The sequence below is a fragment of the Chiroxiphia lanceolata genome, chromosome 2, assembly GCF_009829145.1.
Source record: "Chiroxiphia lanceolata isolate bChiLan1 chromosome 2, bChiLan1.pri, whole genome shotgun sequence".
In the NCBI taxonomy this organism is placed as follows: Eukaryota; Metazoa; Chordata; class Aves; order Passeriformes; family Pipridae; genus Chiroxiphia; species Chiroxiphia lanceolata.
In genome coordinates this window covers 108,540,483-108,684,661 of record NC_045638.1, presented here as the reverse complement: position 1 = coordinate 108,684,661, position 144,179 = coordinate 108,540,483, and the positions used below count along the sequence as shown (strand labels likewise).

Here is a 144,179-nt window from a genome sequence, read left to right as displayed (position 1 = left end):
GAAGGCCTGTATTAGCAGTACACCATGGTGCCTTCTCTCCTTGTATTAGCCGTGCCAGCCAGCAAATGGAATTTTACAGCACAGACTTCCCTCTCTCCTTTTCTTCCTCATCCAGCACCGTGCAGCAGACAAACAGGCAAATAGGCCAGATGAAAGTTCACAGAGCCATCCCAAGTACAAATAAAAGAGTTTCCACTTCCTTGCACAGGAATGTGGCCCATGTCATTGTCCCCGTGTCCTGGGGACATGGATCAGGAAAAGAAATGGAGAAAGTCACATTTAGATACAACGACCTGTTCATATGTAAGTAGGCAGACAACAGAATTGTAGTTCTAAGGTTTGAACCTAACTCCAAGAGTCTTGCAATTGCATTGTTCTCTGGAAGTGTGCACTCTTTTATTCTGAGACTTCATTTTATTTATCCATAGGAGCATCCCTTTCTAAGCTGTGCCTACAAACCATCCATGTCATCCAGCATCAAGTAATTAACACTGAGGTGATGAGCCTGCCTTTCTACAACGAAACATACCCTCTTCTTAAGTTCATCTAGAAGAAAGTCAAGATACTCGATTAGTTTTATAAGGTCTACACACTAGTTTGCTTTCTCCAGACTTAGGTCTGCCTTCTGAAAGTCTGCTTTTTATCAGGATTTTTCAATACAAAATCATGTTTAGCGGTAAATATTTTATACAATTTATTATGCTACTGAAGGCATAAACATCTGTAAAATTGCTGTATACTAATATAAAATGTCACCCTTGAAAGAAAACAAATATACAGAATTTTTTTTTGTTGTTATTTCATATGTTCTATTTTAATAATTATAATTAATTTCTTATTCATTCCAAGTAGGGCATGGTAACAAATCTGTTAGACACAGGAAAAACATCAAACCGTCACACCGTGTTTGTGAATTTAACCCATACTCTTAGTGAGAGAGGATCTGGCTTTTAAAATAAATGTACCAGAGGTGTATGTAAGAATGTTTTATCACTTGAATTCATACCGTAGATATTGTTCAAGCAAGTCTATATTCCATTCAGTAAGTGCTTAGAGACTACTTTCACAAACCTATGGATTCACAATATACTGTCTTCATAATTTTCAGTGATTGCATCCCTTGTGTACCATAGTTTGTAGTGTCATAGGAAACAGCCATGTGACCATAATGCTCATGAGGAGGAACAAAAAAAAAAAAAAAGTGGCAAACACAAGTATACTGACACATCTTTTATTGGTCTAATTCTCTCAGACCACCTGTTCTGTAGCCGCGTAAAACCAAACAGCTGTGAACCCAGCAAACTCCAGGAAAGTGCATGAATCCAGCATTACAGACCAGGAGCCTGGATGTGACCTAACTTCAGCTTCAGAAACAAAACAGGCAAAACCAAAACGAGAGTGGTGCTTGCATGACATTTTTAGTGGCCTGAAAAATCTGCCATACCATGTTGCACCGAACCTGGTGCAACTGCAAACTGCCGCTGACAGCACGTCCTGCTCCTGCCCTTCCCTTCCCTCCCCACCTGCCCCCTGCCAGTGCTGTGGTACCCTCAGCTCCCTGGCAGAGAACCCAGTGCTCTGCCTCCCTCTGCCTACCTGGCTGTTTGGGTGGGTTTGGCTCCGGTGAGCCAGGTGATTAATGCAGCTCACCTTGCAGCCGCACAGTCATTAGGTCTGCTGGAGAGGAAAGGCAGAGGGAGCACACAGCCAGGTACAGGCAGATTGATGGGGGACATTAGCCCTTTCATTAGCATTCCCCCGTTAAATGGGGCAGGTTTAACATGAAAATGGATGCTAAGGAAAAGCAACACTCCATTTGCCCAGTGTTTCAATAGTCTATATAAAGCATTAACAAATTCCCACACTCAACCAACGTCAAAATAAAACAATGTGATCACGGGTGAGAATCATGTTTGATGAATTTTTTGAGTTTGAATGTGTCAAAACGAGTACAGAACGATAGAAAAAGGTGAAGATATTTTCGGGAGTGCAACAGTATATATGAAATATTATGCATGTGTCAAAACAGAGTGATATTTTCCATGCTCTTTGGTTCAATCTCACAGCTTGGTTAATTGATTTGGATGCCGCTTTAAAAATCTTTTTTCCGTTTTAAGCTAAAGACGGAACATTTGAAACTTCACAGGAGTCCCTCAGCACTGACCTCATTCACACATTTTATAAACTATCCCCTCCGATAGCGAGGACCGAAGGACATGGTCCCGTAGTCCTTACAGGAGAGCTGAGCCTGTCATTTAAAAGAAGAGAGAGTCCTCTAGCGGAGAATTCTGAGTTCTACTCTCCATGTAGTATTTGAGGGATTTGACTTTTAACTGGTTTTATTATGCAAAAAACACCGCAGCTTATGAGCCCGTACTGAAAGCACAGTCAACATTTTAAATCCTCCAAGTTCGTGCTCATTGTCAGCTTCTTTGACAAAGTTTCTGGCTCTCTTCACTCCCTCTCTTTTTTTTTTTTGTTTTGTTTTGTTTTGGGGTTTTTTTTGGGTTTTTTTGTTTTGCTTTAAAGTAGATTGCACCTATTCAGGAGGTAAAAAATATATACATACTTCAGTAATCTTATTTTTCTGCTATTAAAAAAAAAGTGCCATCCGATCAAGAAGAGGAAGGAAGGAAGGAATTACTTGTTTTATGTGACTCTCCCAACAACATGAACGATCAAATGGAGCGTCGGCAAATTGCTGAAACACTCTTGCAAATAACTAATGTGCTTCCAGGAACAAGTATTGGTTCACAAGTAATGTACCAGTAGCAGAAAGTTAAATTAGCAATGAATATCAATCACAATGAAGCACTCGACCAGCTCTTGATGTGACACAACTTGAAGGGACACAATGTACTTTGAAAGGGCACTGATGTAATAGGATGAGACACGGTGACCTTTGTATGGTTGCCTTATTTGCTACACAGGCAGCAATCAAGCAACTATAAACAGCTCTGAGATTTCTTTCCTGACCTCCCCTGAACATTTTTCATTTAATAACGTGTCAGTGGCTTTTACATTGTCCCTTCCTGTTTGGACTGCACAGAGATGGGGGAAAGAGAGACCAAGACAGATGGCAAAAGCCTGATCTGGTGGAGGAAGGCTTGCCCTCTGTGAAAGCCCTCTGTGAGTTACAGGGTTCAGGAGACAGAACTTGTGCTCATGTCAATAAAAGGAGCTGAAGCAGTTCAGTTCATCTACTCTCTTATTTTTCTCTGACATATATCATCTCGATCTGATATTCCTGTTACCAGTCTTCTACCTATCTTGCACCTGATAGGGAATTTCCTATGCAGGACACAGCCTTTATTGTGCTAGATGTATTGACAACTCTTGCAACTTTATTCCAAGCTTTGCAATTTCTGGAAGTATTCACAGAGACCAGCTTCTAAAATTTCAAAAGAATGCCAGCTTTTATTCAAGGAAAAAGAAGGAAAAAAAAGAAGCAAGGAAAAACAAGTAGTCTCCAAATCTAGAGCATAAATGCAAAAATACAGAAAGTATTACCCTAAGTATGCTTCCTACTTTTTAAAACCCTATGGCACTGCTTTGAGGCTTGAGCTGTTATTTCCAAATGTCTAGAGCTGGCAGTTCTGTGCCAGTGATAATTTCTCATGTGGAGACTTTATTCTCCAGCACACAGCTCTGGCCACTTCTGAGTTACAGGGCACAAAGTGAATTTGGCAGACAGCAAGATCTGTCTGTGTGCGTCAATCACACTTACTAAAATGTCTCTCCTTATTCATTACATTCAAATGCTTTGTGAGTAAACTAAGAGTGAATTGCAGTGTGGAGGATGTTCTAGTGGTTGGAGGGCACAATTTTGTTTGAAAAATGGAGCAGGAACACATAATCTTCACAGCACTCTTCTCCTCCTTGCCTCAAATGCTGCAGTACTAGGAAACATAATCTTCAACAGTATTCCCACACATTTGATTTCTAGTATTGTATCTGTGCTATTTCCCCTTCCATTTCCTTCCAGGGTAGCTATTTGTAATTGCTCATCTGTGCAGAAATATCAGAAAAACTGAAGATACAAAGACAAAATAAGCATAAAACAGTATTTTTCTTCTAAAGATGAAGATCATTCAATAATCTCAAAAATAAAACATTATAAATACAGTCTTCACGAGATTTTCTTTCAACTGTATTCCTAATATTTTATATCTTTTTTTAAAAAAATTACATTCTAGCAGATGGCATCTCTGGGTGGATGTGCAGAGACACAGGCCTCTGCCAGTAGCCTGTTGTCATCATGAAAATTCTCATAAGGGTTACATCCATCCAATAAAAAAATTGAAACTTACCTTAATTTACATAAGACTTCTCAAATAAATTTTAGTTGGCAACAAAGTACACCGCCATCCCCATGGTTTCTCATTTTCAACTCATGATTTTTTTGTCTCTCAAGCATTTCCAGAAATACTATCTTTGATTTGGAAGGCCTCATCTCCCCATTCAAACCAGGCATAACAGAAATTCTTCATTGTCCAATCATTAGCTTAACATACTAAGCTTATGCCCAGCTTAATACTTCATTAGGAATGGAAGGTACACCTAACCTATGTGGGCAGAGAAGAAAAAAAAGAACCTCAAATGCGTCGAATAAATTCTAGAAAATGTACCTTGAATTTTCTGAAGTCTAGTGAAGAATAACTGTGCTGTGCTTCTAGGGGACTTTGAGGGCCTTTCCCATGGATCCTCTGAAGACCTGATCACTAAAAAGAAGGTAGATTAGATTACAGAGTAAAGTGAAGCCCGCATTTGGTGCTTTGGGACTCCTGGTTACACAGTGTCAGAGGTTTCAACAAGAGTGAATTCAGCATCATCACAGAAAGCAACAGGAGCACAGCAGACAGAGTCATTCAGAGCCAGCAAAGCTGATTTCAGGTCTCTTTTTCAGTTTCTTAGTAAGGTTTTCACCAGGTAAAAGATAACCACTATCCCAGCTTTGACAGCTAGTGCCCTAGGAACACAGAGGTAACCAAGCCAGAAACCACTCTCTTGCCCTCTGTTTCGAACCACTGGATTGCTCTCACCATCATCTCCTGGAATGATGGTTTTTTCTGCAAGCACTTCTATACTGAGGCTAGAAAGGGAAAAATCAATTTTCAGAATGAAGGATAAGTGGTTGTAGGACTAATCTTCAGTGGTAGACTGCTAATGATGATACCTCTGAGCCTCTCATCATTCCTATTGCAGTCCACTCTCTTCTCAAAAAACAGGACAGGCTCCTGTTGACATGATCTTCTTCACTTCAACTTTTGCAGGTCCTTTAGGTATTTGATCTAGCATGCAAGAGTGAAAAAACTCCAACTTTTTTATCCCAATAGACCCATAAATTCAGAAAAAAATATGTAAAGCATACAAAACTTCACAGATACTGATGTATTTCTTAAAACTATGTGGTACTTTATATCAGCACATTTGCAAAAATTATACAGTGATACAGGTTAGTTTATTAGCAATGCAGAACCCCTGAGGAACATGTATCACCTTTTTATTCAGACTGCCTCTTTGACCACCTTAAATACTGTCTTTCCTTGATACTTGCAGCCTATAATTACATCTGTACACAAGTCATTTTTGGTCAGTCATGTATTATTTAGTTGCTTTTAATCTTTCTTCATAAGACAGTTCTAGGTCAGTTGCTCGGAGTAAGTGCAGAAAATAGAGAATGGTTTGAACTCCTGCTTCCATACTTTGTACTGGGAGGACTTGCTTCCTGGGGTGCCCCATCTAGTATTTCATGTGCTTCTAAAGCAGAGCTGGATTATTCCAACCTATTATAGGTAAAACTGGGAGAAATAGGGAAGATTCTCCCACATTGAGTCTTATGCTCTTGATTTGAAGCCCCTGCTGAGAGGACCTATCAAGGTTATGCTTACAGGAAATTTTCCTCTAGTTTTTAAGAGGAAGAAGTGTGAGTTTTGTGCAATGTAGACAGTCAAATCTGTTTGGGCTGAATCATCAGACCCCTGACAATCATGCTGACCAGCTTTGTGTTCACTCTTTGCTCTTGTTAGTCTGACAGTCTATAAACATTCATATTTTTTAATTATTTTGGTTTTTTACTGAAACTAGGGAAGGAAATGCTCTTTTTTTTGGTTGGTTTTTTTTTTTTTTAAATTAAATTGCATGCCAGTCTTCATATACAACAGGTTCCTGACATAGTACAGTAGTATTATTAAAAAAATAATGCAGTTTGTCCAAGATGAAGCATATACAATGAGAAAAAATTTAATGCATCAGACAATTCTGACAGATTATCAGTTCATAATGTACATTAAGCGCTTGCAAAATGTAAAGAAAATGAGTGCCTTATGAATGTTTTTCTGAAGATGCATCATCAATAGTCTGATTACTCAAATATTTTATAAAGAAACCATAATCATAATGTTCTACGATCATTTGCTGACAAATGAAGCAAACCCAAAATGTTCAGTCTCTGGCAACAAACAAGGAAACATGTCCTGTCCCATCCATCCATCCATCCATCCATCCATCCATCCATCCATCCATCCATCCATTCCCTTCCCTACCCCGCCCAGCTGACGAAAATCAAACTCCTGCAGCAGACAAGGTGAATTTAATCACCTTTCTGTTTTCTTATTTCCCTTAGTTACAGGGATGTAGAAAACTTCTATGGTATGAGTGCTCTGGGTAAAATATAACCGCTGTGTATTTAAAAACACTTGAAGAAACATATAGGTAAGGAATTTGGGCTGGAAAAGTGCCACCGCAAAATGTCATCGCTTTTAAGGGTTATAAAATAGACACTACAGGAGGTGAGTTCACAAAAGAAACAATCTCAGATGATCCCTTATGCAGACAGTGTACGGGGGGACTTTTAATCAGTCCAAAGGTGGCTCAGTATTTTTATATAAACAACTTGATTTCATTTCCAGCTGGCTGAGTGCTCCTGCTGCTGGGCACTGAAGGAAGCTCAGCAAGGGCACAGATATTGAGAACCATGGTAAGGTAACTTCAAATGATTTAATGTCTGTACTGTAAGAGAAGTTAATTTATCATATGAGAATGAATTCAGAAAAGAACTTCTTATTTCTGCTAATAAAATATCTTCTTGCTAGAAACCTAGTTTAGGTTTTTCATGCAGGCAGCAATTTTTATTAATCTCCACCATTTGACTGACACATATTTCAATTTTCAGATGATTTTTCTACAGTGCTGGAACAGCGTATTAGCTGAAAAATACACTCTGGAATGTGAGTGTAAAGTATGCATCCATTATGCAGCAGCATCAAGGCAGAATTAGACTGCACTTTGAGACAAGATATAGTATCTGTCGCTCCTGTGAATGAGCCTTGATTAAATTAAATTCCCTACAGGGACAAAGGTTCAAAAGTTCCTGGTTTAATAAAACATACGGCAGAAAATGTGGGAAATAGTCAAGTATGTGAAGCGTTAGCACTGCAAATGGATCTGCTTCCCAAGTATGTGTATTTTCTCTGTACACAGCTATTCCTTGTCAAAATACTTTGTTCTTAAATAACTCAGTGTTTGTACTACTCACAGAATGTGTGTGAAACATCCCACAGTGGGCACAGGTACAGCTTTGTGTACACTTTGAACAAGGAAACATACTGCAAACTAGAAACTCTGGCGTCTTTTATTTAATTAAAATATATTACAAAATATGAAACCTATATATTATTCATTTTGCTATTCAGTTCAACGTGCTATAAATGTACCCACATTTTCAGCTTTTAGAGAGCCTTTTTATTCTCTCCTAAATCATTCATAGATAATGTCTGGAAGAAAAGCTGAACTATTTGTAGCTTGGGAAGATGATGGAAGGCAATTATCAGAGTTCAGCCTACGGTTTTCGCATGAGTATTTAATAGTGTTGAGCAAATATAAAACAGTCAGTCCTGGAATATATGGAAAACATGGAGGAAGACCTACTGCTCAGGGACAATACTGACAATTCTCGTGCTACAACAGTTGGATGCATAAACTGATGGAGATGACAGAGGTCTGCATTTTTAGCCATCTTATCTGAAACTGCAGCCAGTTGTAGTGCATGTTGTTGCACTTTTCCTGATTTTCCCATAATAAGGATTCAAATTGTTTGGTAATGCCTTCTGGGAAAAAGCTATTTGTTTTGATAAAAGAAATAACACTGCAAACTATTCACAGTTCTCATGGACTGCTTTTTGAACTTGTTCATATACCTGAATTTTGAGTAGAGTGGTTCAAGGGAAAAAAAAAAAAAAAAAGAGTTTATTTCTCATTCTTGCCAAGATGCAAAAAAATCCCACCCAGAACAACAACTACCACAAAGAAAAAAAAATCCTTCCACAGGCTCATATTGCAATATACCATCACCTGACACATCCACTGTGTGGATGATTTTATACACCTGTTTAAGTAACATTTTCACAATTCTATTTCCTTTCAATGAGCATAAGAGTGTAACTTCAAAGGGAAGGATAAAACCAGCACATGCAGCTTCCACAGGAGAGCTTAGCTGATTACCACATCCACTGTGCATACTTTCAGGACACTGTCAGCACTAACAGGTCTTAGTTGTTGTCCTGGCTTCCCAGGTGCATCTCAGGTTCATGCTGTCACCTCATCTCCGATACGTTTTCAGCCTTGGCCCCTGTCCCATTTCTGCTGCCCCTGGATAGCCTTGGCTCATCCCCTCTCCTGTGTCTGGGGCTGCTGACAGACGCTGTAACAAGCCCCTGGCTCTGCTGACTGTGGCTGGTGAGGGCATCACCTGTTCTGGAGTTACCCTTGGCCTCTGCTCACCCTCCCATGGGAGCAGCCCCACCGTCACTGCTCCCTGACAAACAGGACAAAAGTTTATTGAACTTGCAGTAAGATAAGTTTTGGATAACCATTTAGAAAACTTCCCAACTGTGACCTGCTTTTAAGGTCCTTTCCAGTCTTAATCTCCATGAACCTGTGAGATGGTTGCAACAGCCAACAACTGAAATCAAATTCACTGGTTATAAAGCTAAGGGGTTTTTTTGTTCTTCCTCCTGAGTGGCTCCATGGTATATTTGCATGGTTCTTCCAAACTATAGCTGACACCTCCTTTTCAAAACTTCGTAGAACTGCTGCTCTGTGACATACCTGTAACTGATCTTACAGTAACTTTCAGGTGGATGTCAACCTTGGCACCCGTGGCAGTTCCACTAACCCAGCAGTGTCCCTTTAGCTTTCCTCACACAGAGGGACAAGTGGATCTGAAGACAATCTGCTTTTGAAGCCAGTAAGTGCATCCTGAGACTATTCTATCTGCCACTAAGGTATTTTCTGACCATCTTCAGAAAAGAAGTACTGGATAAGCCCATATGGGATTCTTAAAATATCTGTAACGTTCCAGAGTAACAGATTTTGCTATTTTGCAAAATACCACTGCAAGCTTTCCTGTACAATACATTTTGTATGAGGCACGAATAAATTCTCCTGATATTGAGATGCCCAGCTGGGCTGTCTCAGGCCAAGGCTTCTGTGACACAGCACCATGGCATCAACATGACGGCTGCCTCCGGACAAACATGTTAAATTAAAATAATCATGAGCACAAACTGGCAAATAAATGAGTTAGCTTTGCATTTGCAATGGAAATCAACCAGGGTACACGAGAGCTTTCCCTTTGATGTTCTCACAGATTTGTATAATAGCTGTCTTGATGTTTGCCTGAGATGTGCCTCCAGATTCTTCCAGTCATGTATCAGGAAGGAGAATGCAAAGTGTAACAGCTGATTCTTTCTCTCTCCTCCTTAACTTGACTGTTAAGTCTTTCATCATGTATTAACACAAGGAAAGTGACCCAAAAGATATATTACTTCAATTAAAGAAGTCATGTACGGGCAATATGATGGAGTAGGAGACAAGCACTACGGGTACGGTCAAAGGAACTATTCTGGCTAGAGCAGAGCTGAATCGATATTTTATTGACACCACCCTACCACACACACCCCCTCACCTCCTCAGAGCTGCTTGTTCTCACCTTCAGCTGCTGCCTCAGCCAGAGATCCCTGCCATTGGGTTTGGGTTTTGTTTATTTGTTTCATTTTGAATAGGCTGGGTTATGTAGGCTCTAAATCAGTTCTGAGAAATGACCCAACTGAAAAACCCTCTTCATAGGAAAATTATTGTTTCAAGCTGGCACAGTCTACAGGTTAGAGATCAACCAAGCAACATTTAAATAAATAGCACTGAGAGACCTTGTGGTGTGGGTGGAGGAAGAGGTCTGGGAGATAAAACATTGCCCTCAATCTGCTGCTTGCAGCACAGTTCATGTGACCACTCTGTATGGTAAAAAGCATTAGCTAAAATACAGAAATGAGAAAGAGATCACCTTTATGAAACACTCATTAGATGTCTTGTTCTTGAATGACTTAGGGCACCGTAAAAATAAGTCAGCTTTACTGGTGGGTCAGGTCTATCAGTGTGGGGTTTTTCTGCAACCAAGAAGTTGAATCCCATCGTTGCTAAATGAAGATTTTTATGAAGTTGGATTAGATTATGTTTATGTCTCCCAGTTTAGCCTCTCCACTGCGTAGTGAAATGCTTTTATACTTGTCAAGAAAAATCCTTCTCATTTAAAAAAAAATCTGTAAAGAACTAACCCATCTGTAATTATTAGAGTTCTATGCTCTTCATCCTACGGCCTGCTTTCCATGTCTTGTTTGATGGGGTTTTCTGTAGCATTCATAAATAATTGAAACTGTTGATGATTTTTCTTAAAGTACGACATCTATCAAAGACCTTAAGAGAATGACAAAGATAAAATAGCATAGCATAGTTTCTTATCCAGAGAAGAAATAAAAAATTCCAATTCCTGAAGATGAATGCCCACTAGGATAGATTTTTCATTATTATTACCTTCCTCTTTTGTCTGTCTTCCCTTCTGTAGTTTTTTGTTTGGTTTTTGTTTTGGTTTTTTTTAAACAGTACTCAGGCTTGATCATTCCTGCTTATAAGCAAGGCAACACTTGGATCCTCTAACACATTTTGTGTTTTGGCATTTGTAGAAATATGAAGTAAATTTTTCTCAGGAAGAATTTCTTCTTGAAAAGGGTTCTTAAACATTGGAACTGATTGCCCAGTGGTAGAGTCACCATCCCTGGCAGTGTTCAAGAAATGACTGGATGTGGCACTTAGTGCCACTGTGTAGTTGACAGGGTCAAGATAGGTCAAAGGTTGGACTCAGTGATCCTGGAAGTCTTTTCCAAACTAAATGATCCTATGATTCTGTGTGGAAGGGCTTAGTGCTAATCCTTTTGCCACCAAATTGAAAGGAAGAAAGACCTGGTCTCCTAGCCTACTTTCCTGTCAAAGCAGAAAACTCACTCATATAAGGTATGACTTTGGGCTGCACAAAAATGGGCCTGATTGTTTTCCCCAGCTGGACACTTTCTTCCCACTGGCCTGGTACACACAAGTCCATAGGCTCACTTTCCATTGCACAATGTGAATACCCTGATATTGCTCACTAGCTTGGGTACGAGGGTTTTTTCAGAACAATGTATAAATATTCCTAGCTTGGCCTTTGAAGACAGTTTAGGTACTAAGCTGTGTTGCTTCTTTCCTTCACTATGATTATACTGAACTAGATCCTTTTTTGTGACTGACCCCATGTCTGAAAACGAGGAGCTGACCTGTGCCAGTCCCAACGAGAGTTACACTGGCTGGCAAGTTTCATCACACAATTCCAAGCACTGCCCACTAAGGAAAGAGGATGACAGCTACAAGTTTCATACACTCATCAAACTCACTGTAGTCTTAAATTAGCTGTGAAAATTTAATCTGATCAGCAAAACAATATGTAACTTGAGAAAATCACTGGCTTAGTTGGAAAAGGAAATGCTCATAAAATGGTCCCTTGCAAGGTGTTCATCTCAAGACCTACACTTGGGTTTAACTTTCAAAAACCAGGATTGAATGAGGGTAGCCTCTGGTAGTTGCAACCACCGCAGGAGAGAAAAGAATTAAGAGGCTATTGAAGAAGGCTGGGTATGCCTGCAAGCTGTCTGTAATACTGCAAATCAGGGATTAAAACCTGAATTTGGGTGGAGAAGAAGACTGGACATGCCTGCAAGCTGTCTGTAATACTGTAAATCAGGGATAAAAACCTGAATTCAGGTGGAAAGCAGTATATGTAGGTCAATGTCAGAAAAAGGACCCAGACTTTGTATGCCAAGACTGTGGATAATGTTTTAGAAGAAAGGGCCCTCTTCTGGAGCTAGATAGGTCTAGCATTGTGAAAGGCAATCTTTTTTTTCTTCTGGTCAGAAAGTGCTACATTGGCAGACAGAATAATTGTCTCATGATCAGGCAGACAGCCTTACTCCACTGTCTTAAGAATGAGAGATTACTCAGGAGGCACGTAGGGTTTTCATTTGGTTAGTTTGTTTTGTTTCCTCTGCACCAATGGCAAGATCCCTGTCGAACGTTGTGTCCAATTCTGACATGAATACCTCAGAAAAGATGCTGAAAAATCTGGAATGGCCTCAGAGGAGAGCCCTGAGAATGACGGTGCATCTGGAAATGTCCAAGAAAGAAGAAAAAACTGTAGGGTAAGCGTATGCTGAGCTTGCACAGAGAAAACTTTGTTCTATCTTGCATACACATAAATGAAACCAAAGGTTTGCTTTGCTTGTCCTTACAGAAAAAAAAGCAACTTACTCAATATTTCCCATACCAAGCAAAAATTCAGTCTTTTTCAGTCCCTGATGTTACCTCAAATGGCAAATGTGGTTTTGTGAAGAAATAACCGGGGTGAGACCCAGAGGATCAAAGGCCAGGGTTACACAGTGTAAATGAGAGGCTCGGGGCACCTCATGCAGGTCACTGACCAGGTACGGGAGGACACCCCGGGCCTGCCTGTGTGCTGCAGCAATCCCGAACATGGGACGACTGTTCCTACACGTGGTGCACCTGGCCACCAGTGTAGTGGGTGACTGCTCCAGCCATGAGAAAAGGGTTCAGCTCTGTCTTTGTTGACTTGTTCCTTACCCTTCCTTGCCCAGCTGCTGCCAGGGCCTGTCCCCAGCTGTTGAGCCAGGAAGAGGTAGTGTCACCATGGAGGGCTGTTTGTCACGGCAGCCCCTTGTCGGAGTGGCAGGGCACGGGCTGGGCCATGGCTCTCTTCTTCCCTTCTCATTCAGGCTGCTGTCACCCAAAACAAGCTGATCAATGGCCGTGTTCACCCTTACAACCTGCCAGGCTGGCTGAAAATCTGCGAATCTGATTTGACTTACGAAAAAGCCCTAAATCTGCAGAAGGAAAGTATTTCCTTCACTCCTGGAACAGGTGGATTGACTTCATGGAATTAACTACCTGCCTCTCGAGAGCCCCAGCGATTTCCTGAAAAACACTGCACTGGTTGACGGGAGGGTGAACGCTTCCCGAAAATCCCCAGCTGCGCCCTCGGTGGAATCAGCAGGGATACCCCCCCCTCCTCCTCCGCACGTGGGAGTCCCGAACTGTGCTGGCCCGGGAGCGCAAAGGTGCCAGCGCAGCCAGCCACGGATCGCAGGACACGGCGTCACATGGCTGCCCTGGATCGTTCCTGAGTGTGCCTTCCCAAGAGCGGCCCCTTCCCGCGGCCGGGGGAGGCTCCACCACGAGGTGGCGGCGCGGGCCGGGGACTCCCTTCCCCTCCCGGGGCTGGAGCTGTATGCTCCATGGGTACATGCGTATCCATGTCCGTGTTCGTCCGTATCCATGTCCGCGCCCGCCCACGGAACCGCGCGTGGGAAGGGACACCGGGCACGTCGTGCCCCAGCCCCGCGGGGAGGTGCTGAGCAGCTCCGTAGCCGAGTGGGGCGTGCGTTTCAAACCACAGGATCACAGAACAGTTCGGGTTGGAAGAGACCTCTGGAGATCATCCTGTCACCCCGGGGCAGGTGACACAGGAATCGTCCAGGTGGGCTTGGAACGTCTCCAGAGAGGGAGAATTCACGACCCCCTTGGGAAGCCTGTTCCAGTTCTCTGCAACCCTCAATGTAAAGAAGTTCTTCCTCATGTTGAGGAGGAACTTCTTATGTTTTAGTTTATGGACATTACTCCTTGTCCTGTCACTCAGGATATTCTGTGATTCTGTGACACCACGGAGGGTGAGGCATCCCTCTGGCTGGGCACCCCTGCAGTCCTGCCTGGGAGAAGCAGAGTTACCAGGGTTAGATTGTCCATGGAGTCATTCAGGTCAGAAAAGAGCCAAGTCCAGCCTTTGGCTGAATACCACCATGCCCGCTAAACCATGAAACCATTTGTGTCACTGGGGAAAGGCTGGGATCACCAACACTTTCATACTCCGCAGAAAAGAGAAGTGGACTTCTGACCTGCTGGTGAAGGGATTTGGATGGAAACTTGACTGTAAGAAATAACAAGGAAAATGGACCTTCTGGCATTTCAGTAGTCAGAGATGATGGAGCACTGTTCTGGATAGATCATTATCTTTTATTTTTTACATATCTAAGCCACAGAAAAAAAAGCCACAAAAATGCATATGACAATTGTTGTTCCAAGTTAAGCTTTAGTCAGATGGTTACTGACCTATAATTACTTTTTTACTGACCTATAATTACTTTTTTTAAACCATTCAAAGGATTGAAGATGTCAGATTTGTGAGGCAGTAATACTCTTACACTATGGTGCCATTAGAATACTGCCTCAGGGAGAAGCAAATGTAGAATGTAGAGAGCTAGCTTGTGTAAATTCCTCCTGTTAGTGATTTAGCTGGATTAGTTCCTTTAAACAAATCTCTTCAGGCTTCAGTTTTAAATTGAGATACTGAACAGTTCCCCTGAAGTTGTAGAAATTGAAAATTTGGTATGGAAATTTATTGAATCACGACTAGCCTATATATTCAGCCTCTTTGGAGCATTTGCTCTTTGAAATGTAAGGTGGAAAACACCTATACCTGTTTTACCTTTGGGTTTTCCCACTGTGCCTGTAGGCACAGCATGACTGATCAGCCTGACAAAATGCATGAATAGTGAAGATGCTGCCATGAGACACAGTCCTCCTTCACTGTGACCTAAGACATCTGTTGGCTTTAGCAAAGTTCTGCTCAATACAAATGAAGGGCTGAAAGGGACAGAGATTGTAATAATTTATTTTAAATCTGTTATTGATTGCAAGAAAAACAAAGTCTCTAAAAATAAAGGTAAGCCATGATGCTTGTCTCAAGTATTTTATTACTCAAGCTGAGATAGCAACAAAGCACTTTGAAGGTTAATTATGGACCATAATATGTCAGCAACAAGTGAGATGCAGTGATTGTGTCATCACCATAGATGCTTTACAGACTTACATTTTATAAGATCTATATTTAAAAGATGAAGGGAAATAATGCAAAAGCTATAAAGTGGTGAGAGAGAAAGCATGAAGAAAAACTCACCTAGCGAGCAGTTAGAAGTGACCCTTGAGTCAGTGAAATACCATCCTGCTTGTGTAGCATGGGACATTTCATAATATAAAGGAATTGAGCTCTCAGAATCAGATTACAGAAAACAGATTGAACAACTAAATTCATTCACTCTTTCTGTTAAGTAGAATATACTCTGATTTGTAGTGATCATTAAAATTATCATATGATTTTGATGGCTTATATATGATTCTAGCCTTTTATTGCTGACCACAAATGTGAATCTGTAAGATAATTTTGAAGTCAGTTCCCTATGATAACAAAGATGCGGAAAAGTCTTGTCAGATGTTAGGTGGAGCCTGACTAATTAAGAAAGTGCTTTCAAGCTCTGCTAGAAGATCAGAGATTGTTCTTGATTTGCATCTTAACAAGAAATCATTGGTGGTATAAAGAGTTCCTTTGGTTGTTAAAGTATGACATGAATATTGAAACCTTTTACAGGTAAGGACATGTTAATATGAAAGTGTCTCAGAGAGGAAAAAGTCGTAACAGTTTTCTATTAGTGTTCCCAGTTCATATTGTCTCTGCAAATCAAATCAAGGGACTTTAGCATTCTTATTAAATTTATTGGTCAGGAGCTGAGGAACATTATTAAGTGCTTGCATTTGCTGCTTGAAATATGGCAAGAAGCAAAGATGTGTAAGACACAAGTGAAGAGGAATTTTAAGCCTGATGCTTTCAAGCTCACCTCTTTAGAAACTATTACACGTCATTCCTAGGCCCTCTTCGTGTTCTTGTTGTCACCTGCAGAAGAGGAGACAAATACAGGCAGAGGAGAATAAATAATAAAAGGGATGAAACTCAAATGTAGGAGGAGACAGAGTAATAATGCGATTTTATATAATGCTCTTTATCCTGAGTACTTCTTAAGGCTGAAGTTAACAGTAACTGTAAACTAGCAGCTGTTTCCTTCCCTAGCTTAGAAATCATTAAACTGTAGCACTATTAGTTGACAGTCAGGCTGTGGCATGAACCCCACAATCTGTCACTAAGGCCCCATGCGTGTGTTACGTACTGCGGGTAATGTTACTAAGAGGTTACTCATGCCCTTCTCTCACATGATATAATTAATACAGACTAAGTGACTCCAAAATTTAACAGTGGCCAGCGCGTAGTAACTGTGGAATTGTCCCAAATCTCAAAGGATGTATGAGTGGATGGTGTCAATAGCCTGCTTATGTAGTGGCAGGGGTTTAAACACAGATTATGATGTATATAACTTTATTCCTTAAGGGGCAACTAATTTGGCAGCGTGCACCTTGTGGGGGAAGCTGGCTTCCTGGAAGGGCTATGGGGCCGGCCAGCTCTTATTTCAGGGAGCACGAGTCCTGTTGGATGCTGCAAGTATTCATGTCTGATCTGTAGTACTCTGGAAGCATTTCCAGGCCTCCTGATTCACCAGGATATCTCCTGTTCTGGCTTTTTTTAGAGTTTAGTGTTTTAGGAAAGACTTCTACCTTGTTTATACCACTACTGCATCTGTAGCCTGTAGCAAGATTTGTATCAGATGTCCCAGGCTCGCTCCTTAGAAATCTCACACATCAGAAGTTTATGTTTCAGAGGAATGGCACTTGCAAAAATCATCCCCAAAAACATCAGTGACCTTACTTGAGTTATGTTAAATGACCTGTGTTAGAGCAGAAAAACAGCCAGCAGTGGTTTGTGTGCTCAGTTTTAGCTGCAGAAGATAAACTGCAATCATACTGATACACAGAAGGAATCAGAAAAGACTATTCCTAGAAAGTTTTGTGTTTCTTAAAATTTTCTTTTCCAGTTATTGATGATGTCTGCTTTGGAAGGTTGTAATTTTTTATAACATAATTTGTGTTCAGTAGCACTGCTTCAGTTCTCTCACTGCCAGAGATCCTTAAAGCACAGTTGTGCTTAATGCTATAGAAGCACAACTATGTGACAACTACACATTCAGAGAAAGTTCAGATTTATTTGGGCTGGACAGCTGGAAAAAATTTTAGATACTCCCTGATTTGCAAATGGTTCTGAGTTCTCCTAGAGGTTTTTTTTTTAGAAATTAATCTGATAATTGCACAATAAAGTAAATTATTATAACACCAGGAATCAATCAGAAATAATTTTAACATACAAGGAGACTGTGTATATGCAAATATCATACAAGACATTTCATAACAATCCCTTCAAAAATGTAATTTGCAACTTGAAAGACTGAATAATCTTGATTTGGAGCAACTGATACCTCCTAATTTGAGGGACCTTTTCAAGTGTGGACTAATCCCCATTTCCTTTTTGAAAAGAGAGAGAGAATGTGTAGGAGTTGTCGCTGTGAAGATGCATTACCATCTCAAAAGCTACTGTTAAAAAATATTTAGAAATAATAAACTGGAGTTATCAATACTTGAACTACCTTTAATTTAGCCATTGAAGTACCAGAAGTGGCAATAGAAGAGTTTGATAGGAGTAATTGGCTCTCAGCAGGTAGGCTGGCTAGCACTCCATTCCTTGCTGCCATGAGGGCCTTCTAATATAAACTTCTTATACTTGGCCAGCCAGCTTAAAATTACCTTGGCTATCTCTACAGGGCTGCAAAAGCCATGTTGTCTTTGTGTGATAACTGCTGTGAGTTGCTGGCCTAAAAAGGTTTCTGAATCCACTTTTTTCCTTTCTCCCGCATTCCAAAGAAATAGTAACACATGCCCATTCATAGAACAAGACATATTTTTCTTTTAGGAGCGTAGAATTTAATTTCTGTAGTCCAAGCCTGTCTTGTATAAAAGTTCAATTCCCATAAGTAAAAGCCCCCACCTTCCTTTCAGCTTACTGGAAAAGAGATTCAGATTTCATCCTCGAGGTCACCACTTTGAGCCTCAACATTGGAGATATCTAAAAACAGCAGAAGGATTTCTTAACGTACCAGATGAAGCAGAATGAGTTCAGTACGGTGCCAAGGTAGGTAACCTGTTTTAAGACATTTCTTTTATGTCAAATGACCCCTAACATCATACTTAAGTAACAGTCATTCCTCAATTACTGCCATTAAGAGTGTTTACCATACTGCAGTATGCAGTGGTTTCTATTCCATATGATTAGACAATAGGTTCAGAGACAGACATCAACAAAAATGTCCAGATTTTTATTGCTGTGCTGTCTGTGCTGAATAATTCTCTAGTTTCTGGTTTACATCAATGGCATCATTAAAACTGATTACAAAGAAGGAGGAAATAATAGCAGTTTATTCAAAATTATTCCTGCAATAGCTGAAATCTGTAGATTTGTCAGATAATATGTATTTCCTTGGCTCAAGGAAAGTTAACATTTTGAGAAATCAGGGGCTACCTGATGTTGTTTAACAACCTGGATAATAATATCTTGCTGCCTCTGGGTCTTCTGAACTCAGAGCTGGGAATCTGGATTTTTAGGTTGTTAATAATTATGCTAATTATACAAAGAAAATACTTAATGGTTAGACTCATAGCTTTCAGAGGGTTTTGATTTTTTCTTTTTTTCCCCATAAATTCTTAATGGCTATGGTGTTATGTTGCTGAAAAAGCTCAGAGTATTTGGGCCATAAATTACTGTCAATTCACTGCTCTAAACAGGAACCTGAACTACAGGCTTGGGGCAGAGTGAGTGAAAAGCTGTCCAGTCCTCTGCCAACACCACCAGCATCATCAAGGATCTGGGCTTGTTCTCAGAGCAGAATTCTGGCAATGTCACCTCAGAATTTAACATGGTCTTTCAAATCCTTGCAGGGACCTGAGTGCAATGCAAGTGTCTCCACAGGTGCCACGAGACTGGGAGAGGTGCTGGGACAAGGGTCTGCTTGGGAAAAAAAAATCCCTCTGCCACTAAATCAGAACAATCCCAGAAAGCCTAAGTGTTGCTGTTTACCTTTGGGAACTCCAAAAACTCACCAGCGTGGAAGTAGAATGTCCCCCTTTAGGTGACATGCTCCAGGTTTTTCAAAGGGGAGTTTTCAATCAAGGTGGAGGCGTTTCTCTTTCAAACTGTACCTTGGATCCTGTTCCATTTTCAAAGGCCTCAAACTGTGCTCCACCTTAGAGATGTGTGCCTGCTGCTTGGGGTGAACCTGTGCCCCTGTGTTTTGGCAGAAAGCTTCTCATGATGCCGAGTCACTGATCTGCTCTCTTGGTGTTTTACAGCTCCCACAGGTTATCTGGCACAGATGCAGGGAGAAATAATGAAAGCAGTACAGTCTGGACAACTCAAAAGCAGCACGGTGTTGAACCTCAAACCCAAGGACACTTGGCTGGGAGACCATGGATCCATAATGTTTGCAGTTTCTCAGAAACAGGCCAGCACCAAGGATGCTCTCAGCAGCCAGGAGGATTCCACAGCAGACTCATATTCCTCTCAGCACCTCTCCAGCCAGGAAAGCAAAACCATCAATGAGCTGCTGGTGATGCTGCACAACATTCAGAACACGGGCTGGACCAGAGACACGGAAAGGAAACTATTTTCTAGCAGAGCAACTGGTAGTTGAGCTCAAGAACAAGCAGCCTGATGCTCAAAGCACCCTGGCTGTGGAAAACATTGTCCCACACCAGCCACCGCCTGCCAGGTACAACGTGCAAAAATTCCCAGTAGTGGAGGAAAAGACAACCACAGGCTGGGAGCAAAACCAGCTCGACTGAGGGTTGAACTGGCCAATATTAAGCCACTGGCAAGCAGCTTATGGGTTAAACCATATAGATAACAACACTGCCTTCAGACATCACAGTGTAAAGGAAGCAGCAGCTCAAAGAAAGATGTTTGGATTCACCAGCTCAGGCAGAGGAACTCCAGACACCAGGTTGGACACAATCCCCTTTTCTCTGAGGTGTTTGGCAATGTGAGGGCAGAGGACGAGCTCACACCAAGAGAAACCGAAGGGGAATGGAGTCTAAACAAAAAACCAGGAGTCTTTCTTGGACCTGTGGGTTAAGAGCTGCCCTGCTGCAAGCACCACAGGAGAAGACAGTGCTTAAGAAAAGTGTTCCTCTCTGGGATGATACTAGAAGTAACCAGAGGAAATAGATTGTGTGCAATCGACAGAGTTTTAATGTCTGTTGATTCCTTCAAGGCACTGTAGAGTTTCTTTTGCAACCAACAAATAGGCAATTGATGCCCAGACAGACCATGTCTGTGCAGAGCACAAACCCCCATGGAAGGAGTTGTTCACTCCAAGTTGCTACTCTGTGCACATGGAGTCACTTCCAAAATGGGGGTCCAGGAGAGCTGCACATAGAGGCACACTCAATATTCAATCTGTGTGCTGTTTGGAGGTGTTTGAATTGGATTGTTGTGTTGTAAACTTGAAATACCATGCCAAGAGCAGGTTCTCCACAAAGGTGTATGTCAGCTGAAACACTGCTTTGTTTTTTGTATGTTTGTGAGATTCCTCTGGGCCGGTACTCGGTTGTAACCGTGGTAATTTTTTGACTATTTCTATAATAAATATTTATGAAAGCAAATTTTTCTATGAGTACATTTGTATGGGGTTAGAGGATGGTAAACATGCAAATAGTATTTTGAAGCCTTCCTCCAGAATACGGGGAATGGTTGTAGTTGTTCCCAACTATTTGCTCTGTTTTGTTCATAAATGGAGGCATCACCTGTGGCCTGGTTTACAGGCAACAGTCACAGCAGCAGGAAACCTTTCTATTTTCAAAAGCATGTTTATTTTGTGGGGATGCTGTTGCATTTTCTTCTAGGAGGACGGCATGCAAAGAGTCCTGCCTGAGCAGGGAACTGGGGTTTTGTTGCCTAATGCTTTGCATTTGCCCCGTTCTGAAAATCCAGGCATTGGGAAATGCATAAATAGCCAGGAGACAGAGGAGCTAACTAAAAACAAAAACAAATAAAACCCCACAAACTTTTATTTGAAAAAAAGGGAGAGTTCACTGAACAAACCTCAGTGAGATCTCTCAACTCAGAGGAGGTCGCAGCCTCTTTTATCCCCTTTCCCCGGGGTGCTGGTCCCTCCCCCACTGGCTTCTCCAGTGCCTATTACGTGGTTCTGAAGGTGACCGACGTTTTTCAATAGGGAGGCCACAGCACACTTCAAACTGGAGGACACCGCCACACGATACACTCACTGTCTGCTGCTGGTTGTCCCTCTTGTGCCTGGGCGAACTGCACCTCTCAGCGACTGACAGCTGAACAACCAGTGACTTGTCGCTTCTCACTGCCGGCTGTGACTACACTACGTACAAACTTTGCAAGAACGCCTACTTATTCCTAATAGCCCCTTCAGCGAAAAGAAAAAGGAGAGACTTTTGCTGTTAAAAAGAAAAAAAAAATGTAAAGAGAAAATGCTTTAAAGTTGTGGCGTTCAGGAGGTCGAAGGATATAGGGCTGTTGAATCTGCAGAGATCCGGGACTGGTGGAGTGGATTTGTGTCGGGGGGGGGGATGGGGGGATTTGGAGCTGGGCCGGCAGATTTGAGGGTGGTGAGGGCGGATTTGGGATTGAGGGGGTCACTTGCAGGTGCTTTTCTGTCACATCCATGGCCAGGCCCGCCCTGAGGCGGGAGCAGGGTGGGACCAGGGCGGGAGCGGGGCCGGGGCCGGGACTGAGGCTCTCTGAAAACGCGGCTGCTGGCACTGAGTTGCACGTGTATAGAACGGAATGGGTGGGAGGAAGAACGTTTTAGCCTTCCTTGTTTTGCAGAGAAGGACAAGAAAACTCTGATGGTTACAAGTCAGTCTCCTCCTGGCAGCTCCTGTGCAGCTGCAGATTGAGCTCTGGGGGGCAGGAGCCAGAGGCAAGAGGCTGTGAGCTGCCGACCCTTTGCACAACAAAAGGGCACAGCCAGGTAAATGGACTCTGGGAGACGCCGCAGGAGCCCAGGACTCAGCTGGAAGAGTCCAGACTTAGACTGTAAGGGCATAAAAGCCCAGGGTTTCTTTTGTTGGGGATTCCTCCTCACTTCTGGAGGCACCCACGTCGAGCCTTTTTTTTGTTGTTGCCTGATTAAATTACTTGAAGGATGCAGAGGTCTGAGACTGTGCTGTGGGAAACCTGCAGTGGAGCAGGTGAGGAAACCTGGTCTGGCTGTGGGAGTGTGGAGATGCTGAGGGACCTCGGTCCCAGCTCAGGTGAGACGAGTGTGACTGCTGGAGCGGCTCCTGGATGGCCAGACAGGGAAGTTTCCTCAGTAGTTTGGTGGGCACTGGTGAGGCCACACCTCGAATCCTGTGCCCATTTCTGGAACCCTCACTACAATAAACACATTGAAGGCCTGGGGCATATCCAGAGAAGGACAATGAAGCTGGGGAAGCATCTGGAGCATAAGTCCTATGAGAGAGCTGGAGACGTTTCTCCTGGAGAAAGAGGCTCTGAGGAGAGCTCATCACTCTGTGTGACTGTCTGAAAGGAGGTCATAGCCAGGTGGGGGTTGGGCTCTTCTCCCAAGTAAAAAGCAATAGGACAAGAGGAAATAGCCTCAAGTTGCACCAGGAGATGTTTAGTTTGGATATTAGGAAATATTTCTTCACTAGTTTTAGAAGTCTTTACCATCCTTAACGATTCTATGACAGAATTTCCCAGGCTAAAGTGTGGGAAACCAGAACTGCAATATAAGTTTTCATCCTGAAAACTTACTGAAGGCACGTACTTACTCCAGACATTCTAAGCACCTAGTTTCAGCGCTGAAAACTAGACAGCTAATCTTTCACATTTCCTAGTAAAGAGCTCAGTGCTCTGGTCTAAAATGACTAGTGCTCCTGCAGAAGTCTTGCTCTTGTCTCTCTAGCAATATCTAGCTGACTAGATACCATTTATGGAGCATGAGTGAGGTACACCTTTCTTAAGAAACCTGGAAATAACTCCACAATTTAAAAAAACAAGGAGAATGTGTTTATAAAAAATGTCCGAAGTATTGCATTTGATATAATATTCTATGCTAAGATGTATTTTTAAACAAAAAATAAATAAATTTACAAAGGTAAACACTGACTGTCTCAATTTTAACACCATGGTTACCGAGAAACCTATCAATTGATGTTTTCAATCCTCTCTCCCTTTCTAATTTTGCAAATGCATTCATTTTATAAGAGGGAGGGGACAGAGGCAATAATAAGAAAAGAGAGAAGATGTGTCTGCAATGTCTGACTGTTGGGAAATAAATATATCTCATTTATTTCTCTATATGCCATATTTCAACACGGTGACTACCTTTTTTGCTGTGTCAACGTTAATTAAAAAGTTGTTATATAGGCAGGGAAGACCCAGCCTTGCCATTGCCATTCACTCCCAGGGGGTTTATAAAGAGGGCAGGATTAGACATGGCTAATCTCACATCTTGTCCTGCCGTGGCTTTAACGGCACCACCAGCTTCAGAGGACAATGTGCAGGACCAGTGAGTGCAACTGGCTGACTTTGAGGAACCCAAAGATATCAGCGTGTCCGGTTCCTTTCTTCCTTGTTTCGTTTGTGTTCGCTTTCTCCACAGTCTTCTGTGATAACCTTGAATCTTGCCATAGTATTTCAGAAAGCTGTTTGATATGAAAATGGCTCATCTTCTTCTAATTACAATAGCTCCTTGTTCTGCTGCCAAGAAAATAGCGTCATCAGCTACTTGGATTATACAGAATATTACAGAATAAAGACAACAACAGAAATACACTGTTATTTTTCCTTCCTTATATCCTGCCTTGTGACAGTAATCCCTCCCCCTGCTAAGTTCATTGGTTAACAATAAACAAAGGTGCTTTCAACAGCTGTCTCACTATAGCCTCTGTCCTCTGTGGAGTGTAATACACTAGAGCCATGATAAGTGTTTAAAAACTGGCTTACTATGATAGTTTTGATGTTTTAGTAAACTTTATTTGACTTATAGCCTCTCCTAAATAGAGATGATACCCTTTTCTTGCATCCACATAGAACGGGGCATTTGCAAGCCAAATATTAAAGAATAGCATAAATAATTTGCAATCCAAATATTAAAGAATAGCATAAATAATTTTCTTTAACTAAGTGTTTTATTAACATCAGCAGAGATAAATGTTCACTGCAAGAGATACGGTGTCACCATAAAGACTCCAGAAGTTGTAATTTAGCTTGGGGATTCTGGCTTGCTTGTGTCTTTCATTCCTGTTAACAGATTTTGTTGCTCGATGTTTTTGGCAGTTATGTAAAGGTATTTGTCAGAATTTCAAACACTGATTTATCAGAAACCTTTTTTTAAAAACCTTAAAAATGTCTCTACTTTGCCCAAGGGAAATGCCTTGAGGAAAGGATAAGGACTTCACTTTCTCTAGCTTTAGCTCACTAATTTTGGTCAACAAAATTAAGAATTTAATTTCCAAGGACTCTCTCTTTAGTCAGCAGAGAGAAAGAGGATCTTGCAGGGAATTCCTGACCTGAAATCTAACTCAGATATTCTCTGCTACCCTTCAGGGGAGGCTTGTGAGAGGGAAGACGGCCTCAGGTACCCTTTGCAGTATGTGAGGGGCAGATGTGCATTGGTGGTCCCAGTTTTTCTGTGTTGGAGGCTGGTTGCCAGGTCTGGGGCTCTCCTGGCAGGCTGCCATGCACAGATGCACAGGGAGGTGCCAGTTTTCACCTGCTGTTTTACCCTGTCTCCTCCAGAGTTACTGCAGAAAAGATGGTGACTTAGAACATCTTGCCTGCCCAGTACCTGAACTGTGGGCCATCTTAGCAATATCAGTACATCCTTTCTCTTCCCTTACAGTTTCTCTGTTATACCTGGCTTTTGTTTTTCAAGAATATTGTAGATGATGTGTCTGACATTTTGGGGCAAGGTCTTCTTGCTCACGCTTATGCCAGGCAAATTATATGACATTACGTTCTGACTAATGCTTTGTTCCAGTTGTGGTTGTCAGCTGTGGGTGGTAAGGTTTGTATTCAGGAAGCACTGGCTGTGCCTTTGCACATGAGGAGTGGTCTCAGGAACATGCCCCAGTAGCTCTGACCCTCTGAGCTGCCACATGGTGTCCCCACAGCTGTCTCGGCCTGCCCACGAGGAGCCTGGTCAGCCGTGTCTGTGAGGCTGGAGCTGCTCAGGCGTAGGAGGTCATGGCTGCATCTTCACCCATATCTGGGATTCAGATATTCAAACGTCACAGTTTTGCATCTACCCAAAACTGAACTTGAGAAGGATCAACAGTGGACTTAAAGATAACATATGCACTGAGTGAATGAGACAGTTCTCTAGGTGGGCACAGACCTTCTGCATCTTTGTGTTGGACAGTCTGTGTTAAGCCCTGTAACTTGCTGTCCTCTTTTGCACTGAACCACTATATCCTCTTACTAGTATTAAACTTTTACTCAAACAGAGTGCTTGAAATTAATTGCCAGATTCTTTAGTATTTCATCCTTCACATCCGATAAAATTGCTCAGCTCTTCTACAGCAATTAAGACATAAAAAACTTCCCTGAGTCTGAAACTTTGGTGGGTACAGAAGTCTGAAGATTAGTGGCTTTTCTGACTATGATGGCTGTGCTGTTGTGTTTGTTGTTAATCAGAGGGGTTTTTTTATTAATAGATACTGTGAGGGGTTTTTTCTCATTTAGCCTGGTAGCCTAATGTTTAAAGTAGCTAAGAATCGGATTTTACTTATGGAACATTTCATTTATTGAAAGCTATTTGAAATGACTTGTTTAATGAACGTATTGCCACTTAGCCAATAGCCTCATCCTCTTTCTGTGCAATTCCAGTTCTGCATAACAAAGAAAGGGCCATATGTATCCACGGGAAACCAAATCACTTAAGCAGAAAATAAAGTCTGTCAAAACACTACATAAATGCTGTATATGCATCTTTTTTAACTGAGCCTAGTAAACTGAGAGATTTCCAGTGTATTCTGAATGTTTAATCTCTTGACCAAGTCAAAAAATGATTTGCTACTCCTTGAGGTAAAATACAACACAAAAGGTCAAAAAACCAGTCCTTTTAAGGAACAGTGACTGTATGTATACTGTGATCATTTTAGAGCTCCTTGGTTCAAGTAATCTCATGAATTTAGCTTATCAGTTAAGAAATCTGCTGCATCAAGAACTTCAGTGCCACCCTCCTCACAGAGATAGGTGAGGATGTGCTAAAGTACAGGTTGACATAAAAAGGATTTAAAGTTTACAGAGCTAATCAGAGGTGTGACTGTACCCAAGAGTGGGTCTTAAAGAACATTTGGCTTAGCACATGCAAAAGACCTTCAATATTTCTATTTTGTAATGAGGGCTTTAAAAACCTCCTCTCACAAGGAAGACGATGGGAGGGGAAGAAGCTTCTTACTTAGTGATTCCTTTCAGTGGGTCACTGCTCTGCAGTGGCTCTCTAAGCTGCTATGCATTTTAACATTTTCTCAAGCACAGCTGGGCTTTCTTTTTTCCCTGGCATTTTTCATTCAGATAAAAATAGCTACTAGAGCAATATTACCAAGAATATCTTTAAAGAAATAACTGCTGAAGCCATAAAAAAGTCTTGAACTAAGGCCTTCCAGAATGACTGCTATGATTTTTATGCTTCTGTTCTGAGTTCACATGAGGCTGTCTAGGAACTGTAAATTTAGGGAAAGAAATAAAAAGGTGTATGATGAATACAGGGCTTGCGATATTTAGTGTAGCTTTTTTGGAGGTTCTTTTTGTTAATGCAGCATTATTTCTGTCAAAATTGAAATGCTTTGAAAAATACCTTAAGTTGATGAAAATCTATTCCAAGGAGAACTGATAAAGCACACACACACACAAAAAAAGTTCGGGAAAGAATGTTTTGACCATTTTTATAAATTTTTTTAAATGTGACTTGTTTTATTTAAAATAGTTAAAGAAATTTGAACTCTATATGAAATGTATTGCAACAACAGAACAATAGAATATGTTGGGCTGAAATGGGGAAATAATTGAAATGGGGAAAAAATTTTCTGTGCAACAGAAAATCCAGTTCTTGGCCAGGTCTGTTTAGTGATAATTTCTTAAATCTGCAAATATGTTTGATTCATAGAATCATGAGTCATGATTCTCTAAATACTTTTTGATTGACGGTTTTAAAGAGAGGAAAAAAATCTTGAATGTCAACTCACAATGCAAGTGGATTAAAATCTCCTGAGCCACCTGTTTGCTTTAGTGGTGATGGCTTGAACATTGTGTGGAAACCCCATTCCACACGTTCCTCGGGAAGGTGCCTCGGTACTGAATCTAGTACAGCATCTGAAAGCTGGCTGAAGATATTTTCCCAACCTCTAGATATTAATGGTCTCAGACTAATTATGCAAAGGATAAGGCTCTCAATTACCTGAAGTGCAGGTTGCTGTTGTGTAGGAGGAAGGAGGGGATGTTTGGAGTGATGGTGTTCGTCTTCCCAAGTCAACCTTACATGTGATGGAACTTGGCTTTCCTGGGGATGGCTGAACACCTGCCTGCCCATGGGAAGTGGTGAATGAATACCTTGTTTTGCTTTGCTTGTGTGTGCTGCTTTTGCCTTCCCCATTAAACTGTCTTTATCTCAACCCACGGGTTTTCTCACTTTTATCCTTCTGATTCTCTCCCCCATCCCCCTGAGGGAGAGTGAACGGCTGTGCAGGACTTAGTTTCTGGATAGGGTTATAAACCATGACACCTCAGTATATTTTAAATTTGGTATTACCTTTAAAACTTAAAGATCATGTCAGATGACCTGTTACCACATCTCATACATCACCATGATGTGCTGCAAGATAGATCTCACTGGGAGCTGGCCAGTGATGGCAGAAGAAATCTGGAAAATTGTTATTACAAAGAACATCTTCATAAGTGGAAAAAGTGTTGGCGGAGACAGGAGCTTTTAGTGTGAAGAAGCAGAGCCCATTCATTAGCTCTTCTAGCTATGTGGGAAATTAAAACACAAAATAAAAGGACTATTTGTACTGTGCAGCTAATCTCTGTGCAATGAGCGTTGCACCATGTTTTAACTATAACTACCAAATGTAACAACCATCTATCTAGTGGCCAGATTATTTTTTCCTCTGTGGATTTTGACCTATTTCCTGTAGAAGCAGATTTTTTCTTTTTTGTGCATCCATGCATTTCCCATCACTTTGTAAGCTGAAGAAGAAATATAGTCTGACAAATTAATTAGCTAGAATTCTCCTATGTAGGAGACCACGTAGGAGTGTGCAGACCTTAGAGGAGTATTTGTCACCAAATGAACGTGTCTGTGCTAGTTCAAAATGCCCTTCAAGCTATGTCTGAAATATTTCTCTGTTCAAATGAGTTACTCCTCGTCGTGGGTGGAATCAAGAATCTTGTCCTTCATCTTAATTTGTATACACTAGATTCATGGCAGAGTAACTTAGTCATATAAAGGAATGCAGATAACACCTCCCCTCTACACCATGCAAAGCTGTTGTAAGCCAAGGAGTTGTGTGCTAACAGACTAGTAAAAACCAGGCCTGGGATGTCTACCAAAACAATCAGGTTGTAAACTCTGCATAGTCAAGTTAAAAATCCAATTTAGCTATTTGTATGGGTTCTTAATCATACAGGTAATGTGTACAAGTTCACATTAAAGTTATAATTAATTATGTCTCTCAACTCATCCATCTAAATGAACAATGCTTTGCTGAATGCAGCTTTGTTTTTATAAATATCCTCCCATTATGCAGCACCTGAATATTCCTCTTTTACCTTGGCTTTTGTGTGGGGGAGAGGGACTCTGAAAACTAAATATATCCAGTGCTAATTAAACTATCTAGGAAGGACAGCAGGATAGTTCTTCTTTTAGTTTTATGATGAGATTGGTCTGTACGTGAAAAAACCTCAGCCATTCAACATTTTTACTTCAATTTTAGATCTATCTTCACATCTGTGAGACTGAGCAAAAATTGGCTCCTGTATTTTACAGCCTGGTACTTATGAAAAATGAGCTTTTGTGAAATGGTGTTTTACGAATACTCAGAAAATGGGACGAAACAATGCACAGAGAAAAGGGGAACAAAACACATTCAGAATGATAAAGACTTACGGCTTCTAAAGAAATGGAAGAGAGAAAAATGCCTGTGAAATATGAATCTGAAGACAAAAGCCTTGCTGAATCCTAAGAATGACTTGCAGTGAGTCTGTTAGATCATAATTTTCCTTCTCTCTTATGTCTCTTACCCTATTAATCCCCCTACATATACCACATTTGATTGTTATTTGTGCTTAGCTTCCTTCCTCATGCCCTATATGAACTAACAAACTTACCGTGGCTCCCCTTGAAGCCCACAAAGCTGGGATACCCATGTTTCCTGCCATGAGCAGTTTGCAGAGAGTTTCCATCACTCTGGCTACAGCAGTGGGGTACAGCCACATGGTACAGGTTTCACTTCTACCTTGGATTCAACAGAAGGCCACCGAAACTGGAGTTGTTGTGAACGAAATGCTCTGAACTGAACGAACTAGAATTTTCCCACTGCATTATTCTGCTTGGAAAGTCCCCAGTTTACTTCACCCATCACACAAGTACCGTGTTATTCATAATACTTGCGTTTATTCCTTGAACAAAGCAGTCTGCCCACTCTTTCCACCCAGGGATGAAGGAAGAGACAGCCTTGCAAATTGTGTTGAGGTTGTTGGAGGCAGAGCCCTTCCAGCTGTCCAGTCTGTCCTGTCCCTGCTGCAGCTGGCCTGGAGGGGTGGAGCACCTGCACGTGTCTCAGCGCTAAGTCTGCTGTCTTAGCACAAACCAGCTTTTGTCAGCGCTTTAAAGAAAATTGCTGGACTTTGCATCTGAGTCATGTACACACGGCCCCAAGCCTTTTCTGCAGGGATGTTTTTCCCTGGCAAACAAGTGGTAGCAAATTGTGGAGGGCCTAGAAACAGGAGAAGGAAATAATTCATGAGTATGCAAAGACTTCCAGACTTTTTTCCGTGGTATTGCGGAAATCAATCCTTAGCCCCGTATAAGTAACTACAACAGAGGGCTATTAACAAACATTCACAACCAAATGAAAAAAAATGTGGTATGCAGGCACCAAAGATTACAAGTATATATTTTGCAAAACTGCCTGTAATTATGCAAAGTAAATTTTATGCAAAAAGCGGCGCCACCTCAATGGCAACATAACATATGCACATGTTCAAAAAAACCAGTCTTTTCAAACAAACTATTGCCACAACCATGGAATAGCTTGAGTCTTCAATTACAAGTTAGTCTATCCTAGTAATATGAATTGTTTAATGCTGGGATCAGTTTTCTTGTTTATCACTAGTTAAGTGTTTCTGTTCTCCCATGTTGAAACAATCAAGTGACATTATAGGAGAAGGTAGAGTACCTCCATCAGTGGGAACATGGCAGTAGTTCTGCTGCAGCTTTCCATGTGGCGAGGTAAGAAATCCAGTGTTAGATGGCTCAGATGTTACCAACGCAGGTTTATAGCTAGAATTTGTTCATTTCTCACCTTAAACTCAGACACGAACAGTAACGTTGGTACTAGCAACAGTCCCAGTACTAATGGTTTTCTCCATATTACTCTCTTTTCTGTGTTTCCTGATAAGCAGAACTGTTCTTGTGGCATTGGGCTGCAGAGCTTTGCTGCACACCCCGAGAAAACAGGGCTGTTCCAGCTCTGGCAATTTCTATCTGCTGCCTGCTCTAGTGCCATGATGCATGTTCTTCACACAGCCTCCTGCAGAGCTGAAGTTACAGCACTGTGGTTGAGAGTGAAACTGCCTCGAAGAAGAGAATACAAGTTTATATAAGTTGCAAACCCGAAGGTCTCTCACGTAGTTGGTGCAATGAGCTGGCTTTGTACTGCTTGTGTTTTGAAAGGTTCCAGAAAACTCCATGAGAGGGGTTTCAGATGTGTTGGTGCTGCTGCAGTGACAACTGTGTCAGAACCAGAAGGTGTTGCAACTTCCTAAGCAGTAATAATAGATGGGTTGATACCATCTACTTCCTTAGTTTGTCTTTTCCTGTCTTGTCATAATGCTGTCTGTCTGGCAGGGCTAAAAAATACAAGACACTTCAGTTTTGAAAGATTTGCAGTTGTAAGCAGCTGAGAAGGAAAGGAGTACCACCTCTTGACAGAGGCAGACTACTACCCTGAAGTCTGAGTGACAAGCTGGGGCTCCATGGTCCACTGCAGAGGCAGGGGAGTAGTGAGTTTGAAAGGTAAGAGTCTCAGTTGGCCTTTAGTAGTTCTGGTCATCTGTGAAAGTCTTAGCGATATGCATGTCAGTAGAGCCATATCATTCATGAACCTAAGTTCAGATCACTTTAAAAAGCACAGCAGGCTTGAAGAAGAAAATCTGAGTGGATCAGAAGAAGCAAAATTGATTCTGAGAAAACAGATGCCTTCATCTAGGGCCTTTCAGGATGAGTCCTCAAATCTATGACTGCTTGTGCCATATTTGACCTTACTGCCCATACAACCTGGTCTGTAAGTATGAACCCCAGAGCCAAAGTTTTCCTTCCACTGAATTCCTCTAGTGAAGATCCAAATCCATGTCATTGTGTGAATTATTATATACACCGTTTGAATCACAGAACCTTACACAAAATCATATGAGGAGTGGCTGAGGGAGCTGGGGTTGTTTAGCCTGGAGAAAAGGAGATTCAAGGGAGGCCTTATCACTCTCTACTACCTGAAAGGAGGCTGTAGCCAGGTTGGGGGTTGGCCTCCTCTCTCAGACTACTGACAGGACAAGAGGACATAGTCCCAAGCTGTGCCACGGGAAGTTCAGGCTGGACATCAGGAAGAATTTCTTCATGCAAAGGGTTGTCAAGCATTGGAATGGACTGCCCAGGGAGGTGGTGGAGTCGCCATCCCTGGAAGTGTTCAAGTGACTGGATGTGTCAGTCAGTTCTCTGGTTTATTTGACAAGGTAGTGATTGGTCAAAGGTTGGACTCGATCTTGGAGGTCTTTTCCAACCTTAATGATTCTACGATTCTATGAAAGATATTTGTGTATTACTTTGATCAGTGTGTCTTTTCTGTGGTGACCAGAGTCCACAGCAACAGAAAGCAGTTTGAATTCTTTTATCATATATCCAAAAGAAAGCAAACAAAAACCAACAGAAAACTCTCACACCGTATAAGATGTTTTTACCTGAACTTCTCACCTTACTACAGACACACAGTTGATGGGATGGGGAATTCTTTGTCCTTTGTCCTGTTTCTCTTGCTCTGTTACCATGTGTGTGGAACTCGTATTTCCAGTACAGCATTTTCACATCTTTTTGACAGGCCATGAAGGCGTGTGTTTGCAAAGGCTCTGAGAGCAATGGGGACACTGTGACATGGCCACCTCCCAGCCTGCATAATGCAATGGTTCCATGCCAGTCACCTAACCTGGTGCAGAGGGCTGCTTGCCTCATACTGTGGGGTTTTCTTCCTTGCCATTGAGTACGTCCTTCTACAGCTCACCTTTTGTCACCCCTTAGCCCTGTTTAGCCATGTCAGCCTTGGTTAACAAAAATAGAGCAAGCACTCAGAATTAATAGCTTTGCCCCCGTTTTCTACATGGACAACTAAACTAAGTGTATGCGACTTCACCTCCCTGTAATGCTGTTAATAAACCTTCTCTGGCTCTGCCTTCATGCTTAGATAATCAGTCCCCATCCTGTTCATGTGATGAATTATTTTATTGTCTCAATTTTGTCCATTTTTATAGCAAATGCTTCCCTAGATTTTTGCCTTTGGAGCTTTTCTTGTTTCATTGATTCTCTGGAATATTATGTTGATCTTGTTCTAAATTGCAAAGTATACGCACGTGTATTGTGCCTCAATGAAACACACACGATCTGCTGTTCAGAGCAGCTCTCGTAAATCAGTACTCAGTTCCTGAGGAGGCTGCTGCACCCAGGTTCCCCAAAAGCGCTGCCTAGTGTCACCACCTCAGTCCTGTCTCCATTTTAAGTCATGGAGTCTCCCTCCCCAAAGTTAACCCTTGCTTTAACTGTGCAGCTCGGAGTCCCAGCTAGTGTAGAACTTCCTGCATGTTACGTTCCATGCCAACCCTGAAGGTGGTTTTCCTTGAAAACATGTACCAAATGTGCAATAGTGTAAGAAGCTGAATAGAGTTTTACCAGTGAACACTAAAGATCATTAATGAAAGTCCCCACCGAGAAGCAAGTGCCACTGGAGATCATTTCTCAAACAGTGTGACTGATGCAATTTATGACCCTGTCTCATCTCCTCAGGCTCCTGTTTAGCTAGTGTGTCACCCTTTAAATCTTATGTTTCACCCCAGCTGTCCATGTTTTTGCATTTAAAGGCTTTGCATGTGCTGTGACTGATACTGTAGTAGTAAAGGTCACTAAGCTGACTTTACTATTAGGTGGGTTTCATATTTATATACCAAACGTGATGAGGAAGAGTCACAGTGAAGTCTGTTGACAAGATCAGCTTTAAATGCTGAACATATTAAATGACTCCACTTTCAGTTGGTCTTCTCAGCACAAACTGGACTGGAAGTCTCATTAGAATATATAAAGTGACAGATTTTGCAGTGCCAACTGTACTCTTGAAGCCCAATATTGTCCCTCATGTGAATACACAGAGGGAAAGTCGTATATTTATTTGGAGGTTGTCCTACAGCTGTGTCTAGAGCAGCCACTGACAACAGCCACAATCACCTCAGAACTCCTCTAAGTGGGTTAATAGCAATAAGAGGTTTTTAAAGTGCCATTATATATTGATTAAAAGCTTTCTTTTTCTTTCTTTCTCATAGGTAACCTCCCCCATAGTAATTAATAAAATTATAAGTTTTTAATCACCCAAATGAACACTGTGCTCTGACAAAACAAGTCAAATATGGCAGGTGAAATGGTCTGCAACTGTCAGCACTCTTCTGTACCATTTAGGTGAAGCAGGCTTGTTGCTTAAAACAATGACAAGAAAACAAAACAAGTACTTTTTTGTTTTCTCAGATGCCCTTTGACTTACAAAGCCACTATTGTTGCAGTCAGTAAATGTGGTCTTACACCATGGGTCGTTGAAATAACATGCAGGATGCATTCTTTTCTGCTAAAAATATATTTTAGAAAGCATTTATTTTCTACACACAGGTAAAAAATACAATATGGCATGAGCCTGACCGTGCATATATATCAGTAATGTTGTGCATCTACTTGATTTTTTACATATAATATCTTACAGTCAGCAATAAGATACAAACCAAACTGACACCTATTCAAGAAAATGAAGGACATGTTGTCCCATAACTGGATATAAAAGAGAGAAGACTACAAAGGGAATATAAAAAAAAGTAAGCATGCAGTTCCTTTTGAGGAAATTTCTATACCTTCTACTCAGTGGTTCTGTGTGATCCAGACTGAGAACTATTAAGTTTAAAAAACATACTTAAATAGGCCGAGGGCATGAAAACTGTATGCTATAAAAATCCTACAAGACCCTATTAAAATACTGTCTTGGAAGAAAAAGAAAAAAAGCTGTCATCAAGTCCTGCCACAGAGGCCACAGTCATTTGAGAGGGACTGCCTGATCTTCTCTTAATGTTTTAAAGGGATGAATACCAAGAAACTTGTGCTAATGCCCACCATGTTCTACAGAAACTTGCCGGTCTTCAGCTGGGTTGAGTGAAAATACAGATCTAAAAGAAAAGAAAAAAGAAAAGCAAACTCCCACCTAAATTTTTAGACAAACAAATTGTCATCAGTAAAGTTTCCCAGGTGCTGAGGACGCTCTTTCTGTGTATGTGTGTGTGTGTGTGTGCACTTCAGCCCTGCCAGGGCTGAATGCCTGGGAGCGTTCCCTAAAAGGGAAACGGTGGTATTCCCCAGTTCATCTTCCCTGAGACCACTTGATAGCTATGCTCTGAGCATGCTGACAGGGATGAATCAACATGGCATGCCGCAGCCCTGGGTGCTTCCATTTAAAAATACAGCCCAGGAGGGAGGTGGTAATGATGTTTGTTCCCTATTTAAGCTCCTTGTATTTAGAGTACTCTCCCAGCAGATGGAAGATTTGGGTGCAGTTCCCTCCTACACTGTCAGAGGCTGGGTGTCAACATTCCCCTCATTCCAAAGGAGTGGTCAGAGAAGGAGGCTGCAGACCATGCTTCGATAAGGATATGGGGTGGTTGGACCTGAGCAAGAATCATTAAGCTTTAGTTGTGAAACATGAATCCTTATCTAAAGCATCTTCCCAGCCATTCGGAAGTATCTTCCCTGTCCATAGCAGGGGTAGGATATTAGGCCTGTGCCTCTCTCAGCAATTTAGCAGGTCGTAGGTTGCTGGATGTTGTAGATCCCAGCTTGGAGCATCCCAGTCCCTTCCATACCTAGGGCAGGGAGCTTAGTTAAGTAGCTGAGGGGGTTTGATATCACCCTAAGAACTCAATACCTAAAACCTACACAAAATTATGCACTGCAGCCTCGGTCCTTTCATTTCCTATCTTTGAGTGGCAGACCATGGATGACTAGAAAGAAAGGCATAGAAAATGACACAAAAGGCATAAAAAAGCAAAAAGATGTGAATTTTGTACTAGTCCCATCAGCTTTGACTTATAGTTTTGTCTGTGGATTACAGATGGAGAGCAACCTTGTTTGCCCACACAGACCATCAGATGGAAGGTCATTGCCTAACGAAGCAATTGTCTGTCATTATTTAATTAAGGAGGAGTCCTGCATGCACATGACTGTGCGTGTATGGGAAACTTGTCCAGGAGTTGTGATAGGCACTATCATCATGTGGGCATTTGCTTGAACAGAAAGAAAGAAATGACTGAGAAGACGAATGGAAGACAAGAACAAGAGTTCTGCCATTTGAAAAAAAAAATATATGCAAAGTAAAAATGGAAAAAAATTTGAATTTTCTGTAGAACTGGCTTAATTACTTTGTAATCCAAAATAACTTGTTTGAACCTTGAATACGAGTGTTGCACACTTATGATGCTAAAAGTTATAAATATTCGAGCTGAAATAGTTTCAAAATAAACATTAGAAGTAATCATTAGGTGAAGTCTAAACCACAGGGAATGTTAATTATTATTTTACTTAAAAGTAAATTCAGTGGAGATAGTGATTTGTTGTGAAACATGCTCATTTAAGTGGGCAATGACAGAAGTATTTTGGGAAAAATTCTGTAACTTTCTACTACTTGCAAAATGTTGGGTAGCGTCTCTTGGAAGGACTAGTAGTCATTGCTGAGCTCTAAATTACTTTCAGCCACATAGGAAAAAACCTTATGGCCTCTCAGGAAAGCTGTGTGAAATAAAATGATCAATGAGCAAGTGTGGTCAAGAAAGTAAATAAGATGTGAAGATGGCTAAGGTAAAAAGGGCACTTTAACCAGGTTCTCATAAAATCCATAATTTCTGTGGAATTCAGCTGCAGTTACATGAACTCAGTAATCTAAATCTCAGAATTTTTATTTTGAACATAGCACCTGACTTTTAGAAGACATAATAATAGACATCTGCTGTCAGGAAGCAACTGGAAGGTCAGGGACCTTCAGTTTAAGATCCATAAACAAGGGAATATGAAATTGTGTTTTGTACACCAACAAAAACTACATTCACATCATTTTAGTTTTACTTTTTGATTTTCAGAAGGCTTTGAGATGACAATACCTCTCTTTCCTGAGTTACAACTTTTGTTAGTTTTTGTTTTGGTTCCCTTGGGAATAACCAGCAGGAGATTTTGCAGGTGCCAAAGCAATGTTCGAATGGTTACCAGTGACACAGAGAGTAATTGCCAAGTGATGATTTAAAAGGTGTTATGCTTTACAAGCTTCTTGAGTGGCTGTGGTTTTATGTCAAGTGGCTGAACTATTTACTGCAGAGCCAAAAGTCCCAAGTGAAAGCGCTCCAAGATGGGTTTTATAAGTGTGAATCCAGGGCAGCTCTTCTCTAGGGTTAACTATAGAAACTTTGAGTTTGTAGCATTTATTGCCCCTTTTAAAGCAGAGCTTTCTCACACCCAACACAGCAGGTTAGTTTGGGAAAAAAAACCCAAGAAGTCCTGACTTGTACTTCCCCAGCTGTAACAAATGCAGCCAGAATCTAATTAAAGCCCTAAATAAATGTTGTACTTAATTAAGACAAACCAAGCCCATAGAAAACGGAGGGAAATAATGAGCTACTTCTTGTTATACATGATCTTTGTATACAATAAAACATGTGCTAAAGTGTTTTGTGGTTGGCTGATGTTTTGGTTGTTCTTTGAAAAAATGGGAAGACAAGAAGCCCTGTGAGCAGGCACAGGGTTTGCCTCCAAAAGGCAGGCTGCCAGTCAGGAAGGCGTGATCACTTACTGATACATGAAATAGGTGAAATGAAACTTGACTGGTACCATTGCTGAGCCTGTGTCACCCTCTCTTTTGGCCAGCACAGTTGTTCCTGCAGCCAGTCAGTGAACCATTTTGGGGAACTGATCTAGCACAACAAAACAACCAGTTTAAGGGGGAGGGGAGGCTGTGCTTGTATTTCAGGTGAATCACATCTCCAGCACTGCTGGTGACAAGAATGTGCAAACAGGGGGAGCCTTGCAGCTGGAGGTAGAGGTTGTGCAACGTCACCAAATGTTTAACGACCAAACCCTGTAATATTGTTAAAAGGTGAGAAGCAACTAAGAGGAAATACCATAAACTTCCAGGGAAAAATATATATACGTACATCTTATACTATTTAAGATATTAGAGGCACATTACATTGCCCAAGCAACAATATAAGCAACAGGAAGGGATAAAAAAAGAGAAATAAATTTCAGCTCTTGAGACCCATAAGCAAATGTGATGATGCAGCCTCTGATCACTTTGCTTTCTGTGCACTAGTACCATCAATAAAACTAGCAGGAAAATGGTTGCAGCTCTGCAAGCATGACAGCTAAACGATCGCTGCAGACTGGCAAGAGGAGCTCAGAAATCTAAGACTGTGGGCTTTTGTTAAGGTAGCATGTTTCAGAAACAATACAGATACTGCTCTGTAGGGGCTTAATGTAATATTATGTAAGTGAAAAAAACCCAAGTTGCTTGTATGGTTCTTTCTGTGCTGTGCCAGCGCAGGTGTGACAGCTTTTGGACCTTGAGTTACTGTGCTGAGTTCTGCGCTGGGTTTGCACAAAATTCACCTGGGCTCCACTCAACAGGATTGGAAAAGGAAGGGAGGGTGAAACCAAGCAATCTGCTTTTTAAATTTCTTCTGAAACAACAGTTCCTTAATTTATTATAGTCACCAAGGAATACTAATACCATCAAGTCAAGAGCTCTTTCCAGACTGTGGCCCTGACAAAACCATTAGTGTTTTCCGATGCGGTACAAATTCCAGCCTTGTGCTCAGTGTACTTCATCCAGAGCTTGCGCTGCAAACGGAACACGAAACTCTGCTCTGTCTGGTTTCCAGCAACACCATATGTACGACAGAACCCTAATTTCCATGACTGTGGTTCAGATTATGTATTTCAACAGAAAATCCCCGTCTCAGGAGTGGATTGCTCAGCCTTTTTTTTATTTTAAAGAAAGTGAGGAAGTGGGGAGCCCTTAAAAGTGATAAGTTTGTCGGGGGAGGGGAACTAAATGGAAGCTGATATTTTGTCATCCTATCCTGAATTGAAAAGAATTGAACAAAATGGATAATTTCTTTCCAATACTTTCTTTTTGGACACATTTTATCTGTCAGGGAAGCTATTAAATTAAATAGTGAAAACATTTGAAAAAACATTGCAAGACAAATGTACTTCATTTAAAAGCTGCATTGTTTGTATTATTTTCAAATAATATAAATAATGAATAGCTTTGATGAAAATTATCTGCACATACCACATGTCAAAAACACAGTGTATGAGAAAAAGCATGATTATATATTGGAAGAGGACAGAGGAATTGGACCAGCATTCCTGTACGACAGTGCTACGGAAAACTTTTTTTAATGAAACCCTCAAACTACTATGGTTGTCTTTCTTACACATAGCCATCAGTTTGAGCAGACAAAATTTCTGCTCTTATCTTCAGAAAAGTAATTTTCAAGCTATTTCTGATTTCACTGTATTATCTGCATAGTTTCTTGTCTTTTGCACAGTAAATTATATGGGAACATTAATTTTAAAAATTGCCTCTCATATTGCAGCATAAAAGGCCAATACAATCTATGAGCAACAAACCTGAGAGGAGCAAATATTGATCAAATTGCAATATCTCCTGCACAGAAGTTACAGTGAAATAAGGCAGCAGTTGTAGGTTGTCACGAGCTCTACTCGTGTTTTACTTAAAGTCCAAGATCTTGCAGTGATGTTATTACCTGACAGTCTCAGTTTTAAAAAGATTCATAGTTTACTGTGGGGAGAGGAGGGAATTGAATTACAGAGGCGTAAACGCTGAGGCTCTCCGTGAAAGAGGAGCAGTTTCCACAATTCATTTTGTTACATTAGACTTCCAGCTTGTGCTTTTTAGGTACTTGAGGCTCTCAGAACCATGCTGCTCTCCTCAGCTTTTCCTACAGACCAAGCTTCACCAGCCTTAGAAATGTAACTGGGACACAGGTACCATACACTGGGCAGGCACTCAAAATGTGCGGTGGGCTCCTCTGCTGCCCTTCACCTGCTTCTGGTCAAATGCATTTCAGCCAGCCCAGTACTTCGTGGGCTTTCCCCCGCTTGTGCTGATGCCCAGAGCTGAGTCCTTTCCTGCCCTTTCCTTGACCCTCCAGGGCAGGGTGACAGAGGGACAATCTTTTGCCCAATACAATTTATCTGTGGTGCCAAAATTCATTGTGGGCTGCTGCAACCTGCTACCCTACCCATACTTTAGTCAGCAATAAAGCAGTTAAAGACATTCCTGTTCAATTTGAACACTGAATACCATTCCCTCACGGCTCACCCAGTCAAACCCAGCCAAACTGCAGCAGGGAGAGGGAAAACCTGCAACTTTTAAGTTGCAGCATTACTGTGTTCAGTTTTGGGCTCCTCAGTAAAAGACAGACAAGGAGCTACTGGAGAGGGTCCAGTGGAGGCCACAAAGATGATGAGGGGCCTGGAACATCTCTCTTATGAGCAGAGACTGCAGGAGCTGGGCCTGTTTAGTCTCCAGAAGACTGAGAGGGGATCTCATTAATGCATATACGCATCTCAAAGGTGGGTGCCAAAAGAGTGGTTCCAGACTCTTTTCAGCAGTGCCCAGAGACAGGATGAGGAGCAATGTCCACAAACTAAAAGACAAGAAGTTCTCCTCAATGACGATATCTAAAACACGAGGAAGAGCTTCTTTACATGAAGGGTGGCAGAGCCCTGGAACTGCCCAGGGAGAGCATGAAGTCTTCCCCCTGGAGACATTCCAAAACCACCTGGACGTGTTCGTGTGTCACCTGCTCCAGGTGATCCTGCCCTGGCAGAGGGGTCGGACTGCATGATCTCCAGAGGTCCCTTCCAACCCCAACAACCCTGTGATTTCCCTGATTCATTTGGTGATGCGGTCTGTCGTCGCTACGAGCGGCGACAGCGCTGGAACCGCTCAGAAATTCCCCGCCTATCCCACGGAAAGCCGCGGGTTCTCGCAGCCGAAACGCCGCTCCGCGCTGCTCTCGGCCCCCCCGGAGCAGGGCAAACTTCACCCTCGCCGGGGCCGGCCCTGCGCCGGGCGGGGGGCGCGGAGCCCTCGCCGGGGGTGGAGCGGGGCGGCCGCGGGCGCTCCCGCCGGGAGCGCCCAAGATGGAGGCGGGCGGTGCGGCGGGGCGGGGACGGGGCCGGGCGGGGGCTGCGCCCGGGGCAGGTGCGCGGGGCGGTGCCGCTGCCGGGCCGGGGGCGGCGCTCGGCGCTCCGGGAGTGACAGCGGGGCCGGAGCGGGGCCGCGCTGCGCCCGCCGGGCGGTGACTCGGGCTCCCCCTCCCGCCCCGCCTCCCGCCCCGCTCGCCCAGCCCGGGCCCGGCCCAGCTGCCGCCGCACGGCGCCGCCGCCGCCCGCCGAGCCCGGGGCGCCGCCGGGAGCCGCGCGGGGGCCATGACGGTGGAGCAGAACGTGCTGCAGCCCGGCGGCGCCGCCAAGGTGAGACCCCGCCGGGGCCCGGCCCTGGGGCCGCCGAGCGCCCCGCGCCGCGTCCGCGCCGCGCCCGGGCCTGGCCGCGCCCGCCCCGGCCCCGCCGCTCCCCCCGCGCCGGGGGCGCAGCCGCCCCTGCCGAGCCGCTCCCGGGCCTTCCCCGCGCCGCGGCCTCTCCCGGGCCCCGCCGCTCCAGCGGCCGCGGAGCCGCGGCGGGGGCCGCCGCCAGCGCGGCCGCGGGCTCGGCGCTGCCCGCGGGGGACACCCCGCGCTCCGCGGGGTCCGGGCGGGCCTGTTGCGCTCACAGGGAGCCGGGCGGGGCGGCAGCGCTGGGGGCGAGCGGGACGTGCCCCGGGGCACCGCGGGGTCCCGGGCGAGCTCCCCGCGGGGAGATGCTGCTGGCGCCCGGCGTGACCCTGCAGCGCCGGCATCCGCGCCCGCCAAAGGTGAACGCTATTTCCAGCCGGTGACGCTCTCCCGCTGGAGTGAAAAAGTGCCGCGTTTAGGGACCCGCGTTAACGCGCATCGCGGAACGGGGTTGAGGGAATGACGGCGCTTACGGATCTCTTGCTGCACACCAGGACTTGGCGGGGAATGTTTCTCTGTCACAAAAAAAAAAAAAAAAAAAAAAGAAAGAAAAAAGGATGGCTTCTAAAGCTCTTCGTCCCTTTAAGTGAACTGAACCGCGTTGAGAAATATCTAAAATTAAATTTCCGTGCTTGTTAAACAATAATTTTTATGCTTTAAAGGTAACTTGCTGGTTAACACAACTCTTCAGTTTAGTGATATGACTGCTGCCCTGTTCCCTGATTTTTATTTATTTTTTAATAATGGCATGTGCAGCTTTTATAAGAGGATAAAGGTGTTTGTGCTTTGGTGTAGTCAGTGTGGAAGTTAAATGGCTGCAGTCGTAAGAGTGGACAGTGGGAATGTGCTGATTAAGGTGTAATTGGTTAAAGTGGTACAACTCGCATTCAAGAAGCTCGTTTGGAGGGAAAGGCGTGTCTGGCAAAGACTGCTATCGTAGTTGGAAGTAGTTAGCACTGATTTTTGGCTGCTTCAGCAGGAAGGCAAGGGCTGCACGGGCAGATTTTTTTTTCCTCAGTTAAATGTTAATGTAGCAGATTTACTGCTACATGTGTTTTCTCTGTTTGAAAACTTAGTTGCTGCTGTGCATCTGACAACTTTTGTGAACAAGTTTACCTTTTATAAAACCTGTTTCTGATGGTTTACTGAATGTCCCGCAATTATCTCATCCGATACTCAGTTACATGGTACCTCCTGCACTCTGATTAGAGCTGCCTATTTGAACCTTCTGTCAATAATCCTGAAGGAGGAATGTTAATTTTCAGCTAAATTAGAAGAAACGTTTTGGTTTTCGGCTAAACTGCTTGTGAGTCAGTAGTTCAGGGTTACTTTAGCTTCAAATCAAGGATAAGCTTAAAGGTGGTTGAAGATGGGTTGTGGGAGATGCTGGGTAACACATCCTGCAGTAAAAAATCAAGTTAGCAATAATTCTAAAGTTGTAGTCAGTATCTGTGGCTGGTGGTCACTTCTCTAAGTATCTAGAGCAACTGTGTAAAATAAGTTTTTTTTTCATGGCAGGGATTTTCTGTTTTAACCCTGATTCCATGCTGGAGTGAGGAAAAGATAAATCTTGAGGGTACTTTTCAAAAAAGCATTATTTGATTCCAGAGTAAGTATCTCATTGCTTACTGAGACTAACGAGTAGCTACTTGGGTTACAATTTTTTACATTATTCAGGTTATTTGCATGTAAGAAGAAAAATTTTGAAGGTTCAGTGAGCTGACAGATGGAGGAAAAGTGGAGAAGCTACCATACCACTAACTCACCATCTTCCCTCAAAAGAGGAAAATCCCAAGCTCCACAAATAATGAGAGTTTGTTCTGGAGACCTCAAAGTTTGTCGTGATTATTTTATGTTAGCGTAAAGAAACCACATACAAGCAGAAATATATTGAGTTTACAAGAGATGCCTGAGTCATCAGCATACTTTATTCAGAACTGTGGTTCCCAACATTGTTCATCTGATGTTTTCTTACTGTCATACAGGAAGTGTGTGTCAAACTTCAGCAGCACTTGGACACGTAGGTTTGTATTAATAAATGCTCTAACTACAAACAGCCTGTTTCCCACTGAAGCTATCTTTAGTTTATCATGTAGTAAAAGCAGCTGCATCGCATCCAGAGAAGTTTTTTCTTTCATCTCTACTGGTCATCTTGACTCCTAATTAAAACTTGTAATTTATTTCCTGAAGCAAATATTTAATCATGTTATTCTCCGTGCTCACATCTCTTGCGTGCTTCTCTGACATTGTTAGGTGGCTGGAGGTTAAAGATAATGGTCATATGAGGACTAAAGCATGTGAATAAAGGTAAACGACCTGGGAAGTTAAGAGAAAGGACCTTCTTGTTTTGTCCCATCTGTATTTTTGTCCAGTCAAGTCCTTTTTTTAACAGGCAGTTTGCTGCTGAAGAACTAAGGCACGTGTGTTGCAGGACTCCCTGTACTCCAGGCAGTCCTACAGTGCTGGTGAACACAGGCATGGATTTTCCTCCTGAAGGAAAACCTTCCCAGGCAGCTTTCGTGCTGCCAGACCCTTCACTTGGCAAGTGTCCCTTACACAGGGTTGAGCAACAAGGGCTGGGGGAAATGGTGATTTTTTTTGGAGTAATTGAAAGTAACCATGCAGGGAGGTCAAACATGTTTCAGTGTTGTCTCAGCTCTGATAATTATTGTGATGGCCATCTCGGAACAGCAGGTTGAAGAAGCTGGGTTTTATAGGGTGACACTTAGCTGGCCTCTCAGCAATCTGTGTTATCAAGTTCTGCTGCTTCTGGAGACGGCCCGAGTGTTGGTTGATAGATGGGTTTAAAGACTATTTTATCTGTCCTTTGGTTTCCCACACCCACTGTTATTTCAGACCTGTGATTCAGCAGTGCATTGGCAGCGTAATCTCAGGATAGTAGAATAAAGTTAGGTGTGTCAGCTCAGCTCAATTTTTTTTACTTTTTTTTTAAAGAAGCACAAACTTTTAAGGGTATTTACCACTTGAAATAATGCCTGGCTTAAAGCAAGGTCTGATACTACTTACTTCCTCTCCCATACTCTTTTTTTGGGGTAATAAGGAGAAAATTATGCTGGCTCATGTGTGTGCTTCTGCTCTGCTTGTCCCATGGTTTTGATGTACTTACTACTGAAGGATTTAGCTAATAATGTGGCACTGACTGCTTTTCTTTCCTGAAAGCAAAAGCCACTTCGTGCAGGAGATGATGCAGTTATCTGTCTCCAGCAATTGGAACAGAGATGTTGATGCAGTCCTGAATGGCAGGAAGTAATTGCAAAGCGTATCTACCAAGCGCTTGGTACGCAAGGAAGGTATCTTGGGATATCTTGTGTGCTCTGCTTCTCCATCTCAGTAGGTGGCAACCTTCCAAGGATTTCAAATCCAAGCCTTTAAAATCTCTGTGTTTTAATAGTTGAGTTCAGGGTTGCCTGATGGTGGGTGCTTGGTGGATCCCAGAGGCTGCAGGATTCTGCTCTCATCACACGGCTGGAGCTGCTCTTTCCTCTGACCAACATCTGGGTATCCTCCTGTGTCGGAGAAATGTACCCTGGGTCAGGGAATGAAGATGGATTACATATCTCTGTGTTTGGACTGTGTGTCAGATGGGTTTGAATATGGGGGGTTATACCTGCCAGTGCTGGTACCCAAAGCTTTATTACCTCTTTTGGCCAAGGTGAGAATAACCAGACTGGTTTACTGAAAGTGTTTGCAGCAACTACTGAGTAATTAAAAATCATTTGAATTGCTCTGGAGTTACGCTTTTAAATATATGCATCTTGTTCTGAATTTTAAAAAATTTAATTACACCTTCGACACAGATTCCCCTTGGTATTTTCTGAAAGCTAGAGCAAGGTGCAAAGGTCAGTGATTCAAAGTGATTTTGAAAGCCCTTGTCAGACTGGTCTGCTGAATGCCTTCTGGTTTTGTGACTGCTTTCATGGATTTTAGTGTGAGGTGGGTGTGTGTGTGGTAAGGTTTGGTGGTTTGTTTTTTGTTGTTGTTGTTGTTGTTGGATTTTTATTTTTTTTTTGTATCTATGCAAGCCTGTTGAATTTTGGAGGGTTGTTTTTATTGGTATAATATAATATGAATCAGCATGTTTCTGAAACCTTTAATAGCAGTTTAAAACCTGTTGCATTCAGAAAACCTTTCACAGAAGTTCAGTAATGCTCCTCTAGTAGCAGGAGTTTACAACTATAGTACTATCATATAGAATTTGTCTGAAATAATGTCTTTAAATACATTTTGGTCCATGCCTTGAAAGAAAAATACTGTTTCAGGATATGGAAATGTAAGACTTACGTATTTTTATGGTGACCTTTTGTAATATTATTTTAAAATATCTTCAGTAATTCCTTAAAAAACCCCAACAACAATATATTTTTAGGATAGTCCTCTATAGACAGCTGCTAGGAGCAGCATCTACAAAAGATGACAAAACCCATCCGCTTCTATGAAAAGGTCAAAAAAGCAAATTACCATGCCTCAAAATATAAAAATATTTCACATTTTTAAAAGTGCTTTGTAAAGATAAGTGGGAGGATAATTGAACAGTTACTTTTCTTGCACTTTTGTGCCTGAGATGATATGTTTGGTCTGGAAGTAGCATCTCTTTAATTCTGTGAATTCAGTTGATGTTCATGGACTTTTGTAGCTGAAGAGTAATAAAAAGAAGAATGAAAGATAGAAATTCTGGTCGGTTTCTGGCTAAATCTTTTCTTCTTCCTCGAACTTGCCCGAGTGTCGACAGCCTGATTATTCAGTCCATGAGAAGCCGATCCATAATTTCAGTGGTGTGAATTGTGAGGGATGTCCTGGATGCTGGGGACTGGTGCAGTGACTGGGTTGTTAAACTCGACTTGGAGGCTGCCTATTCAGGCTGGCCCCAGATCTTTGCAGAACCAGCTGAGAGGTGTCTGACCCTCACACATGACCTGTGCCAGGAGTTGTTTGGGGAGCTGCATCAGTCACCCCCTTACAGCCACTGGCTGGCAGTGCCAGTGACGGGGGGATTATTGAGGTGCCCAGAGGTGCTTCCAGGGTTCCTTAATGTTTTACTGCCCTTTGATTTCTGTAGTGAAGATGCTGATTTGCAGTTTCCAGCTGGTCATCTGGCAAAAACTAGGAGTCCAACATGACATTCCTGATGTTCCTTTAAAGCATAAAAAGTAAACAAAAAGTTTAAGAGCTGTGCCTTCACTTAAGCCTTTTCATGTAGGAATAAATTCCTTTAAAGGCCTGACTTTTTTGTTTTGTTTGTTTGGGGTCTTTTTTATTATGAACTTCCTGTACTTATTGTGGAATAGAGTTCTTAAAAATTTGGGGGGGGGAGGGGGGGTGTTGCCAGGACCTGGACTGAGAGAGAAAAGTCTTTTCAACTTTCTCTGAGTAGGAAAGCCACAGATGTGGGAACAGCTTTTCTGGGAAACGAAAGTATCCCAAGTGCTTTCACTTTCTAGTTCTCTTGTGATAACCAGTGTGATTATTTTAAAGTGGGGAAAGATTGCACTGAGTCACAATGAAGGTTTGTGCGTGTGTCTGTTGCTTTTATTTTGTGTAGTTGTTTTTCGTTTGTTTGTTTGGGTTTTTTTTAGATGGGTTTGTTAAAGTTCTCCATCAAACCCCAGCGACTAAGTTACCAGTGTGATGGTCTTTAGTCACTGGCTCAACACCTGTAATTCGAGAGAATTCAGCTTCTCACCAGGGGTAGGTGCCTGCTTCTCACCAGGACTTGTGCCTTGGGGGAGCAGTGTAGCATCCTGATGCAAATCGCAGGCTACAGAATTGGGTGAGTAATGTAGGAGAGGCTGTTGTGATATTGTATTTCAAAAGGATTTTATGATTTTAGAGTAGAGTTCCGCCTTTTCTTCCCGTTAGGAAATAGAGGTGGCTTCTGTTAGCTGGTGATTACACTGTATCAGCTGGGGTGCTGTTAGAGAAGTCAGTATTTGCCAAGAGTAGAAAATACTTGACTGGAGTGAACGTGGGTTCAGTTTCAGTAGTGCAATGAAACTAATGTAACTTGTGTGTGACTTCTGCCAGAGAGCCGAATGTGTGACAGGTGGGGTGGAAATTCCTTCCATTTGCTTCGGGACTGTGATATGTCCAAAGTTCTGGTTAATGGGTGGTCAAGCGTAATTAACAGGAAAACTGTGAATCGCAGTAGTAAGTTGCATGGAAAACTATGTCAGGTTGAAAGTTTTCTATAAACTCTTCATCTTTTTTTATTATTAAAAAAGGGAGAAAATACTGTGACAAAGCTGACAGGCTGTGAGGCTGAAGTCAAGATAAGGTGGTGAGATGCTTTCCTGCAGAGCAGGATAGCAAGAGCATACCTTGCATGATGGTACAAACTCAGGCTTTCTGCCAAGTAAAACGAAGTACTTTTTCCTGTTTCCTGCATCAGGTTGGCAAATGGCATCTCTTGCTGTTTTTTGTGAACACTTGTAACTCTTTATTTGACAACACAGTGTGTTCTGAACAGCACGTCAGATTTTTCCATGTTACCTTACATTAATACTGTGCTGGATATAAATGTTATAAGCTGTATTCTGCCAGTACACCTCAGCCAATCTTGCAGGTAGAATGGAGAGCAGCTGTAGTGTTTGCTGTGGTTGAGTACAGTCACCATCTAAAATGTTCATTTATTCCAGCATTAAAATTTGCACTCTGTAATTGTATTGCAGGGTTTAAATCTGTCTCGATTTCTGTAGTAGTTCAAAACTCACAATCAACTGAGGGCTCTACAGACCATTAGTGGGAGATTTTCATGAAACTTCTCCTTGAGTGATCCTGTCCACCTTTGTGCTCTGTTACCACTCCACCCTCCAGAAGTGAATAAAGGGAATGTAAGTCTGTCTCTGATGCAGAGGGTTACAGCTCCCTGCCTCAATATTTGAGACGAGTGTCCTGGTCTGTGTTCTGGAGTGGCTGTGGGGGTGTGTTGCCTTCTGCTGACAACCAGGCTGTGTCTTCTGGTACAGGGGTGGTTTTAACATGCTGAACTACACAGTCATTTTCGTGGTGAGAGTGGTGCAGAATCTGTGGGTTTAGGCTTTAACATGAATGAAATGTTGAGCAACATTTTGAGTCAATGTTGAGATTCCCGTGAAATGCTATGAAGGAGGAACTGGATCTTAAAATGGTGCAAAGGACAGATTGGCACAAAATGTCGTGAGCTGGATGTTGTGGTGACTTCAGTCATCTGTGGCGGGCTTTGTAAGTTCTTGTCTTTGTAATTACGGAATTTTTTCCTCACGTATTTAATAACATCATTCATTCCAAGCATTTAAAAATCACAATGAAAATACTTAATCTATTTAGACTCCTGCAATTTAAGAACCCGCTGATTTTGTTTCAGTTAGGTTTCTTAGTTTCCATTCTTTTGTAAATGTCATTAGCTTTTCTTTGCCATAAAAGATGAAATTCAGGAGTGTATTGAAAGCCACCAGCATGAGAGTTTCCCTGAAATCTGTTGTTACCTGATGATGGAACTTTAACAGGAACAGTACTGTTATGAGCGGTAGCACCGCTGAGTGTCCACGATTTTAATGCAGCTCTCTGAAGAAAGACTTTTGGAGAGGTGGAAAAACACCAAACATGTGATGTGGAACAGCTTGAAGGCTGGAGTGCAAGCAGGTTAACTTTGAAAGCATTGCCTGCCACAGAGTTGTGTATGTAAAACAGCAGAAATACTGGTATGCAAATTCCAATAGATTTTGTTCTGAGATGCACAGCTTTGACATGATGCTTTTGTTTATAGCTGCTTTATGAATTATTTTAGCTGGTGGATTCTTGCTGAAAAAAATTATATGATGCACAGCATTTCTTTTAAAATGTTTCTGGTATCAACTAATTGGCAACAGTCAAGCTTATCAAAGTTTAGGTGCCAAGCAAATACAGATTGTACTTAAAATATTCTTGACAAAAGCTTTTTAGCCATCAGGTGTAAGCATATTTTTAAGCTTTACAATAAGCACATGTAGACAGAATAATGTATTTAATAAAAGCTTGTCAGAGAGGCTTTAGTGTTTTCAAGGCATTATCCATAGCTATTTAAATTTAATTGACCCTTTTACCTTATAGTGGTCTAGGCAGAATTTGTGGAAATGAATTCATGTGATATAATGGCATTATATCCATCTGTGGCTTCTTCCTGCTAATTGTTATGGCGTCATTTCACGGGTATTGTACCCCGGAATCCAGAGGGCTCCCTTGAAAACAGGATGTTCACTTGCCATTAGAGTCTGAGTCTGAGATGTAAAACTTTTGGATTGTGAATTGTGTAGCTACATTTAATGCTGATTATTATTTTTGGTGAATAGTAAATGCCAGGCTTGAGTTCCCATGTGATATTATATGTGATAGCTGTATGACTCCAAGGAAAGTCAGATACCTGTGCGGAAATGTTTATTCTTATTATCAAACCAAAACTTACTCTTGTGAATTTCAATAAAATTTCAATTAAAACAAAAAATAATTTCAAGAAGTTGAATTTAGCTGTGTTATTACTAGGATAAGCCAGGAAAAAAAAAAGTGCCACGTGGAAATAACCATTGAAAAATTTACATTCAGGTGTTTACTTTGAGAGTTCTTTGAAGTAAGAAACTGGAAAAGGCTGGGTATGCACAGGCACATGGCATTCCTCATTCTTTTGAAAAGAGGAGGAGATGGCAGGAACAGATTCCTACTCCACTTTTGTCTTTGGTTTCATTTTATTCCTCTGGAAGTTAGTTACTTGAAAAAGAAATTTCTCCTGGGACTACAGCTGTTGGAAAAGTACTTTTTTTTTTTTTTTTTTTTTTTTTTGCTAACACTTTCCAAAAGTGCATGGGTAGAAAAAAACCAACTTTATCAAAGTGCATAGGTATAAATGGCCTGGTTAGAGGACTGAATACTGTGTATTTTATCAGATCCCAGAAGTCTTATGTTGTGACTGAGAAAGCATTCTTATGTTTTTCAGATTTTAACTTTTGTTTTTGATATAAAATCATGGGAAAACATACAAGAGAAAGCTTTTAAGCTTGTAAATATGAAATTTTTTTTTAAGCTAAACAGCTTTATAGACAGCTTGTGGTTTCCCTTCTCAGTATTACCTATTTTCCCATTTGTCAACTTATTTTCTTCAAATTCTACTGATGCCTCTTATGTAATTTCTCATCTGTTTGAGAACCATGTTCTTTTCATTTAGAGACTTTCCCGCTACCTTTTCTTACATTAGAAACTTCTAATTATTTGGTGCTAGTAAAAGGAAAGTTTTTTTTTATTAGGGCATCTAAGCTTAAACTTTTTCTTTTTTTTCATGGGGTACTAGAATTAAGTCTTCTCTGTCTGTAGTCCGTTACTTGTGTGGAAATTAAAAAATAAGTAACTGCTTACTGACAACTTTTAAAAGTTCCCTCTGGTCTTGCACGTGTGTTATGGGACTTGGTCCTGAAAGCCACAGAGTGTCTCTTGTGACAGCTCTGGCTGGACCACAGTTGTCCCCCTGCCTGAAGCTGACTGGGCTGCTTTTTTGGGTACAGTCTGCTGGTCTACTCTGTAACCTCTGGATTTATTAATGGTAAAGACAGATTTCCCCATCATCACCAGTTCCAGCTCTTGCTAACTTGGTGTGTTGCCTTGAAGGTTTTTCTGGGACTAATTTAAGGCCGACTGGTAAATGTGCTACCTCCTGCTAGTGCTGTGTGGGGGTGTGTGGGTGCAGTGCACAGGCTGTGCTGTGTTGTCAGAGGCCTGGGAAGGTGCCAAGGGCTTTGTGACCTTACTGAGTAGGAAAGGGTTGAAGATTTTTCTATCAGAGCTTATTATCTCTGCTGTTTGATGAGGAATGTGTTGGCATAATGCTGCTGCTAGAAAGGCAGCGCAGAATTAATTTTTTTTTAGGAGGGAAGCACAGAATTTAGATTTTTTTTGTTTCAGATTGTTTTCCAAAAATGTGAACTGTTTAGAAGAGTACTTCATACCCCTTTTACTCAAGTCAGCCTGTGAAATTTCAGCTAGGTATGTGGTGATGGCAGAAAGTCACTCTTGGTGATACTGCTACAACACCACCAAGACAGGGAAGACTGAGAGATCTAAATGATGGCAAATAGTGGTTATAAACCAAAGTTGTCATAGGATTCTCAAGACCATGTCCGAATGTATTAGAATATAACACGTTCAGCTTTCTGTGGGAGCTGAGGCAAATGTGTGTTTCAATATAAGGTAATTTGAAGTCCATTAAAAACCCCCAAAGATTCTGAACCTTGTGGTTTTTTTTCCTTTCTCCTTGAAAGAAACCAGCTTAGAAAATTTCGTTTGCCCTCTGTGGAGTGTGCAATGCTGAATTTACTATTTCCTTAATTGCGAGGTAGTAAAATTATATGCTGATCCCTGGTACAAATCTCACCGCATCTTTAAATACTCTGGTCTCTGTTGTGTTTGAGGTTCATTTCAATTCTAATGCCATCTGAGTCTGTGGAGGTTATTACCTAATGAAAGCGAGAGCTGCTCGCTGACCTTCACAGGCCGGCAGTCCGTGGTGTGGCAGTGGCCTTTCCGCAGGGACGCAGCACGTGCCAGCGCCTTCCTGGTGCCTGACCCAGGAAAAGCTGTCTCGCCTGAGAAGCTGGAACTGCTGTTGGAAGCCTGACACCTTGCAGGCAACCTGTTAAACACTGCCCCGGATTTTAGGTGACTTAGTGTTATCTGTAGTCTTATTCTTCCGCAGAGTTGTGTCTGTGTCCCTTCCTGCCCACCTCCCTCCCTGCTCCCCAAGATAAATGCCTGTCTCTCTTCACATGATTTCTGTTTAAATTATTAGTGGAGGGCAGGATAAGCTATCAAATAATTTTACTGAATGCTGCAAATAGCAGCACATGACTTTTCTGATGGAATTTCATCTCGTAGTGCATGTTGGATTAACAGTTGGAGCGAGGTGATCAGTTGAGTCAATTCACTCTGAAAGACCTCACTGCAGTGGAGGTACTCCTTCTCTGTTCTTCCCAAGCTCCCTGTGTTGTCTCATCTAACTTCTTTTGGCCCAAGGAGTGGGCACCAGCAGGCTGGATGCCTGAGCTGCAGGAAGCCCAGGGTGCTGCTGAGGGTTTTGAGGATCCCTGTGGTTGGACTTGGGCTGTCGGGGCTGTTGCTTTTGAGAGACAGGAGAGCAGACGTGGCTGGGTATGTGCATGCTCTGTGATCACAGGGTCTGTTTCTTTAGGAAATCATGTTACTAATTTTTTTTTAATTGGACTAAATGGAAAAGCCTTTATTGAAAGGCTTTCTATTAAGTTGGGGATTTTTTTCCTTCCTATTCAAAACAGACAGCTGAGCTCTTTGCCCCAATGTTTCCTTTCTATTGAATACAGTGGACTCTTTGTAATACAGACCTGTCTATAAAAAGTGCAATTTAACTTTTATTTAAGATTTCCATGCTGTACTATTCTGAATTTTGTGTGGAAAAATTGATTGTGAAATCGTTCTGGTATCACTTACCTAGAGCACGTAGCGGAGTTGTTTGAGGTGAAGTGGGATCTTTGATCTCTGTGCCATTAACAGCTGCAGTAAATGAAATCCTTCTGGATGTGCACACTTAAACCAGGGAGTGGTCCATGCAGGAGCAGGCCTGAGTGTGCTCATTCATTTGTGTGGAGTGTAACCATGAGGCACACCAGGAACACCGGATTCCTCTCACTGTGGGAATTTTCAATTCGTCTCCTATTGGAGTAAGTTTTCTGCAATAGTGCCTGAGTAGGAAGAGAACTGTGGGAGGATTTTCTCCTGCTTGGTTTCTCTCACTGGATAGAAGTAGGATTAAAATAATGGCAGAGAAACAACTCATTCTCATAAGGCTGCTGATCCACAGCAGTTTAATCCAGAGGAAATAGGTGCAGCTTTTGTCTTGTTCTCTCCCTTGTCTCACTCCTGGCTCTCCCTAAGGCAACAGGAAATTAATGAACACAGAGAATGACTCTCTGCTGGTTTATTGAGAGCCTGGGCTGGATTACTGGAGGTTCAGGCTGTGGTGCTGGCTCCAGGGGAGGAGTGGCTTGTGGCCAGGACGGGTGGCATCTGGCAACACCAGCCTGGGCTGGCCAGCATTGGCAGGAGCTACAGCTTGGGAAGAACAGCTGACTCATCAGAAGCAGCTTGTGGTCTTACAGCGCCTTTAAATGTTATTGTTTGTAAGTATTGCAGATACTTGGTTCCCACTGATCTGAGGACACTTGGAATCTCCAGAGTGGGTTTGTTTGCTCCTAGAGTTGTTGTCTTTGTTATAATGGCAGAGTGAGGAGAAGGTTGGGGCTAGCTTGGTTTTGTTTCCTTGAGAAACCTTCTGTATTGTGCAGAGCAGGGCGAGGCTATCATGATGGCTTTTTGGAGAAAAACAATGCCATAAATATGCTAAATATTTGAATTGGCTAGTGGGACTGTTCTCTTGAATTGAGAGATAGGCCTTAGCCTCACAGTGACGTTATAAATGGGTGATGAAAGGACAGTGAAGAGCTTCAAAGTGAGCCAAAAGAGCTTGTGTTTGGCCTGATGGGTTAAACTGTGATTGGGATGCAAAGGAAAACATCTCAAAGCATGGAGTTAGTCTGGCTCTTACAACAGCATTGTTTTATACCTCAGAAAGACAAGACTGGACACTTTTAATAGTGGCTGCAATAAAATTGTACCCTGGTCAATAGGCTTTCCTGTGAGGAGAATGCTTGTGTTTTGGTGGTGCCACCTGGGCAGACACTGTAAAATGTAATGTTTAGGTGTGGTGGTAAATGTCTATGAGCAGAAGAAAAAAATTAAGAAGGGAACTTTTACAACAGAAAGTGGCCAGGAGTGATTGGAAAGATGTGTATGTATCCTTTTTTAACAGGGGGCTTGGATTAGATAATCTTCAGAGGTCCCTTTCAACTCCAACCATTCTGTAATTCTGTATGTTTATATTTATAAACAAAATATACCTGTGAGCAGAGACTGGAGCACCACTGGTATCATGGTACTGCCCAGCTGTTGTCCATGGGAAGGCTTTTGGAGGAACCCTTCTGAATTTTATATGTAGTTTTCAGATAACGTGTGCTGGTGCTTTGAAAGGCCCCTCCTGCTGCCACCAGTAAATAATCCCCCAGCAGATTTGAGTCGGAGCTGAGATATTTTTACTAATTACTGTCACAGTAACTGAAATATGTAAGAATCAAAAGGAATTTTTGTGAAGCAAATTTTCCCGTGGTGGCTCCAGTGAATACAACCCAAGTTGAACTTGCATCTAGTTAAGCGAAACTCAAGATCTCATCGGCTTTACCGTAGTTAATTAATTTTAGAGCTGCTGTCATTACTATTGGGAAGCTCACTGTTGTGCTGAGTAGGGTGTGAGAGATGATGGCGGTTTAAAACACACAAACCTTAAAATTCTCCGTAATTTTGTATTTCTGATGCCTTTTATGTTTTCAGTAAGTACTAAGGCTACTATCCTTTCTTGATTATCATCCTGTCGCTGTCTTTTTGGAGAAGCTATCAGTAAGAGCTAGAAATGTGGAACTAAGCAATTCTTCACTCAAGCAACGCTGTTCATAAGTCAGTTCACAGACTAATTTTAATGTTTCCCTGTGAACTGACAGGTTTTCATGCTTGTTGCAAGAGCATTCCCCATGCAGGTGACGATTTGGCTCATGTTTAACTTCTGGGTGTTATTTTGTAAATGCGTACAACTGTCTGAGGTGGGTTTGCCTTATATTTAGTGTGAGAGAATACAAACCAAACTCCTCAAGCCTCTCTTTAAAATTTCATTTCAAAAAGTTTAAATATTAGCTTGAATAAAGATAAATTTAAGCGTGTTATACTGAGAGTAAATGAGAATTTTTTGGCTACATATGGGGCTCAGAATAGTGAGTGTTTTCATGAATGCATGATCTTCTGTTGTGTAGAATCCTTAATATCAAATATTGAAATTAATTGAAAAATCACTCGTTAAAGCATTTTCAGTTGAAGTTGTACAGCTTTGTTATTGCTCATGGTGAGCACAGAGATGTGGTGAGAGTATTCTGAGTGTTTTCTTAGGATGAATATAGGTTATGTAAAGCTATGATTAGGTACAGTCCTTCATTTAATTTTTGAGGGAGGGCTGTGTGCACCTAAGTAATGCATTCAAGCCTTTTCCCTGTTAAACTTTTATTTGGGTTAGGCTGTGGTTGGCTGAAAGTTCCTGCCATGCAGTGTGTCCTTTTGCCTCCTTGAAGTAAGTTTTTGCTCTCAGTCCAGTTGCACTTTGTACGAGCTGCTGCTGTAATTGGCAGGTTTTGGCAGCCTGTGCAGAGCAGTCCCAGACTGAAAATCTGCTGTCTCTGTGCATGTCCTTTGCTCTCCACAGGTGATTTTTGTCCGAGCCAAAGCTGAGGTGCATTTTGCATTTGTGTGTGTTTAAAAATATACCTTTACCTACTTTCTTAGAGGATACAATGTCATGTAAGAGGTTTCTCTTTTCAGACCTTAATAAAAGGAAACCCAGTTAGCAGATGCTGGGCAAGGGAACCTAGTTCCGTTGTGCTTTAGGAGGTACTGGAAAAATGAACACCCTAAAGCCACTGCAGGGATTTAACTTGGTCTTTGCACTTGCAAAACACTGCTTTAAAAATATATATGTATACATATACCTACTTTTTAATTTATATATTTTATATATGTTTATTCTGCACATACACAGAGAAAAATCTTGAGGACAGAGCTGGTAAGAGCAAGACATGCAACAAAGCCTTCTGGAGTTGACAGAGTGTTTTCCCTGTGTTTCAAGTTAATATCTTCAGGGAAGGAGTTAGTTTTTATTTGCCTATTTGGAACTTGACCAACAGTTTATTTAGAAGCTGGTTAATGTATCTCTGTTGCTGGAAGCCATAATGCTCTGCAGTGTTTGTGGGCCTTTTAACTATTCCTGGGAGATATGATTAATGTGGCAGAAAATGACATTCTCAGTGGTAATTGAGGGTATTTAGTATGCTTGTCCTTTGTATGTTAAATATTTTTGTTTATTTGTTTGTAGCAGAAACTTAAAGCCTTTTTATAGAGGATTACATTCCTCTAAGCTCTGTGTTGTTCTCATTGCAGCAGCATCATACAAGGAGACTGGCTTATTAGCTACTTGTCTGCAAGTGGTACCATTAGCAGGTCCTTTGCAGTTCAGGATACATTAGAATTGTCTTCAATATGAAATATTTTGTGCAATGTCACTTGAGTTTTCCTCCAACAAATAACTCTTATAAATTGGAGTTGCACCAGAAAGTAAAGCGGGATTTGTGTGGAGAGACTGAGTAAAGATGCTGTTCACAGCACTTGCATTTTCTCAGTTCTCTCTTTTTGTCTCTAATACAAGTATTCATCCCTTGAGAATCATAGAATCATAGAATGTCCTGGGTTTGGAAGGGACCTTAAAGATATCTCATTCCAACCCCCCTGCCATGGGCAGGGACACCTTCTAGTAGATCAGGTTGCTCCAAGACCCATCCAACCTGGCCTTAAGCACTTCAGGGATGAGGCAGCCACAGCTTCTCTGGGCAACCTGTGCCAGGGCCTCACCACCCTCATAGTGAAAAATTTTTTCTTAATGTCTAATCTAAACCTGCCCTCTTTCAGGGCAGGTTTGAAGCCATTCCCCCTTGTCCTGTCACTCCAGGCCCTCGTAAATAATCTCTTTCCTTCTTTGCTGTGGGCTCCCTTCAGGTACTGGAAGGCTGCAATTAGGTCACCCCAAAGCCTTCTCTTCTCCAGGCTGAACAGCCCCAGTTGTCTCAGTCTTTGCTCACAGGAGAGGAGCTCCATACCTCTGATCAACATGGTGGCCCCAGTACATTTTCATTATATTCTATTGAAATGTGAACTGCATAGTGAGGCCGTAGGTCCTGTTTTCTCCTGGTAATGGTTGAGCTATCTCATTCATATTAAACATACAACTTTTTTTGTGCTTGTAAACTGAAGAGGATTGTTTTATCTTCTAAGTTTGTAAGTGCTTGTGTTGCAAATACAAGTACTTGGATATTGATATAAATAAAGCCAAAGCTTACATGCTCTTCTTCAGAAGCTGGGGAGATGAGAAAATAAACAGATGAAAAGATAGCTAATTTTTCCCCAAAATTTATCTGCAGTATAATTCAGAATTAATCAATTTATGAGATTTGCCTTGTCCAAAAAAAGCATTTGTGTAATTTAGCTTTTTGCTCTGATTTTGGGAAGTTATCCGAGTTTACAGTACTGTCGTGGAACTAATTTGGGTACAGTATCTCCCTAAGCAGATAGCAGTGTAGATCCTTTTCTGCTTCACTAACACTGGCACAGCTACTGAATATGCTATTGTGTGAGGTTATAAACCAGATAATCTTAATTGGGCATTTCCTGAGAGCAAGGGAGGGATGGCTGAAAAAGGAGAGAATTGGAAATAAGGGCATGCATTCCTAGTACACAAATCTGGCTTCCATCCAGGAAAATAGGAGAATTTCCTGTTAGTTAAAATCTTCCAAGAGCTGAAAGCCTGAAGATACATACTGCATACCTCGGGGAACCAGAGGGAGGAGAAAGGCTGGGAGTAGCTCGTGCATGAAGTCCCCAGGGAACTGACTGCTGCTGTGATGTGGTGGGACTGAGGGATGTGAGCAGCTGGATCTCAGGGCAACCATAGCATCAGTGAACCTTTGTCTGGCCAAGGATTTGGGTTACCCTGTAGCAGCTGTACCAGCACAGTCTGGTGGTGTAGATCGAGTCCTGGAGGCTTTTTAGAGTTGAGTCAAATGCTATTCAAGCTACATGGAGTATGTGTGTGTGTGCATGTATATCATAGCACTGCAGATACACCTGAAGTCTTGACTCACTAAACTGGAGGATCTCTGCTGTAGAAAAACTGTGGGATCTGTCATGTACATTTGAGGGAAGGATGGCAAACAGAAGTGGCTACAGGAAAATGTGAAAGAATTCATGTAGGTCAACCAGTTGTACCTGGTTCCATTGGAATGAACTTTTTGGATCTGCATTTGAAGAGAAAAATTGCTTATTAAACTGAATTAAAGTACAGTGAGATATAATTCATAATTTGAGCCTCTACTGATGCAAGGTTGAAAAAAATAGGGAATTGGGAAAGAGCTGCGTTAAAAAATACAGCAGCTTATTTATGTTAGAACTGCTAGTTGTGATCTGAATCTTCTCTCACTGGCCTGATTTAATTAGCATACATTAGTGTAGACACTTCAGACACTTGTAACTACTTGTCTGCTGCCTTCTTAATTTTTTCTTTGTTTTAGTGTAGAGTGAGTTCTTTTGGGTATTTTTTTATAAGCTTTTGAGTGAATTAGGATCGTAGTTGTTTAGAGTTTCTAAGTAAATGGTTTTGGACATTTGAGGGTCTATATGCTTCAGTTGTGGATAATAGTAAAATAAATTTCATATATGCCACAATAAGCTGTGTTAAAGGAATATTATTCAAAACAAATAAACTTTAACCATTTTGACTTTTGTGGAGTAGTCCAGATGCACTAAATTAAAGTCACATCAAGAATTAAGTAATATAAGCTCTCTGAATATGGGTGCAGTTGTGTTTCGTAAACTTCTTAAATGAAAAGAAAAGCAAAAAGAAAACTGAATCTCATCTCCTGATAGTGAATGAGGAAAGGGTTTGATAGTTACCTGTTCTGTCATTTGTAATGAAAAAAACAGAGCTTCATGTGTGACAACATGTTGTCAATATAACAGGGAAGGAGAATAATGGCAAGTTAAACATCCAGTTGCAAGAAAGGTCTGTACACAGTAAAGGTGATGCAGTTATGTCAGATTTGAGAGAATGAGGGTAGATGGTGAGTTTGTGGAAGAGAAGGCCACCATTCAGAAGGTGTGTGAAGGAAGTTTAAGCTGCCTTCTGCAGTTTCACAATTGTTTCTGAAGCCCTGTTAGTCTGTTAGCAGGTGTTAAGAGAACATGTTGGTTAGGTAGAAATAATTTAAATTATACTCTTTCTAGAAAGGGAAGTGTATCGTCATTCTTCAACTTCTATGTCCTTTAAAATAAGTCAATTAGAGATTAATAGCAACTTGTCCACATTTACCTGAAAAAACAATGATGTCTAAACCAGACAAATGCCTCAAAGCTGTTAATCTTCATTTGAGATACTGTTAACTTTTCTCTTAATTTCTGTCACTTTTAACTAGGGTGCTTGTGGATTTTCCATGTTGTTCACTTAATTACCAGTTAGAAATTTTGGAGCTGATTGCCTTGAACTCTTGGCCTCTAAAGAAGTGTAATTGGATGCTTAAATCATCTCTTGATGTGAAAGGAGCATCTCTGGGCCCGGTTCTGATCTGTTAAATGTGTATGTCCTTGGGAAGGGGGCCTTGAACCAGAGCTTGACACTGGAATACTGAAATGTGGATATAAACTACAGATGTCTAGGTTTATAAGTCACAGCTGTGCTCATAAATTAACAGCCAATATTTTGAACTGCTAAGAGATTGTTTGTTGGTAAACTGTTTCTTCTGTCTTTTCCCAGTGTGTATGAACAATGAATATCCCCCAGTCAGCCCTTCCAAGTGTTGCATATATTGCAGAAGATACAGAAATCTGTTATAACTTGTTGTTATAATAATTTATAGTGAAACTATTTTCTGTTTTGTTAACCATCACATTGGTGGCAAATAAAAAAAGAAATCCACTTTACTGCCATGCCCTTGAGTTGCTCCTGCCAATTTTAATGCTGTTGTAATTATTTTTCCCAAATACTCAATTTTTTTTTTTTCTTTGCTTCTTGCCAAACCCAGGGGCAGGAAAGCAACTTCATAGGGGAAACAAGTCATGGCTTTGTACAGTGCAGTGAAATGCACAGAGTAAACAAACGAGGGGGTGAGGGTTGGGGATAGAGTGGGAGTTTGTTTTCCTGCATCACTTCACTTTTCTTGTGCCAACAGTAGGGGTTTTAAAAGGAAAAGAGGAAAAAAAAAGGCAAATTGGACTGTTAGCAGTGTCCCTTAGGATCATAAATGAAGGGAAGATTGTGTATGTAATTCATAAACATCCTGAACTATACGCCTTCTATTTCAACTTATTAGGGCATGAAGTAGTGCCTGCCAGGTTCATTTCACACAAGGGAATTCAACATTCAGGCAGCTCTTAATTTCCTTCTCTATACAAAACTGTGATAAGGAGAGAATAAGGGTATTTGAATATTTGATTCCAGATAATTCATTTTAAATATAAGTATTTTAGAAGTAGCCTCAAGACAATTATAGTTGTTATTTTAAATTGAATTTGGAGAGTAGCAGGAGAATGTTTATTTGTCCCGATAGGAAATACGCTTTTTGTCTTACAAACAAAACCCTGTACTTTACAAAACCCTTCTCTTTAATAGATGAAATCATTGTTTTGGGTTCAGGATGTGGTGGGCAAAGAATAAAAAAGAAAAACCACTTGCAAATACCACCAAGCTTTTCTCCTTTTCCCATCTGCCAAAGGAACAATTGAATTTTTTAGTATGGAACAATGGTCAGTCTCCTCTGTGTTTTTATGGTTTTAATGGTTAAGATGGTTATAATGTTCAACAGGAGTTCAAGGACTGTTCCAGCCTAGTCCTTGCTTTTTGCTTCTGTGATGTGATACCAGAGCATAAGCAGAGTGAATCATCTCTTGGCTCTAAACAGGGGTGGGACCAGATTTTTATTTAAATAAGCAAAACAAAACCAAGCCTCAAAATTCTTATGGAGTGAATATTTAAGAGAACCAGAACCTCTTATTCTTTTCCAATTCCAACTGTTACTTTGAACTCATTCATGGATGCTGACTAATGATGTGATTTGAGAGAGCTGGATTCAACTGGCCCAGGAAAGCGGTTAAGATGGATTCGTAAAGTTCTGCTTCAGCCTTGAGAAAGTCTGTATGGACATTTTTGTAGTATTTCTCTTAGAACACCTCAGTGATCAGTGAAGATTAATTTCTTGGCTCTGTGGTTGGAATGGCTGGGAGTTCTATATGTTAATGAAATAATGGGCTTGAATGGGAGTTGAAGAAATTGGTTTTGGTTGGAGTTCAGTCATCTACTCCCTCTGTTGCCTTCAAAGACCAAGCTTTGGAGTTTTATTTGTTTTGGAGGGCCAACTGTGGCTTTATATGGGCTTATTAAACCTGTGCTGCATAAGCTCACCCATCATCCGTTTTTCTGTTTAAAAAAAACCCCACTGAATCTCAAAACCAACCAACCAAAACTCTTACATTTGGGAACTGAAAGTGCCCAAGTTGCAGAAACTAAGACACCTTGTATAACAAAGGTTCTACCCCTTTTAAGTGCATAAACCTCATATGGAGATACTTTTAATGTTATTTTTGATGTTATTTGACTCTTAACTTATTGTGATGATCTGTTTTTGTTTTAGCACCAGCAAACATTTTTAAATCAGCTGAGGGAGATCACTGGTATCAATGACATCCAGGTACTGCAGCAGGCACTGAAGGTAAGACGACTGAGTCTGACTGGGAGCTGAATGTATCTTAATTCTTAACTGCCTATGAAAGCCATAAATCCCACCCTTTCTTACTCTTATCTCATATTCCTTCGTTTCCATTCCCAGCTTGAATTTATTCTGGGGGGGGAATAGCTGATAATGATGGCTTGTTCACTTTAGAAGGAACCTTGATCTCTTTTGGTACTGACATAATAATTAGTCAGGGGACAAAAGATGAAAAGATAGAAATGTTAGACTTGCCTCTAACCTTTATCTAAAGTGTTTTGAGATATATTGGTGCTACTACAACTGGTCACCTCCTGAAGAATTAAGTGTTGTTTTCTTGTCAAGGTGTAGTTATTTTCTGTCATTCACAGGCCCAGCTCAGTATGTAGAATAAAGAACTCTGCTTGAAATTACCACCCTTTGCTAATTTGGTGTTGTTTCACTATTTTTTCAACCATGGTTATTTCTTTTACAGCACAGAAGAGTTCTTTTGATGCAAGTAAAGAATGGCAGGTCTCTCTGTTCTGTTTCCCTGTATTTATATATCTATCTAAAATTTAAAAAATGCCTGGTCTCCCTAAAGCAGAATTTTTTAGCCATTTATACATGGTAAATGAGGATTTAGTAATTTACATGACATATGTATATATAAAGAGAGAGAGAGAGTTGTTGCTTCAGATTGAGTGTAAGTTGTGTGCACAACTGCTCTTCAAAAGCAGTTTAAAAAGGAAATGGTAGATTTTCAGAAGAACTCACCTGGTTCATGTTGGTCTGTCAGTGTGCTGGTTATGTTTGTTTACCTACCTTACAAGACCTTTAATTTTTGTTCTGAAATAAGTAGAACTCTAACAAAGTAAATTTTTATATGATGTTTTATCTTTATTTTAGTTAAAAACAGTGAAATATGCAGAATATGTCAAGTTTGGAAACTTTCTTTTCCAGTCAGTATTTTCCCTGACAGTGTGTCATTGTTTTGAAGTTTCTTATGATGACCTTTGTTTAAAAAAAAATTTAAAAAGGCTGAGGGGACTCTCACTTCTTGCTTTCTTGATGCTTAAAGGACAGCAATGGTAATCTGGAGTTGGCTGTGGCTTTCCTCACTGCGAAGAATGCCAAGGTTCCCCAGCTAGAGGAGGCAACTTACTACCAAACAGCCCTTCCTGGAAATGACAGATACATCAGTGTGGGCAGCCAGGCAGACACCAGTAGGTATTTTTTCTTTTCATAAATTCAGTTTAAATGCAAGGAAACTAAAACCTTGCCTGTGAAATGACTGTTAATCTACTGATAATTCTTATTTATCAGTTTTTAGGTTATTACGTATTTCTTTCCTTATTTTATTTTATTATTTCCTTATTTTATTTTTTTCCTTATTTATGGTACTGATCAGAGGGTGAATAACTGGGTTTTCCATATTTTTTTTCCCTTTTTTTTCCCCATATACAGAATTTATTTTGGGGTCATGCAGTAAATAATTTAGGGCAAAAACTGGGTTAAAATAAAATAGTAGAAGAGTCTATCAATGTCTGTCTTAATATGCTAAAGCTTAATATGCTTAAGAGTAGCTTCTCCCTGATAGGGATGACTTTCCAAAAGGGAGAAGTGAGAGGTTAAGTGTGAATTTTGTAAATAAAAGAGTAGGTATTTTATATGTGAAATAAACATTAAATATACCTATTTTTAAACAGTTTTGTTTAGTTGATACGGGAGGTCCCACAACCTGCATTTTTTTGAGCCTTGCAGGTCCTATTTCTTTGCTTTAGTGAACAGTTATTTTTATGGGGAGAAAAATTGTTAAATGTGTTCTGCAAATAAATATGGTAAATAACATGAAAGAAAAAGCCAAAGGATGTTTTGTAGTGGGATTGATTTCTGTAAAATCTAAGTTTCCTAATACTATAGTTATATGTCACAATTCTAAATGTGGATGTAGAATATTTTAATTCTGTATTGATCCTTTGACCATGTATTTAGTACATCTATGTAGATTTTATTAAATAAGTACAATTATTTAGAACAGTAGGATTTTTTTACATCTTTGTTTCCCTAATATTGGTCTGGCTATCATAAAGAAGTTTAGTGAGATCTCCTTATCAATTGTACAATTGTCTTTCTGTCTCTAGAACCTTGACATTAACAGTTTTTTAACTTTTTTTTTTTTAATTAGAGATGAGTTTATTCTCAGCATCTCAGATCTGAAAACTGCATTGTAATCCTTGGTATTACTAGCAACCCCTGAGTATGTTATAGGTAGTTGTATTATCCGTGCACTAAGTTGTGGGGGGCGGTTTGGGGGTTTTTATATGGTTTTTCTTTTTCTTTTCATTTCCTTGGAAAGAAAACCCACACAAGCCCTGTGCCATGTATTTAATTTTCAATATCAGAAAATTACCATTGAGGAAATGGAGACTATTTTCTACAAACTTACCATTGCTTCATGGTCTGTACTCAAGACCTACTGTGGCAGTGGGACAGTAAGCTGGATTCTCTTGGAGTCTGTGTTTAATTAGATTTAAGAGCAATCCCATTAATAGAATTGTTTAGTTTTGCTGTCACTTACTGTGCTGTGCAACCTTACTGAAGATATGAAGTGACAAGGGATATAAATCAAGCCTTCAGAGTCTACCCATGACTGATGGTCAAACTGAGAAGAGTAGGTCTTGACTTGTATATTGCAAAGTGCATTTCAGGATTCTCTCTTTTCTGGAGGGCTGAAGGCAGACCCAGATTACTTACAGTTACACATCACTACAAGTCAGTAGTCAAGAAGCTGCAACTGTTGTAGGAAAGTAGATTTTTTTTTTTATTATTATTATTTTTTTTTAACATCTTTAATGTCTGGTCAGGTCCTCACTGACAACAAAGATGAGAACCCTTTGCCCGCCTTTGCCATTTTAGAGTGAAAACATGTTATGAGATAAAGGCACCTTAGATGACTTTTCTTCATATTGGAGAACTTATAGAGCAAGAAGTAAACACTTACAGCAGAACAAAAGCCTAAACCAGTGTGATCATAGAGCTCCTCCAGGCCCCTGTAGAGATCTAATGAAAGCTTCTGGAGGAAGCCTACAGTTCTTTTGTTGTAATCTCTTTGCCTGTAATTATTTGGATTATGGATTTAAAAAATGCAGTACACTTAAAATGAACCAGTTTCAGGGCCGTGTTAGACAGTACTGTCATGTAAGGGAGTATCTTGAAAGAGAGCAGATGACTTGTGAGAAGAGAATGGAAGGGTGGGCATAGATGGAAAACACATCAACCATCAACACTCACTTCTGCAAAGAACACTTATTAGCAGTTCTCAGTGACTGTGCTGAGTTGCTGACATTATCTTGTCTTTCAAATTTGACTCCCTTTATTATCCCACATAGGTATAATTACATGAATTAATTATAACTCAACCCTTACTGTTCCTTGCTGCTTAAATACCTCTGTGCTTTTGGAACTTATGATGCCATGAGTCACTGAGCTTTGCTGTCCGGCCAAGGTAAAGCATCCAAACTGGGAATGAGTCACAGATAAATATCAGAGCTGTCTTTTATGCCAATCACTTACAAAGCCTGTTGAATGTATTCCTCACATAAAGGTATATCAGATGTGTTCTGCAAGCTTGACTGACTGCATTTCTTTGAAATGGTTTCTTAGTTAAGGGGTAAAATAAAAATGCTTACGTATAGCTTAGCAGCCAGCAATTAGCCTGGATTGTGTACTGGCTCTTACAGAAGTGACAGTGGTCATAAACTGTTTGAGAATTCCATCCTGTATGGTAGGAAATATAAGAAAATCTGATTTCTCTTATTAGCAAATGCAACATTTCAGCAGCTGCAAAAATATTAATGAGTTTGAATAAAATCTACTCTGTCTTTAAAGCAAAGACTGACTTGCACAATCAGTGTGGCTCATGGTGCTTGCCTTTTTACCTGTTCAAAATGGCATGTGCAAGCACCTGCAAGTGCCATTATTTCACATCAAGAGTGATGCATACTTTATCTGATCCTTTGCAAAGGTGATTTCAATATTTTTTTTCCCTTCCTGCAATCTGTTAGTGAGCAGAAGTTGCTTAAGCTTTAGTCTCGCAATGTAGAGGTGCATTCCTTTTAATCTAAGATAATTTTAAGCTTCCATTTAGTAGATTAAATCCTAGGCATTGCAGTTAAAGCAAATCAGTAGAAGTTTAGTAGTACTTTCCAATATTCTTACTTTATTGATTTCTCTAGAAACTTTTTTTTTTTGGGGTATATTTCATCTATGGCTGCACAACAAAACTTGCATTGCTAAGCATGTGCCTGTTTTCTTCCTGTTTGAAGAACTTAGAGAACTCAGGGTTAAAGGAAGCAGCAGAACGAAGAGAAGACATGTGTTTTAGAAGTTGTATTGTCTTCAATTGAAACAGCTGTCAAGACAAATTCTCTTCTTCTCTTGTTTTGAAAACTCCAAGTTATTTTTCACTAAAACCGAATTGTTAGTCTTTGTAATTGCACATTCCATAGCCAAAACAAAAGATTTCAAACCCTTTTATAAGGTCATAGTCCAATATAACTATTAAATGCCACACACAGCAATTTTGAGGATTGTAGACTTCATTGCCTCTGGCTTTTTGTGTCTCCTGTTCTTGGAGTTTAAGACTTTGCATGGATTTCAAAAGTCATTCTGTCAGCCCTTTGCAGTGAGATAGACTTTAGACCTAACTGCACCTAAAATCTCCCAAAGTGATGTTTATATTACATTTCTTACAAACCATTCCATTCTAGAGACTCTGAAAAGTTTATGGGGTAGTTTGTTTTGGTGCTTACTTCCTTACTTTTAGACTCCTAATGTCTTGCTTAAATCCTTCTTGCTTCAGGTTAAGTCCTTTACTCCTTGTGCTGTCCCCATTGGAAATTATAGTACACTTCATTCCTTTTATCTCAGATGAAGTGTTACATGCTCGAAGATAGTGTTTTTTCTCAGACCTAAACTAAACAGCCCAAATTCTTTCTGAGTATTTGGATGCATTTCCTATCTCTATTGTCTTTTTTTTTTCTTCTCTTCTAGGCCTTCTTTGATAGTTCTACCTTTTTTCTGAACTGTGGCTCTGAAAACACTCAGCTTGGTTTTTAAGAAAAATGGGTGAATCTATAAATATCCATGTAGTACTCTGACAAAAGTGAAACACATCATATTTTCTTTTGTGCTGTGATGTGAATTGCAGATTGAATATGAATTGGCTGTGGGTCCTAGGTCCTTCTTGGCACAAATCCCAGTCAGTCCTCATTCTACAGCTGTACCTTCATTGTTTCTGTGATTAGAATTTGACACTGCCTTCTTCTGTCACCTCACCTAACTCAGCCATTGCTCTGTGTCTTCATGACATTTCCTTCTATTTCAGGGATTATTTGTGTCATCTCCATCCAGGTTCCTGGGAGTGCCTCTAGTGTATGGCAGGGTCCCTGCTTCAAAATGTCAGGAGTCTTGTACCTTGAGGTCCTCCTTTAATCTTACAGATTCACTCGTTCCCTTGTGCAGTGATTACTTGTCTCTTTCCCATCCCTGTCCATGTGAGAGTCATCAGTTTAAGATTTTATCATTATAGGACATTGTAAATGGAGCTGAGAAGAGGAAAGTGTAAGACAGTGGTGGCAAACATTACTGCATTAGTAAAGCTGTTTGACTTGGCTGAGTAGGTGCTGCAATGCTGTGTATTCTCTCCTCATCCAGTTTTAACCAAAATGGGCATATACAGCCACCTAAATTCCTTTAAATCTTCACGTAGAAGCCCAAGACCATCTTGAGTTTAACATCTCAGAACGGATGGTAGAACTTAACTCTGCTTAACTCTGCTCATAATAAATAAAATGGGTGTAGTCTTAACTTCCTTTTTATTCTTTTTATATTGTTGATGTGTTGAAATTGGAATCTTGCTGGATTTTCATACTTGACGCCTGTCCATTGGGCTGCCCCTTCATTTTTCTCTCCCTGTTCCAGTTGTTGCATCACTGTGGATGTTTATTGACTGTCCCTGGGTCCAGTTGCTACTTCAGATCTGTCCCTCATGCTGAGTTTCCCAGACTCCTTAAGTCTGAAGCTCCTACTCTCTGCCTCTTCCTTGTATAAATAACAAGTCAATAACACAGTAATTATTTCAATAACCTAGGCAATAACCAAATAAGAACCATTTATTTAAATGATGATAGAAACTTCCTAAGTAAACAGATTAATAAGAAGTTATTTTAGAGAAGAAGGAAGAAATATGATATAGTGACTGCATTTATTATATATACACTAGTATATTTGTCACAAATTTCAATATACAACTTAAATTGCTTTGTAGAATTACAAACAATGTCAAACTCTCTGAATCTTATGCACCAGAAGCACACATTGTTATATAATAATGCTGTAAACCAAGAATACATTCCTTAGTAAAACAGATGATTAATTATGCATGTTAATTGTAGCTGAATAAACATGAATGCATTAAGCCAGACTGTTTTGATGAGCAGTTTCTTCATTCATAGAGAATTTCTTCATAAGCAAACTTTTTTGTTTATTTAATAGTCATGGCCTGGTTAAGAAGGTTTGCATTTTCTAAGGCTATGTGACATATGGTGAGAAGTACCTTTATGAGGATGAGCCAGTGAGAATTAAAGTGTTCTGTGGCCTAAATGAGAGGAGTATTACAAAATCAGCATGTGTAAACTAAAACCAGGTAACTGTAAATTTGGACAAGTGGCATTATTCTTACATCTTTATGAAATGCATCTTTCAGCTTATCACAGAAGACTTGTGTGTCTGATAAATACTTTGGGCAAAAGTCATCTTTTTTTCTTCAAACTCATACCTGGAACACAGAAATCTGTTGGTCAGATAGGAAACTTCAGTAGCTCAGATTCATGAATGAATTCTACTACTAATTGCTATAAAATAAACATTCCAGTGTAAGAATTTACAAAATGTGAAGGTATTTTAAAATAAAAGCAAGAAAAAAAACCCTGCATGAATTTCATGCAGTATATGTACACTTGTATAATCTATAACCATCTGACAGGAATGGAAACTATTCAGACAAGGTAATATATGTATTTATTTTTGGTTTTTTAGAAAGAGGAGTTTAGTGTCAGACTGGTACCCTTCTGTGATGACTTCTATTGAGATCTCTTCTTTATAATCTATGATTTGGGATTCAAGTCATACATGAGCTGTTTCAGCTTAATGAGTTACTGTGTCAGCTGAGATGCTGAAAAAGACCTTGAACCTGCTCCAACTACAGCAAACATGAGCTAAAATACATTAGCTTAAATCTCCCAAACATTTTGATTTTACACATGCTGTGAACTAAAAGCTTGCATGGAGTAGGTTACTATGGATTAGCTGATATTTAGAAATATATTTTTCCAACATAAATTATGCTGGATAAACTTTCTGTGGCATAAATCGATTGCACCACTCGCATGTGGTGGTAATATCTGGCAGCAGGTCTTCACTGTATTGTCTTTTTTTCACGCAAGTCAGGGGCAATGTATATGTGAAAAGAACATTTCTAAGGAGAATCCTGTATTGCCTGCTCCAAAACCCTTGCATGCCAAAACAAACCGTTGTGTTCGTCTGCTTTCTGAAAGCAAGCGGAAGTCAAGAATTTGAGGTTTTAATATTAAAATGATATAATCACTGGTAATATGAATGGCAATAAACGTCTGAACACATAGAGTGGTGGTATAGATTAATAAAGATTAGGAGCTAAGGAGGTGCAAAGAAGTTGAATATTTCAATGGAAGTCTGTGTTGGAGTTGATCTGGATAGATTTTTGTATAAAAGTGGGACATTTTGTTAAACACATAAGTTTCAGCTAAGTTACGAGTTCTTTTCTAGAAAATACTCCCCATATAAAAGATCTTACTTCTTAATCTAACTTTCTTTATTGTTGTATAAAAATTTCATCACTCTCACCTGAATAGAGACTAGCTAAAGGAATACTTCTCTGTAAGGAAGTAATGGGAGTAATCCATACTTCTCCATCAGCACATGTGGCTGCTGGGTTGAGACTTTACTCCATCTTCAGTTGTGCCTACTATTACTACTTTCAGAAAAACAGATGTCTTCAAGGGAGATGAGATGCTGTGTGTGACTCCTTGCAATGTGTAGAAAACACAACGCAAACACCACATTTCAGAGAATAATAGGTAGTGTATGTGGTGAGGGGATCCTCTCCATTGCTGTCAACCTTTCTCCTGCTCTCAGGTTGCAGAACAGAGCCATGCTTGGATGTGCCCCAGGCTGAGGTGTTATTTTAGCCCAAATTACGTTGTTCTCAACATGGCAAGTCATATTTTAAAACCTCTCTGGGTGAGATTTCTGGTGGTGGTTCTAATTGCTTTAGTACTTCTGAAGGAGAATTTCAGGCATCTGAGTTGAAGTATCCTTTTGTTATGCTGGAAGATCTGAACTGACTGTAGAAGACATAAGAATAAAATTAGGAAGTGCTGCTTTTATGATCATAGTGTTTTTCCATGCTAGATTTTGAAGATGCTGGTCTTAACAGAGAAGCTTCTTTTACAACTTTTTTGGTTTCAGCTTCCTGCAAAGACAGGTCATCCTGTCTTTGAGTTCATACACAACTATGGCAATGATTTTTGTATACGAAGTTCAGTGTTTTGTTTTGATCCACTGAGAAACATCACGAAAAAAGAAACCTCGGGAAATAGGGGAAGCTGCAGTCTTTACAGTAAGTCAGCCCATTCAGGAGGAAAGTCAGAAGCTAGACTGAGAAGCTCTTAGAGTACGATTGAGTTGGCCTCTGGAAAGAGAAATGCAGACAAGCCTCATCCCTCTTTGTGAACAACTGGTAGTTTTGAAGCTGTATCTCTTTCTCCCAGAGTCTTTCAGCTTCTAAAGGCCAAACCTCAAGCTGGAGGCAAGTCCCTTTCATAACTCTTTGGGTAAACTTTGGCCTTGGAGGAGGGAGACTGAAATCAGCCAATGCTCTCTGTGTGTGCCTGTCTAATATTGCACTTAAAAGTCTCTTTTGCACTTCCCCTCTCTTTCTGTTAGGCTGACTTGCAAAATGAAATTTTGCCCCTTGAAATCATGATAACCAATGACCTTGACTTTTCTGAAGGTCTTGTGCAGTTGATGGACATCGCTGTTGGCTGTGCCTGATGGGGGCATGACTTATGCTGTTGTGTGTCGTGGAATGCCACCTTACTTGGGAGTGGGGGTGCTGCGGTTGCCCTCAGGAAACAAGGAGATTTATGCAGGACATTAGTATTTGATTCCTTAGATAACAGGAACTGGAGAAGAAGGCAGAAATAAGGTCGTTTTCATCTTCATTACCCAGTCAGTAGCCCATCCAGCATTCTACAGGTATCCAAGTTTGGATCCTCATTTTGTCTTCAGTATTTGTTTTCTTATTCTCGTGTTGAGATGGGAGAATTCCAGGAGACAGGAATTGGATTTAAATATGTTCAGAAAAGGAATGCACAGACAGGATAGAAAATAATTAGGTTGAATAATACACTCTCCCACATGTTATGAAACCATGTGAAAGTATTTGGCTCACCAGGGCACAGAAATACTTGTAGAATTTTGGGGCTATGTTGGGAAAACTATATATGCGTTCCTTCATGAGGAGGGAAAAACAACTATGCCCAGTTACAGTATTCTTTTTAAGGAAGGTTCTCTTCTTCATGGGTTCCCTGAAACAACTGATTACAGTGGCTGAAGTAATGCATTTAAGTGTATTGCTGCAAGAGGTTTTTCACAAACCATGGATTCCTAAATTTGTCCCAGAGCTTTGTGAAGCTTAAGAACATTAGGAGAAAGGGAGACTTCATATCTTAGCAAGAACAGGCTGGTGAGGCTTTTATCTGGCTTGAAGGCAGAAGGGAGCTCTTAGCAGGGTTAGTGGTTGGAAGAGTGTAGGGCCAGGAGGGATGGACTGGAATGGTGCTCAGCAATCCATGTGGGCTCTCTCTCCTCTACAGTAAGACTTACCTTTCATTCTGTTTCACTTTTAATTTTGAGAAAGATAGTTTTGCTTTTCAGATGTGATTGATCTCACTGGAGATGATAAAGATGATCTTCAGAGGGCAATTGCCTTGAGTTTGGAGGAATCAAACAGGGCATTCAGGGAGACTGGAATAACAGATGAGGAACAAGCCATTAGCAGGTAAACAACCAACTTATATAAAGCAGAAATTAAATTAAAGAGTTGGAGATTGGCCTGTATTGCTTTTTTTTAACTTTTAATTTAACAAAGAATAACTTGTTTACTTTCACTTGTGCTACTGATATGCCTGGCTTCAGGATGTTGCTTTAATGTATTGTATGTTCTACACTTGAAAATAGTCTATTATGTGTGGACTAGGATTTAATAGTATGTTTCATATTAATGTATATTTTTAAATATTGAGGAAGTGGATGGAGATAGAGAATATATGGTCATATTTAAATAGGACCTAAGCCCAGAAGTTTCTCTTGTGTATCAGGTAAAAAGCAATGAAAACAAAATTTAATTAAGAAGGTAATAAATACTTTGTCCTGTTTTTTGCAGTGTTCCTTTTACAATAACATTTACTTACCTCTATGCTAAGACTGAAGTTGAGGGAGGGGGTATTAACACTATGACTTGAGTATACTAAGAGCAGCTGCTCTATTTTAACTGATTAAGTATGTTATTAACCTATTTAACAAATAAGATTTATAAGCTTTGAGTGAAGTTAACTTCTCGATTTAAAGTTTTATAAACTTTCTCAATTTGGGTGTGATAAGTCAACTTTTGATCAGATTTTATGATAACTTTTTGTACAGTATATATTTTTGGTAATTTTTGTATAATTATGAAATATTTGGGACTTGAACTAAGCCTGGGTGTAGGGTTATGTGGGAGGGATGTTGGTTTTTTGTCTTTTTTCCATCTGTGACTGGCTTTGGGAGGGATGTTGAGTTTTTCATTTGTGGCTAGACTTGTAGGGGAAGCAGGCAATGATTTGATCCTTGTTAGGAGGTAAAGTCCCTGTAAAAGGCCAGTTTTATAAAAAAATAATTTAGATGGGGCGATTAACCACAATAATTCTTTTTCTCAGTTCACTCTATCTGAAAATGCCAACTCTGAGAATATGGATATTTTATTACTTTATTTACATTACTTTACCCATAGTAATTTTCTTTTTTCATTTGAAAAATATACTGATTGTGAGAGTAAACATATCCTTCCTCCCCCCATCTGTGATAAAAGCCATCTTGTTATATAAATTTAAGATAACATATTTTAGCAGGGAAAGGTAGAGTGAGAGGGATTTATATTCTCATTAATAATTGGGAGAAGCTTCTAAGGGTGGGGTTTTTTTTCTAAGACCTCAGTATGTGTGTATATACAAGTGCTGTGGAAGTTCTGTCCAGCTCTGTTTCAGAGTTCAGCTTGTGCCTGTTCCTTTTTGAAGGACAGAATTGTCATAATTACAGAGTTATGATTTAGGCAGGCACTCAGAAAGATGGACCTATTTTTGTATATGGACAATTTTCTCCCTTTTTTCTTTCCCCAAGCTTTGACTGTTTCTGCTGTGCTCACTTCTTGGGAGCCTTGAAGATTTAGATTTTTTTTTCCCCTGAAGAATTTGTTTTTCACTTCTCAAACTGAAAGTGTCTTTTGTGGTTTTTGGTCTTATCTGCTTATGCCATAACTTAGTATTATAAATACTTTCCACTTAAATTACAGTGTATGTTTTTCTGGCTGCAGAAAATAACAAAGTATGCCATTTTTTTCTGTATGTACAAAGGCATGTAGACAATCTGTTCAGCTATATGCAGAGAAAATGTTGATCTTTTGATGAAATAGAGTTGTGTATTTAAAGGCAAAATTGCACACAATAACATTTGCCAAATCAAGACCTTGTTGGAGGCCATATCCCCCCCTTGGTACACTGTACCACATTTTCTATGCTTGCTGTAGTATTCTTTGGACCTGTTGCACAAATTCACTTCCCAAAGCCGTACAAAAATTATCACTCAAAGACCCAGAGTATATCATGACATAAGAAAGGGATTGGGACTTTTCTTGTGGGTGGAGGCAGAGAAGAGTGAGAATCTTGGAGGTCTTGGCAGCCTTGAGATCAACTCAGTAACATGGCAAGAAGCACCCTGAGTTGATGACAAATTATGTCAGTGTTGAACAAATACAGGAAGTTCAGAATTCTTGAATTCTTGATCTGAACTGTTCAATCAGTTTCCTTAAGGACAGAACTTCAGTCTGTTTTCATAAATAAAATTAAAAAAAATTACTTTGTAGTTAACACCCCACAGAAGAATGTTGGCATTCCAATAGAAAGCACAGTATCTTCGCAGGACTTCTCAAAACAAAAAGCAGAACACTGTGGTTGTAAACAAGTCAAGCTGCAGCCATTTACTTTTGATTTTCTAGATTAAAAAAGAAGCAGAAATCAAATAGGAAGTCAATAATAAGCAAATTAAACTATGGAATTCTTTCATTTTTAAAAATGTAGACCGTGTGAAAAATTAAATAGCCTTTGGTGTGGAGGATATTTTTTTTTCCAAAGGTATTCATAGTGGTTTGGAACCTAACTTGCACAGATTTTGTTAGGGTTTCCAAGGGACAATTAATGGAATTTCTTGAGTTGTGTAATTAATGTTGTAATGCACGTAGAATTTGTGTTCCTGAATGTAATTGCTTTGTGCTACTTAATGAGGACAGATTTGATTACTATGTAGGTATTGAGAGGAGTGCAACTGAAATGTCCAAGTGTCCAAGCTGAACACCTTGTACATGGCATGTTTAAAGTCTTTTACTCTTCCCTCTTTAAATCTCCCGTGGAAATGAGCATGATCAGCCTGTTTTCTAATATGAAAAAGTTTCTCCTGTTTATATTACTTTTTGTGGCTTGAAGGAGTCTGAGGCCAGCCAGATAGGGCTTCACTGGGGAAGCCAGGGAGATATGGCTGAAAGGAGGAATTAGCTGACCTGTGTTGAGCCTGGGGTAGTATCCACATAAAAATGAGAGCCCATGTTGTCAGTGCACAAGGATGTGCACAGCCCATAGGCTTTTTTTTTTTTTTTTCTTTTTAATCATGGTCACTGAGACTGCTGAGGACTCTGCACTGTGGTTTTTGTGTGTAGATCCAAGGTGAGCCTGAGGAGGGTTGTAGAGTCAGGGGTATTCCTGCATGTCCAGCTGTAGGACAGTCACAGTACAAAGACCTTTCCTTGTTCTTTTAGCTGAGTAACCCAACAGAGTGGGGTTTCCTGCAGCATGTTGAGTGGGATTCCTCAGAGTGGTCTGACTGAACCTTTGTGCCGTGGACTCGCTTTGCCCGAGGGTTGTTGCTTTGTCTGGTGAGCCCCGTGCAGCTCTGCAAAGCTGCTTGGCTGTGCCCAGCTTGTTACAGAGAGAAATAAAACACTGCTTTCAAGTCGAATGCCAAGCCTGGCATTAACTAAGCCCTCGCTACAGCATTTCCCTCCCAGCACGATTCCAGCGCTCGGAGGTCGGGGAGCCCTGGGTCCCGTGAGGCCGGAGAGATGCCAAACCCCGCACGTCGCTTATGGCTGTGGGCTGGCAGCTGCTGCTGTCGTCCCCAAGGGTCCCAAAGTCGGGGTTCAGCTCTGTCAGCAGAATTGCTAAATCCTTGTGCTAACTCTCTGGAAGGATGCTCATTTTGTTCAGAGCTATGTGTGAGTAAGATTGCTTATCCAGGTAGTGTCCCCGTTTGAATGTAATACAGTGAACATTATAGTGTAAGAGATACTCACTATGGTAAATACATTCATTTATGTAACTTCTGAGCTGATCATTAGGTTCCTATTTACTGTGCTCGCTACACTTTATTTCACTTTTTACTTTTTATTTCATTGCATCACAGCTTTAATGAAAATGAATTTGGCACGTAGAATGTGCAGCTATTCCATGTGCTCTCTGAGGATAGATAATCTTAAAAGAAAAATTAAGGAAAAAATATCATGAAGCTTTGAGAATCAAATGCTTTATTTGATACATGGAAACAGATTTGAGGTGGAGCTAGAGATGAGGAAATCCTTTACCTGCTAAAGAAACACAAAATCAAGGAAGAAATTTTAGTAGGTAATTAAGCTGATGAATGGTAATACCCTTGGGGTCAGCAAACTGTTTCAGTTTAAGAATACTTATTTTTCTGACAATCTTGAAATATCTTGAAATACTCTTGAGGTTGGGGGGAAGGAAGTTTGATTGTTTCCCTGAAACACAAGTGGTGTGGAGTAGGTATTGTAGTCCTGTTACAACATCATTCTAAATTTATTCCAGTCTGTCAATCTTCCTGTCAGTTTTAAAGGTCCCTTCAATTTATTTTAAACAAGATTTTTAGTAGTTCTACCTGCATGGGAAATTATTTGAACTATGTATGACTTTTTTTTTTTGATTGATTTTTTAATGTCCCCATTGAATAACTTTTGCTCTCAAAGCAGAGATACACTGGTCATCTAAAACTTTTAAAGAATTGTATTGGTGAGAAGAGAAATAAATTTGACTTTTTTTTACATTTTGGGGTTTGCTTATGAGATAACATTATTGTAAATGACTTTGAGAATCATCAACTATTGAAGAGTTCCATCCCTGTGCATTGTTTGAAGAGATGTCAGAGCAGAAGGTCTTAGAAGATTATAAGCCTGTCCTTTCAGTGCTGTTAACAAAGTTATGTGTCAAAAACTAAATGTTAGAAATTGATTAGTCCTTAGGAAATTACCAGTTTTAGGTTTTTCCTGAGATACATTGGTACAAAAGTGGTATTTGCACTAAACAGTCTCTCAAATTCAGAATGCTTCTTTTACTCTATTTTATTTCAAAATAAGTAGCAATAAGAATTAGTACGTCCCCCAGAGCAGTTAACTCTAGTAAATTCGTATGATGCTTTGTAGTTCTTGCTAACATACCTTTTCTTTCTTTGACAGGAACATAACTTGAAACAGAAATGTAGATAGGAAACTGAGGGATTACACTGTGTGTGTGTCCCTGTTTCTTTTTTTTTTCTGCCTTACACTGTTCAAACATTGTCCTTTAGGAGCTCCATTTACAAAGCAGACTAAACCTGCCTTTCTTTGGTGTTTACTGAGTCTAGAACTGAAGGGGTGCAATGCTTCACACTGCTCAGACTGCTTAGATGCTTGTCATGCAGCTCCTGGAATTCTGTGCCTGGCAAATGCAGCAGCTGGAGAGCAGCTCAGCCCTTTTTATGACAGTTGGACTGGATGGTTGGGGACAGTGACCACTGTGTCAGTAGTGCACATGCCAGGCAGCTCTGCTTATGAGTTAGAGCCACTGTTACGTGACCTGAATATATCCATGTCCATCTTTCTGTTTAGAATATGCCTACCGCAAATAACCCTTAAGGTGTGCTTTGTCACCACACTAAGGATATGTGCTGATATAGAAATACTGTGTTGAGTGAAGCTTAAGAGTTTCACACCCATCAGATCTTATTACCATGTGAAATATGGTTATTCAGCATAAATCACCTAGGAACAGTTTCCTGCAAAGAGTGTGGTCATTGAAGCATACAGTTAACTTGTTGGGTGGCATTTTGAAAAATAGGGGGAGAGATGTCTTTCCATGGCTCATAAAGTAATTGCTTGCTATGTAAAGTGATTAACACAGTTGCATAAGTTGCAAAAATGGAAACTAAGAAAACTGCTTTCATTTTTGAAAGTTACCCAGCCAGCTTTGGCTTCCTGTCAGTAAAAGAAAGATTGGTGACTTTGTGCTTTGCATAGCGATAAAAGCGTTTGTAGATGAAAGCACTACACTATTAGTGCTGCCTAAAATTTGTCCATCCTGTTGGAATCTGGTTCTTAAATAATTGATGACTTGCAGACATGGCACTTGTATCTTGAGCTCTCACAGGACATTCATGCACTCACTGATACCACTTTGCAAAAGGTAATGGAATTACTGTAACATAGATAAAAGTAAAATAGCATCTTACTTTTAAAGACATATTATTGTATATAAGTTTGAAACCAGGCTCAGCAACAATAAGTGAATGATGTTATTAACATGTCTGTATTAGTAGTTGAAGATATTTTAGTACATGGTAGGTTTTTTGGGGTTTGTGCTGGTTTTTGCTTTTTTCTCACATTTTTCCCTCCCTTCTGTTCCCAAAGAGTTCTAGAAGCCAGTATTGCAGAAAATAAAGCAAGTTTAAAGAGGACGCATCCAGAGGTATGGAGTGACTCTCCAAACCCTTATGATCGGAAGCGGCAAGACAACTGTCCAGTAGGATTAAAGAATGTTGGCAACACGTGCTGGTTTAGTGCTGTCATTCAGGTAAGCACCCCCTTCAATTAGCTGTGTGTACCCTTCATTGTATCTGTTGTGAGGTGAGTTAGCTTATTTTATGTGAATAACTTAAAATATCTGTTTTCCTGGGAAGTTTAGGCCACTGCATGAGATGTTTTTGAGCATTACTTATTTATTGCATCTCTTAACGTGTTCATCCATAAGTCTGATTGAAGTGTAGAAAGTACTGGTAGCATAACTAAGTGAAGCTTCAAAATGTTTCTCATTAAGAAGTTGTGGAAGACAAGGAGTTGAGTCTCTGAAGATCCTGGGCGTCTGCAGCTCATACTGACATCAGTGACAATTGTGGATGCCTAAAAACATGTGAAAATTGGATTACAGATGAGGATCCGACTTTTTATATTAAAAGGAGCGCATGCAAATGTCTGAAAGGGGGTGGCTGACAATGGAGGTAGGTGGAGGAAATGAGACACCCTCAATCATGGAGTATCAATCACTAGAATAGCTGCAAGGGGATGGATAGGTGGGTAGGGTAAAAGAAGGAACAACTGATAAAGAAGGAAACCTGAAAAAGAGGAAAGGGAAGGTCTGATACAGCTGCAGTTGTCTGGTTTGGGTTGTTTTACCTAATACAGCCAATGTGTGTGTCTGTTTTTGTGTATATGTAGCTTAATTAAAAGCTAGCTTTTTTGGTTTTTAAGATAGGGTAAATAGGGAAATAAGTACAGATACTGCAACTTGTCTAGTGAAAGCTAATGTTCTTATATCAACAGTTCATGTACGTAAACTTTATGAATCCATTTTTTAGGAGATTTTCTTTTAGAAGTGATTGATAAATCTATATATGTTTTTGTAAATAATCTGTAGACCTACTGAAAAGTATTCCAATGCACAGAAAACTGTATGTGAAACCGTAATACAATAGGGGGGAATTTATTTTTAGTGTACAAGAAGTGAGTTTGGCATATTGTAACTTTTCGTAGTCTGACATTTTGAGAGGAAGCAAATAAAATATTTAATACCCATTTTTAACAAATTACTGTCAGGCTGATGCACTTTTAGATAAACTAATACTGTTGCTTTCATACTGATGGCTGTTGTACTTCAGGCTGAGTCCATTTAGATCAATGTTCTGCTTAGCAATTTCCACAAATGGATATGTACAGAGGAGCACAGCTTGCATGATACTGCTCTGGTAAAACACTCCTGAGCCTCCAACTAATTTCACCTTGGAGGGGTTTCTTAACCCTTTGCAATTTGTTTAGTAAAATCCCAGTGGGCCTCTCTTGTATGTACTTGTCTTCCTTGAACCTTGCCAACTTCTTGCACCCACAGGGTCCTTCGAGTAGGATTTCCGTAGTTTTGCTCCATATTGCATGAAGAACTGCCATGGTTTTGTTTGGTTTTTGAACCTGGTTCCCACTAACTTTGTCTGGTGGCCTCTATGTCTCCTAGTGGAGAGTTTAGAAGTTGCTTGCTGTTACAGTTCTGTGGGCTGCTGTCCTACTCTCTTTTAACACCTTTATTTCCAGGTTGGCTGCTGAACTGCAGCCTGTACAGAATCTGTTCTAACCTCTCATCCAGTTTGTTGCTGTTCTCTGGATCTTTCCTGCTCTAGCAGCGTTTTAGTTGGGGAACCGGGAAAGTTCTTAAGGTGTGAGTGGACTATGAATTTGAGGTGGTATGATGGACAGATAAAGGCTCTTCAGGAAAGACAAGTAAGGACAACAAGGAAAAGTGTTTCTTTCCTTGTGAAGGCGTAGCTCAAATGTGTGAGGCAAAGATGACAGTTTAAGATAAGAGTTTATGGATCAGATTCAGAGGTGGTAAAGGTGCCACCTTGATTATTCTATTACAGACTACCCTCCTCAGGATGAGGATGTGGACAAAGCCTTCTTTAGAGGCAAAGAAGTAGTAGTTCCCCTGGGGAGCTTCAATAAGCATCCTGAGTCTTGCTGGGTCCACCATAACAGCACATAATTAAACCAGATTTCTGGAGAGTATCAGGGACAACTTCTTGACATGAGCACCGGTGGGCCAGCTAGGGGTGATGCACAGCTGAATCTGCTGTGGGAAAACTGGAGATGTAGTAATGTGGATACTCTTGACTGCAATGACCATGAAATAGTAGAGTTCAAGATCCTGATGGGAGCAAGGAAGGAGTAGCAGACCCTGGAGTTCAGGAGAGCAGACTTTGTCTTCTTCAGGAAGTTGGTATCTGGGATTCCATAGCAGGCAGCTCGGAAGGGCAGATTTGCTCAGGAAGGCTGAGAGCATCCCCTGATTGCCAGAAGGGTCCATTCTGCTCTCAGGGAGCTCATGGCCAAGCCCCAGTGCAAGCAGGCAGTGTGCTGGACCTGGAAGCAGAAATGGGCTACTGAGGAGGAGATTGGAAATGTTGTCCAGGCATGCAGGAATTGGTGTTAGGAAAGTGGAAGTTATCTTAGAGTTGATGCCTCAAAGGATGTCTAGGGTAACAAGAAAAGGTTCTTGAGGGTGCACTGGTCATAGAAAGCCAAGCAAGAAGAACGTGGTTCTGCTGCTGAATAGAGCAGGTGAGTTACTCAGTGCCTTGCTTGGCCTTAGTCTTCACCAGTGAAGTCTCCAAGACCATTGTGCATAGTTGGGAGAACTCTGATCAAGGGTTAAGGATTTGAGTCAGAGATTACTCAAGGAAACTTCCCCCATAATAAGTCCAGGACCCACTGAGCTCCATCCAGTGCTGAGAGAAAGTGGGGAAAAGTCTTAGGAGAGCAACTCTTTCTCTCATGTTTGAGAGGTCATGGAGAGTCAAAGATGTTTCTGATTAACTGGAGCCAGGCATTTTACAGCAGTGCATATTGTGTGGATGAGAGGCAATGCAAGTGACTGAGATAAGAAAGATTCAGCCTGGATATAAGGCATTTTTTTCCATGAGGACTGGCAGGCAGTGGAGGTTGCCCAGAGAGGCTGTTGCGGGGTCTGTCAAACCTTGAAGGCTTTTAAGATGCCTGAGAAAAAGCCCTGAGTAGCCTGGTCTGATCTCCCAGGTGACCTCCTGTGAGGTCAGGCAGGAGGCTTGACCAGAGGCTTCCATCATTCTCTTTTCACCTGAATTACCTTATGATTATATAGTCATGTTTTCTGTTCCATTCTGTCTTCTTAATTATTTTATTCTGCTTTTAACTGTTATTCTACTTCATGTGTGGAACTGATACTTTCATAGAACGATCTGCCATAAATTACAAGTTTTGAATAATGCTAGTTAGCACATCATTTTCTGTAAATTTTAGGCTTACTCTGTGCTACCTACCTCACTGTACTCTTATCAGTGTTGAATTTGGCTTTCTTGTTATATAGATACTCAGTCTTATATCATCCATCTGTCAGTTCATCTTTGCCAGCTCTTGTTTTTACAACATTGTATATTTCTGTACTGAGCAAACATGGTCAAAACTTGCTCTTCTTTCTAGATCACTTCTGAATTTTGCTTACCAGCACAGTCTTGGTGAATGTGCACTAACCTCCCCTCAGGCTGGAACAGATGCCCTCTTTTTCTTTTGGAAAGCACATAAGTTGGATTAGTATTATCTGTGTACTGTTTGACTTCTTTGAGGTTTTTGGTTTTGTTTGTGGTGGCTCTTTTTGTTTGGTTTGTTTGTTTTGGTTTCTTAATGGGAAGGATTTACTTACAGGTTACCTGTATTTAATGCTGTAGATAATGAAATGGAAAGACTTCTTTATTTGTTCTACGACTTCCCTTCCCACTGAGGTTTTTCTGTTCTTAGGCCTCTTTCCTTTCAGCATCTAGTAATCCAACTAGTTTTCTGTTTTCCTGGAGATCTTTTTGTTTCCCTTAATCATTTCTCCTTCTTTCTTTATTCCGTCACATGCATAGCTCTTTTTGCAATAGCAGAAACATTGTCTTAGTGTTAATAAAAAGAAACCTATTATTTCCATAAAGATCTTCATGGACCTAATACGACTTGGTGTTTTACTTTCTCTGTTGTGCAGTCAGATTTTACATTCCATAGTAGTCCCAAATCTCAAGATGACTGATTTTATGTGTATGTGCATTTCTGTAAAAGACATTTATACACAGGAAACTGCAAATATTTAAATAAATGTTTTCATGGAAACTTGAATTTTTAAGTCATGAACCACAGAGATAAGAACAGAGGCCAGAGAATGTAAAAACCTATGCTAGACCTATGATCTCATGTTATTTATACCCAGCCTGCAACTTTATACCTTGAAAACAGATTATAAAGAGACCTAGCTAGTGCTTATGGTCATGAGCCATACTATGTGAAAGTATGTGGTGTCTGGAATTATGATGATTTGATCCTAAAAGATAGTGAAATGTCTGGATTTACATCTGTGGGATATAATTGAAGTAAACCATTGAAAGATTTATAACTTCAGTTGGTTGAAAAATTAGGTTATTAATATTGTCTATCAGCCAGGAAGATTTATGTTTCAAACAACCATCCCAGGAAATTTAATGCATGTTAATTTAGAACATTAGCTAATACCATATTTATTTATCCACAAGGCAGATTGATTACTTGGGTTTCATTGACTATGTAGGAGTATTTTCTTGCTTTCTTTGGGAGTCTTTTGAAACCTGACACATCACATAGGTCAACAATATCTAAATGTTAACTACTGTCAGTCACAATGATATATTGTGTAATATAACCTAAAACTAAATTGCAAAGAAAGAAAAATCTTCCTTCTATTTAAGGGGTGCTTGTTAAGGAATAAAAAAGATTTTGACATTTTGACAGTTTCCTTATACAGTGAAGGTTGTTTTTTATAGGCACCAATTAACTGATTTAGTCAAATTCAGTCATAAGTGGTTTGTTGCATTTGCTTTACGAGCATGAAATTCCTTAATAGATGTTTGCAGTGAGTGACAGCAAACCCCCTAACAAGATTCAAACATTGCTGGAAATACTGCTTTTTAACCTATGTTTATTTGTACCATAGAGTAATTTACATATGTGGAAGTCATCCTCTTCTGCAGAGGAACCAGGGAGTCTCTCTTCAGAGAGCTCCAAAACCAAGTTTTGCTTTCAGCAGTTATATTCAGTGTTACTAGAATGAACAGGAATATTTTTTCCACAGTGTAACTTCTAAAAATCTGCCCTGCTGTTGAAGACTATTGACTTGATAATAACTTGTATTTAAAATTGAGTCCCCAAGACAATATGTCAAAACAAAACTGTATTAAAGGGTGCTTGTTTCTTCCTTACCGACCAAGAAATGAATCAAGTTCCTCAATGAGTTTTCTTTCTCCTCTTGAACTTGTAATAAACCTATGTTTTTGACAGGAGTTCATACTTTTGCTACTGTTTAGTTAGATTAGCTTTTATAGAAGGACCCTAAGGACCCCTAAATCCTAAGGCTTTAGAATATTTCTAGAAGGTTGTTTGTGTGTTGTTTGTTGGTTTTTTTTTTTTAATTCTAATTCTGATTATTCTAACTACATATGTCTGTTCTTGAAATAGAACTTACAGATACCAAGTTCTTTTTAGAAACAAACCACAAATGTAGCTCTGTTTTTACTTTTTTTGCAGTAGATTTTAGTGGCTCCCTTGTGAAAAGGTAACTTCACAGTTTTTCTTGGCTATAAGAGTTTATAGTCTGAAAATGGCCCATAAATAATACATGTATGGAGCTTGTGAAGCAGCTCCTTTTGTGTCATGCTGAGCACGAGTTAAGTGTTTGCAGGACATGGGATGTAGAAGGTGGGTAAGTCACAGGACACAGATGTGCTGTTGGAATCATGTCTTAGGCTTGCTGCCTGTATAAGTTGTATCCCAGATGTTTTGCTTTAAGACATTGCACAATACTAACTTTCTCTTTTGGAGTCCCAAAACAGGGTTTTGGTTGTGTGTGAGAAATAATGCAGGGCTTGCTCCTTGAAAAAGGTGTCACGGGAAATGCCGGGTAGTTGGTTGTTTAGTGAAAGTTTTCCACTCTGTGTGCCAAGACAAATTTTTGATGGAAGGAAGAAAGTGTGTGGGGAATCAATGAAAATTGTACTGTTACTGTTGCTCTGTTTCCCCTTCCCCCAGTCCCATGCCTAAAGTACGAAGTGCAGTGTTTTCCTGGGTCTCATGACTTCCAGAGGCCTATCTGGACTGTAGCCATTCCCTTTACCAAATGAGGTATCCCAACAGGACAGCTGGGGTTTGGCATCTCCACACTCTTTTTCTCTGGGATTCTGTCAGGGTCTGGTTAGTCATCCAAAAATGAGGCTTTTTTTTCTTCCACAAAAGCACATAGCTTGCAGAACAAAGAATTAACAAACTAGTGTCTTACAGATCTCCATGGTTGCTCTTTGACTTTCATTTTCAGGGTCCCTACCACTGCTTCCAGCATTTTAGTCTGTTGCATTGTGTTTGGGAGCAGCCTTCTTGCTTTCCTGATGTCAGTATATGTGAGGTTAGGATCTCCTTCAAGCCCAAGCTTCTAGTTCTGGGAAGAAGTAAGGCAGCTTGATGGGTGAGAATCAAGCAAGTATTTTCTTCCCAGCTGGTGGCTCAGCTATTGTTCTTACCATCTTTGAAGCAGCCTCCCACAAGTATCTAACATTTACATTAGTTTATGTTTCTTATTTGTCACGATGAATGGAAAGGATTGTGATGGATGATGTGGGAATGCATTAATACCAAAAATCCTAGGATTATATAATAAAATTTGCATATATACATATATATATACACACACACATACACACTGTACATGACTCCCTTGCTTCCCTGGCCATAAACTGGAAGGTTGCATATTGAAAACATCCAGTGCTCAACCTCTGTTTGGGTTTAAATGGTCATTGATGGAATATTTTCTTTCCACTGTTTTCACTGTGGAATAGCCTGGGACTAACTGTTCTGTAGAGTGTCACGGACAGAGGAATAATAATGTTGGAAATCTAGCTTCTTGCTTCCTATCCCTCTGTCACTCCCTCTGTTTCCCTGTAAACATTGACTTGTCGCTTCCAAGTTCAGTCATCCTATAATATTTACCTACAGGATATTCCTTTTACTGCTTTTTCTTTTTCTGTGGTTTCCACTTCCCTCAGGTTGCTTGTGTGATTGTCAAAGTCTTACCTTATATTCAGTGATACCTAATATTGCAGAAGTTTCTGTTGTGAGGGTTTGGAAAGCTTTAGTGGATGATGGCTTTAGCTTTGGCTCATAAATAGCTGCTCATTTAAGTAAAATAAAGGATACAGGATAAGTATTGGGTTACAGTCCTATGTGCAGTTCCTAGATGTAGAAGGGCATTGCATTGTTTAGGTGTGTTGTTGAAGTTTATTTCACGTATTTCATCTATGCAAGAAGTTGAAAATTGTAACCATGTAGGGAAATGTTGGCTGTTATTTTATGTCCTAACAGATTTGGGTTTTTTTTGCTTTGACCCATGTAATAGAGGAGTGGTTGAATGGCATTTTTTAGTATGTGCCAAGACACAAGCATAAAGTGAATTCTTCTGGACACATATCATACTTAGCTGTCTTCTGAATTGCAGTAATGTTCTGAGTTAGTTGCTATAAACAAGTAAATGTTCTCTAAATGCAGGCTGGTAATACCATGGTGAGCTGTTTGTTTAAAGTGTTGACTTAACCCAAGTCTGCTAGCAGTCTTAAGTTAGTTTGACTTTCTAGATCAAACAGTATGCAAGCTGTTTTCCATCTTCTTCCATGTTGCACCTCAGCCTTTTGGAAACGCAAAACATGACCGCTTAAAACTGCTTTTTATACCTTGGTTATCAGCAGTTTGGAATGCTGTTGGTTGTCTGTTTATAAATAAAACTGTCCTTTTAGAGGTACTTTCCAAAGCTTTTGAGATATGGGATGGAATCTCTCTGACTTTGAAATAGCTGAATGTTTCACTGATTGCTACCACTGTACATGTGGGGTTGTTCTGCTGAAGTTCAGCCATGAGACACTGTCATATCTGTATGTAGGAGTTTTTGTTTCAGAGAGGCAGAGAGAAAAAACCCCCTCTTCCTATGCTTTTGCAGTGAAGTTTGAACAGGAACCTGCTCAAATCCCAGCTTCAAAGCTGCTTTCCTCACTTCCCTTCTGTCTTCCTTATATGCAGTTTTCTAAAGAAAGCCAGAAAGGCTTTGGACTGTGCCAAAACTTCAGTATATGTAAAGAAGCATTATCATGAATATGTTTTGGGTTACTTCCTAGTTTTCTTAATGCCTGTCATTAGTCTCTATTCTGGAAACAGGATTTACCACTTAACAGGAATAAGACACACACAAATGGAGTAGAAGGCAGCCCTGGTGTGAGTTGTAAGGAGAAGCAGGGCAGGCAGTAGTGGCAATAAACAGCCACTTCATGGACTTTGTTGTGGAAAAAAGTAAGTTCAAGAATATAAACCAAAAGGGAAAAAGTAGATTAATAAATAGAAAAAATGGGGAAGGCCTTAAGGGGAGAGAGAAGTGATTCTCCCAAATTGAATCATAGAATGGCCTGGGTTGGAAGGGACCTTAAAGATTGTCTAGGTTGCTCCAGGGTTGGGGCAGCCACACTTCCAGGGTTGGGGCAGCCACAGCTTCTCTGGGCAACCTGTGCCAGTGCCTCACAGCAAAAAACTTTTTCCTAACTTCTAATCTAAACCCACCCTCTTTCAGTTTGAAGCCATTCCCCCTTGTCCTGTCACTCCAGGCCCTTGTAAACAGTCTCTTTCCATCTTTCCTGTAGGCTCCCTTCAGGTACTTGAAGGCCACAATTAGGTCACCCTGAAGACATCTTTTTTTCTAGGCTGAACAATTCCAATTCTCTCAGGATGATCTTTGGGCACAGATGTAGAGTCCAAACGACTTGAAAGTTGGAGAGAATGGGACTTAGCTGGCCACTTTTTTTCAATATGGAGCTTTGGACACTAATATTCAATTTGAGGCGTTTCTTTGATATAGATTATTACCATGAATAAAAATTTAACTCCAATAATACCCAATCTATCTCACTAAAACTAGCTCTATATACCATAAACAACCAAAATGGTTTATAAAGTGAGGTGAGAACATAAATCTTATTTGTCATATTGGCAGAGGCAAACTATTCCAAATAATATATGTTGACGTAGAGCTCTATTTTTGCTTTTTATTTTTAGGACTTAATTAAGGTTGCTCTCTGCTTGCTATACAGAATGAAGGTACTAGAATATGGTCTAGAATAAATGTCAAATTGGAAATGCCTAAAATGTCCCAGATGACTAAACAAGGCAAATGGGTGTTGTGATGTGTTAATGCATATGTAAGCTTTCAAATTAAACAAGATCATGTTTTAGCTAAATGCCAGTACCTGAAGGAATTCATTTAGGAGCTCTGTAGGAATGCATACTTCTCTTTTCCCTGCCAAAGCGTTGCTTTTCAAGCTCTCTTAGTAATATATATTTAGTTTTTGGTTTTCTTCCTTCTGTCCTTCCAAGCTTAACCTTTGTGAATTGAATGGGAAGCTGTCTGTGTTCATGGTATTATGAACTTAAGGTTTGCATGTGAACTTGTATAAAGGTGATCCCTATTAAAAATTCTCTAGTTCTTGTGCAAAATTTTTTGCCCCCCTTTTTTTTTTGTTCCCCATGCTGGGGGAAAAACGTTTTTCATCAGTTTGTTAGTGAAACAGCTGTTTTTAGTGCCCTGTGCCTACAGGATGTGCAAGAATCCATCACAGAGCCTGTGTGAAGCTTTCTGCAGCAGCTTGGTAGGTCATCTTTTATCTAGACTCAGAAGTACTGTTCTCTTACTCTCTAAGTGTTGCTGGTGTCAGTAAATTTACTAATTTAGGACTCTGCCAGTGGCTTTTAATGACCTGTGCTGCATGCTAAGCTTTTATGGATTTAATATGCTGACTAATTTATATCCTTGCACCGTTAATGCAGCATCACAGATCTTGAATTAATCCTTCACTCAGGCAATCGAAATTCTGCCAAGGTCCTTATGTTTCATAATCCTAGACTTGAAGGGGGAAAAGGGATAAGCAGGGTGTTTTAGGTGAGACCAAGACAACTTATATTCAGAAATTGCATCTGGGCTCTATGTAGGTTAACACTACTCAGAAGAGTGAAGGCTTTAGTATCTTACGGTCTTGAAGCTACAACTCTGCCTGGTTCTCTCTGGCATGATAGAAAATACATCTACATCATCACCACCTATAGCAGGGGACAGCCACAGTATGTCTGTTGTCATTCAGCATTGTTAATGTGAATGACCTAAACTGACATTGGATTTCTGTTGTTGTTTATTCTCACTTTTCTTTTACCATCTTGTTCCCCTCCCCAAAACTGACATAATAGGAGGCAGATATTCTAAAAAAATCTATTTATTTTCATAGTAATTTGAATTGATATCACTTACCTCAGCCTTAGCTTGGTGAAGTTTCCAGATGACAGCTTTTAAATAGGTGTAAATACACTTGGGGGCGGGGGGGGGGGGAACAAATCCACAAACCCACCTTTTATAGAGTTCTCCTTGCAGGCATAAATTCTGCATGCTTTGGTAAATTGTAAACAGATCAAGGCCAGTAGATCTGAAGTATCCACCTTTTAGATCCAGCCTGTTTTCTCTCGCTGGGACCCCTGACAGTTTCTGTTGCTGAAGCCAAGTGGGTGAGAGGTGAAGTGCTGTTCCATGTAAAAGGTTTGGAAGGACAAAAGATGGCTCAGCAAACTGGAAATTCTTTTGCCTTGGCTGTTTCTGAAGCACTGGGGTAGCTGGCCATGGGAGGTTTCCTTTATAGCTCTTTATCACAGGAATAACTGTAAGTTCCTCACTGAGGTACTTTGGGCACAGAAATTGGTTGGTCTTAGGCACTTGTTTACACTTACACTAGGGAATTAACTTTTTCTTAATGGAAGTGTCCTGAAGTTTATTTAGCTCAGTATGGAAGAGCTATGGCTCTGTCCTTAGCATTAGTGCTGTTGGTAGTAGATTAACTGGGATGGTTCTGCTGCATCTCCATACAACCATGCACAGAGTGAGCTGTTCTGGAGAGAAGTTTAATAACTAAATATCTTGCATAAGAAATTTGAAGTAGAACAAAGCTGAAGAAGAAAAGAGCATATTGGACAATCCTCTTAATTACTCTCAGCAGATTGCACAAATAGGTTTGTTCAGGTTAGTAAAAAAGCACAGAGTTATGTGTTCAGTTTAGAGTTCTGGATTAAAGAAATAGAGTTTTTGGGAAAAACTTACAGATTGAATGCTGGGCAAAAATGCTAAACTCAAGTACAGTTTTCTGTACATAATTTGTGTATTTATGTTATGACATTGGCCTGCTCAGCTGCTTGGCATTTTGATGGCACTTGGATTAGTCATGGAGAAAATTCAGCCTTTGGACATTGTATTTCAGCAGCTGGTTTATTTTGTATGTAAGACATTGCTATGTTTTGCTTGATGAAGAGCCCACCAGTGGAATGCTGTTACATCATGAGATATAACTTCAATTAGTATCAGCTTCTAGAGTGACACTTCAATTAAATATTAACATTTTCTCTGCTTTGAGTCAGTAAACAAAGGACTCTGTTTTAATCTCCCTTCTCTGCAATGATAGATAAAAGGGGAATGTGTATTTGGAACAGCAAAACAAGAAAAAAGTTTGACTACTCAATTATCTGCTTTGTTTTAGCAAGTTCAGAAACTATTTTTTGGTTGATGTTTTTCATTTTCTTTTTTAAAAATTATTTTATTTTTAAATCTAAAAAAGTTAGGAACGATATCTCTAGGCTTTCCATTTTGCTGGGGATGCTGTGTACTGTGGGGTGTGGAAAAAGGTTAAACTCTGTACAGGCTCTTTACAAGAAAAGTCAGGAACATGGGACCTTTTCAAGAACTTATTTGTTTTCCTTCCCTCATGTTCTGAAGTATTAGGATAAATGCAGAGCTTCTTCACAGTCTGAGTTTCACTTTCTTGGCACTAAGGGATTGAAATCCCATTAAACCTGTTGTGTTTAAGTGACTTAAGTCTTTACTTGTGTAGGACAAGTTGCAGGATCAAGATCTATTGCTGGAGTAGGCAAGCTCTGCTTTTTCAAAATAAATAGCTAATAAGTGATGGGGTGGGGAAAGAGTTAGTTATAGATTGTAAAACCAACAGGTATGAATAGGAGGGGAAATCTTTCCCATGCTGCTCTGATGAGCATGTTTAAAATACTTCAGACCTTTTCTGCTACCCTGTCTTCATCAAAATGCTGTTCTGTTGTAATGAAGTGAATTTTAATTAAGATGCTTTCTGTCTGTACAGAAAAGCAGTGATGCAGCTACAAAAGTGCTCAGGACTCTGGTTCTCAGCCACTGCTTTGGGCTTTTATTCTTTTGCAACCCAGAACTGTCTTGTTCTTGTACTCTCTTGGCTCCAGGCTCTGTGTTACACTGTGGAGTTCTTTGTGGGTGTGCCTGTAGACACCTGTTTTCATGTCCTAGTGTCTGTAAAATGGGAATATTATCACTTCTTTACTGCAGAGGTGTACAACCCAATTTCCTTATTCAAATATATGTCCCTCAGGTCCTGTAATACTGGGAGGAGTGGACAGAATGCAAAAAGTACAGCTAATTGCAAGTGGAATTAAGTTGCATATACACAGGTGTATTCTCTCTGCAGTGAGGAGGTAGATGATAGAGGGCCTACAAGATCAATTTTAGATGGCTAAACAAACTTTCATTTCCATTTTAAAGCTGATACTTTTTACAACAAGAATTTAATTGAATAACTAACTTGCCTACTGTTTAAAACTACTGTACCATTTATGTGATTAAGTGCAAAGAATTTTTTTTATTATGCTATTTTCTTGGCAAAAATAATTGTCTTCTGATGAAAATAAGTCTAGCAAAGTTAAGTGAAATAATCTACCTTCTGAAATGAAACTTTAGCATTGCATAAGTTTAACACTTCATTTCTTTTGCTTATTTGGAAGAACTTTGTATTGTTTGTAGAAGTGCTTAAAGGTTTTCTTAATTTTTTCTTTTCAGTCGTTATTTAACCTACTGGAGTTTCGAAGACTAGTTTTGAATTTCAATCCTCCTGCAAATGCTCAAGACTTGCCCCGAAACCAAAAGGTAAAATGAGAAGCTGACTTCCCCTAAGGGCATTTCTCTCTCGTACCTGAATTTTGCACTGTTCTCTAGCTCAAATTAACATGGATTTTAGAGGTGCCAGTTAGCAGTCCTCTGAGCTTCCTGTTGTGGATCTTGCATAAATGATGTCAGCCTCATGGCAGAGTGCAGGGCAGGGTGCTGGGAGAGGCAGAACACTTCTCATGTGAATGTAGCTTGTCTTAGCAAACACTTGATTCCAGTTCCCTCACCCCCATGATGTGAGATTAAGCTTTCTGTTATTAGCTTGTCTGTTCTGGCCTCTTCATGAGGTAATTGTAAGCATAAATTTTCTCATGTGTTTTCTGGTACTCTTGTAGGGCTGAGGAGGGGAGGGCCTTGGCTCAGGTTTCTTCTGACTTCAGCAAGGGGGAATGGTCGTGGACTGATCACAGATAAGTTTTTCCTCCTTCATGGACACCCTCTGAGGAGAGATACATGGGAACCCCTTGGTTTCCATGCTACAAATTGGAAAGGTAGAGATGGGAAGAGGAAGTGGCTGTAGGAAGTGTGAAGACATGTGGTACCATTATTTTTAGCAGTGACTTACAAGGCAGAGAATTTTTGCATCCCCAGAAATTAGAATCATAGAATGGTTTAAGTTGAAAGGAACCTTAAAGATGATCCAGTTACAACCCCTGTGCCACGGGCAGGAACACCATCCACTAGACCAGGTTGCTCAGAGCTGCATCCAGCCTTGAACACTTCCAGGGATGGGCATCCACAAGTTCTCTGGGCAACTTGTTCCAGTGCCTCACTACCCTCGCCATAAATTAGACTACTGCCTGTTGCCTCTTTTTTTCCACATTTAAAAAAGGGAGTGTGTTGTCTGCCTGTTCTTAGTTGTTTGTCACTTCAGGCTTGACTGGAATATCCAGTAGCAAAACTAAGAGCTGTAATTAGAGAAGCAAAGGAAAAGAGACTGTCCATTTTCTAAACTTCTGAGTATGTACCCTGAAAGGGAAGTTGAATGTTCAGTCAGAACTGTGTAATTTTTTCCCTGTCTGGTTCCCTTCCTCCTCCCCCACATTCAAATAGGAAGGAATCACTTTTTTTGGGGTCGGAAAGCATGTTTGCATTATGTCATGAGATGGTGTGAAAATACAACATGGTTAGTGCTGGGAACACGGCACAAGGTGAGGATGGGGCAGTGTGTTCTAGTAAGAAAGATAAGTCATGCTTTACCAAAGAGTTGTACTGGGGTTTTTTATTTATTTATTTTTAGATTGACCTTCTGCATAGTATTTAATTATTCATCCTATAATTTGCTTTAGTAATGTCTTCCAGTACTCAGAGTTCTTTACCTTCAGTTTTCAGGGTGTAAAAAGCAGTTGGCATCTAAGAGGCAGTATGAAATAGCTAGTAACAAGCTGTTGTCTTGAAAAACATCTTGCCCAAGCATTGACACTTGAAGCTGAATGCCTTTAGCAATTCCAAAGTGCTATTTTTTAGGAATTCTGACCTTGACAGACAGTATTAAGGGCTGTGTGAAATGGTTTGACACCAGGAGAGGATATGGATTTGTGCAGAAACCTTGCTTTCTGCAGGCCTGCTAGTAGGAATCTCTGGCAGTAGTTTGTGTCCTCTCCTTTGTTAACCTAAATTCCAGGATGAAACATCATATTAATTGGTGTACTCATTTGTCTTATTTACAGCTGAAAAAGGACTGGGACAATTTAGGAAAAGAGATCACTTCACTAGTTGGAACTTTGACAAATAGAGGAAATAAGCATGCATGCCCCCAAATATGGTGCTTTTATTTCTTTATACGTGAAGTCAAGTAGAGGCAAATTGATTTAAAGTTGTAATATAAGTTGCCAGTTGACAAAAGGAAAAAAGAAAGAGGCCCCGGAATTTATTTCCATCTGCTTTCTTGTTTTAAACTGTTTCAACTTTGTTTTGTTTTAATTTGTATTATAGTATTAATAACTATACATGACTGACATTCTTTAGAATCAAATTCCTGTCCTAATAAAGACCAAGTTTTAATAATACCAGATTTTTAATACTTTGGTTTACATCTGGTTGTTCTTCCAGTTGGTGGGACTTACTTAACTCCAGGGTCATGACAACCTCTTGATTTAGTATTAAAGCATGTGGTTGTACTTCAGGGAATATTGCATAGAAGGGTTGTTTGTTCTTTCGCATCAATATATTGAATCCAAATGCTATGAATGATTTGGCATGTAAAGTTGTTAATCCAGAGGTCATTGGTGTAAATTTTAACTTGAAAAAAACCCCCACCAAACAAACAACAGCCTCACCCCATTTGCCTCAGCTAATTGGGCTTTGTTTTTCTGAATTTGGGCATGCACTTAACATCTCCAATCTGGTTTTGTTCTTTTCATTTTGAAATTTTTGTCCTTGATATCCCTCTGTAGCACAGACATAGTTCTCTGTAGTTATTGCAGTTTCTTTGCTCTCCCAGTTCTCTTACCTCTTACAGTCACATGAACAGACCTTTTTGCTGCCCACAGTGAGACCAGCGAAATATTTGGCCTCAGTGATATCTTCAGGAAACATTTTATTATTGGAGGAAGCAGGTTATTGTGCTACAGGTTAGCACATCCTTCTGCCTGTTTTGATATTATTTTCAATATTATCACTATGTCACTGTCCTGGCAAACTGATTGACAATAATGAATGTTTTCTATGTATTAAATATGCAAACTGCTTTAGCAGCATATATAATCATATGTTATTCCAACATGTATTAAGAAATTACTTGTGCAGGCAGGATAGGTGATAGAATAGAGAATGTTTTAGATTATTAACTTCCCATACAGTTCTAAGTTCAAAACTCATTTTAATCTTTTTTTCTTGGTGTTGATGTAGCTGCTGTGCTGTGATCACTTTATTAGTTCTTTTGTTTTACTGTACAGGTCCTCTGTGGAACTGTATACCTTTGTCTTGGGGACTGGCCCATGTTCTTTTGAAGATTTTAGGCTTTGTTCAGTCAGAATCTGTTTGTTGTGGTAATGCCCACATAATCTGGTCAAGGATCACACCTAATGCATTAAATCAAGCTTTTTCAAAAAACAGCAAGGATTTTTCTAGTCTTAGAGAACTTTGATAGCCCTTATAAAGATATTTGTTCTGAGTAATTCTACTGACATTGGTAGCCAGTTGTTCAGCCTAAAGCTACAAATATGCTTAAAACTCAACAAAATGAATAGTGTAAGTTTGGTTAATGCAACAATACTGCCTATATACTTCAGATTTTTTAAATAAAGGTAAGATTTAGAATATTCTGTGGTTAATACTTTATATCACGCATATGAATTATCACTAGTATTTGGATAAAATATATCTGTATCTAAAATTTGAAATTCTGTTTATTTTAATAGATCACTTTATAAAACAGTAAGAAAAATACCACTTTTGTAATTTGTTTCCCTGTTTTGTTGTTATATAGTTCTTTAAATATCTAAATGTGAGACTGATTTTGTTCTTAAATTAGGATGATTTAATGCTGAATTGCTAGGGTGACACTTGAAGTCTTCAAACTTTTCTGTGAGAAGTGTTTATAATTGGCAGGTGTTTTGCAAGGTGGACTAGAAAAGCAAGTTAAACTCAGAGATTTATGTGACTAGAAGTATTTTTTAGGTTTTATGCAGAACATATATTCCAATTCACTGCACAGTTTTTAAAGCTGAAGTAAAACATACTCAACGTACAAAAAGCTTTGTCCATACTGGATTGACATAGGAGTGACTAAACAAGTCTGCTGTTTGAGCGTGTGAAATAGTTTGTCATCAAGTAATTCTAGTTTGACCAGCATCTGACATCTGTGCTGCCTTTGAATGATACTTTGTTCTAAATACAAGTGGGTATTCCATGGAGTTTAATTTCGTAAGTATTTGTCAACCATCTACTCAGGAGTATGAGTATATCCAATCTCCACTTGTAGTTTAATCTGTGGTATGAAGGATTTATGTTTTTCTTTGCTTTTCATTATATAGGCAGAAGGCATTTCTTCTCTTCTGGAAATCAGAAAAAAAATGCCATAATCCCATGAACTGTACTTTAAATAATGGGTACAAAGGAGAGCAGGCTATTTCTCTTACTTCTTCAAGAGAAATAATATTTATGTGCACTTTATAAATTTAGTTTTCAGTAAAAAATAAGCTTAAGAAGGTACTGAATAGTGTGTAGGCTCACAAGAAATTCTGCTATAGGTGTAGAGGAATACTAATTTCAATAAAACCAAGGTATATTGTTGCAGTGTATTACTTAAGGCTTTGTAAGTCTTAAGAGGAACATTTCTGTCTTGAATGCAACGTGGCTTGTCCAGTTGTCAATGTAACCCCACTTCAAGACAAACAGCATCATCTAGATGTAATTCCAGGGAGCTTTTAGTTTTTGAAATGTAATTTTTTTACCACAGAACTACGTTATTTTGTAAAACTGACAAGTAAAAGGCATGCAACACTACCTTGCAGTACTGTAAGTAAGTTTATGTATTATTATGATGATTGACAAGTTATACACTTAGTTTATTGGGTAGCACTTCTGTAAAGTAGATTTTTGTTATCACTTTTTTAATACTTTTAATTCTTCCAATACAGGAACATAGGAATCTGCCTTTCATGCGTGAATTGAGGTACCTATTTGCACTTCTAGTTGGTTCGAAGAGAAAATATGTTGACCCATCAAGAGCAGTTGAAATCCTTAAGGATGCTTTTAAATCAAATGATTCCCAACAGGTAATTTTCGATCAAGCTTATGCATGTTTTCATATGGTCATCTGGGGTCATCTGGCAATAGGAAGTACTTAGAATGGACAACAAAAATTCAAAATGTCCTCAGAAAAACTTCTAGCTATTAGTGTCTTTGAGCTTTTCCTCTGTTATGTGATTTCCCGTCAACTTTATTAGGAAAATTAAAAAAATATTCCAGACAGCATACTTTTATTCAGTGCACTTTCTTCCTATTATTTCAGAAATTAACTAATAGATTCACATTCTTGCTTTTAGGGTTTAGTTCTACGTCTGAGGCTTTTGAAAGAGCATTATCTGATCTAACAGTACATCCAGGGCTGGTACAGTTCTATTATCCTATTTGTGTAGATATTGGTTTGGAGGATCCAAATGTTCATATTCAGGATTCTTATCTAAATCATAGTATATTCTGCTTTTTTGAGAAACACTTTGTTTCTTCAGATGTTTTGTTTTCCCACATGAGGTTATGTGGCTGAGGTGTTTAATTACAAAGCACGCTGAATTTAGTGCTCGATGAAAGTAATATTAGTCACCACTTGTTAGATACCAAAGGGTTTGAACAATGGGATTCATGAGATGCCTTTAGACTAGCATGGTATGAAAACTGAGCCCAAGTAATAAGGATCACAGGACAGTGTCACAGCTGAGGAACACCAGAGCCACTCATAAAACAAAATCCAATCATGGAATAGTCTTAGACACAATGTGATTTTGGAACACTTGTGGAGGGGAATACTGCTTTACTGATCCTGTAAGGTGACCTTTCATTGTGTTCTGTTACATATAGTCTATGATTCTATGATATGTGAACATACACTGATCATTTTGTATGTTTTAACAGCAAGACGTCAGTGAATTCACACACAAATTATTAGATTGGCTAGAAGATGCCTTCCAAATTAAAGCTGAAGAAGAGAGGTAAGATTTTTTTTTTTTCTAGCTCTGCATGTTGAACATCTGGATGAGAGAAAAGCAAACCAAACAACCAAAAATCCACTTCTCTGTATGGCTGAAAAAGACCCAACTCTGTAGCTCATTTTGGTTCAAGTGTGGTTTTTTCCATACATGGCAATACCTTGGATTTTTCCTTCAATTGTTTCACCCCCTTATTTTGTGTTAGAAATCTAGCTCAATGAAGTCCAAAGTGTATAAAGAATAGAGATGTGGTTTTGTACTTAATCAGTTAGGCTCTTTTCATTTGAATGAAGTTTTGCTTTTCGATCCTGCAGTTTGAAATACTTCAGAACCTTGCTCCTTTTTCGCATATCAGAAGTAAATACTCATTGTTTGTATAGATAAACATCTGTGAACCGTCTTTTGAATACATAATTTTTTCTAGAGCATTGCAGGAAATAGTTTTTACAAGGGTTTTGTACAATTAACCACTCATTAATTGAATCTGGTTTACATAGGCACTTCTGAAACTTAATTTTCAGAATATTCTTACCACTGCAAATATCCAAATCATTGTTAATGTCAATAAAGTACAAATATAAATTAACAGTAAGTGAGTAAAATAGGCAGCATAATTTCCATAATGAATTCAGAATAATCTGTTCATAATTTTATACAAGTTTGTAGCTTTGTGTTTGATTATTTTTTTTTTTTCCACTAACACACTTCCTGTTTTTTAGGGATGGAGAGAAACCAAAGAACCCAATGGTGGAGTTGTTTTATGGACGTTTTCTAGCAGTAGGTGTACTTGAAGGTATGCATCTGGATTTACTTGGACATCTGTGGTTGTCTCTGTCCAGTGCCTGTCCACGTACACAGGTGAACGATGCAGTTGTAGGACTTAGGTACTTCTGCAGAAGCACACTTGGAGAATACAAGCTCAGTCTGTGACAAATGGTTTGTCCTGGAAATATGAGGCTGAAGGTAAATGCAGTGAGCTGCAGGGTTCCAGAAAGACTTTGAGGAGCTGACTGTATGTTCTCAGTGCAGCAGAAGTTCGGGTGAGATACTGAGGGAATATCCTTTGAAGAAATTATTGGGGCACTTTTACCACTTACTAATTGTATATAGAAGGCAAGTTACTATATTTCATCGAGCTAGTCTCTCTCTCTCTCTCTTATTCATTTAGTGCCATTAAAAATTTAATTTTCTTGCATTTTCTTCTGCATGTATGAAAAACTCACCCTCCTAAAAGTTACAGTTTGCTGAAAACAAGTCAGTGGAAACCTTGAAGGCAGTGTTAGGGGGAGTGCTAAGGAGGAATAAACTGTACAACAAGCTTCCCTTTATCTTATCTGTATGTAATTAGTAGAACTGTGGAATTGCAGTGTTCTCTATTTCCAGGAGGCTATGAAAGGATTTTTGAGTAACTTTAATATTGGTGAATCTGCCCCCCATCCTAAATGAATGACTTGCATTTGAAAGAAGGAGCTATAGTCTTTAAAGTGGCTTCAAGGTTGTTCCTGGAACAATCTGTTGACAGATTTCGAAACCATTCTGCAGATTTCTTGCTACTAGCTATCATTCTTGCTCCTTTACATTTAACTACTTTCCTTCTTTACATTTTCATCTTAACTGAGGAGATATGTAAAAATCAAACCAATGGAAAGAAACTAGCAGGCCTAAGAAGATTCGTTACTGACTTTAGCATGAAATAAATTGAAATTCTAATTTGAAATCACTTGTCCCCTATGTTTCTCCTCATGTTTGAGCTTACACTGTTTATACACTGTTACCAAATTATAATCTTGTTTTCAGGACAGAAATCATGAGTGTTCTCTTTTGTGGTTTATTTTTGCAAAATGTGCTTACACAAAGGGCTCTTTGATATCAACAATTCCGCTGACTTTGCTGATACAATGTACAGTTGTATTATTAAACTGCTATTTGCAGGAGGAGGATTTTGATTTATACGTGTAAAACTTTCATACATCTGTAGAGCCAAAGCATTTTGAGTTTTGCCAGTTGATGCCAAAACAATATTAAAAAGTGGGCTGGAGAAGAAAATACATAGGTTTTCAGTATTATGTTTGAGCCACTTGTAACTTTGTACATATAATTGAACTGCTCAATAAGAAAATGTATTTTTCAGTAGACTAGATCAGCTGACCTAGGATTGCTAGTTTTTTAAAAAGGTAAATGTTTGTTTCTAAAACATTAACTGTTTCATTTTTCATGTGAAGGTAAAAAATTTGAAAACACAGAAATGTTTGGCCAGTATCCGCTTCAGGTCAATGGCTTTAAAGATCTGCATGAGTGCCTCGAAGCTGCAATGATTGAAGGGGAAATTGAATCCCTTCATTCAGAAAACTCTGCCAAGTCTGGTCAGGAGGTGAGTTAAGTGCTCCTGTGGGCTTCTCTAGGGATTTGTTGTAGTGCTTTTTATTTTTCATTCGAGTTCATGGTTGTTTTTTATCTGACCTGCTGCTGTGCAGGTCCTGATGTCTGGCATAATGTTAATTTGGGGGGTTTGTATCTCTTTGGGGTATCCAGAATATAATGGTTTTGCATGTTTCTTAAGATAGGAAGTTCATGCTTATTAAAAGCTGGCACAACTAAGCACTTACAGTGGTGATTTGACACAGGCTGGTTCGTGCCTGTTGCTGATATTTGATCTCCATGAGAGGTCATGGCTTAGATGTCCTGTGGTACCTGAGCACTGCTCTGGCTGACTTGCTGCTCTGGGCCATGTTGTGAACAGCAGCTGTGAGCTGTGCCCTTGCCATTGCTGCACAGCATTCCTGTTGTTCCTCTGTGCCTCTGTCATGTAATTGCTCAGCACCTTAGCCTTCTTCCCTTCTCCTCTTTCTACTGCCATGTCCATGTGTCCTCTTCTTTGATACCTACAGGGGGCAATTCTCCGCTTTGCTTGCAGTGTTGGACAGACAATACTTGACAATACTTACTCTGTGGGCTGCTGTTCCTCCTGTTCCAGAAGAGCTCATTAGAGCAGGAGGCTGCCAAATGCCAGAACGTGCTGGAAGCGTGGGTGAAGGGATTCAGACAGAGCCCCACTAAGCAGTGGGGTATGCAGTGTATGATATTGAGATGAGTTGATGAATGAGATTTCTTGTGCAGAAATCACAGGTTAGGAAAAGAGGTAGTTTGTGGTTGTAGAACCAGGAGGGTGTACTCTGAAACATCCCCTCTTACTGGCATTCATATGTGTGCCTGGCAGTTTTCTCTGGCAGAGCTCTCTCTAATAACCTGTGGGTTATTGATATGGAAAAATGGGAATCCCTGTTGCCTTTGGGGGCTGAACTTCCTCTTTACACGTCTGTTCATGTTTTACCGCAGTTATTTTAAAGATGTGAAGTCTTAGGAGGTTTCTTCTACTTAAGTAAAAAGGTGTAATTTCTTCCTTGATGTCAGTCTTTGGAAGTAATGTAACTTAGCTTCATTTAATCATATCAACATACACATAAGGTTTAATTATGAAGCCTAGTGACACACACTGAAATCATCCTCCAATCTAAAGTTCTAGTTCCAACTTTGTGTTTTGCAACAAATGTTTTAGAGCATCCCTTTTACAATGATCATGCTTCCTGCAACATAACTGGAAAAAAACAAAATCTCATAAATTCCTTGGTACAATACAAAGTTTGGTTTCTTCATTCTAGGTGAAATCTTGTATGTATTTACTACAAGAACAGGATTGTTCGTCTTCTGGACTGAAACTGTCTTCCAGTTAAAACCTGTGTGTATTCATGCATAAAAAAATGTTAGTTCTGTTATAAATACTTGGCTGGAAATGTGAGATTTGAGTCTGTGTGGTTTTTGGTGGTTCTTCTGTTTGTTTTGTTTTTGAGGGGTTTTTAACCTGTAATGTTGGGAAATTGTGGGGAACAGAAGGATAGTTATGTACAGGTCTAGGCTGTTAAGCTTTGGGTTCTATGAAATTGTCAGGGTTTTAATCAGCTTGGCTTCTTAGCATGTGGAAATTGAAGTGAAAATCATATGACAGATTGGCCATGGTGAAAAACCAAGAAATATTACTGCATTATGAGGGCTAAGTAAATTGATTAAGTTTCCCTGAAGTAATTTATAGTGATGTTGCTGCTTTTAGTAGTTATGTTTAAATATGATGCCTCAAAGATCACAGAACCAACTAGGTTGGAAAAGACCTTGAGATCGAGTCCAAACTATGACTGAACACCACCCTGTCAACTAGACCATGGCACTTAGTGCCACACCCAGTCTTTCCTTAGACACGTCCAGGGACGGTGACTCTACCACTTCCCTAGGCAGTCCATTCATTGGAATCACTCTTTCTGTGAAGAACTTCTTCCTAATGTCCAAGCTAAACCTTCCCTGGTGCAGCTTAAGACTCTGTCCTCTTGTCCTGTTGCTGGTTGCCTGGGAGAAGAGACCAACTCCCACCTGGCTACAGCCTCCTGTCAGGGAGTTGTCAAGAGTGATGAGGACTCCCCTGAGCCTCCTCTTCTCCAGGCTGAACAACCCCAGCTCCCTCAGCCTCTCCTCATAGGACTTGTGCTCCAGTCCCTTCACCAGCCTTGTTGCTCTTCTCTCGACCTGCTCCAGCACCTCAGTATCTTTCCTAAATTGAGGGGCCCAGAACTGGACACGGCACTCAAGGTGCAGCCTCACCAGTGCTGAGTATAGGGGCAGAATCACTTCCCTAGTCCTGCATTGTTACACTGCACTGGAAGGTTTGGAAGTGCTAAACGAAGCTCAGTTTTTTGTAGTTTTAACAGAGTCTGTCTCAGCTGAACAAAGACTTAAAGTGGCATTCCTCTGAGCTGGTATCAAAGTCTAAAGAGAACATTATTGTGATAGTCACATAACATAAAAGATCATTCTGGTTTTTTTTCTTATTCCCACTGTTGCCTCTAGTGGGGTATTTAGCTGCTCATTCACTATTATTATCATTATTATTTTTACTCTTATTATCACAATGCCTAAAAGCCTCAGCTATGGAGTGGGGTTGTCAGCAGGCAAGCTAATATATGAACAACAACAAAAAAAATCCCTGTCCTGAGGAACTTAAATCCTCTTTCAAGAGAAGATGGAGGTCAATGCACATACTTGGGAGTTACAAGTGTGAGGAAAATGAGAGAATGTTTGTCAGCATCATTGTTGATGAAATTAAGCACATCAGCAACTTAGTCATCATTAAGTGGTTTGGGGGCCTTGCAATGAAAGGGTTTTAAGGGGAAGGGTTATGCTGTGTCTTTGCTGACTTAAACATTGAAATTTACTGCTATGTGAAGTTGTTGCAAGAGAGAAGTCATGATTGTCTGTTAAAACTGAGAAGGTGGTTATTGGAGCCTTTGTAGGCAAGAAAATGGAAGGCAGCTCACTTTGTGTGTAAACAGGCAATGAACTAGGAAAATTCAGCAACATCCTGGGAATCTGTTAGTGTGACAAGGTTATCTGCACTAAGGCCAGACAAGGGGAGAAGAGAGGAAACCTTGCACTCAGATGTGGAGTGATGAGAACCTGGACACAAATTTTATCCATGAGCACAGGAGGAAAAGGCTGTCTGTGAGGTATTGTACGAAAAGACTATTCAAGACATTTGGCTGGATAAGAGAACTTGAAGTGAGCCCTGAGTCAAATGCCACATCTGGGCTATGGCATTGATGTCAGAAATATATGGCAATAGCGTCTGCAGCTGTCAGGGAAGCTTGAGTTGATGGTTAGACATCCAAAACTTATTAAATGGATAGACCATAGTTGTTATGTTTTATAATGGAGAGGAAAAAAATGCTGGAACTGGAGCTGGATTTGTGTTGTAGTTGAGAAATAATGTATGTAAAGAAAGAAATGAGGACTAGGGATAGACCTCTACTGAGTACTGGAAGAGAACAGGGATAAGGTGATGATAGCAGTGATTAGCAGTGATTAGAGACATGAGCTGAAATTTTAGGCTGTTAGTGTAGAGGAAATTTCAAGAAAAATATCAGTTTTATGCTGCTGAGAGCTCTTGTCTGGCACAGTGCAGAGCACTTGATGATCCTGCTTCAGAGGAGAAACTTTGAGTGATATCAGGTGAATGAAAGGGTCAGGAACATGAGCCTGAGGGGACTAGCAGGAAGAGCACTTGATACAGTGTAAACAACCCTTTCAATGTTATGGGAGAGTTAAAAGAGAACAGGACAGTTGGCAAGGCAGGTAGGTTCGAGTGTGGGCTGATTTTGTTAAAGAAACCTTCCTGCCTCCTCTGCTTTAACACAGACAGCAGTAGATGAGTTGAAAAGCTGTGATGCAGCATGGGCAACAATTGGTCTGTGTTTACAGTGAAGGGGAAAGATGGGAGCTTTGCAAAGCTTATGCTGACCCACCTTCTAAAACCAATTTCTCCCACAGCTGTCGGTCTGCAGGTATTGTACAATTATTACTAAATTAAATGACTGCTATTGGAAGGCATTAATTGTGGGGTTTTCTGTTTTTCTTTTGTCTAGCACTGGTTCACGGAGCTTCCTCCTGTCTTAACTTTTGAGCTGTCGAGATTTGAGTTTAATCAGGCTTTGGGGAGACCAGAGAAGATACACAACAAATTAGAATTTCCTCCAATTTTATATCTAGACAGGTACAGTATAATATTATCAACAAAATCCCAGTATGAATATAAATTAAATCTCATGAGTTTGTTAAAGTTGATGATGTATCTTATGCTCACGTAAATCACAGTAAATTTCTGTTCTAGCTATACAAGTTAGAGTTTTCATGGGTTTCATCTTTTTCAGAAAGTAAGCATAGATAACAATTTAATATATACTGCTGTTTTCTGTGAAAAACCTTCTTCCACTTCCATTTATTGCTAGGTAGCTGTGTACACAGGCAAAATACTCTGAAAAATCACACTATTTATGGGTCCATTTGGTAAAGAGGATGACACGTCAGCTATTTCATGGTGTTCCAGATAGTCTGCATGGTTTGAAGAGTATCCTGGGCATCAGTGCAATGCTGTTGATGTGTAGAGGTGAAATACCAGGATGCCTTTCAGGTAGCTGCTGAATGCTATTTAGGAACCTAAATAATGAAACAGGAGTACTGGTATGTGGCTGCTACGTAAACCACTTCAGAATCTAATAGCAGCTTTCTAATACATGTTTGTCCTGCATGGTATGAGCAGAGCTTTTGACACCAGGGAGAAAAGCAGCTTCTGAAAGTTGTGGAAGGGAAGGTTTAATGGTTTATTTTTGTCTCCGTTCTGTTTTAGTGCTGAATATATTGTAGGTTCTAGAGCATGTGAGTTTTTATTAGCACTAAGCATTAGTGATTATGACTGGTGGGTACAGACCTCAGTTCCAGTGTTGGGTTACTGCGGGCTGACACTTCTTTCTAAATTTCATGTTTTACAGGTATATGCACAGAAACAGAGAAATAACAAGAATTAAACGAGATGAAATCAAGAGACTCAAAGAGTACCTCACAGTTTTACAACAGAGATTAGAACGGTACTATAGATAACTGTGTAAATGCAAATAGTATTATAGGCTACATAGAATAACTCTTAACTACAGACTTTGTGTAGTTATTTCCTCTAGATTTCCTTTCTGTATCTCTTTTCTTTTACTCTTTTCCTTGTAAATTGTGTATAAGCATTGTAATTCTGATGCCTGAAACATGCTAGGAAAGGCTTGCTTTATTTAATTGCAGTCAATCAGAAAAAAAAAATATCTTTTTTTTCTTTCTTTTTTCTTTCTTTTTTTTTCTTTTTTTTTTTTTTTTTGGTGTATATGTGAGTCATGGCATTAATACGTTTTATGGTTAACAGATATTTAAGCTATGGTTCTGGTCCTAAACGATTCCCCTTGGTAGATGTCCTGCAGTACGCCTTGGAGTTCGCCTCCAGCAAGCCGGTGTGCACGTCTCCCGTCGATGACCTGGGTGCAAGTGCCCCTGCGAGCGGCACGGTGCCAGCCCAGACCTCACCCAGGTAAGGGTTTGCTCTGCCACTGCAAACCAGCCTTGGAGAGAGAGGCAGGAAGTTTAGCTGCCTCGTTCACCGGGTGAATAAAACTAGGCAACTCCTAAGGGGTATTAGCGTAAAAATCTCTGCTCTTTTCCCAGAAGTGCTTTTCAGCACAGCAGACTTAAATAGATAAACCGAAATGTTAATAATGTGAGCGGCTGTCTCATGCGCTTATAAAAATGTCTCTGGGTGGGGAATTTCCATTTTCAAACAAAGCCCAATTCCACCTACAATTCCGAATAGACACAGTACCTGGGGAAGTCGCTGCTTCCTAGGAGTATTGTTTAAGAACTGGGCAGTTTATTTGTGCTGCTGGTGTACAATTTATCTGTTAATTTCTGCCTGGGAGTTAAGCTCCTTTTCTGCTTTGCAATTTACACTTCTCACCAAGTTAGTCAGGAACCTAACAGTCTGACTTTTTTTAATACGGAGTAGCTAAAGTATCAGGGAGATAAAGGTTCAATAATGTTGGTTTTCTCATTATTTAAGCTAGGAACTCAGTATTGGGGATCGGGTGCACCCTCAGTTTGCAGATGACACCAGTTTGGGTGGGAGTGTTGAATCTGCTGGAGCACAGGAAGATTCTGCAGAGGGATCAGGCTGGATCCATGGGCTGAGGACAATTATATGAGGTTCAGCAAGGCCAGGTGCCGGGTTCTGCACTTGGGTCACAGCAACCCCCTGCAGTGCTACAGGCTGGGGGAAGTGTGGCTGGAAAGCTGCTGGGCAGAAAAGGCCTTGGGGGTGCTGATCAGTAGCAGCTGAACATGATCCAGCGTGTGCCCAGGTGGGCAAGAAGGCCAAAGGCATCCTGAGCTGTATAGAAATAGTGTGGCCAGCAGGACCATCCCCCTGCACTGGGCACTGGTGAGGCTGCACCTCAAATCCTGTGTTCAGTTTTGGGGCCCTCACTGCAAGTAAGACATTGAGGTGCTGGAGTGAGTCCAGAGAAGGACAGCAGAGCCTGGGGAAGGGTCTGGAGCACAAGTCTGATGAGGAGCTCCTGAGGGAGCTGGGGGTGTTTAGCCTGGAAAAAAGGAGGCTCGGGGGGACCTAATTGCTCTCTACAACCACCTGAAAGGAGGTTGTAGCCAGATGGGGGTCAGGCTCTTCTCCCATGTGACAAGCGATAGGACAGAAGGAAATGGCCTCAAGTTGTACCAAGGGAGGTTTAGGTTGGATATTAGGAAAAAATTTCTTCATGGAAAGGGTTGTCAAGCACTGAAACAGGTTGCCCAGGGAAATGGTGGAATCACCATCCCTGGAGGTATTTAAAAGGCCTGTTTATGTGGCACTCAGCGACATGGTTTACTGGTGGAGGTGGCAGGTGCTGGGCTAATGGTTGGATTTGATGGTCTTAGTGGTCTTTTCCAAACTAGATGATTCTATGATAGAGTATAACTTTCGTTAGGTGGACACTAACAGTTTATAACATAGCTTTTTATATTACATTTGGAAAGTAGGGGTTTGGGTTCTGGTTAACTGTGTAGTACAAGGAAATTAAGTACATGTATTTAAAAAGACTTCAAAAAGACTTCAAATGTTGTACTGTAGAAATGACGATGACTTGATAAGAGAAGACAAACTTCTAAAAGTTACCATTGCTTGCCTGAAATACAATATCAAAAGTAATATACTTTGTTCAAACTCCTATGTAGGAAGTTTGTTCTGTAAAAATGTCAGTCTTGTGACTTTTTTTGTCAATCTGTAGAAACACCACAGCATGTTATATGGAGTGACATTTTCAGCTCTTAAAGTTCTCAGAACTTTGTAAACTACTGAAGAATCCAGGTTCCTCAGGCTGTATCACGATGCTGTATACAAAGTAAAAATTCAGTGACTTGCAAGAAAGATCTTCAGATTCCTGTTATGCAGTGTAATTATATATAAGTGGTCTCGTTGATGAGAAGAGAAAAATCTGTAACAGGTTTTAATTTTTATTATTCTGCTGCTCTTGTAGAGTTCTCCTAAGATGGCTGCTCTGCAGTTTGAGTTGTTTGGAACAAATTTAGATGGGTTGGTATTAAATTCCCAGTGTACCATAAATATCAGAGGTCCCTTCATTGTTGTTGTTCAGTTACCATGAGTTGTAGGTAGGTGATCAGAAAAAGAATGTCTGCTAGGCATAGGACACACGAAGAAGTTATTCAACAGAGAACTTGTGTTTATTGGATTTTATGGTCAGTGGACCATAAGACAAGCTGCTGTGATTTTTCTCTCTGCCATTTGGCAGTAAATGTTTCAAACCACAGTGATTACGTGTATGGTGTGATTTGAAAGTGTTTTAGTAGCATTTCAAATGAAGCAAACTATGGCTTTACCAATCTAAATCTCGTTCCTTTATGTTTGGTAATGGCTGTTGTTGTTTTGCTAACATGTAGTGCACCACAAAGTTTTCAGAATTTACACACTAATTCCATATTGATATTGTAGGTACCTTTCCTGGATTGCATTGTAGGAAAACATTTCCTTTAAAATTTCTGTTTTCAGAGGAAAAGCTTATTTTTGTGCTGTAGCTTTTTGTTTGTGCACGTGATGATTCAATTTTTGTATTTCATGTTTTGAATGAATGCAGCACAATAGAGCAGCAGGGGCCTTCCTCTTCAGATGTTCCAAGCACATCTCCTGTACAAAGATCAGTAATACATAAACCATTCACGCAATCACGAATTCCTCCTGATCTGCCGATGCATCCGGCACCGAGACACATCACCGAGGAGGAGCTGTCTGTCCTGGAAGGCTGTTTGCATCGCTGGAGGACTGAAGTAGAGAATGACACTAGAGGTAATGCCACGAGCTGGGGAATGCACTTGCTGTCGGAAAACATTTGTGCAAGAAGGGGAAATTTTTCATCCAAGAATGTTTATTGTTTGGCATGTGGGTAGATCGATACGCACCACATTGAAACATATCCGTGTTTGGCTTTTAGTGACATAAAATAAAGATGTAGTCACGTGCAATTATGCAGCCTTATGGAAAAGAGGTTCTTTTTCTCTTTCAGATTTACAAGAAAGTATATCTAGAATACACCGGACAATTGAATTGATGTACTCTGACAAAACAATGGTCCAAGTAAGTACAGTTTCAGCATGAGATAACTGAAAATAGATCCTTTTTGTCACTTTTTGAAACTTCTTAGATGCTTGAAAATAGAGCAAGTATACTATGATTACATAGGGCTTCGAGACTTTGCAAACACTTTAGTTGTGCACAGTCAGATGGAAGACAGCATTACAATATTTTACAGGTGACATGCTTAAGTTTAAGCAATTTGTGATGAAAAGCCAAAATTTGTTCCATCTCTGATCCATTTTTTTTTTACTTGAATGCAGATTCATGCCATAAGTTTTTTTTTGCCCTGATTTGACCATATTGCTAGGTAATCTTGTGGCATTAAGGTGGCAAAACATTAGATACAAGAAACTATTCTTTTTATGCTTTGCTGCTTAGTGAGTGTCTTTGGGTATTGCAACTTTTATGCCAATATTTGAGAATTCAGGCTCCTGATTGTGATTTGTAGTTATTAATGCACATCAGTGGTTTTGTTGTCATTTTGCTATTGCTGGATTTTTAAAACACTGTTTGGATTTAGTATCAGTCACAACCTTGATTATTAGTCTAAGCTGCCCTTTAGGAAATTCTCATGTTGTGTAATCTGAACAGTGTTTTTAGAATGCTTTACTACGGAGTTGTGGCTCCTCTGCCATTTCTTATGTTCACATACTCATGTTCTCTCACTCTGACAGGTTTTAAGGTTAAGGATTACTTCCTCTGTTACTTTCTGTTAGTAAAAAGAACTATTTTCGTTCCAAGTAAGATCTGTTCAGCTTACAGTTTTCCTTGAGGTATGTTTTCATTTTGTACATGGCTTGTAATATTTCCTGGCAGCTGAGCTCTGATGTTAAGGATTTCAGGCAGACTTGCCCTGATGACTTTCTTTAAGCTTGCTACTTGCAGGCACTTTTCTTTTTTTTTCCTTAATTCTTGTGTTATAACAAGAAGGTTACGTGTCATCCAACAGTAAAATTAAGTAATTTGGTAACACTGTATCCAAATAGTGTACTTGTGTTGGCTTAGGTGTTATAGGAGGAAATACCTCTGGATGGCAAAGGTAGTAGTCAGCTATCATTACAAAAGAAAAAGGACCCATCTGAAATCACAGGCTGGAAGCAAAGGTTGTTGCCCTTATGCAGCTCAGCTGGTTTTGTCCCGTGGGTGTTTTGGCACAATAGGAAGGAGGCAGGTGCACACAATCCCCTTTTCCTTGCCTATCTCTACCTCTGGGTGATTTGATAGCTGGGTATTGCTCTATTCTCTGGGGTAAGTTTCACAGTATTGATGTTTTCCTCTGCATGATACAGTTGCAGGACTGAAAGCTTTTCACTTGTAAGTCATGTTCTAGGCCCATAAAACTAGACAAATTTTTAAGACAAACATATTATATTTGCAGGATACTTCCTAGTGCTTGTATGAACTATCTGAAAAGCTCTTCATCTTCTCCTTGTGACCTCTTTTGAGTCTAAGGAAAACTACAGTCATCTTAAAACCTCTGTCAAGTTTTCATATGAAATACATTCCTGAAATTTTTATTTTGTCTTGTTCTCCTGAATCAATGGTTCATCAGCTTCTTATTTAATTATTTCTCCCCTTCCATGAATTTGCTGTGGGGAGATGACAGAACAGCTTTTCCTGTGGGAGTTTATCTTGGATACAGCAGCTTTGACATATCTATTCTGTAGTGAGAGGTGGGTTGGTGAAACTCCATTCCTGTTTCATGAGTACTAAGTGTAAGCTAAGAAGCTTAATGTTCTGTACTATTAATTACTGTTGATACAATGGCTTATCACAAGAGACCTCTGTCAGCACTGAACTCACCTGTACACTGGTCACAGACCTTTGTGGGCAACCTTCCTGGAAGCTCAGTGTGGGCAGCTGGTTCTCCAGAGCTGGAGGGAAATGTTAGGGGCCCTCAAGCTGACCCAGTTAGCGTGGTTTTAAGTAAAATGTTTTAAATTCACCTGGGATTTTTAGTGCCTGATTTCTGGGTGAGGAATTTTATTTTGTTGAAGTCTATAGAGAACTTGATTTTTTTAAAAATCAGGATCTGCATATATTTTTGCGCACATACATGGGCTTGCAATCATTTTAAGAAGGCTTTCACACTGGTTTAATAACAGATGTTAAAACCCCCAGAGCATTTAGATTTAAGGACTTGCCAGGATTTCTTCTGTGTACACTTCTTGTGTTTGGGAGATTTAGAGTGCAGTTTGACCTCTGGAATGACAGGCTGTTTGATTCCAACTGCTGTGCAGTCAGTCAGCTTTACAGTTCAAGGGGGTTTGCAAAATCTCCAGCCCTTGCATATAGCATGGAACAGAATGATCAGGTTAAAAGTGACTTCAAGGAGTATTTATCGTTACTGATTATTGAGGTACTCAAATGATATTTGCAACAAATACTTAGTACACCTTATGTTAAATAGACTATTCTCAGTCCAGACTGTGACACCAGTAAAAGATAGTTTGGGGTTTTTCATGCCAGCTGAGCTGTTGTCATTCAGGCACACTGTGCAGTTTTCTCTTGTGTATTGCATGTGCTGTTTCAGCAGGTTAAAATGAGTCAATCACTAAGATGATTTTAAAGGACTTGTAAGTAAGGAAGCACTCGTTCATTCTGCTTTTCTCTATCTCCTTTAGTTTCCCAACTACTTAGATAGAACAGACATAACCTGGAATACTTTTTACATCATTCCTAGAAACTGGTATCTTCCTTCTTTGCCTCAGGAGGAGGAGAGAACATCTTCAGGTGTTCCATGGTTTTACGTGGCAGTGCGTTTACTGATACATTTACAATACCAGAAAACAGCTGTATTCCTATTTTACTGTAGTAATTTTACCTTTAGGTAACAGAAGTATTCAACTCTCAGATATTCCTTTAATAAACTCTCTTAATGGCACACAGAAAGAACAGAGTTTATTACTTTGAATTTGCATGTGCGTTTCCAGACTTTTTGACAGTTTACCAGGTCAGAGCTGGAGCAAATCACAGACAGTCAAGGCTGACATATTTGAGGGTTTTTTGTACAAGGTAGGTAGGAATATTAGGGAATTAAGAAAAGAAGGTGTCTGGCAGTAAAGACAGCCGAGTAGACATTTATGCTACTCACTAATGTTTTTATGATCTCCTGTAACTACTAGTGGTAAGTAACATAGTTCAATGTCCTTATGCTTAGTGGTTTGCTAGTTTTACTTGTTTGTGTTTCCTCTGTGTTGTTTTGATTCTGTTTAACTTTATTTTCGTTATTTTTATTTAATGTAGCTATTATTGCTGGCATACATTAGGAACTAACTGCTGGCAAAGAGAGTTTGACATTTGGGTTTTTCTCTATTTTCTTTTTTTAAGGTTCCTTATAGGTTGCATGCTGTACTAGTTCATGAGGGTCAAGCGAATGCAGGACACTACTGGGCGTATATTTATGACCACCATCAGAACAGATGGATGAAATACAATGACATTTCTGTGACAAAGTCAACTTGGGAAGAGTTGGAACGGGACTCCTTTGGTGGTTACAGGAATGCCAGTGCATATTGTTTAATGTATATCAATGATAAGGAACAATACTTGATACAAGGTAATGTTATCAATATGGGTTCTGTATGGTGTAGAATAGCTAAATACATTGATAAAGTGAGCTTCTCTCACATGGATTTCCAGATTTTTGAAATGTTTTTAATAATTATTGAAAGTTTTATTTCTGCTCATAACTGTTAGATTATTTTTGTAGGTAGAACAATTGCTCTTCAACTTTTAGATTAATAAAGATAATGCCAGTGTTTCAGTATTATTAGGAGATTAAAATAAACTATATGTTTTCTAATTTGCAAACATTTTAGCCAAGTGATTGCATGCTCAGAATTCTTAAGGGGTTATCTCATTAGAACAGAAACATGGAAATAGATAAATGAGCATTTTACATTAAAATCCTCATGTAGCTGCTTTTTTTTTTTTTTTTTTTTTTGCCTAAGCTTCAGAGCTCTGATGCACTCTACTGGAACACGGAAACTTGAAAACTTATGCAGTAAATTGAAATGTAAATAACTTAGCCCCTACCAACTACACATTAAACCTGAGCAATACATGGATTGGGAAATTTTTTTTCAGGACATGTAGTAATATGCAACTACAAGGCCTTGTATGGAAGTGTTTGAAGAGGGGACAAAGATCCCATTAGCACGAATTTTATAATAATGGTAGCCAGGGAGCTGACTGTGAAAATGTCCACAGATGCAATAATAGGTTGGGGAAAATTTTCATGCTCCTGTCTTTTCATAGGGCAGAAGGCTTGAGTGCTTATTTGTGCAGTTTGTATAGGAGAACTGATATTAACCATGACATTCCTAGATTGCCAGATTGGTAGTGGACTTGCAGCCATGAGGTCTGTGGGCCCTGTAGGCTGCTCTGCCACTCCAATTAAGTCTGAGGGCTGCTCACTGTGGGACAGTTACAGCTGATGGATCTCCCGGGTCTGGGATACCCCTGCAGACACCATTCTCCAAACAAAAGGGAAGGTTACTCAGTGCAGCTAGTGTTCCTATCAGTTGACTTTCCAAATCCCTATAGGCCCACTCTCCTTCCTCTTTTCCCTTGGGAAGTTTAGTTGTGTCCATCTCTGTGTGGCTGTAATGCAGTCGAGGGATGGTGGGGGTTTCGTGACTTTTTTTTCTAAATGTTCACAATCAGGCTTATCTTGGCCCAAGATGGCCCAAAAGGCTTATCTTTCAAAGTGTCAGTGATCTGATAGTGCCCAAGAATGTAAAATCCAAAGATCACAGGAGCAGTCTCAGTATGTCTCAGTAGTAGAGGAGTGCCCAACAGATAGTAAAACCAGTTAGAAGTAATATAGTTTGGGGGTTTTGGTGTTACACTGTACATTTTCAGTAATTCACTTGAGGAAATCTGTTGAACATACTTTGTTTTCCCTATTCTTTCTTTTTCTGAAACTTATATTTCATGTTACTGCAGAGGAGTTTAACAAAGAAACGGGGCAAATGCTTGTTGGAATGGACACACTACCTTCTGATCTAAGGGATTATGTCAAGGAAGACAATAAACGTTTTGAAAAAGAACTTGAAGAGTGGGATGCGGAACTTGCTCAGAAAGCACAGCAGGAGAAGTTGTTATCTCAGATACCCAGGGCACCAGCACCCTCACCTGCTCCAGGTTAGCTGCTTCTACCTGTTTGTGAAAGGACGAGGACCAAAAATGACTGGGTTTTGTATATATTGTTTTACAGCTTAACAACAGAATTTTTGTAATCATGAATTACAACTGTTCACTTGGCCAGAGTAACTGTACTTGAAGCTCAGTCTGGGATTTTTTTGCATTTCATTTTTTATTTAAAAAAAAAAGTGTTGGTTCATCTGCCTTTTCCCTCCCGGTTATCCTTAGCTTTATTTTTTTTTCCATATAAACTCTGGCCTTTTAAGACAAGTAATTATTAATTTTTAACGGGTCTCACCAGTCTGTTTTGAGAATTTGTTAGTCTGTAAGTGGTGCATATTCAGCATGATTGAGTACAAGACTTATGTTCTCATTTTAAATTAAGACAGAATTTAGATACAAAGAGAAGAATAATTTATTTGGTGTGGTGCATTGAGTAGCTTTAGCAATAGCAGAGCCCACTTACGATTTTACTGTGTAAAACCAAGGACATTAAAATTATGGAAAAGACTCTGACCAGCAACAGTGAGGCCAGTGATTTGTAGTGAGGCTGCTGTCCAGATGTTTTCATCGCTTCATTGGAGTTGTTAAGACTGAGCATGTATTTCTCATAACTATCTGTGACTGCAAACTGAATGTAGCAAGTGCAGTGATTTAATGACATCGCTTGTTTTGTGAACTCTGCGGAGAGCTACTTCATCTTCTGTATGTTTTGAGTTCACAAACACTTTGTTTTTGTTCTTTTGTTAGTAATGGAAAGTCCAAAATGAATGTTTTATTTGCCTGACAAAATTTGGTTTCGTCATGTAAGGAATATAAGACAATATTTATGCTAATCAATTTATTGCCCCCAAGTGGAAGAGATTTTGAGATATCCCTTAAGGCAGATGAACATATTGTGTTTATTATTTTGCAAAGTAAAAATACATCTGCCACTCAAGTGGCTGTTGGTCATTCCATATATTGAGTCTGTATCCCACAGAAAGTTCAAGTAGAATCTCCTCTTTGTTCTTGGTCATCCCTGATAATCAACTGATGAACACCCCTCACTCAAGAGCCTTAATGGGTTTATAGACAGGATGGGTCTATTGTTACTAATATAAAATCAGGGATCCATTTATAGGGAAGTGTTCAAAACTACATGAGACACAGACTGCTGTAAAGTTGAACTTGTGAACTGTGTGACCTACCCTGCATTTTCTGTGTGGTTACCTTATCTGTGAGACAGTGATCCAGATAAAAACTAATCAATTCAAAATTCATACTGATGTTAACACACAAAATTGTTATCTTATTTCTGTCACTAAGTTCAAGCAGGAGAACCAGAATATTTAGAGCAGCCATCAAGAACTGATATTTCAAAGCACTTAAAAGAAGATTCTGTACAAGCAATCAATAAAGCTTTAGCTGAACAAGAAGATAGAGGTCCAGAAGCTATAATGGATACGGTGAGGATATTTTGAAGCTTGAAATACTTCTTTTGCTTTTATTTTGCAAATGGAAATGATTAAAGCTGATTAAAGGGTGTGTGTCTGGAAACTTTGAACTGAAATTGGTTTTTCTTCAGGAATTGTCCAGACTGAAGTCCATTCAGAAAGTGTGTACAACAGTAATGAATGTGGGACGAAAAAGAAATACTAAATACAAGTTCTCTATGGGATTTAAGAGCTTGTCAAGAGTACAGCGTATTGTTCAAATTAAAATCAGACGTTTGTGCCCACAGTCCTCTAAAAATATTAGATGGTTCATGTATTTTTGAGGAGAAAATATTGACAGTGTGTGTAAAAGACTTGAAAAATACTCCTTTAGACATTGAGGCTTTTGTCTGTGAAATATAAGATTAAAATTGAGTTCCCTTGAAAGACCTGTGGCAGCTAATGCAGCTTTCAAAAATAAGGGTTTTTTCAACAATATCCCATAGCTTTATGCAGATTCACAACTTGATGAAAATTACTTTTTGTGGTTCATAGGATGCATATATTAACTTTATATAAGAATTAGTGTTGGGTGATTCTGTTTTCACTTCATACAAAAAATACTAAGAGGAATGGGACATTAACTATTTTATGGGTTATTAATGAAACTAGTATTTAACAGTTTTTTCTTCTAGCAATTATTTTTTTTGCTTCTCTATAAGTAGATGGCCACAAAACCAAGGGTCATTAAAACAATACATGCATCTGTCTTGAAACTGTATCCATAAGGATAAGACATAAGAAGTGTAGACTATAGTTTCCTTAGGCACCCCTAGTGACCACTAGAGATATGAACAGTTTAGATCTCTGCAGAATTTGAAGCAGATGGTTCAGGTATGAACCCTCATTAAACAGCAGCAGATCTAGCCATAGATATCTCTGGGGCCAGCAGGAAGTCCTCTTAAAGCCTTTGAAAATTGTTGACAACTTGTTGACCTGCTGTGTTTTCCACTCCTCTCTCCCGTGGTGTCAGGAAAGCAGGGAAACACACTTTCTCTGCTGAACTGAAATCAGAGTTAACAGGGAAACTGATCTAACCCTTGATGAAAAGATGCTCTGCCACTAATGCTTTAGGCTACTGTATCTCTGATTTTTTTTTTATTTTTTTTTTTTTTGAGTTCTCAGAACCCAGAACAGCTTGGTGGGAGCCTGTTTAATATGATTTACCTCCAGCTGAAGGGGTAGCTATGCAATTACCAAGCCCATGATAAAATGTCTTTCATAATGCTGTCCTTTTCTAGGGTTTGTGGGCATCCATCCCAGTGGGATGTGAAAGAATCTTACAGACTTATTCCATGGATCAAGTGTTTTAGTTCAGGATAATGACACCTTGCACAGTGGTCAGCCTTAGGGCTTCACAAAGCTGTGGTTGAGGAACCACATGGGAACACCACGATAGGCTTGATGAGGCAGATGCAGGTTGTATTACTCCAGTCTTTTCCCTGCAGCAAGATGGATGGTTCTTGAAAAATATAAATGAAAAAAAGCCAAACCATGCAAACTCTTTTATTTAGAAACAACTGTACTTCAACTGTTATAATCTAAAGCAAATTTCTCGCTAATCTGAAGGTGCTGTGTTAATGTTTAAAAGCTGCTCTCTGTATACCCAAATTTCACTTAGTAAAATTGTGCTTTCTTCTCAGTGTATCAGCATGCTTTCTAATTATTCTACTTCCACATGCATTCAGACATGCAGCCATATATTCCATTCTTCCTCTTTTTGTTTCTCCATTTTTAAAAGAAGGAAAGCCAACATCAGCATATGTAACCTACAAGATTGTAGGTTAGTCATCACATGTTCATTTTGTCCCTTTTCTGTCCTTCTGCCCTTTTTTTTCTGCCCTCTGATTGCACAGTTTTCCTTTGTATTTATACAGTGTTGGGTGTAAATAGATAACTGTATATATTTCTGGAATCTTTGTTAAAAAATGAAACTATTGTTATAGTTGCAGCAGTAGCATGGCACTCTGTGATTGCTTAGATGAGAGTCAAGGTTTAAGTTCTGCAGATGTTGTAAACTGCCTATTATTCAGTGATAGGCCATAGAAGCTGAGATTTTGTCCATTGTTGTTTAAAACTCATTTTAACATAGCAAGAATTTCAGTGACTAGCAAAATCTTCCTCTGATTTAGTTTTTGATTACTCTTCTAAAAAATAAACCTTTTGAATGTAATGTTCCTTTAAATATTTTTTAAAATATCTTGATTGTTAGAAGTTGGTTGGTGGGTGGTCTTTTCCCAGAGCATCAGGAAATGTTAGCCTTTGGCTTGTTTCCATCCTTTAGTATGAATTCAAGAGGTATTTCAGATATGAAGTATCTGGCCTGGCCCTGTTCAATACCAGGTTGGATGGGGCTCTCAGCAACCTGATTTAGTGGGTGATATCCTTGGAATGAGATGATCTTTAAGGTCCCTTCCAACCCAAACCATTCTGTGATACATTCAGTAATTTTGGGGTGAAATGTATAAGGAGTGGTGGTTCATAGACTCATCCTTTGCCAACTGCCTTAGATCTGTAACAGATGTTAGAGTTGCAATACTGGTATCCTAACCTATAAAGATATAATTAGTGATTAAAGAATGAATGAAATATTTTTAATAATTATGGCTTAACTTCAAAATGTACTGCTTAAAAGTATCACTTATATTCTCAGTTTCTTAATTTTTTCAGAATTTCAGCAGTGCACGTCACTGTAGTAGATCAGCCTGTCAGTTTGCATCTCTCTGTATTTTCTGATTATTACTCTTTTTTTTTTTCCTCCCCCCCAAACACATACTGATAATGGTTTTCTTCTGCAGAGCTCTGATAATGCCCCAGCTCCACCAGCTCCTAACCAGCGAGTTGTAGAGGTGGCGATTCCTGATGTAGGGACTTTTGTGATTGAGTCAGAGGAGGGGGGTTATGACGATGAGGTACATTTGATTGCGGTTGTGTGCACCGCTCCTCCTCGGTGCTTTCCTCTGCTGCCTGATGAGAAGTTTTGGCATGTTTGCACATAGTGACACTTAACAGATTTCTGCAAAACTAAATGCTTAGCGATTTGTAATCTTAACAATATATTAATTTGTAATGAGATATGAAAGGAAAGCACTACCTACTCTAATTGGGCACGCTTTGCATGGTACTGTTTACACTGGAGGTGTGTTTGTCTTTTCAGCTGTGGAAGTTGAATGTTTGTGTTAGGCCAGGTAACCTTCAAAATGCTGGTGATAGACTGCACACCGCTCCATTATTTAAAAAGTGACAGGACAGTGAATGGTGTTCTTAATGTTTGTGCTTCTGTGTCAGTCCAATAAAGCCAATGTTCAGATCTGATCTCTTATTTGCCAAGGTTAAGCTTTTAAGGCTTTGGGGATTAAATTAGCTGTGGAAATAACCTGAAACTGATGTGGCTGGTGGAGCTGACTCTTGCAAAGCTTAAAAAAAAAAAATTTCTTTTTTTACAGGTCAGGCCCAGGGTGTTGCCAGGGTGTACCTGGTACTACTTGAGGAATAAACTAGAGGGCAGCTGTTATCCTGAGAGACATTATTTTTTGCTGCCCTATTTTAGCACTAAAAAGTAACATTAAACTGCCCTGCCTTGACACTGCCTACTCTGTGAATATTTTGGTGGGGGTTAGTGTTGGGGCAGCCCATATTATCAGGTGTCTGAGCGTGTGTTCTTGAGGGGCTCTGGGGAGCTTTAGCTTCCCTAGGCAAATGGATATTTCAGGTCATTCTGCCCTGGAATTGTGATCAATTGTAACTGGGATTATGGGGTGGGGAGTAAAATTATTTAATTGACAGCATCACACTGAGTTTGGCTTCTCACAGATGTGTAGTCTCCACCTTTAAAGACATGAGGATTTAACCTCATTTAGTGACCTGCTTTTTTGTTTTTTTTCCTTTTATTTTTTTCACTGTTGTCCTCATACCATTGTCTTTCTAGAGGAAAACTTTCTTGCCAATTTCCCTGTTCATTTTGTTAGTGTGTTCACTTTTTTTTTAAAATGTTTTTATGTGTGGGAAACTCTTGCAGGGAGTTTCAGATTCTTCATCTTTTCTTGCTGTACCAGTTGCTGTACCACTATACCAAGGAGAGAGCGAGAGTTTTTCTTTGCTCACAGTTAACAAAGGAGAAAGGCTTTTCAGAGTAACCTAAATGTCTCAAATTGTATGTAACTGATGTGAATAACTGTGAGATATGTGTCTTATGTTTGGCTTTGTGTTCGTTAATTGTTTTGGATTTGATGTTTAAGAATTTGTCTGCAAATGCTTCAGGAAGCAATTGCACTTGTAGCAATGAATGAGTCTCTGATTTTGATGTTGAAATATGCATAAAATACAGGAAGCGTGGTTTACTGTGGTTTTAGTGTAGTGTGATTGGATGATTTTTCTACCTGAAACTTTTTTTTTTTTTTTTTAATTCTTTGGCCATGGGTAGCACTCATTCAGTGTGCAGTTTCTGCTGGATACTAATGCTGAACGATGCATGTTCCTTTCCTTGGAAGTTTGGACCATGTAACTTTTTTGACACAGTTTTCTTCAATTTTTTTTTTTTTTTAATAAGATTCCTTTGATGTTGTTACAGTAAAACTGTATACACGTGCCATGATTTGATTTGCAGAATATGCACACCTGATCTGTATTGAAGTGTGGCATTTCAGTATATGCATGCATTAAGTCGCTTTTTATCTTGCATGAGACAAAAAGCATATTGAATTTGGTCATTAAAATATTAATCATTCAAAACTTTTACCTTAAATCCCTTGTGGCAGGTCATGCTGACCCCGAACATGCAAGGTATTATCATGGCTATAGGTAAAGCCAGGAATGTTTATGACAGGTGTGGGCCAGAAGCAGGGTTCTTTAAGGTACAACTAACATTTTCAACTTTTTCTCCTCTGACTTTTCTTGTTAGATATGCTATTCCCTCTACCCTTTGATGTATATTAAGTCTTTTCTAGCATCTATACGTATTTGTCTATATCAGTCATCCATTTAGATATTTCTCCCTTGAAAAATAGACAAATATTTGCCCTGTTCATTTCAGTAGCTTATATACCTTTCTGCATTTTAGCTTTCTAATAATAGTAGTGAGGAAAATAATAGTAACATGAAACCTAGATATGTAATCAATAAGAATATATTCTCCTCCCCTCCTTTTAGTAACTTGACTTTTGGGACATCAGTTTTTTCACCCAGGGAAATTAGTGTTTAATCATTTGTTGTTTACTTTAAAAAGATGTTCTTGTTTAATACTCCTTAAAAGATTTTTAAAAAATCTAAATTACTTTCTTTTGTGTAACTGCATGGATGTCAGTGCTATTTATTATAAAATTTTTTATTACTGGGAATTAGACATTAGGCTTGTTGTGGTTATTGCTCTTCACAATGATGGCAGATTTAAAAATGTGTTAGTTTTCTTAAATACACAAACTTCTGAGCACTTTTAGCTCGTAGTCTTTTCAGGGTATTAGAAAGGGAATTACTTTGACATGATGTAAAATCCTCTCAAATGTGATCTGGAGAGGAGGAAGAAGTTTCTTGCCTGTTACTGAGTAGCAGCCTGTTTTCTTCTTAAGTGTTATGATGTAGAAGAAGCTGTCAAAATCCCAAACCCCCCAACAAACAACAGCCAACCAAACAAAAAAAAACCCTACCAATGCCACCAAAAGGTTCTCCAACCCCTTGGTAAGGAAGTTGAAATCTCGTGGGTTGGTTTGTTTGTCTGTTTGTGTGGGGGTTTGTAATGGATACTTAAAGAGGGGTTATGACCATAACATATGTTTGGAGGGTTGTCTCTGTTAACTGTGCCTGCCCTCAGGGAATGGAGAGACACCTGCTATAGCCTCTGTTCAGTGAAATGGGGTTAGTATGGGATTCAGTGCTGGTTGGTTTTTGTTTTATTTTTCAAACTTACTACTGAATGAAAATATGTCAGTATTTTTTTATTTTTTTTTTAAGCTCAAAAAACCACCTTCATTTGATCAAATCACTCCTTACCAGAATTTTTTTGATTATACTTAATTATTTTTTTAATATGGAGGGTGTTTTGATAGTTTTAAAACAAAAATGTTCAAAATAAAATTATATTTAATGCTTCAGAGTTATCAAGACAGTACTCGGTTGCAATGTTTTTCAGTCTTTACCTTTGAAAGCTTAAAAACTTGTACTTCATGGGGACAGAATTTGTCTTTGAGGTAAAAAATGTTTTGACACTAAATTGTTGGAAAGTAGAAAACTTTCCTTACTCATTTTCTATGGAATCACGTTTGCAATGGCTTAGAAGAGGTGGAACGTGATTAATTTTCAAGGAATGAATTAGCATGAACATATGCAGATGAACTGGTCCTACTTAGTAACAAAATTCAGGTTTTGAGATTTATCAGATGAAATCTCACATTTCTCCACAAGCTTATTGTAAAAGCTTCTATACCTTTCAATGCTGTCATACTCTGTGTTTCTTTGTGATTGTTTTTTATGAAATCAGTGTTTTCAGAAAATTTTGGGAGTTTTGTATATCTTTGTTTTAGTGTAACTCAGGTCAAACCTCTTTGATGTGGGTCAACTGCCAAGGTAGATCTCAGGCTTAAGACATGACTAAGATTCAGGTATTTCTTGATCAATGACCTCTTCCAGTCATCTTCCTTTAAACTTTATCTACAGGCCTTGCAGAATGTTTGCCGGGATACTTTTTTCTACCGTCCCTTTTTCCTGTATTTTGTGTAAAGAAAGTGTTACTTTTTCATTGTACATAGGGGTTTCTGAACCTGTATTATACCATATTATTTAAAATATGAATATAAAAATAGAGGCTTTGCATTGCATTTTTCCCTACTTCTCAGTAATTATATAAAAATTAAAATGTCTTAATAGCAATTTCTGTTTGCTTCTGGCCTACCTCAATAAACAGGGTTTAATTGTTATCCTTGCTGGCTTTCCAATAGTAGAACTTGTGATGTTAGATAATAGAAACTCTATCTGTGGCTTTTGGCATTTATAATGTTCTCCCAAACTTCCTTTTTAATGGGAATGCATATGAGTATTTAAAGATATTGATGCTGAACAATCTCTTAAGTTTTAAAGTTCTCCACATGCTCTGTGTTTAAGCCTGTATGATTATTATCCTACCCACTTGCTTAGTCCTGAAACAAGATATGTACTAGTAGAGGATGGGAGCCCAAATTTCTGACAGTTACCTGCTACTGCCAGGTATTACAACATAAAGGAGTTTGAAATATTGAACAGGGTTGGGGTTTTTTCTGATTGCTTTGGAGCTTTATTTTGTGTCAATGTTGTATTGAAACTTTGCTGATGTGTTAGCAAACAATCTCATCACCTCCCTGTTTTGAGAGATAAATTATGGAACGTGTTAACATTTGTCACCGTTTTTCTAATTATTTTTCTTGTTGTTTTTGTTCCTGCTGTATAGTTTCAGTGAATGAGATCTAATGAACAGAACAAATTATATTCATTAAAATCTAATGTGATGGCACATCTGGAAATGTAAACACTTCTGATGACTCCTAAAGTTGGCCTAAAATATTCAGTGAGGTCTCCATCCTGCCCTATATATAATACTAATATATATGTATATTTGTATTATATAATATAATACTGCTCATATTGAGTTATTATTTTCTTTATAAATCCTATAATTTGATCTTTGTTAAGAGACACTCTCATTCTCACTTAGTGTTTCCAAAATCATACATGTTCATTAAACTTCCCGTAGAATTTATTTTATTCATGCATTTGCATTTTAACCATATATTAGAGGTACTTTTTTTACATTATGAGTCTTCAGGAAATTTCTTTAAGTAAAGTGTTGGAAATCTTATATGAGCTTTGGATTGTAAATACTTAAATCTCTAAGGATTGGATAAATCATCTCTCAGGGAAACATAGCACAAGATTGGAACTTCTTTTGAAGTAAAGGTTTACCTAGGATTTTGACAGGCGTAATTTGGAAGAAGAAAGAGCAACTTGACAATTTGTCTGGGTTTTTTTGTTTCTTTGTTTGTTTGCTTTTGTAAAAACATAGTTTGGGACTTCTTAGGAGGGTGAAATATTGAACTGTTAAAAAGATATTTTATAGGCAAAGTACCACAGGATGTGAATTGTCCTGTTAGTGTTTGTGACGCTGGAGTTAAAAGCCAGAAGGAATAACGTCTATTTTTTTCAAATTATGTAGGCAATTAAATTGGAATACACGCGTTTGCTAAAATTAGCCCAGGAAGATCCACCACCTGAATGTGATTATCGTCTGCGTCATGCAATTGTTTACTTCATCCAAAACCAGGCACCAAAGAAGATAATTGAGAGAACATTACTGGAACAGTTTGGAGATCACAATCTGAGCTTTGATGAAAGGTAATAAGATCTACACGTCTCATTTCCTGTGCTCACGAATGTGCTCTGGTGGGTGGAGACGCCCCTTCATGTTCAGCTCGTGCTTGTATTAGAGGGAAGGCTGGTGGCTTTAGTTGGCTCTACCTCCTAGTGAATAGCTTACAAGTTTATGGGTAAAACATATCTTTTATAAAAATCTCTATAAAAAGAGTAAGTGAGAAGTTGTGTTTCTATTCATGTAAAATAAGGAGAAATACTCAGCGTTGTTCATAATTTTGCACATAGATCTCTGTACCTTCTTTCGCTGTGCATTTCCTCACTGCCCTGAAAGCCACCAGTAGACAGCAAAGCCTTACAAACTAAGTGAGCAAGTGACTTGAAAGCAAGACAATGTCTCTGTTTCATTCAAAATTCTGTCTACTTAATTATAGAAATAGACAAATTACAAGTTAGAAAACATTAGTCTGATTTCTGTGTAGTGAATAATCTTCTAAACTTCTGCAAAGTAAATGTTGGGGTGTTTCAAACCATCTGAACTTTTAAAAGAAAGACTAACCAATGTGGCAATTTAGCAAAATAAAACAAGTAATTCTTTAAATAGCACAGGCCTCCATCACACCTACATCAAAAGTGTGCTCTCTCCTGCTGATTATACCATGCATAATAAAAATGAGTAGCATTTTCATACTGGTTTGCATAAGGCTGTACTCATACTGTTTGAAGCTGCTGTCTGGTATGGATAATACCCTCTGTGAATTTCCAGTGTTATTTCATGATTTCTTTTTGCTTTTTGTAAGGTGCCGTAACATAATGAAGGTTGCTCAAGCCAAACTTGAAATGATAAAGCCAGATGAAGTAAACATGGAGGAATATGAGGTCAGTATTTCTTATGCTTTAAATTAGGTTTTAAGGTGAAAGTGAAATTCAGCTTAGAATTTTGTCTTCACAAATTTCCGCTTATCTTGCACCGAGAAGTTAAAACTGGTTATTGAAAGATATTTGTCTCTCCAGAGGCTGTTGTTGGTCTAAAGCTGGTTTTTCCACATCTCTAATTCCAACATTTGAGTCATAAATAAATGTCACGTTGGAGTCTGTCCTTAGTTCGTTAACGTGTCTTGATGTCAGTAACAATATTTTGTAGTTTATCACTGTAAGAGCCAATTGGCTTCTCTAGGCAGACAGAGCTGGCAGTGAAGGAGTGAGAGTGGTCTAACCCCGGCCTCACTCATCCTGAGAACTGGGTAGCAGGCACAGCCACATTTGTGCTTTTCCTCCAGGTGTCTCTGTGGCCATTCCCATTTTCTTGTGAGCAGCAGATTCTTCTATTTGCTGAGACCATACATAACCAGCTTATGCACTTAATATTTCCTCCCGTGTAAAACTTGGAGAGAAAGTAAGAACCAATCTCGGACATTAAATAATAGTGATTATATTTGCAAAAATAATTCATCTCACAATTAAAGCTAAGCCTGTAGCGGGTTTTACAGCAACAGCTTCAACTCTATGTAATAATATTCATTAAGACCTCTTAACAGTGCACCACTTACACCTCATTGTTGTGCTGTTAGGTCCAAAGAACTTGTTTAGGATGATTATGGGAGTAATCATTCCCTCACAAACCAAATGAAAAATATTTGTCACTTCTCATTAACGTGTCCAGGACCTACAATAGATACTCCCATATTACAGTGTGCCCTCTGTAGCCTGTGATGGGAAGGGGCCCTTAGAGTGGCATTTCTGTTTCATATTTTTGGCTGTTCAGGGATCAACATTTCACCATTTTCAAAATGACATTACGCAGAGAGAATAAACAATTCTAGACTTGGCTTTAAGAGTGGGGAGTTAGGGGTGTCTTCTGTTCCCCTGCAGATGTGCCCCTTTTCTAACTCCTGAGGCAGATGGTGGTTTCTCCACAGACTGTGTCAGTATTAGTCCTGTATATTTGAGTTGGCATTTTATGGGCCCTTTCTCAAACTCAATTCTGTTGAATCTGTAAGAAGCTGTGTCCTGTGGTGTGCTGTCCCCTATTTTATCTTTAATGCACAATTGAAAGTTGGCATCTAACCTGCTGTAGTAAAAGTGCCTTTCTCACTTAAAGCATTTACCTATAAAGTGGACCAGGAGTCACTTTGTATAAATGGTGAGGCAGTAAGATAAATGTTCTGCTCCAGTACCAACATCTCCACAGTCTGAGTTGCATTTGGGTTTTTTGGCACTTCCCATGTAAAGTGTTTAGGCTTTTTCAATGTCATTCTTTTATTGAAATTTAAGCTTTCTCAATTCCTGAGTAAATAACTAAGTGTAGTGTAGGGAAGAAAAGAAAGCGATCTTATAAAATTATAACTGTGGTTCTCCAAAGATGTTCCTTTCAGATAATAATGCATTCTGTAAGAATAATCTCATCTAGAAATGTTTCAGATATTTAAGAATTTTCTTTTTATTGATGGAGGGTGGATTCAGGTGGACTTTTCACATATGCAAGCCTACTAAGAGTCCTTAGCACTTTCTGTGAGTATTCAGCACTAAAAGTGGAAGGAGGGGTGTGTTTAAAAAAAAAAGGAAAAAAGAAAAAAAATTACATTTCATATGTGTGGATGAAATTCTGTTTACCCTTTCTTATATGCAGAGATGGCATCAAGACTACAGACATTTCAGGGAAACAACCATGTTTCTCATGGTAGGATTGGAGTTTTTCCAAAAAAAGAGGTAAGTGTTTGCATGGAACACAAATGTAGTAGAGTGATATAAAGGCAAAATGTAACATGGATAAGTAAAGCTATTTTTTAAATTAAGAAATGTTTAATGTATTATTAATTTCAGTTAAGTATTTATTCAGTCTATTAATGTCTTCAGTCTTGCATTTGCCTCAGAGCTTCCCACATCTTATACTTAATCTCCATTTCCAATCTCTTACCAAGCCATGGGTACTTTTCAGAGCACCCCTCATGTGCTCCCTTATTGTTCCTTCTCTCCTAATCTTAAGTGCTCTGAGTATCCCTCAGCCATAAAAATCTTCTTTCTCTGGCACCACACGTGCATGTACATTTATCTGCTTTCATCAGCAATCACATTTAGTCGAGTCCTGTCTTACCTGCCTTTTTACTGGGTCTTCCCACTGAAACAAGTTTTGCCTTCTGAGTCAAAACTCCACCTGTGATGGGCTCTAGAGGTCAGGAAAGCAGAACATATTTGAGAAAAACTATCATGCATAGCTGTCATAGTTGTAGCTGATTGTCCTTAGCTCCATGGTGATTCATACTCTTCTCTTTTTGAATCAAGCCAGGAATTGTGACTGTATAAAATTGGTGACATTTACGTACCTAATGCACTACAGCTAAAATTTATTCTGATCATGCAACAAGGATGGTGATTAGAGTATAAATGCCTCAAAATGAGAATTAATCAATTCTCATGAGAGAATCCCTCAGTGAGAATGGAGAATAAATGTCTCAAACCAGAATTGTTCTAAAGTATCTCATCCTCCCATGCCCAGCCAAAGGAATGAAGTGGTTACTTGCAGAATATCCAGTGGCTGACATCTGTGGTATGAAAATTGAGCATTCACATGAGATAGGAATTTTTGATTTTGGAAACAATTCTGTAGTCAATCACTGATTTTTCATGTATAAAACAGTAGGTAAGGTAATTTATAGTGGGAATCAAATTTAATTCTTTGTCTTTTGGTTGTATAGTAAATTGCTTCATATTTCTCTTTCTTGTCTTGTATCTTCCCAAAAAAGAAAGGCCTCTAAAAACCAGAAAAATTGATTGGAAAAGACACTGCCTTGCCTTTGTGACAAGATATGTGTTTGTATAGTGGCAAACACAATGAGCCCATAGTCTTGATTTGTCTTCTGCTTGCTAGCATATAATAAATGGTACATTAATTAACAATCTAAATTGCAATATGCTACCTTGGCAGTATTAAACAGTTTTTGTGCAAAGGTTAGTCAGAAGATTTTCTGGCTTACCTGAAAAATAAACACTGGGGATGTTGCTTCATCCCCTAATGAGGCAAAAAAGTCACGGGCATTGGTGTGGCTTACAGGAACCCTCCTTGTTACCCCTGTACTTCATGCATGCTCTGAACTTGTAATCAGGAATGGAAGATCTTCAAGTTCCTTGGCACTGGGACTCCAACTGTAAAATACCAGCGTTTTCACTTATTCTCCTCTTGCCATAATATATTGTGATCATGCTGTAGGGGAGGGAGCAAAGCACAGGTTTGTGCTCTGTGCTGAACAGCAGTTTTCAGGAGTTTGGTGTAGCTTCAGTACTTTCAGCCTTTTTTAGTAGTTTGGTGATTTGGTTTTGGTAATTTCAACTTTAACCATAACCTCGTGTTCTCACTAGGAGTTGAGTAAGTGCACAATGTACCTTTCCTTACCTGCCTTAGGAAATTTCTCTTCCTAGATTTTTTTAAAAATTTGAATAAAAATGAGATATCAAAGTGCTTGTTTTTAGGGTAGCTGCCTGAGCTGCTTTCAGTGCCTGTCATAACTGTGTTTTTGTCAGAGAATTAACCATTTCAGATTTCTGCTGGAGATGGTGTGCAGCAGTGTGAAGGGAGATTGTTAATCTGTACATGAAGGGATCTCTGTCAATTATTAACTGTTAAGTTTTTGAGTCCTCTCTTGCTCCTGGTCTACCAACCAGGCTTGCATTTATCTGCTGCATTTAGATTAAAGACAGAACTCTTAACAGTCTAACAGCACTTCTGCTTTTGAAATGCTGTTGTGGCTTCTTCCATCAACTTAGATTTCAGGAATTTGGAAAAACTTAAAGTTAGCGAAGATTGAAAATTCACAGTTTATGTTTTGGAAGTAAAGTGACAGCTTTGATTCTTATTTGCTGAGGTGCAGAATGCTATTAAGAGATTTATGGCAACAGAACCTCAAACCTAATGTGACATAAATGCACAGTAAGTTTTCAAGTCTACTCAAGGCCCATCCAAAGGCGGTTTTGAAATGAGTGAAATGGTACCTGTTGGTTTCAGTGAGCTTTGGATTACATTTCATGTGCAATGATCTAACCTGATAATAAAATAATTTGGGTTTTTCTACCACACAACAAAACTGTGTGGTAGAAAAAAACGTTGTGAAGAGATTGGTGGGTAGGGGTGGACTAAACATAAAGCAAGTGGAGTTACCTGTCCTTCACTTTACCTTGAAGCAGGTGGTACCTGGATGTTGTATCTAATGCTTTTGTTTCTTCACTTCAGCTATATGGAAGCCTTGCTCTACCTTATCTATGCTTACCAGAATAACAAAGAACTCCTGTCCAAAGGCCCGTACAGAGGGCATGATGAAGAGCTGATATCTCACTACAGACGAGAATGTTTGCTAGTAAGTGAAGGGTCAAGTATTATGTTTCAAAAAGTTGAGTTTGCTGCATAGCTATCATGTACAACAAAAGCAAAACCTCCCTCCATTAACAATTTCATACTTAGACTCCTGTACGGGGGAAAAAAAGAAAAAGTAAAAAGGAAAACATTATTGCCCTTTTTTTTTTTTTTAATAATCAGTCATTTTTGATTGATTGGTTACATTTATGACTGTAAATAGTGCCACTGCCACAGTGTCTGGGCTAGGTAGGAGCAATGGTTGGGATTTTTTCCTTGTTATGTCACCTTTAACAACAGTGAGAAAATAAAAGCAGGTGATAGAACCTCTGTCTTAAAAAGAACAGTTGCAAAGTTGGAGTTGGGAGGTATGAAATGAAGTGGCTTCAGGAACAGCACAAGATCGAGTGGATTATTAGAGTTTATATATCATTGCTGTAAATGTTAAAACACAACTGTGGTTAATACGAATTGCCAGGTAATTTTGTAGGAACAAAACAAACTGATAAAACTGATACATGGCAGAATGTGAAATGCTGTATACTTAAAGGCTTTCCTTTTTTGTGGTGGTTTATGAAGAAACTAAACGAACATGCTGCAGCACTGTTTGAATCAGGAGATGATCAGGAAGTGAATAATGGCCTGATCATCATGAATGAGCTTATTGTCCCCTGTTTGCCATTACTACTGGTGGATGAAATGGAAGAGAAAGACATTGTTGCTGTGGAAGATATGAGAAACCGTTGGTGTTCCTATCTCGGACAAGAAATGGAACGTAAGTCATTTATTCATTAAGGTTAAAGGCCCTCGTGCACCTTTTTTATAAATATGATGCTTCTGATGACTGGAATTGAACCTATATCTTTTGTGCCTTCATAATGTTTTTTGAGCTACCCTGACTTTTGAATAATCCTGTACACATTTAAATAAAAAGTTTTTCCATGTGTTGCACTGGGGTATCAGGCCTTAAGGGAAACATACTTTGTGAATGGAAAAACATTTGTGGTGTTAGACCATCTGAAGGGGCATTTATATCAACATCTTTACTATACTAGGAATTGGTATGTCCTAGTTATTGCTGGTAGATCTGTAGAAAGTGGATTATTCCAAGTGAAACTCCTTCCCACCCACCATTTAAAAAAAAAGTCAACATTGGGCAGAAAAGGGAGAATTCTGTAAGTGCTTACATTTGTTTTTCTCACTTGATTTGCAGCCAACTTGCAAGAAAAGCTGACAGATTTCCTGCCAAAACTGCTAGATTGTTCTACAGAGATTAAAGGTTTCAATGACCCGCCAAAGTTACCCTCCTACTCCACACATGAACTGTGTGAAAGATACGCCCGAATCATGTTGTCACTCAGTCGAACTCCAGCCGATGGGAGATAAATTCTGCGACCTTCCTAAGCACATTGTATAAACTTTTTTAGTTCTTAAACCTTGCCTTCCTGTCACAGGGTTTGCTTGTTGCTGCTATAGTTTTTAACTTTTTTATTTTAATAACTGCAAAAGAGAAATGACTGTCCAAACTTTAGCCAGACTGCAAACGATTAAAGCTGAGAATCGCATGGCACTCAGTCGTTTCAACCAGAATTGATGCAACATGCAAGTCTGATCATTATGGCAAAACTGCTTTTTTGCCATTTATCTGTTACAGTATTACTTTGCTTTTATCTTAAGATCCTTTACTTTATCAACAGCTGTCTGGATCATTTTGTGACTGCAACTACTTTAAGTGTCCAGTGCTGTGTAAATACATGGTACTTGGTAGCTTGTAAATGAAATGAAAGAATAAAGTTTTATTTATGGCTACTTCTGTGTTTGCAAGCAGATACCTTGTATATTATTGTAAAATACGGATATTTTTAGAAGAAATACGGTATATTGATGGGTTACTCAATTTTATAGACAAGGTTCTTCAGGATTTATGGCCAGTTTAGATACAGGTAGTCGGAGATAACTGTATGTGAATATATTGAAAAACTGTCACAGTATTATACACTATGTTTTTTTGTATATTCTTCACTGATCTGTATGATACTGCACCTGAACACTTTTCTCTGTGTGAATGGCCATGCCAAGTCTTTTCTAGTAGTAGGGACTGGCTTCTGAAGCAAAACAATAATGGCACCTTCCTTCTATTCTCAGAAAAAAAAAATTAGAGTACAAAAATTAAAAGTATTTTCAGTAGAAATATATTACACCCTCTGAGCAAAATTTCTAGAAATTGATTAAAGTAGAGAATATAAAGGTTTTAAAAAATGGAATTTATTAAGCTTAAGGATTAATCAATTTTTAATTGGTATTTCAGTCATGTAAATGACCAAAAATAAAACCTTAACGTTAATTCCTTACTTGAAATGGGTTGCTATTGTTGCAACAAAATATCTCAGAAATCTTTTATCTGTCCTAATTGAATTTCTATTGGAAGTGGAAAAAAAAAATCTATTGGGCTTCTTTTGTAGAAATTAAATATGTCTGGTTTTAATGAAGAAACTTAATTATTTTGTGGAAAAAGAGATTTAATGCATCTGAGGTACCTGTTACCTGACACTATTTTGATTCCTACTCTTTATAGAGAACGTTTTGTGTTAGATCAGTAAAATATGTGAATATTTATTTGTATGTTTTTATTGGAGCGACACATCTTTTCCTTACAGGCTTTCAAGTGGTGTTTATTTGAATATCTACTAATAAAAGACCACAGAGGAAGGGAAGGACCACCTAGAAATGCAGTGGGCATAAATGTAGGCACCTCATGTGCAAGAAATGGCAGAGTTCACCCTTAGCACATATCAGTCTTAAAAGTTGTTCACTCTGGATCACAATATACAGTGACTAGAGTGTGGCCTTCAATTCAAAATATGTTTAGGGATGTTCTTTTCTGTTTTCAACAGTGCTTCATGCTTTTTCAAACTGTCCATTTATTTTATCAAATTCTTTTTTTCAAAGAATATTGAACTTTTAACAGTGAAATACTGCTCAGGAGCCTTTTTTTTAGGTCTGAAACTATTGATGTGTAAAATATCACTCTTCAAGGAAAAGGTATGCTTATTATGAAATGGGAGAGAGGATAAATTTTAAAAGGTTTTACATTTTGCACCTGTTCCACTTTGATCTGAAACTCAAGAATATGCCTCCTTAGCACTGTGTATTCTTAAACAAGGTCTTGAACAGATCAGACTTCTCACTTGCCTTTCTCAATAAGAGTAAAAAGAATTAAATGTAAAAGAGCAACTCTGTTTTGTTATTGCTAAAAGGTTTTGAGTTTGAGTGTTTGTGGAAGCTTTTAAGGAAAGCTCCCCTCTAACCCTGCAGGAGCCAGTTACCCATATCTGTGTAATCCTTGGTGACAAACACGGGGGAAAAGCCACTTTTTCTAAGAGAGAGTAATACATTATCTCATTTGGGAAGAATATCTAAGAGATATAAATCAAAAGGAAGCAAGGAAGGATGAGATTGTTCTTTTTCTTTGTTTTTTTTGTTTTCAGTTTCTTCAGGTATGAAAATAATCCATTGTAGAACATAGTACTGAAGATAAATAGGTATTCCTTTGCAAAGACTTGATTTTTTTGAGTTGAATTGAGGTCTAGTCAAGCAGAAATAAACATATATGCATTTTACTATTTTACTATATTTTTAAATATCTGATTTTAAACCTTCAGCTCAATCATTAGTTTATTATTTTGTTTTAAAATTCTTGTTTTTCATTGCAATAAGATAGTTGATAGCTTGGATTCACATTGCCTAACACAAAACCTATCGAAGTAACTGTGAGGTAATAAAGCATAAAGTCCATTTGCTACCTAATAATCTGACTGGGTTATGTAAGTAGATATGTCTCTTCAGTATGGAGATTGAGATTTTTATATTTTTTCACTTTACAGAGCACAAAAAGGGAATTTAACCAAAACTCATTAATAAATCACCTGCACCATCAAGTAAAGGGTGGATTTTTTTCTTTTTTCTGGATGTTGCTTCATACTGTGGAGGACCCTTAAGGCACTGCCCTTTTTCAGTTAATTGCCTTTTCCCCACACACACAGGTCTTCTTTGTAGCCAGACTATCCTGTTGCTGCACTTCAGCTGATATTTGGTAGTATCAAGAATCCTTTTGACTCCAGCTCAAGCTGCCATAGCAGATCTGTTACTTTCAGCCTAGCAGAAGACCATGAGCAGCAGCAGAATTAACCTGAACAAATGAAGAGGATCAATGGAGTCAATTTGTACTTTTTAGATGTGCTGGTATTTGAGATCACACCAGATACAAAGACTTGATCTTTCTTATCAAGTTGCTTTGTGGACAATCTGTGTTTTAACTGCAAGGAACAGGTTTGCTCCAGAAAACCTGAAGTATGAGCAGAGTCAAAAGCATGTGCTTCATGTTCTGGCATTAAAATACCAAAATTTGATAATGTCTGCATTAAATATCTTTCAGATTATTTTTAGGCTGCTCCACTGTGCCTATGAAGATTGCACCTCCAGAAAGGAACTCAATGTCAACAATAGCACACAGGAAATGGTCCGATAATGTCCAACAAACGTAAAGGTCCCTAAAGGGAGAGACAATGGTTGTTGTTTATATTCTTCATTTTGTGTTGTTTCCTTTTCTCAAACTCCAGAATCCAAATGTCTGTGGGAGGCCTTATATAAGCACAAGGTAAAGAATGTTGATGAGAAAATGCACCACTCTTAAGTATATAATAAGTCACCTCATCTATGCATTATTTTTCAATGTAAATACGTATTTTTTAAAAAATTATATTCTGGGTTTATGCCTAGAAGGATGCAAGTAAAATGAATATCAGTCATGACAGTGAGAGGAAAGTGTTTGCATCTTTCCATTACTTGCTTCTCTAGAGGATATTAATATAGATATGAAAAAGGTCTGACCCAAAGAGGTCTTTCAGCAAAATACAGTAGGTAGAATTCAAAAGGGCAGTGATTCTTTTAAGTGGAACAGAATTATTTTTCATGTGATTGATATCCAGTTTATATATTGTGTTGTCCTGGTTTTTGAAGATTTTTTTGAAATCCTGGGCTTGATGGATAAGTGTTAACTGGAAACACTCTTAACTCCTAAGGAATATCTTTCTTTATAGAAAAACTAACAGTATCTGTATTCCCCTAATTGAGTTCCTATCAGCAGAACATTCCTGCTTGGTTCAGTGTTTGTTTCTGCTCTGATCCATATGGGAGCAATTCCCCCAAAACTTTAGTGGACATGTCTGTTGCTGCCATACACACTTGTGCTCCAGCTTTGTTGTCATGCCCTTAAAATCCTGGACTTGGCTATGGAATTTTCTTCACCATGAGTTTCAGATCTTCACTGTATGTAGCAGAAAGAGGCTCACACTTCTCGGAAACAGCTTCTTGAGGCAGCACTTTGAAAGAACAGCTTGACTTGCTTTCTGGTGGTTGGGATTAACCCAAATCCCCTTCTCACAGGCTGGGAAATGTATAGTGGGAAATGTCTTGTTTTCAGGATGGTCATTACTGGATGGATTCCTCGTGAATGTTAGGATATGGTCATCCTTCATCACTCCATATCTTAGATGAAGTATCTCTCAAAGTTTGGGCTCCATAGTTCTGTTCACTCCCATTTTTTATTTCCCTCTACCCTGTTGTTCCCGTTGAAGTCACTTGAAGATCCACTTTCCAGGTTTTCTAGTGTGTTTAGTTTTTGATTCACCATCAGCTGGTCTAACCACCTGTGCCTTCACTAGCAGGTAGAGCTAGTGATACAGAACCAGGATTGCACTGCTTCCATCTGATTATCATGGGCTTGGAGCTGCCCGTGCAGGTTCTGTGGGTCAAATAACACCATCCACACTCATGCTGTCTGAGCTCAGCATTTGAGAGCCTGAAATAGTAAAGTTATGGATAGTTAACTAAACTGCAGGCTTTTTCTGTACCATGTCTTGGCACATTTAAAAAAAGAAAATATTTTGTTGGAGACTGACTTAACAGAACAGTCACTGAACTGAGCACTTGAGAAGTCTGAGGGGCGTCTCAGCACTATCTGTCCAGGTTTATGAAGGCTGTAGAGGCTGTTCCTCATGTTCAATAATGTTTTCTTTGGTTTTGCCCTGATCCTTATGCTTTGTCCTGAATTATTAAAACTGCAGTCAAACATAAAATTGGGCAAAAAGCAGCTATGTCGTGCTGTGCTGGTTTCAATTGGTGTCTGTGCAGTCCCTACCCATGTCTGTGTTCTGTATCTGGGTGTTTCCTATCACTGTGTGGGACTATATCTGCTTCATTATCTATGTGAAAGTTCCCTCAACCCATTTGTATTTTGTGGACATGGAGGCAATCAGGGAAGAGCAGTAATTCCTGTTGATTTTCTTCGAGAAACAAAACTTGCATTTTGTCTGACCTGAATCTGTAACTGAAACTTTCAGTTGAATTGTGGACTGAGGGCTTGGAAAACCTGTGGGAGTTTGGGGAGGGGTTGGTTTTTTTTAAATTATAGATAATACGGGATCATGGGGTGGAAGGAATCACTGCATAAATATAGTAAACTTCCGTATGGATTAGAAAAAACCATTTGTTGAAGTAAGAAGTTTAAAGCAAAAAAAATCAGTGTCACATAATGCAATTTGAAGAAAACCTCCCGTGTTCTTAGAGGTTGGAGTCATTGGTGTTTGAAAGAAACCTTGATCTCTGAAACTGAGAAATTTGTAACTTTAATAACTCATGGTAATACATTCATTTAATCTGCTTATGAAGCTCTTTTATTTGGAAAGTTTCTTTAAGTTTTGCATCTCATGAAGCAGATTTTTAAAAAAACCCAACCAAACCAACCAACCAAACAAAACCAAACCTTCCTCACAAAATCAAATAACAAAATCCCCATTCCTCCGGGGAGATAATATTGTTCTGAGAAGTCCAAGTTGAGTTTGGATGCACAAAAAAACTTCTTATCTCCTCCCTCCCGTGATCACAGTCTGTTTTGAACAAGTACATTCTGTTTTGGAATATGTACAATTTCTCTTTGCATTTCTGAAGGAAAGCTTATCATCTCCAATGCCTTTGAATGTGAGATTAAGACCTGTAACTGTATTTGGCACAGACACTTATTCCACTCTCAGCTGATGGTGATTGTAGTTATGTGGTTGTTGCAAGGTGCTTGAACAAATGAGCATCCATCTGAAGTATGCAGACCTCAACATGCTTTGAGTAATAAGATTTACACTGCTGTGTTTTAGGAATTTACTCCCCTTCCCCCTTGGTCCAGTTTAAGACTTTTATTCAAATGCCTTGCAGTGGGCAAGTAAAACAGTACTGGTTTTGTTTGCCATTGTTCTACTCCAGTGAAGATAGTGACATCTCTATGTTACCCGGACTTCCTAAGAGATTTTATGGTGCTTTGTGCTCTGTGAATTTGTTTATCTGAAATGGCAGGTGATGGAGTTAATTACCTGTTGGTTGCCGTTGACAGAGAAGAGCTATAATGTTGTTTTCTTATTAGTAACAAAGTAAAATTAAATAATTTCTCCCTTGACACTATTCCCCACAAGATTAGGAAAGCTGGGGATCTGTTCTAAGAAAGTAGAAGTCCACAGGTAAAAGCTTGTAATAGTTGTTCATAAACCCTTTGGGATCACACTTGCATGGATAGCATGTTTGTTCTCCCGTCTTTGTTCCTGGAGTAGACACACAGCTAAAAATACTGACTCAAAAGTATTTATGATGGATTTTTATTTGCTCTATAGTAATTTTAAGGGGATTTTGGTTTATATATATTTGCTTTAAAGAGGCTTATTTTGTAAATGCATAATGTCAATTATGGTGCTGGACAATGAGTAAATGCTGAGGACTTCTACATACGTAGTCTAACACCTCTTTCCAGAGGGAGAGTGAAGTTGGATCCCAGCAGAGTTCAGAAAAGACGTGAGAGGTGTTACCTGCTCCAGAAAGGCTCAGAGGTGTGAGCAGACAGATATTCCATGAAGGATTTGTGAGGAGTGGGGGACTGAAGGCTGCCATGTTCCCTCATCTTGTGTTTGATCAACTGCAGGCTCTTTGCCCAGAGGAGACTCAATGCTTCTTCTCAACAGTGTAGGCAAAACTGGATTTGGCTATGAGAGATGATGGAGTGGGGCTCCCTACAGTAGAAGAAGGAGGAGAAATGGGTGCATTCTGGACAGACACTGCTGGGAGACAGGCATGCCATTTTCTGGAATTGGGACTGATGGCAACAGTTGGGAGAGACCCCTTATTTTCCAAAGAGTCACTGTCTGCACGCTGGTTGTTCCCCTCCTTTCCCTTGTCATCGGCAGAACTGCAGCTCCAGGCTTGTGCATGGGCTGAGTCTGTCAGGAGTCTGCTTCCTGAGTTCCTGCTTTGCCACACCCCCTGTTCAGTGTCACAACTGCAAGCTCATTTTTACTTCTTTTAAAAGTCCCTTCTGAGTCTCTCCTTCCTAGGGTACAAGCCCTGTTGGATAAGGGAAGTGATGGCCTTACTTTCTAAATAGTGAAGGGGAGTATCCTGTATTAAACATGCACACAATTGAATCCAGCTCACTGAGTAGTCTCAACTATGCTGTAAGTGACTGACTGACTCTTGGCAATGTGTGTCCTTCCTTCAGATTTTAATGCATTTTCAGATTTCTACAGTCATTGCTTATATTTCAGCTCACTGATGAAGAGGTCTGTGCAGGATGTTACTCCTTCCCCTGCTTTCACTAGTAATGCTTCCCCTGGAAAGAAGCTCCAGTAACAGGAAACCTCTGAAATGACACCACAAAAATGCCTTGGGAATAAAAAAAGCAGTGTGCCCTTGTAGGGAAGAAGACCAGTGGTATCCTGGGGTGCATTAGGAAGAGCATTGCCAGCATGTTGAGAGAAGTGATCCTGCCCCTCTTGTCAGCCCTGGTGAGGACCATCTGAAGTTCCATGTCTGATTCTAAGCTCCTCAGGACAAGAGAGAGATGGAGCTCCTGGATTGGGTCCAATGGAGGGCTGTGAAGATGATTAAGGGACTAGAGCATCTCTTATGAGGAAAGGCTGAGGGAGCTGGGCCTGTTCAACCTCAAGAAGAGATGACTGAGAGGGGACCCCATCAATGTCTGTCAGTGTCTGCAGGGGATGCATCCAAACTCTGCTTGATGGTGTTGAGCAATAGGACAAGAGGTAACAGGAAGAAACTAATGCACAGGAAGTTCCACCTGAACATGAGGAAGAACTTCTTTACTGTGCAGGTGTGTGCACACTGGAACAGGCTGCCCAGAGAGGCTCCCAGAACTGTCTGGATGCAATCCTGTGCCATGTGCTCTAGGATAACCCTGCTTGAGCAGTGAGGTTGGACCAGATGACCCACTGTGGTTCCCTCCAACCTTACCTAGTCTGTGATTCTGTGGTAAACCAGAAATTTTGGTCTTGCATCTCGGGCAGCATTTAAAAGCCATGAGATTGGAATGGGAAAGCTCCTCTGGTGATCACTGGTCTCCCTGAAGGTAGTGATGGAGCTCAGTGTACCACCTAGTACAGTTAGACTCGACCTAGGCTTTCTTTAACGCCAGCACAGTGTGTTGTCATGAAATAGTTTTCATGGTTCTACAGAGAGTAAAATTTGTCGACAGTGTGTGCAGTAGTGCTGTGCAGGAGATGATTGGGTTGCGTGTCGGAAGCTACATGTTAAGTCCCTGAGTTACAAATTTCAGATTAGTAGCAGGCCTCCTACACTGGAGAAATGTAAAGAGTTTAAAATGCATTAGACAGGCTGCAAATGAACATGGATGTGCTGAAAATGAAAGCTTTGCTGTCTGAAAAATCCTTCATGGTGACAGCTGAACAATGAGGAATGCAGTTAACACACTTGAAGTTTCTTATTTGTTCAGTTATGACCAAGCTCTTGCCTGCTGTGTCACAATATTTTAAAAGTTTATATTTCTTAAGTGGCCCATGTCCCTAAACTAAGAATCTGGAAGTTTTCTTTCGAATGGCAGCCTATACGAAATTTTTATTATTTTTTTAACTTTCCTGTTGAGTTTTTCAGCTGGCTTGCACAGGAAATAATTTAAAATGAGCGCATTAATTTGGACAGCTTTTCTTTAAGTGCATAGAGCCTATGTACTATTGACAATGCTTTTATATTGCAGATTTTACAGAGCCTGTGGATTTGTCTCGACTGGGTTAGTTTGCTTTTATGCTTGTCGTATTTTTTATGTTTTCTGGAGAGCCTGATGCTGGAAGTGATCCCTTCAGAGTCTCTGGGAAGGGGGATAGGGGCTGCTAAGGTTTGAAGCACTGCTGGGCTGCACGGAAGAGAAACATGAATGCTTCCCTCAGCAGCGGAGACAGCTGTATATCTGGGAAGGCTGTGGGGATCTCCAGGGGTAAAAAGATTCCTAAATATTCTAAATTTCTTCAGCATATATAGATTTACTGAAAGCACTGAAGTCTGGCTTTGAGTGATGAGAGCCGTGGGCTGCCCAGGCGGCTCGGGGGCTCCCCATCCCTGGCGGTGTTGGACGGGGCTCTGAGCAACCCGGTCTGGTGGGAGGTGGCCCTGCGCACGGCAGGGGTTTGGAACCGGGTGGTGTTTAAGGTCCCTTCCAGCCCCAACCATGCCGGGATGCCGGGACAACACCCGGAGGAGGGAGCGGCGCCTCCTGCGGGGCCGCAGCGGCACCTGCCGGGCAGGGGATGCTCCCGCCGCTCCCGGAGGTTCGCTCCAGCTTCACTCCTGGATGACCGCCAGGGCTGAAGACCTAGGGTGCGTGTAAATTACATGTGATTATTTTATTTTTGTTTTCCCGTGGGCGGGAAGGCTCAGCAGCGGTCCCAGGGATGCTGTTTTTTCTCTCACGACACTTCATAGCTGCCTCTGGCTGCAGCAAGGGAGAATAATGTTACACTTCTAGCCACGTCTTCGCGTGGATCGGAACGACTCCTTTCTTCCCCCGGGGCTGGAAATGAGGTGTAGATTTTACCAGGGAAAGCCTGAAGTGATTAGGGACTATTTTAGGGTAGGCAGCTTCTTCCGATAGTTTACTCTAATGACTGAGTCAGTGTGGCCGTTCTACTAAACTGCTTTCGGAGTTTAAAACAGCCAGCGATGGGTAGGGGGGTGTTCTTAGCAACTGGTTCTTTTCCTCAGGAGTTCGCTTTGTGATTGGTACCAATGCCACGGCTTTGGCAAGATGCACCAGCTCCCAGGAAGCTTTCCTAGGAAACTCGTGGGGCTTTCTGAAACCCTGGGGTGCCTGTGAACAAGACAAATGAGGATAGTTTATCAGAAGATGTTTAAAAATAATCTGGCGTATTGTGAATTTAGTCTTTCTACCTTAAGGTTGTGTATAAATAGCAGATTCAGAATAGCCATGCACTGGAAATTTTTAGGAGCTTTTGTTGTAGGTTATTTTATTTTGGTTTGGTTTAAATTTCTACGGAAGTAGTGATTTTACTTATTTATATATTTATTTTATATGTCTGCTAGTGATATCTAGCAGGAAAGAGAATAGTTTATGAAATGATGAAATGAGATTTCAGTTGGATGCCTAGAGCACGTTAACTACTAATTAGTTACTGGGTTAGTAACTAACTGACTAGGGTTTTTTTGCCTGTTTGGAAGCGTGTACATGTGAAGAAGCAACAGTGGGTATAAAATGATGTGACTTGGTTAAGGTCACAAAGGAAAAATTCCACAGAGATACGTGAATGAAGAAATAAAATTGCTGTCTATAATTTTGGGCACCATCTTTTTTACTGCTACTGTTCCTAGCAAATCAGATCCTTTTGACCCCTGTGCCATGCTAGCTGCTCCAAAAATAACAAAAATAGCATGTTTGGTAGTACTTGTCAGGATCAAAGTGTCAGCATCATGGTATTTGAATCATGACAGTGGAACACAATGTTTGTGGGTTGAGCTTTTCTGCTGGATTTGAACTTGCTCTGAAGTTCAAACCTGAACTTGCTCAGGTCATTGTGGTGCCTACTTGAAAGCAGAGGTGCTTGGGGGCTCCAGCATCCCATTTACTGCCTACAAAAGAACAAGGAAGAGATTAATCTTTATTGCACTCACCTAGTTTGAGATTTAGTAGGCAGACCAAAGATTGCTTTAGCTAATTAGGCTCTCTAATTGGATTTAAAAAGTTATTAACCTTTTAAATTGGCTCTCCAGAGTGGTATGTCAGCATGTTCTGAGCTAATGTGCAGCCAGCTATTGGTTCCACTTGCAGGGCTGACAAGCAGAGGGCAGGCAGGGTCGGGTCAGCCCTTGGGGAAGGGAGGGCAGGGAAAAGCTCTGTGACCCTTCTCTGCCATGACAGGGATGCAGGAGAGGAAGGTGGTGCAGGTTCTCAGCATGTAACACAGTCTAGGGGTGTGCCCAAGTAGCTGCTGCCTTACCTTCTGCATCACTTTCCCCTCATGGAGCCAGCTGGGATTTTACCAGGAGGCTGAATGAAGAAAGAAAACTCTCTAAAGAGAGTTTTTCTTATTTGACTCTGTCTTGCCTTTTTTTTTTTTTTTTTTTTCCTCTCCTGTGGCATATATTTCTTCATCCGGCAGACAGTAAGGAGTTCCTCCTACACACCCCTCTGAGATGCCCATACTGAGGATGACTGGCCAAATTTGAGGGAAGGGGGTTGTCAAAAGCTACAAAGGAACATAATATTATTTACTGGACATATTGTAAGGTTTGATTAGCATTTTAGAAGTTTTGGACTACGTCTGTTGATGACTTTTTAATTCTTGATGAATTTGTCTTTAGTATTTGCTCCTCTGCACCACTCAGTCCCAGAATAACACTATGTTTACATGTCAGAGATAACCTGAGACGTTCAGATATGCTTGTGATCAAAGTCATAAAGATGGATTGAATTTGGGTCTGCTGTAACATGTCTGCAAGAGCTTTCCTGCAAGCATTTCTCCTTGTGCTTTAGGACTTGTGAAATTTTCTTTTTCCCCCATAACATTGTACTGTATATGAAGTCACATGGCAAGAAAGAAGATATGTATTTATTCAAAGTTGCCCTATCAAACCGAAGCCAACATACAGCACAAAATCTCTCTGATATTCAGTTTCCATATAACAAGAAGTTTAAAAGCCCCAGCTCTCAAGACCTGTTGCATTTTTCTTTCTTGCCATGATAATTACTTTTCCATGGCTTGTAACTTACAGCACTCTGCTAGAGCTGAAGAACTGAGGGCAGCACTGAGCCATTTGTGGTGTCAAATGTGCCATTTGATGGATTTAATTAACACAGCAGCTGCTCTGTGCTTGCTGCTCTCCTTCCTTCTCATTCCTTGGCCAAAGATGATGCTCTACCTGCTCCACTGAGCTCAGCCTGACTGTCCCAGCCGTGTCACACTGTGCGTTGCTGGCAGCACGTCACAGGGCTGTCAGCCTGGTGACGATGGACTTCTGTCACTCCCCAAAGCTCCAGGGCTGACAGCAGTCCTCAACTGCCAGCCTGCTCCCTCAAATTCCTGGCACAGAATATAAGGAAATATGCCATGCTTCTGGTGCTGAGCTTTTCCTCTAGTTCCCCTTCCAAACGCTTTACTGAGAAGCATCAGTAACTTTTTCGGCTGTACATCGTACTCAGTGAAAAATATTCGGAGACAAGATTTGCCAAAAGTCAAGGATGGAGTTAATTCATGCAGTAATACACTCAGTAATATCACCTGGTTCTTTTATCACACGGATCTTTATTTTTTTATGCAAATTTGCTGGGTTCAGCCTGGAGTGAGAAACCTGTAACTATGGAATGCCAGACTGAGGTACGGATTTTTTCTTAAAGGACTATCTACAGTGATGGAAGAATTAAAATAAAAAGAGGAATTTTTTTTTTTATCAACTCCAAGAAAACAGTACTTTGCCTGCTCTTATATTATATTACCAGCTATATGTGTGCCTTGTTGCAGAACCAAAGTGTGCAGTAAATTGTTTTCTCTCATTATAGTCTTTGCTTTTGCAGTTGTTAAGCTCTTTCTAGAATATACTGGGAGACTTCTGAAGTAATTTGTTGTCCTGTGTGTTAAAACTAAAATAGCGCAGCACCATCCCCTCTTCATGTATCAAGGCTTGTAAGTCTTCTGTGCAGTTCATTCAGCAAAGTTTATGCTGTAATGGAAACATTCAGTGGGAATATGTGGTTGTAACCTGTACAGTCTGAAATGACACACACTTGGAAAAAATCTTGATGTGATATGTTGCCGTGAAGGGTTATAAAAATATGAAAAATAGATTCCTGCCCTGCCCGTCCTCTGAAAGATGGATTATGTGCTTCTTGGAAATGTGCTTTCAGTTCTGGAGAGCCAGATTTTGTCTGTCGTGGTTTATGAGCAGATATTCCTGAGCAAACACAGCCCTGCAACAACTGGGCCTGACACTCATTTGGGACTGGGAGCAACACGAAACTTGGGGATGTGGAGTCTCATCATCACCTCCTGGTTTGTGTTAGAGTATATTCTTGAAACCCCAGCTGAGAGAAGTTCTGCTGTTAATGTACTAAAATCATTGATGGTAAGAGTGAATAATGATCTTGAACATCTTTTAATTTTCAAAGACAGAGTGGAGAAAGATGTGTCCTCCCCAGTGTATGGAAAGGAAGCTGAGCAGAAATGGAAGAAAAGTAAGGTTGGGCCATGTGTTTGAGGACTGTATTTCTGATTGAAACTTCCAGAACCATGAGCTTTTAGAGAAGCTGGTTGAATATGCTTTCTTTCACACTCAGGAGAACCCAAACGGTGTTAAAAAAAATAAAAGTAAAATATTGCTTATGTGCTGTCAAGTCAGTCTTTGTCTGTTCTTCCTATAGATCAGAGAGAAACTTACTGTTTGTAATTTGGGATTGGCATAAGTGTGTCTGTTGATATATGTATATATACACATGCATGCATGCGTTTGTTTGTGTTCTGTCTTCCTTCCTTCTAAACTGTATGTTCAGAAAAAGGCAAACTACAGGCTTGCATTTTAACAAGTTCTGGATGGCTGTAGGCTGCCACATGAACAGATTTGTTTTCAAGGCCTCAGTGGTTCAATCTTGAAAGCTGGTAATCAATGTTTTAATTCAAAGCTACTAAGACCTCTGCAAACACACAACTTTAAAAATGATTTAAAGATTCTTTTTTTGTTTTGATTTCTGAAAAATTAATACTTCTAAAAATCACTTTCAAAAGTCATGAACCATAACAAAAGTACAAAAGAAAAGGAAAAAATCTTTGGATATCATAGGTCAAATACAAGTTTACAGGTTTTAATGCTATGTGGAACCAACACTTTATACAATGTTAGTTAGCCCTGTATATCTGATATATTCACATTGCAAGTCTTGAATAATATTGTCACGGCATAGGTAGTATGAAAGAAAATGTTATTTACAATATGGTTAAAAGCAGAATAAGATTCATTTTAGAAGAACTGTAACATCAAAGTCAATTAAAATTTAGTGTTATGCCAGTAATAAAACTATTGGAGTGAGTGCACTGTAGGGAATTATTCAACTATTAGCTATTTCTGTGCTAAATGGAACTTGAACAAAGCTATTTTTGAGGGGGGTAAATGCCAGAGGTAAAAGTGGACTTACTGTCATTTTTCGCTTCTGATATGTACCTTTTTTCCCCCCTCTGTTAAAACCTTTGTGTCCCGAGCAAACGGTAAGATTCCAGAGGTTAGAAGTGTTTTGTGTGTGTGGCTTTTTGCATGGCTGCCATGGATCAGTGTTTGCACAAACAGCAGCAGCAGCTTGGATACCAATGCAAAACAGCTTTGTTAAATGACCATTTAATGGCAACTGGTACTAGAGTCCAGCTTTTAGTCCTTATTTAGTTGTAGTTCTTTCCTCCTGAAGGAAGAGGAGGGGAAGAGGTTTTCTGTCATCACTCGTGTCAGAATTAGCTGCTTTCCAGTCCTCTCAGTCATAATAGATCAAACCACTGTGCAAACTTATCTCGGGAGCAGGTGGAATAAATAAACGCACAAGGGACAACTCCTCTCCCGTGATCCCTGAGAAGTTTGGAAGAAGGAGAACTGAACTGAGAGTTGCTGCCACAGAA

General features: G+C 39.7%; 1 protein-coding gene across 3 annotated transcripts; it reads left to right on the top strand.

The window, feature by feature from the left end:
* The first annotated feature begins 41,220 nt into the window (after window positions 1-41,220).
* USP25 (ubiquitin specific peptidase 25) lies at window positions 41,221-131,397 on the top strand. 3 transcript variants are annotated; one of them, XM_032678826.1, is made up of 26 exons: window positions 41,221-41,309; window positions 61,757-61,834; window positions 62,892-63,036; window positions 71,852-71,975; window positions 77,955-78,117; window positions 91,060-91,146; window positions 95,751-95,888; window positions 96,745-96,821; window positions 97,538-97,611; window positions 99,041-99,189; window positions 103,283-103,410; window positions 104,186-104,281; window positions 104,602-104,763; window positions 107,375-107,583; window positions 107,801-107,871; window positions 111,202-111,430; window positions 112,822-113,019; window positions 114,328-114,467; window positions 117,293-117,406; window positions 119,252-119,347; window positions 122,671-122,849; window positions 123,626-123,704; window positions 125,455-125,534; window positions 128,050-128,173; window positions 128,749-128,944; window positions 129,383-131,397. In XM_032678826.1, exons 1-26 carry the CDS (start codon window positions 41,265-41,267, stop codon window positions 129,553-129,555), a joined length of 3,354 nt encoding a protein of 1,117 aa, XP_032534717.1. In that variant the 5' UTR covers window positions 41,221-41,264; the 3' UTR covers window positions 129,556-131,397. The 3 variants fall into 3 exon arrangements, with proteins under 3 accessions (XP_032534717.1, XP_032534718.1, XP_032534720.1); XM_032678827.1 differs by lacking the exons at window positions 41,221-41,309; window positions 117,293-117,406; window positions 119,252-119,347; XM_032678829.1 differs by lacking the exons at window positions 41,221-41,309; window positions 61,757-61,834; window positions 62,892-63,036; window positions 71,852-71,975; window positions 77,955-78,117 and adding an exon at window positions 78,453-78,541.
* The last annotated feature ends 12,782 nt before the right edge of the window (window positions 131,398-144,179 follow it).

Bases quoted from the DNA above. Each gene is read 5' to 3' on its own strand.
- USP25 (XM_032678826.1), top strand. From the start codon at position 41,265: ATGACGGTGGAGCAGAACGTGCTGCAGCCCGGCGGCGCCGCCAAG. The intron at 97,612-99,040 runs GTATGCATCTGG...TTTCATGTGAAG, and splicing joins AGCAGTAGGTGTACTTGAAG to GTAAAAAATTTGAAAACACA. The intron at 128,174-128,748 runs GTAAGTGAAGGG...TGGTTTATGAAG, and splicing joins ACAGACGAGAATGTTTGCTA to AAACTAAACGAACATGCTGC.